This window comes from Diospyros lotus, chromosome 6 (assembly GCF_014633365.1).
Source record: "Diospyros lotus cultivar Yz01 chromosome 6, ASM1463336v1, whole genome shotgun sequence".
Taxonomy (NCBI): domain Eukaryota; kingdom Viridiplantae; phylum Streptophyta; class Magnoliopsida; order Ericales; family Ebenaceae; genus Diospyros; species Diospyros lotus.
Window position 1 is genome coordinate 11,020,292 of NC_068343.1, and position 112,818 is coordinate 11,133,109.

The 112,818-nt window shown below is 37.4% G+C and overlaps 12 protein-coding genes across 17 annotated transcripts; 7 read left to right on the forward strand and 5 right to left on the reverse strand.

The window, feature by feature from the left end:
- The first annotated feature begins 12,721 nt into the window (after nt 1–12,721).
- Nucleotides 12,722–14,436, forward strand: LOC127804732 (protein WUSCHEL). Its single transcript, XM_052341692.1, has 3 exons — nt 12,722–13,279; nt 13,408–13,514; nt 13,938–14,436. Exons 1-3 carry the CDS (start codon nt 12,880–12,882, stop codon nt 14,289–14,291), a joined length of 861 nt encoding a protein of 286 aa, XP_052197652.1. The 5' UTR covers nt 12,722–12,879; the 3' UTR covers nt 14,292–14,436.
- A 2,317-nt stretch (nt 14,437–16,753) lies between these two features.
- On the reverse strand, nt 16,754–35,382 carry LOC127804781 (protein ANTHESIS POMOTING FACTOR 1). Of its 5 annotated transcripts, none has more exons than XR_008023737.1 (12): nt 35,255–35,374; nt 35,014–35,105; nt 22,502–22,602; nt 21,611–21,711; nt 21,240–21,508; nt 21,048–21,161; nt 20,803–20,940; nt 20,615–20,699; nt 19,673–19,722; nt 18,485–18,676; nt 18,316–18,394; nt 16,754–17,561 (listed from the first exon to the last, which is right to left on the reverse strand). XR_008023737.1 is itself a non-coding variant. In XM_052341787.1 (12 exons), the coding sequence occupies exons 1-11, from the start codon at nt 35,259–35,261 to the stop codon at nt 18,533–18,535; spliced, it is 999 nt and encodes a 332-aa protein (XP_052197747.1). In that variant the 5' UTR covers nt 35,262–35,370; the 3' UTR covers nt 16,754–18,394; nt 18,485–18,532. The 5 variants fall into 5 exon arrangements, 3 of the variants coding, with proteins under 3 accessions (XP_052197747.1, XP_052197746.1, XP_052197748.1); XR_008023736.1 differs by having other exon boundaries at nt 16,754–17,564; XM_052341787.1 differs by having other exon boundaries at nt 16,754–18,394; nt 21,240–21,339; nt 21,442–21,508; nt 35,255–35,370.
- A 2,429-nt stretch (nt 35,383–37,811) lies between these two features.
- LOC127804163 (WEB family protein At1g75720) lies at nt 37,812–39,408 on the reverse strand. The gene is made up of 2 exons (XM_052340953.1): nt 38,883–39,408; nt 37,812–38,556 (listed from the first exon to the last, which is right to left on the reverse strand). The coding sequence occupies exons 1-2, from the start codon at nt 39,036–39,038 to the stop codon at nt 38,038–38,040; spliced, it is 675 nt and encodes a 224-aa protein (XP_052196913.1). The 5' UTR covers nt 39,039–39,408; the 3' UTR covers nt 37,812–38,037.
- A 407-nt stretch (nt 39,409–39,815) lies between these two features.
- On the reverse strand, nt 39,816–41,498 carry LOC127804079 (uncharacterized). The gene is made up of 3 exons (XM_052340807.1): nt 41,294–41,498; nt 40,752–41,194; nt 39,816–40,604 (listed from the first exon to the last, which is right to left on the reverse strand). Exons 1-3 carry the CDS (start codon nt 41,385–41,387, stop codon nt 40,062–40,064), a joined length of 1,080 nt encoding a protein of 359 aa, XP_052196767.1. The 5' UTR covers nt 41,388–41,498; the 3' UTR covers nt 39,816–40,061.
- A 2,615-nt stretch (nt 41,499–44,113) lies between these two features.
- On the reverse strand, nt 44,114–45,037 carry LOC127804169 (gibberellin-regulated protein 1-like). The gene is made up of 3 exons (XM_052340961.1): nt 44,788–45,037; nt 44,637–44,715; nt 44,114–44,524 (listed from the first exon to the last, which is right to left on the reverse strand). The coding sequence occupies exons 1-3, from the start codon at nt 44,890–44,892 to the stop codon at nt 44,343–44,345; spliced, it is 366 nt and encodes a 121-aa protein (XP_052196921.1). The 5' UTR covers nt 44,893–45,037; the 3' UTR covers nt 44,114–44,342.
- Nucleotides 45,038–53,351: 8,314 nt separating this feature from the next.
- Nucleotides 53,352–60,090, forward strand: LOC127804944 (calcium-dependent protein kinase 28-like). 2 transcript variants are annotated; one of them, XM_052342061.1, is made up of 12 exons: nt 53,352–54,174; nt 55,248–55,378; nt 55,594–55,635; nt 55,746–55,857; nt 55,973–56,051; nt 56,283–56,452; nt 57,493–57,619; nt 58,188–58,303; nt 58,388–58,495; nt 58,617–58,679; nt 58,857–59,030; nt 59,483–60,090. In XM_052342061.1, the coding sequence occupies exons 1-12, from the start codon at nt 53,764–53,766 to the stop codon at nt 59,558–59,560; spliced, it is 1,611 nt and encodes a 536-aa protein (XP_052198021.1). In that variant the 5' UTR covers nt 53,352–53,763; the 3' UTR covers nt 59,561–60,090. The 2 variants fall into 2 exon arrangements, with proteins under 2 accessions (XP_052198021.1, XP_052198020.1); XM_052342060.1 differs by having other exon boundaries at nt 53,355–54,174; nt 59,514–60,090.
- A 299-nt stretch (nt 60,091–60,389) lies between these two features.
- LOC127804945 (transcription factor bHLH121-like) lies at nt 60,390–67,809 on the reverse strand. The gene is made up of 5 exons (XM_052342063.1): nt 67,522–67,809; nt 67,321–67,442; nt 61,882–62,009; nt 61,312–61,779; nt 60,390–61,233 (listed from the first exon to the last, which is right to left on the reverse strand). Exons 1-5 carry the CDS (start codon nt 67,587–67,589, stop codon nt 61,087–61,089), a joined length of 933 nt encoding a protein of 310 aa, XP_052198023.1. The 5' UTR covers nt 67,590–67,809; the 3' UTR covers nt 60,390–61,086.
- Nucleotides 67,810–68,368: 559 nt separating this feature from the next.
- Nucleotides 68,369–75,943, forward strand: LOC127804943 (DNA-(apurinic or apyrimidinic site) endonuclease 2). The gene is made up of 10 exons (XM_052342059.1): nt 68,369–68,705; nt 68,820–68,931; nt 69,272–69,496; nt 69,751–69,836; nt 70,143–70,258; nt 70,413–70,493; nt 70,777–70,977; nt 72,295–72,446; nt 73,144–73,850; nt 75,200–75,943. Exons 1-10 carry the CDS (start codon nt 68,598–68,600, stop codon nt 75,272–75,274), a joined length of 1,863 nt encoding a protein of 620 aa, XP_052198019.1. The 5' UTR covers nt 68,369–68,597; the 3' UTR covers nt 75,275–75,943.
- Nucleotides 75,944–76,897: 954 nt separating this feature from the next.
- Nucleotides 76,898–78,422, forward strand: LOC127804946 (chaperone protein dnaJ 11, chloroplastic-like). Its single transcript, XM_052342064.1, has 2 exons — nt 76,898–77,742; nt 77,854–78,422. The coding sequence occupies exon 1, from the start codon at nt 76,900–76,902 to the stop codon at nt 77,470–77,472; it is 573 nt and encodes a 190-aa protein (XP_052198024.1). The 5' UTR covers nt 76,898–76,899; the 3' UTR covers nt 77,473–77,742; nt 77,854–78,422.
- A 9,501-nt stretch (nt 78,423–87,923) lies between these two features.
- Nucleotides 87,924–90,475, forward strand: LOC127804269 (uncharacterized). Its single transcript, XM_052341104.1, has one exon. The coding sequence runs from the start codon at nt 88,247–88,249 to the stop codon at nt 90,236–90,238; it is 1,992 nt and encodes a 663-aa protein (XP_052197064.1). The 5' UTR covers nt 87,924–88,246; the 3' UTR covers nt 90,239–90,475.
- Nucleotides 90,476–105,975: 15,500 nt separating this feature from the next.
- Nucleotides 105,976–108,960, forward strand: LOC127804035 (ferredoxin--NADP reductase, leaf isozyme, chloroplastic). Its single transcript, XM_052340744.1, has 9 exons — nt 105,976–106,190; nt 106,265–106,499; nt 106,968–107,101; nt 107,315–107,393; nt 107,538–107,629; nt 107,744–107,821; nt 107,992–108,054; nt 108,176–108,410; nt 108,676–108,960. Exons 1-9 carry the CDS (start codon nt 106,086–106,088, stop codon nt 108,741–108,743), a joined length of 1,089 nt encoding a protein of 362 aa, XP_052196704.1. The 5' UTR covers nt 105,976–106,085; the 3' UTR covers nt 108,744–108,960.
- Nucleotides 108,961–109,528: 568 nt separating this feature from the next.
- LOC127804037 (glycine-rich protein 2-like) lies at nt 109,529–110,683 on the forward strand. The gene has a single exon (XM_052340745.1). The coding sequence runs from the start codon at nt 109,606–109,608 to the stop codon at nt 110,341–110,343; it is 738 nt and encodes a 245-aa protein (XP_052196705.1). The 5' UTR covers nt 109,529–109,605; the 3' UTR covers nt 110,344–110,683.
- Nucleotides 110,684–112,818: the final 2,135 nt, after the last annotated feature.

Consider the following 112,818-nt stretch of genomic DNA (forward strand, 5'->3'; position numbering starts at 1 on the left):
CATAAATTAAAGTGTGCACTATCTTATGATCACAGGGTAAATTTTAATACATTTATTGACTCATACTTATAGAAATGCCCAAACCAATATTTACGGTATATTTTTACCCCAATAATAATCGCAAGGAAATCAAAATTTATACATGCAAGAAACACTAAATCTTGCATGACACTAGACCCTAATGAATAAATGTCATTCCTTAAGAAATGTAGGGTGACACAAAACCCTATTTAGATTTTTGCAATGTTCAACAAGAAAACGAATTAATATTGCAAGATTTATCGAAATAAGGAAAATAAAACCCTTTTATCCAACAATAAGGGTTATCAAGAATAATTCAAAAAAACAATGGACGAACTATACAAAAATCATAATTTTAAACGTAGGAATGATAGACTACATAGGAAGAGTTGAATAACAACATATTTCAGAAATTTCCAGATTTCAAGCATATTTTCAAAAATCCAATCTGGGCTCAATATTTGGTCAATTACCACAAACGATATACCAAATCAAAGCCTAATGAGTCTAGTTTCTGGAACATCAACTGGATTTGAAATCGGAAATAATCACAAGGAGATATTCCACAAAAACCGAAACAAGGCAGAATTTGTAACAGTAATTTACAGAATTCTACATAGAATTCAACAAGGTTGTTATGGGTACAAATCATAACCAAAAATTTCAAATCTTATACTGAATCGAAGCCCATGAAGTCTATTTTATAGAAAAAATAAATGGATCACAATTTGGATATAACCACAGAGCATTATACCCCCAAAACCGAAGCAAGAACAGATTATTCAAAAATAGAGCAGAAAATTTCCAGATTCTGGGCAAGAATTTACAAGGATACTGTAGGCTCAAAACACAGCCAAAAATTCTAAAAAATTTACCAAATGAATATTATCAAGTCTAGTTTATACAAAAACAAACGGATCTTGAATCGGATATAACCACAGAGAGTTATACCCTAAAGAGTACAACAAGGTCAGTTTACTCGAAAGCAGTAAAATTTCCAGATCTTAGCAGGGATTTACAAGGCTATAACATGATCAAATCTTAGTCAAAAAATTCGATTCTTGTGTCTAAAATGAATCTTAAGATGTCTAGTTTACAACCCAACAAACGGATCTCAATTTGGATATAAACACAAGGAGTTATAGACCAAAGAACATAACATGGTCAGTGAATCCGAGAATAAGAATTTAAGAGCAACAACTTAAAAATGAAGGAAACAAGCCTTCTAAGATGGAAACAAGGTTGAAGAACTTGCATTAAAAGATAATCAAGAGAAGAAGAACTTACACAATCATAAGGAGAAGAAGAAGAAGGAGATCTTGAATTTGAAACAAGAAGGAAGGGAACTTGCCTTAGATGGTTGCAAATCCAAAGAGATGAAGACACCCCTTGAAATTGAAAATTCCATAGTCTCCACTTAAAGCTTCAATGAAGAAGAACAATGGAGGAAGAAGAGACAATCGGGAGAGGGAGAAGAAGAAGGGAACAAGAAAGTAAGAAGAAGAAAAGGAGGAAAAAAAATGTGGGAGACTTGTCTCCCAACTCCTTTCAATCCATCTCCCTTTTAATTTTCTCTAATTTGCCCTTCATACTAACACACACAATTCACATATCTCTTACCCATTTTGGTCATTTTACCATTTTCTTAATCTTTTTTTCTTTTTAATTAAGATACCATTCTCTATGCCCATGGCCCAAGCCCAAGTCAAAATATATAGCCCAAGCCCAAGTCAAAATATATGGCCCAATCCAAGTAAGGCCCAATGGACTTTTCTTGAGATTTGGGTTCAACCCAATTCATTTACACTTAAGATTTAATTATTTATCAATGGTCTAATTCAAATAAGGCCCAAACCCATTTAGCCCACAACTTTGAGACTTTTTCACACCAAATATTATTTTCATTAATTTACCTCCATTACCAACTCATATAATATTTTTAACAATTAATTAATAAAGGCAACAACTCTAATGTGCAAACTAAAATACCCATAACACCTAGACCCACTAACGGGTCGTTACAAATAAAGACAAGTCATTTTTCCACTCTCTCTCTCTCTCTTTGACACGCACACATTCACCTAAATTCCAACTTTATTAGTAATCACATTTGAATAAAAAGAGTTGCATGAGAAAGAGAATTTGAATAATCAAAAGAAAACTTAAAAGAGATGTAACGACAATGACGTTTTATAAAAAAAAAGATTAGTAACACCAAATTATGGTTTGCTTATATAAAATATTGAATAAATATGATTTCAAATGAAGATTTATTTGATGGTGGTTGAAAATTGCAGGTTATATTTAGTGTAAATTTTAAGTAAGGATAAAATTTAGTGTAGTAGTAAAATATGTTTATTTAACTTGGAGGTCATGGATTCAAAACTTCTTGATACAATTATTTTTGGGTTTTAAGAATTATTGAAAGGTATTTTTGGGATTACCAAAGTTTGACAAGATTTTAAAAATTGTAACACCAAATATAGTGTGCTTAATTATATGATAGAACATATATTGGATAACTAAAATGTCAAATGAAGATTTATTCGATAGTAATTAGAAATTGAAGGTTGTTTAGGGCAATATTTAAATATGTTGTGGGGTACCTTACGAAAATTAAAGACAAAAATCTCAAAATTTGTAAAAATATTTTAAGTAAGTCGAATAGTCGAATAACCCCGAAAAGTCTTTTGGGGCAAGTGTCTCCCGAAGCCTTTGGAGTTTTCAAGACAATCTAGCCCTTAGTATCCCCATGGCCTAAGACTCGTTCAGATTCTTCCTAATCCAAGCCATCTAATGACTCTAAAGAGTCTTCAGACCCATCGGGGACTTTAACCCTGAAGATACCTCTAAACTCTTCGACCTCATTCGATGCATTTTCCTTGAAGATCGGGGAGACTCATATCAGTATACCACGTGTCTAGTGAATTCCACCACCAAATGTCTATAAATACTCGTTCATTTCGCAACAAATGAACTCTTTTTCAAATCCTTTAAGACCTTTCTCTCTCTCACAGACTCAGGACATTAAGACTTAGACCTTAAACCACATAGAACCTTTCAATAGACAACCCATTGGAAGACTCCCACCAAGAACATACAACATACACACATACATACATTTATACTTCTACTTGAGGAATCATTATTTGACTTAAGTATCGGAGGGTCCATGTAGGGAAATTTCCTATGTGCCTTCTAACTATTTCTGTGCTGGAGACCTTTTCGGTGCCACCTATTCAAAGACCCTTCGGACGTCGCGAAAGATTATCCATTTGAAGACTCTCCAGGAAGTAAGGCCCCCAGAGACTCTCATTCAAAGACCTTTCGGACCCCACGAAAGATTATCCATTTGAAGACTCTCCAGGAAGTAAGGCCCCCAGAGACTCTCAAAAGCCTTCTAGAGACTCCTTGCATCCTTATAGCTCTCTTAGACAGCGAATTGAGCCGAACATTTGTTAACCCTCTTATGGTGTCTTGGACCCTTGAGTTTTGGCTTGGACTCTGTGAGAACTATTTTTAAGATAAATTAATTATTATATGATGTTTTGCTCTTACGTTTAGTTTTGATGATAAAAAAATATCAAATGGTTTTATATTCTAAATCAAAGTATATGATTTGGAAACAAAAATCAATTTCAAGTGCTTTGTTAAAATGAGAACCAAATGATCTATACTTTTCTATAGATAGAGAAATGCTCGAACATATATTATGATAAAATCTTTCAAATGATTTTTACAAATTGGTTTTAAACCATTGGATAAATGAAGTAAAATATTTTCAAAGGTAAAAGATTATGCATGCTCTTTATAGATTGATGTTTTTATTTTTGACATGATTTTAATGATTAAATTTAATTATATTTTATGCTGGAATTACTTTATTAATTTTCATTCATTTGGTGCTCTAAATTTATTTTATAAGATTTATTAAGCATTAAAATTAATTTCATCATACAATTAAATGTTAAAAATCTTGTTAAAAATTTATTGATGACATTTGAAATATTATATCAAAATTGTTGAATAAAAATTAAATTTAATGTCAAAATATCTTGTGATAAATCTCTTAATGGCATTTGGAATAGTATGTTTTTATTTGATTAAAAATTTATTATTAAATAAAAATTAATTTCATCACATGATAAATTTGTATTTGAATTATTATGATTTTTATTTGATTAAAAAAGTTTTAAAAATTTATTTTTCAAAGAGTTTAAAAATAAAATCAACATTGCTACTCCCGTGTCAGTAGCTAAGGCTAAGCCTTAAGTACAAACAAGGAACCACTCCATTTAGAAGTTCCTTTGTGTATATATGCGCGCTATCTAATATATATTTCAATTTGTGCCGACTAAATGCTTTCAATCTGTTGACTAAATCCCTGCATCTGTCGACCAGGTGTTAGGCTCTATCGAGTAACCCTTACATTTGTCGACTATCTCATTCAGTTTGTCGACTACCAGAATATAGAAATTATTTTTGTTGACTAACTCTTTTGTTCTGTCGACTATCTCTTTTCTTTTGTCGACTAAGTCTTAAATTGTTTATGAATCTACCAAGTAACCTTTTTCTTTTATTGACTAGCTTTTTTCACAAAAAGCTATAATGACTAGTTTTTCAAATTCTAACAATCAAAAAATGATTAGTTTTGGACAAGACTCTCGGAATGCTTATAAATACAAATCATGGATGAACTTAATAAAGAGCCTAATGAATGGAAATGAAATGATTTGAACTAACATCTTATATATATTTGTATTTATATTGATTGTGTTTCATTTTTTTCTCTTCAAGATTTTGATTTTAATTTGTATCAATTCATTAAGTCTTGTTTTGTATTTTGAGAGATCTTATAACTAACAGATTCATCTCTAATTAGATTCGCTGTTGAAATCTTGTATTTCCTGGTTTGTTGTGCTAGAAAATATGCTCTTTGAAGCAAAGAATTGAAATACCTAACTAGGTGCTAGAAGGCTTGCTTGTATAAGCAAGCGGTTTGTAATTTTCTAGTCTTGAACTGTAAGGCCTACTTGGTTAAGTAAGAGATTTTAGTGGATTGGTTGAAAAATCCTTAGTGAGGAACTAAGGTAGTGGATTAGTCTTAATTAAGTCGAATCACTATAAATTTTTGTGTTCTTTGATCTATTTATCTACCCAAACATTTCTTTATTTCTCACTTGGTTCACATATTTATCTTTCTAGCTTTACATTATCAAGTTTTTAAATTACCCAATTTATCTTTCGTCTTGGGTGTGTGCCATAGCATTTCAAACCTATCATTATATTCATGCAATAAAAAAATAAAAATAAAATTTAGTGTAATGGTAAGATAAGTTTATTTTAAGTTGAAAGTTATGAGTTTCGAATTTGTTGATACAATTATTTTTGATTTTTAGAATTGCTGAAGAATATTTTTAAAATTATCAAAGTTTGAGTGGACTTCAAAAATAATAATACCAAATGTGATGTTGGCTTATATAATAGAATAGATACACCCTAATTAAGTTGAATGGAAATAGTATTTGGACATGGAGTTTAAACATCTTATATCATAAATTTGTATAGATTTGTTTCAATATCTTCTCTGTTATATATTTTCTTGAAGCTCAGCCATTAGAATTCTAGAGTTTCCTTGAGTTGAGTTTGTAGTATAGACCTCAACGCTAGTGTTATTGTATTGATGTGGGCATACACGTACGGGAGTTAATGCTTGGGATGATGGACCCATTAACTCAATGTGCAATTAAGTACGTACGACAGATCATTTCACATCACTTTTAGGTCGTTTTTTACACGATAATTATAGCTAGTTTTGTAAGAAAACTCATAAGGGGGCATGGGCAGCAGAAATTAAAGGCTCTCAAATCATCTCAACAGAAGGCAAGCTTGCGAGATACATATATAATAAATAAGGGACTATCCGATCCCTAGCAACAAATTAAACTTCATAATGAATCATGGAATTTTCCCATTCCACCTTTCTTTTTCCTCACTTATTCTTTCACTTTTATTTGCGAATTATCCTACAACCTTTGCTAGGGCAAACTAAACTTAATTTGTGGAATATTGTTGTTAACTAGTAACTAACACGCACTTTGTTGTTACACAGGACTCAGAAGGAGCACTTAAGCCAACTCAACCTCGGTGCTCACGTGGGATCATATAATTAACTATTTCTTGAGGGTATATATATATATAGCTTTGGAACGAGGAATCTTCCTTTTTGCTGGGTGAACAAGGAATTTTCAATAAAATCACGGATTATATGTATATATATATATATATATAAGGTGATGCCCCAGCAGTGGCAGCCTACAACAAGAAGTTTAGAGCAAATTTAATATTAATTAAGGAAATACTGTGAAAAATTTGGAGTACCTGCAAGAACAATTTCCAGAATCAAATGTAGTTTGTGGTCCTCTGAGAGATTCAGTCAACTGGCTATATATGAGCATTTAAACAAAGACAAAGATGGACAGTCATTTAAATTTTGGAGTAGCTTTTGTTGTGGTCCAAATTCAGATTCGAATTTGAAGTAAAATTAATAAATAGAACCTGAAGTGCATTAAATTTGGGGTCCATACTAAAACCCTAAAACTGAAGAAACCATCAAATGTAGTACATGAAAGCAACCGCTACGTACCATTAAACTCCAAGAGTCTATGGCATATACAATACGTTGGAATGTCTATTCTGGGTAAGTTTGCTTCCTACACGCACATTAAGCTTGCAATTGCGAAATGGGTATTGTTTCAAACACACAGAAGATAATAGATTCAAGAACTAACAAAGAAATAAAAAGAAGTTTGCCGCTAGCTAGGGTTTTGCTGTATATGGCCAGTAGCCTCTTTCTAGGAATTAATGAGAGAGAAAGCAAAAAGGGAACGAGACCAGTAGCAAGCTAGTGGATGAGAGAGAGAGAGAGGAGAGAGAGAAAGAGGGAGAGAGAGATCTGGGAGTGATATCCTGTGATGTGTCTTTAGAGATATGGGAGAGAAGAGATAACATCAAGAAGATGATTACCCGAAAGAAAAGGGAGTGACCAATGAGGGAGCTGCACTCTAGGGCTCCCCCATATGAGGTAAGCAGCTCAGGATTTTGTAGGAAAGGACAGATTTGAGCTTCACTAGCAAATCAGGGGTTCAGCTAATTCATCAAAACAAAACAAAGCCTATGCATATATGAGAGACAATTAATTAATTAGATCGATAAAAAGACAACAATACATGAGAGAGAGAGAGAGAGAGAGAGAGAAGCAATATATGTGTGTGTATATATATATATATATATATATGTAAATGCATGATAAGGAAAGGAAAATCTCATGATGGTAGTGTCAAAATCAAACAAAAAACACAATCTGAAAAAGTTGAACTCGGAGAGGGAAGAGAGACTGCAACAATCAGAATTGTGTAAAAGGGGAATGAGACTGTTACAGGTTGAATTCAAGGATGAATTGAATATTTCTGTTTGTTTCTCTTTAATTAATTAATTAATTAATGAGATCACAAGTTTGTACTTCAAGTTTTCAATTAAACTATTTGGAACAATAACTATAATATACTTAATTCATGGAAAGCTTTTCTGTCCCCATTCTAAACTAGTGCCCTTTTCTGCCTTCTACTGTACGTGATCAAACCATAGCGAAAGCTAATTTTATTAGCATGTCAATTTGAATTCCAAAATAAATTTGCTAAAATTATATAGTAGTAAAGGCAATGCATATATCGGAATGATTCGCTAATAAATGAAAATCAACCTTGCAGCCCTGCTCAGCTATTTTCCTTTTCCTTTCAATAGATGAGAAGATTAATTTCAAGTTTCCACAAATTCCGATTAAAATCAAAGCCCCGGAAGATGGCTTCATTGAGTTAAAGAATATTCTTATGCATCCTCTAAAATAATTACAGCAACATCAAGTTTTCAAGTTTTCCTTGGAATATTCCACATTTCAAGCGAAGAGAAAGACATCAACATTCGTCTTTCTTCGACTGTAGAAGCTAGCTAGCAGTGAAAAGCAAATTAGCAAGATCAATGAGACAGCTCCAAATGAGGCAAAAGGTTGGTGTAGTTTGTAGGACGGAGGAGGTGGGCGCTGTTTGGAATGTTGAGAGCGGCGTGGGAAAGGTTAAGACAAATACCCAGAGAACTATTCAAGGCGGAAAGAGCGAGCTTGACTTAGTTCTAGGGGTGCCTTGTACAAGTTGATGAACACATATGGGGCTCTGTGGAGAATAGAGTGAGTGAGAGCCCGCAAAATTTGTTTTTCGACATCATGCAGCGAAGTCATGAGCAGCGCTGTTACTGGTTTAATTGACATGGGCAGTAGACCAGTGTTGATGCTACCACGAGAACACTTTGAAGTCCATCTCGAGTGAGGCAATTGACCAGTGAAGAGCTCTATCGTCCTTGTTAATTGCATTCATCCAGGATAGATTTGGCATCTGTTTCAAAGCATACCTTGTCCCATTGGTGGGAATGATGTTCACCGCAACTTTCCATGGCAAAAGTTTTAAGTCCTTGGTGCAGCTTGGATGACCATATGCCTTCCCATAATGCGAAGAGTTGCCACTAGGTGACTGAGCATGGCTGGATTGAAAGGAGTGATAGGTAGCTTTGACGGAGAATGACTTGAAGTAATCATCCCCGCAGACCCAATGGTCGTGCTCAGCTCTACAAGAGACTGGAGTGGATGGTATAACATGGATAGAGGATGGACGGAAAGTTTGTTCAATTTTTTGTTGATCCCAGGAACCGGTGTTAGGTAATCGGAGGCCTTGGATGGAGAGAAGGGGTGGATTGTGGGTCATGTGGTAGTGTGCACGGATCCAAGGGTCAACCACCCAAACTTTGATCTCACTGTTGGCGCTGATTATTTTGCAAGCACGCGGGGATAAAAGGGAATGGGTTCGAAAGGATGGTTCCCCAGAATCGTGAGTCTGATGCTTAATATGCGACCTTCATGAAAGGGGTTGAATGACAATTTTTATTGGCAAAGAAATTTGTATTCAACCTTCATTGTGGGGTGGGGAGGGGTGGGGTATGCTGTTGCTTAGAGACTTTTCCATAAAAGTTTAGCGAGTAAGGGTTTATTGGGCTTTAGTAGTTTGATAAAAGTTATCCCATGACTTGAGGAATAAGGATCATGAGGCTGAATCTTTGCCCTGCTAGAATTGGAAAAACTTGCGATCAATAAGCTGGCATACTTCCTTAGGTAATTGCCATGTAGACATTGTGTAAATAGGGATTGAGAAGGTTGTTGATTTGAGGAGAGTTGTTTGACCTGCATAGCAAAGGTGTTTGTCTTTGCATTCCTGTAGCTGTTGGAGCAAAATTGTAACTCCTTCCCTCTCAATCACGTTATGTGTGATTGTTTGAATATCACTTTATTTACAGTGAAAATGAATAAATTTATTTTTCAAGAGACGATTCAAGACTTACAGGGAGAGGAAGTATGAATATATATATATATATAAATATATATAATTATTGAAACTCAAATGGATAAGATTACTAACTACTGGGACATATTAATTTAGCTAGAGACACATAATATATATTACATTTAGAGGCATTTATTAATTTTTACCTCTTAACAGTTATATTTACTTCTAATTATCAAGTTTCACCATGTAGGTGTGAGTTCACTTATTTGGATCTACTGTTGTCTGGATTGGGGTTGAGAAAATAAGATCCTGGAGCTCTATCCCAGGATCCCATGGTTGAATCAAAAAGATTTGAACCAAAATTGAAATAGTTGAAATGAAAGTTAAACATACCCAATGAATATCTCAAACCAAATCAAAATCTCAAACTTATAGCCTGTTTGATTGGCCACATTTTTCATAGAAAATGACTATTTTTCACCTAAATTCTAGCTTTTGTAATGTTTGATTGCTTAATTTTTCAAGTAAATTAAATTCTTACTTGAGGGTCATGTGACCCTCTTTTCTCACTTTTACTGGAAAATGAATTCTTAAGGTAGGGGAGAGAAATTGTTTTCTAGCTAGGTAGGAAACCAATTTTTAAGGGACGCGCTCAAAGTGATGTGAGAGAAGTTAAGGTCAAGGCGTTGAGTGATGGAGAGAGAATTTGAATCTGAGTCCTTCACAAGCTCGGACGAGAGAGACTAGACGATTTTTGTTTCTGGATCCGCGATGGAGGCGGAAAGAGTCTAGAGAGGGAGAGAGAGAAGGATGGAATAGGAAAATGGTGGCAGTGGAGTGGTGACGACGAACAAAGAAATGGCGGTTTGGAAAGAGAGAGGTGGCTGCCAAGTCGTGGTAGTGACGGTTGAGAGGAAGAAAAGTGGTGGAGGAAGAGGACATGCTGCAGTTGTTGCGGCGAGGGCAATGGCGTCGATTGATGGTCTCCACATTTTCAAAGAGAAAGAGGAGCGAGCGAGAGAGAGAGATTGAGAGAGAGAACGAGCTCCAGTCGGCCAGAGATGGAGCGAGAGAGGGGGAGGGCGATGGCAGCAACAGCTCTTCATCCTCTTTGCTGGGTGTGTATGTACATTTCTGTATGTATTAATTTATTTTTTAAATATTTTATATATGTATATTTGATTTATTTTATGTATTGATTATTAATTTATGTATTTATTAATTATCTATATGTGTGTATATAATTATTTTTATGAAAAATAATAACAATCAAATATCAAAAGTTAAAAAAAATATAACAATTTCTAGGTAGAAAATTAAGTAAATCAAACACATTCAATTCTTAGCTTGGAGCTTCATTCAAGAGGGGTACAATAGTGGGGAGATTAAAGAGCAAGGATTTGTTCACCCTTTTAATGGGGTGTGAACATAACCCCGTTAGTTTTCTCTATCAGGGGCAGGTCTCTCTCCCACCTTGTTTCTCTCTCTCTCTCTCCCCCTTCCCTTCCTCTAGCAATAGGTGATGAGGTGAGGCGGCGACAACGAGAAGCAATTGTTAGAGGAAAAGAAAGGAAAAGAGAGGAGAGAGAAAAAAATAAAATGTATGAGAAACTCACCCTATTAGTGAAAACTAACAAGGGTTATGTTCAGTACTCTTGTTAAAAATGATAAACAAATCCTTACTTGAAATTAAAGTGGTTATTAAAAGAGGTCGAAAGGAGCGTATAAGGGTGGGAGAGAGATAGAGCCATAGCCACGAGCTAGAAAAATAATCTATTTTAGTAGAAACAACAATAATAACAACATTTATGATGATCAAGTACTGGTGTATATATAAATAATAACATTTAAACATAAGATTACCTTTTCATAAAACATTTATAATTATCATATTACATGCAAGTCTCCATTTGGTTTTCTAAAGGATTTTTTTTTCTTTTTTAATTAAAAAATAGTTATATTTTCATCCACTCATTTTTATATGAATTAGTTTATTCTCACATGATCAAATCATTTTAATCTTCTTTATTGATTTTATTTTAAATAACAATTATTTTAATTTAATTTATTTTTAATTTTTTATACGAGTACGCTTGCATTGTAACATTTTCAATGTCATTACATTTATATTGCGCAGATAATGATATTTTAATACATAATATTTTATGCCATATCATTAAGATTAGGGTATAATGGCATCAAATTGCCAAATAAACAAATATGGATGCTGAGAAAAAAGCTAACCATTTGCTAAGATGTTGCTAACTTGAATAGTGCATGAATAATACTAGATGTCATGATAATGATGTTATTAATTATATATATGACATTTTTTTATTAGAGAAAGTTAAGAAAATTATGTATCATTATCTCTTTTACTTAACATATTTTGTAACGAAGATGCGGCACATAATTAATGTTAACTCCTAGCATTACTCATAATATATAATTTATTGATAGAATCCATGCATTAATTGCAAGGATATATAAAGAAAATGTTATTTTATCAAAAGAAGAGAAAAATAAAAATCATCTTAGTAAGATATGAGAATATTTTAGATCAAGTGAAAGTCCAAAATTATTATCAAATTATTTCACTCACTGCTCTTCAGTATGAAACAAAGATATATATATATATATATATAAATATAATCAAGTTAAGCAGACTATGATCTAAGCACTTGAACATGGAAAATCCCTCGGTAGAAAGACTGTGACCCCAAGCAAAGCCCTAAAGGACACCCTTACCCATCTCTGAGACATGGGTCACTTCCCTTAGCTGGAACTTTACTAGGAGTAGGAAAGTTTTCTTTATTTGTAATCCTGTCCAAGCCATCCATGTCTACGTACAAGAATATACACATTATTATTACAATTAGGCTTTAGGACCATATATACGATCATCTATATATCTCCACTAAAAAGTATTGCAAAAACATATCATTTTGTAACATTCATTCATTCACTCAGAGCCTCTCTCTCTCTTTCTATCTCTCTCTCTCCCCAATACATACACATCATATCATCAAACCTCCATTATCGACATCTCAGTACTGCAACCCTAAAACTCACTCTCTCTCTATCTATCTATCGCTATCTCTATCTGAGCAGCAGCTGCTGCTTAATTATACCTTTGTCATGCACGCCTTTTCCTCCAAGCAATTCCTCTGAATCCCGCACTTTCCATACTCTCTTTTGTCCCTTCTTTTTTTTTTTTAAATTTCCATCCATCTGTCAACTTCAGCAGTCCTTCTCTCCCAGATATCTCTCTGATACCCTCTCATTATCCTCTTCCATGTGCTCACCCTCTCCTCCCTTTTTATTATAATCTCAATGATCTCCACCATCTCATACTCTCAACTTCATCTACCCCACCAGCAATCTCTCTCTCTCTCTCTCTCTCTGGGTATTTTGTTTTCTACTCTTTGTTTTGTTCCTGTTCTTCAATCTATCTTAATAATTTCATTTCATGGAAGCTCAACAACAACAAAACAATAACCAGCAGCAGCAACAACAGAACGAAGATGGCGGCAGCGGCAAAGCGGCCAACTTTTTGTGCAGGCAGAGCAGTACGAGGTGGACACCCACCACTGACCAAATAAGGATACTAAAGGACCTTTACTACAACAATGGAGTTAGGTCTCCCAATGCCGAGCAGATTCAGAGGATTTCGGCTAGGCTACGACAGTACGGCAAGATTGAGGGCAAGAACGTTTTCTATTGGTTTCAGAACCATAAAGCTCGCGAGCGGCAGAAGAAGAGGTTCACCGCCGAAATCCCTGTCCAAAGAAGCCCAAGTTGGAGATCTCATCATGATCATCATCAAGACCCCATCTACACCAAGTACCCTCATAACCTCGGCCAAGCTGGTGAAGTTTCAAGACCCAGAAAACAAACCTCTTGTTCATTAATTTCTCTCTATATATTGACTAGTCATCCTATAGATATACACATATAATCGTATATATGAATATGTATAAATATGTGTTATTTGCAGGGGTTCCATCTCCTTCTTCTTCTTCTTCTTCTTCACCAGGTGTGCTTGCTGTAGGCCAGATGGGAAACTATGGCTACGGCCCTGTAACCATGGAGAAAAGTTTTAGGGTAAGTTGCACACACTAAACAGTGCTGGTTTGAACTACGATCTTAGTTCAAGTTCTACAGATTGTAATTTCCTTGGATATGGCAAGATGACAGCATGAAATATTTGCTATACTTGAATCCTTGGAAACATATACGTACAGACAGTAGTAGTCGTTCAGCGTTCTTCTTGTTCCGGTAAACCAAAACCTAACGTTGATCATCAGTAACATTTTTCAAAAAGAAAACTCTTTCCTCTCTGAGTTGCCAGAAAGGGTTCTTTTAGCCACAGACTAAGCAAGTTTTTAGTCTTGTAGTCTAAAACTTATTACTTCGAATATTTTACTGTCTTCCAAATCAGCTTACATATATATATATATATATATGAGAGAGAGAGAGAGAGAGAGAGAGAGAACAGTATACTAATCTGTTTCCTTGAACCTCCAGGATTGCTCGATTTCGGCTGGTGGATCAGTAGGGCACAGCTTCTGGGTAGGCGCCGATCATCCATACTCTTCATCTTACAACCATTTCTTCGACAAGAGAAACTCAACAGCGGGAGAAATATTCCCGGAAGAGGACCAAGAATTAGAGCAGGAAGACGCCCCGGAAATCGAAACCCTTCCTCTCTTCCCCATGCACGGCGAGGACATGCCCGCTGGCTTCTGCAGCATCAAGTCGGAGACCGAAACTTTCTCCGGCGCCGGCTGCTACAATTCCGACTATGCCAAGGGAAGCTCTCGGACTTCCCTTGAGCTCAGCCTCAACTCCTACATCGGCGGGTTCTCAGATTCTGCCTAGCTAGCTACCAATCAAACCATAATCCGGGCATTTCGGCTCCAATATTATCATGCATGCTCATTAGTAATTTAATTTCGGTGCTTCATATATATATATATGGATATTAATTTGTTTCCTTTATATGGTTGTGTACTCTTAACTAACATTCCTGCTGCCCCTGCCCTTATTTTCGAAGGTTTAAGGATGTATTAGTTGTAGAACTTGTTGTCGATGATGATGATGATATATATATATATGCTACATATGTTTATGTATATATTGTCATTTAGCTATGTTTTTATCTTCGATAAGGGAACGTGAAGGGCTGGGCATGAAGAAAGAAAGATGGCATTAATCTCCGAGGGTACGTGCAATTAATTTGACATAAATAATGGCCTCACACAATTAATGTAGGTTTTGGATTCATCATTCATTAATTATATATGCGTATATATATATATATATAAAATAAACCTCAAATCTTTGAATACTGCCGTATAAATTCTATTTCTCAACCATTATTTATACAAAAATCTTGTTTCAATAACATTTTCTTCTTACAAAATTTGACATAAACACGAAAGAATGTACACTTTTTATTTAGTAGTCATATTCATATATTAAAAATTGAAGCACACGGCTTGAAGTGATTTATAATTATAACACAAAATACCATTTTACATATCATATATATATATATATATAATTCCTTAACCTCTCAGCAAGTAAAGATTTCTATGGTTTGGTAGATCAATCCCAAATGGTTCACAAAAAAGAGGACAACCCGATAATAATAAAAGGGAAAGAATGTTTGGTTGTGAAATGAGTTAATTGATGTTGTTGGGAGCCTATACTCGGACTGAACTCCTTCGACTTGACCCATCTTTCTCTCTCTCTGTCTCTCTCTCTAGCCTGCTGCTGAGAGTGTTCAACGACAGAGATTTGCAGAGGGGACCCACTATCTCTGTGTGTGTGGGGTATCTTAAAGGCAGATGATGAAAAGATTACAGAATGATATAATATATATATATATATAAACAAATATGTATAATAATGTGAAAAGAAAATTAAAGGGCGAATTCTATCTAAAATGAGAAGGCAAGAAGGAGAGAATGAATGGATCAGTTGAGGGGTGGGAGTGGGGGTGGCGGAAGAGTGTAGGTTGCGGCCGTTAGATTATTGGGAAGAGTATATATTTTGAAGTTTGCATAGGCCTCGCATCGTGAATGGCACAAATTATTTGCTTGTCCCTTCGCTTGTCAATCAAAACTACTGCCTCGGGGTGGGCGCTACTGCTTCCCCAGGCCCTTTTATCATCCGCCAACACTTAGCCCCCTTAGGCGGCGTTTGATTCTGTTAAAATATGCCACCACCCACCATGCTACCTAGTTATATTCTTTTTTATATGTAACATTGTAAATCATCATGTTAGCATATGATCTCCAAAATTGAGTTGATTTGTTATTGAGCTCTCATTTTCAAGAGTTTTTTTTTTTCTTTTCTTTTGTTTTTTGTAATATAGTAGTATCTTAATTATATAAATTATGAATCTAAGTTATATCTAACAATGTAGCAATTTATAAATATTCTTTTACTCTTTCTTTTTAACTTAAACAAAATCTACAACCTTATCAAAAAGAAATTTATAGTAAAAGATTTTACTGTTTTAACTTAAATTCTCATCCAACAAAATATATATGTGATTACACCCCTACTACCTGATGCAATAACTCTCTTGAATAACAGTAAAATCTTACCAAATTACCCATATTTATAAGATTACTGTTTATCTAGAAAGAAGAAAAGGCGGGCGGGCTGGCGTGCGTGTGCGTGCGTGTGTGTGTGTGTGTTCAAATGGCATGGAGGGCTGAGATAAAATTATGGAAAATTAAGAAGCACGTGTATTGATTCAACAGAATGGTGGTGATATTTGCTAATGTCTTTGGGGGACCAGGGCCAATCAGAGAGCTGTAGGAGGAGGAACAGCTTTATTAAAATTGAATTGAAAAGAGGTCGCAATCAGCAAGATTTCCAGTGGATGCATTCCTTGATTTGGTTTGACAATTCATCGAACTTTATGGCAGCTTATGACTCTAATGTCATTTTAGAGGCAGAGAGAGAGAGAGAGAGAGAGAGAGCATAAGAGAGAAAAAGGTACAGGCTTTCCGGCTTTGGGCTTTGCTGGCAGCCGAGTAAGTAGTAGATGCATAGAGAGATTTAGTTGTGGATCCAAAGGAGATCTTTACACCTTTTTGAGAATTCAAGTACACAATGTCCCATACTAGAAAGATCACCTCATCCCCCATGGCCCATTGCCTCCCTCCGCCCTCACCCTTTTCATGTAACTACTCGTTTCCAAACTTCTCATTTGGTTTGTTTTCTTTACTCCTTTCCATCTCTACTGCAACTACCTCAGTTCCCCACTTTTCAGTTTTCACACTTCACCCCAACTACATTCTCTCTCTCTCTCTCTCTGGTTTCTGTTTTTTTTTTTTTTGGTTCTATTTTTTTATTTATTTTTCACCCTAAATATAAAGATCTTGTAAAGGATAAAATCATGTATAAAAATGAATAATGAGCCGGAATCTATCGAGCTAATCTCACCTGGTGGGAGTAACACTAAATATGTAATTTTTGTAGTCACCACTAGCCAAGGACCTTCAATTCTTGAGCATTTTATACTATAGCTAGATAGTTCCAAGAACGCTAATCAATTTTTAAAAGCAATTTATGGGAAGCCAACTTAAAAGGATGTGCGATTGCTAGATCAACCAGGTGATATGACAGCACAGTTGAACCAACAAACATCCAAAATAATGGTGCAAATACCTGAAATACAAATCTCGTTGGAAGAAACAGGGTGGACGAGAACCTCTGACGGCAGGTAATAGGAAACTGAGTTAGAAAACAGTAACAAATATGTTTGGCAGCTACATTTAGATGACAATAGATATATGCCATCAATAGCCATAAATATGAACTGCTAAGAACAAGGCTAATAATCTGAAGTTTACCCTATTTGAAGCATATAACTAAAGATCCTTAATCTTATTCCAAGTAACGAAGCAGGCCAGCAGCACAAGCATTTCATGAGGGTATCCACTGAATCAAGCAACAAGGATTGGAACTCCAATCAATTTAAGCTTAGATGTCCAAATGCATCATCTCCAAACTTGGTCGAGAAATGTTCACCATAGAAGTCAATTAGACTTCTGTTTATACTCCAAATTCATGGTATTAAGTTAAAGAAGAGTTCCCACGTCCAGCTGCAATTGCCCAGAAAGTTCTCTGCTGCTGGTAAAAGTAGACTTTATAAGGAGTAAGAGGGCTAAGAAAAGCAATTCCAGGAAATTAGTCAACAGATATGCATCTGAAGCTCTGCAGCAAAGACAACAAGACTGGCAAGAAGAAATTAGCAGCATCCTTCCACATTAGTCGTTCACACCAAGGAATCATTTGGACCAAGATAATTAAGCCATACGTCAAGGAGTTTCCTGGTTGCAAGCTTTTGTTGCCAAGCTTATTCTCTAAGTTGGCTGTAATTTGATATGATATATCAATAATATGTCACACCATGATTCTCTAAGACCTAAAACGGATGCCCATACTTTGAGCAGATCATCACAGAAGCTATTGTAGTAAATATCACTCTGAATTAACTGTATTTTGAGTTCATTTATTTATGAGGACCCTACCAATATCTAGGCACCTCAAAACTCAATATCTTCGTGTGCCAGGGCTAGATCTTCATCCACGGATAGGCTATTTTTTCTTATTTGTTTTTCCTTTACATTGGAACCATAGGTGACAAAGCAAACTTCATTTAATTTTAGCTACAATAGATCAGAAGTACTGGAGAGAATTTGTAGATCAGGTGAATCTCCATAGTTCAAATTAATTAAATGAGAACTATCGTGATATTTGTTGATATAGGAAGAAAATCACGGACCAATCTTCATTATGAAGCACTGTACAATCGATAAACAGTCTGATAACATATCTCAAGCTATGTAAATAACATTTTGGTACCTGAAATACAGATTACCTTCATAAAGTATAAATTATGATACAGAAAGGAGTACACGCGCTACCATCCGTCCTTCAGCTGTTCTTGAAATGCAACTCTGTAGCAGACATCAAATGTGGCCAAATGAAGTTGGGTTCTGTTATCAGTCTGCAGTCTACAAATAATTGAAACAGGAAAGACAACAAACCTGACTGCTGCTTAATAAAAAGACATGAACACATGCCAAATGGAAATTTTATTTTCTTCCAACATAAGCTCCCAATTTAGATAAGTCAGGAATCCAGAAAGATAATTCAGAAGAACCAGTGACAAACATTAGGCTTCCTGAAGCCCACTTTATGACTGGTGGTTCTGTTTCAGTACTCAACCAACTTGCAACCTAGACAAGGCAAGAATGATCGTTACCATTTAAGTCAGGCAAAAACAAAGCTAGAAATCATAGTAAATATGAAGATTAATACAGCAAGATGGTTTCATGTCTGAGTTAAGAACTGAACGTTGATTTTCCAGGCAAAAGAAATTGTCAAATTGAATAAAATTCCTTGGAAAAGTTTACCCAGCAAAAAAAAGAAGAAGAATAAAATTCTTTAGTGCTTCTTTTGACTGCCAAAACAACCCAGAGAAAGTGAACTTTTGAAATTTGAACAACTTGATGGAGCTGGAAGGTTCTGGCAGAATCACAATTATACTGCAGTTTTCTCACATTTCTCGTGACTTAAAAGATATGCAAAATACAATGACATAAAAGGATCTCATCATTAGATGGTAGACCACATAAGTAGGAAAATCAGCACAAAAGATAGCACAGAGAGAGAAAGAGAGAGAATGCGCAATATGCTCAGCGAAAAAGATTAGAACCATCTTCAGTACTTCTACTTCCAAACCCTGAAGAAAAATGCAGTACGCATTTATTTATCACTCTTGTGAGTACCAAAATATGAACTCTACATAGCTTTAACAGTTTTGGTGAAAAATATTGTATGAAGGCAAATGAATGCTCAAAATGATCAGTAAATAAGATTACAACCATCTTTAGTAAATTGCAGCATATCCACATTTGATCACTTTTGATTGAACATGTCAAACAGAGGGTGAGCTAGATAGCTTTGGTAAGGTTGCTCCTTTGTGGCTTGAAGTTCATGAGTCAAGTAGTAAAAACTACTTCTTTGTAAACCAAGGGTAAGGCAGCGTACAAAGACAACCTTCCCTTGACCCTCAAAAAAGAAAAAAGCTCACGTACCAAATATGTCAAAATATGAATTCTACATGCTTCAAGGTTGTTAGTGAAGAAGATTGTAGTAGAACAGGATGTCACCATGCAACTTATTAAGGTGGAATGTTCAGTGATCAAGAGAAGAAAAATCAGTTGTCTTACTTCTTTGCCACTTCGAACACTCCAGGCATACACACTGCCATCACCTGAACCTGCCAAGTAGTTGAAACAAGAAAGCATCAGCGTCTAGAGGGCAAGATTAGGCATTTTTCCAGATTACCCACTGAAAAATATTGGATACAGTTATATAACCATGAATTAGAACAGGTAAACCAAGTGCACGAGGCCCCCGCATTACGAGCTCTAGGGAGGGTCAATTGTACATAGCCTTACCCTTTCTTAGCAAATAGGTTGTTTCCTAACTTGAATCTGTAACCTCTAGGTCACAATGGAACAACCTTCCACAACAAAGGCTCACCTTCAGTTATAACCATGAATTATCACCCAAAAAAAAGTACAGCTGAAGTTTAAAAGAACAGGAATTTTAGACCAAAACAATTATTAGATGAGAGGACAACCTAGAAAAATGTAATTAGAATTGAATGCTTATAGAAGTTCATTCCTCCTGATGAAAACAGAAAATAACATTCATAATAAGACATCAGTAACAGATAAAAGCAACAACAACAAACAATAACACCACCTAGCTTTAATCCCTTAGGTGGAGTTGGCTACATTGATTCTAACTCACCAGTCATTTTCTATCTATGACATTATCAAAGCTACTATATCCCAACGTCATGCCTAAGAATTCTCCACTAAGTTTCTTTAGTCCTCTCAACCTGTTTTGCTACAAACTTTTTCCCTTCTATCCACTTTCCTCACTAGTTCATCCATTGTTTCTTAACTCAATTACGCTCATATTTTGTACAAGTCAGACCTTAACAGTATAAAAATAACAAGGTTACCAAAATATTTCTTTAATTTATAGTGACATTTACAGCACCACTGGAGGGTCCCCTAGCAGATTCCTCTCAGCAGCTAGAGAATCAAAGATGTGTTGGATGATCAAAACACTTTGAGCTGAAAGCATACTTCCATCACCTGATATAACAAACATTCCCTCAGGGCTGAAAGATGCCTCCAAGGTGGACTGACTTAAAACTGGCTTCACGTTGAATGTGGATAACTAAATTCAGATTCACCACAAAAAGTACATCAGAGGAATGGTATAATGCTGGCAAGTTCCTGTTAAAGCATTTTGCTGAAGTTGAACGAGGAAAATAGCTTACAAGTGTTCCACGGAATGATTCATGAACATGAATATGTCCATCAGCAGTAGTCAGAAGCATAAGCCTCCCATCATTACTGAATTTGACAACATTTGCATCGGAAATATCTCCCCCAACAGAGAATATATCAAAAGGACCCTTCAAAATTCAAATTTTACCATGTTAAACTTTGGTGTAATTGACAGATATGGACAAAAGAATCTCTCCTAGCAGTTGCCATATGTTCCTAGATATCAGCTACCAACCTTTTCATACTTTCGAGTATCAAACATCCTTATGCATCCACCAAAAGCAATTGCAAAGACAAGCCCTTGATCATCATAAGCAGTTGCAGGCCTACCTTGTACACGTAAGAGACCCTAAAATACAGGGGGATAAAATAGAGTACCAATTAAACATATTTCAAGAACAAGCATTGAGATGTCAAGACCTCACACCTGACACTTCTCAGCTCTCTGATCCCAAAGCAGAACTGTTCTATCAAGAGAACCTGAGATAAAGTACTCTTTTTGAGAGCACAAGCTAAGGGAGACAACCCTATCAAAACCAAAAACAGAAAATGTTTCTGCCATATAATTTTTGCAGTTCAGAAGCAGTAAGTAGGAGGCAAAACAAATCCAATGATTGTTAAAATGGTACCTATCATGGTGACCCTTGAAGTATCGCAAGTACTTGTTGTCATGCAATGAGAGGAGCCTCAGTGATTCTGAATATTAAAATTAAATTTGTATTTCTCAAAAACCTTTAGTAATGAGTACATCATTCCAGTAAACCTTACACCTGCAAACATTATTTTTGATCTACATACCATCCCAACCATTCTTAGAGGAGTATATAATTGTTGTGGGATGAGAAGTAAAGGAAACTAGGTCAACCCCATACTTTTTGCTGTTAATCGTCTTCAAACACCTGGTACCAACAAATAAGGTTCCTCAGCACTTCATGCCAACAGGAGAAAGAACTGAAGTTACTGAAAGTTTATAAAATTATCCAAGAATCAATTGATAAATGAATAGACATGAACAACTTTGAATGGGCAATGAAACTGAACCAGGCAGAAGTGCACTACTCCAAGCAAATGTGCATATGCATAGATATTGACAAGTACAAGTACATATACAGCCATGAATAAACTTATAATAATAATAATATATTATTCAAAGCCAGGTAAGGATGGTAAAAACTTCAGAACAAAGTATTCATGGATTTTAAATTTCAATTGCAGTAAAGCCGAAGAAATAAGTCGTCTACATGCTAGGGCTCTTTGTCTAATTTTCACAGCTCAAGTTATTCGTATAAGGCTTCAACAGACCTACCAGGATGTTTCAAACAGATAGTTTGGAATTGTTGAATGAGGAAATGTGACGTGGAATGCATTACATCAACATTAAATCTCTCAAAAGTGAATCCTAAATAGCCAAGCATTCAAAATTATTATTTTTTTAAGAAAATATTTGAAACTTTTGATAAAGTCATGTCAAAACAAACCAGATATATTTCGTAGTCAATATCCCCAATTAAAGAGAAAAAAATAAATAAATTAACAGATACACAGACTAGGTCTACAAAGATTGTTCACAAGCCTTAGGGATGGGGGATACAAAAATAGAAGAAACTACATTTTCTGAACAACTAAGTCCAAATTAAGCTATATGGCAAAAAGAAACAATTCCGTGTCAAATACAGAAGGATGGCATACATGGCATTGGCAACATCATAAAGGCGAATAGATTCATCATCACTAGCTGTCACCAAAAAGCTAGATGTCCTGTGAAAATCCATTGAGCTGATTCTACCATTCTGCAAATGGTGATTGGAATGTCAGAAAAGTAGAACAAGTAGAGCAAAAACTAATACAGAAAAGGGAGCTCCAGAAGAGAATAGAAAAAATTGACCAAAAAAAAAAAATAGAATCTGTTGAAGCATGATGAGATATGTGTGTATGGTAATATGTGTACGTGTGGAGGTCAAAGATGCAGCAGATATCATTAGATTCCTTCCTAATCTAGAATAAGAAGTTTCCTAAGTCTGACTTAGGAAACTTTCCTAATAGTGTAAATATGTATCCTTTATGTATCTCTTCCTTATGTGGTATTTCTTGTAGAAGGTAGGTTTCTATAGTTTCTATATGTCTTTTCTCTTCTCCTCTATAAGAGGACCCCCATCGTGTACATTATGATTAAGTGAGAAAGATTATTATTCAATTCTTCTACATGGTATCAGAGCCAATGATTCCGTCCTGATCTGCCTTGAACCCCAAGTGTGCCTTCATTGCACAGTGTTTCCTCTGCTCCCTCTAAAGCCTTCATTGCTTCCTCCTTGTTCAACCGATCTGTCCAGTGAACATGTCAGAATTCTTAGAGGCTGCTCCCACTGTGATAATTGGAGAATCAACTCCGGTTGAACAGCCTATTGGAATGAGAGATTTGCCTAGTGTGCATCAGTCCTCCCGTCTGGATGGTAGGAACTACCCACAGTGGACTCAACTCATCAGGATCTTCCTCAAAGGCCGGGGGAAGATCAGCCACTTAACTAGACCTCCACCAAAGGACTCGGATCCTACCTTCATAGTATGGGATGTTGAGGACTCTCTCATTGTGTCTTGGCTATGGAGTGCAATGCAGCCCGAGATTAGTAAGAACTTCATGTTTTTAAGCACAACAAAGGAGATATGGGAAACGATGAGGCAAACCTACTCAAAGGTTTAGGATGCCTTGGTGATCTTTGAGATCAAGACCAAGATTGGCTCTACTAGACAAGGTCAGTTAACTGTTACAGATTATTATAATAGGATGAAGGGATTATGGTTGGAGTTTGATCATTATCAAGACATAAAAATGGTGTGCAGTGAGGATGCTGCCACCCTCAATTGAATTTTCGAAAGAGATAGAATTGTTGAGTTTCTAGCATGCCTAAATCCCGAATTTGATCAAGTAAGAATTTAGGTTCTTGGTAGAGATAAACTCCCAACTCTAAATGAAGTGTTTGCCATTGTTAGGAGTGAGGAAAACCGAAGAGGTGCCATGCTCAATGAGCATAGCCCTGAAAGTTTAGCTTTGATGACTAGCAACAAAAAGGGAGCAAGATTTAAAGTTGGGAAGTCAAAAGCTCAAACCAAGAACTTAGGCTGGGAGGGGCAGTGGTGTACCTACTGTAAGAAACCTTGGCACACTAGGGAGGCGTGCTTTAAATTGCATGGGATGGAGGCAGTTTTGAATAAGATAGGAGGGTTCAGGAACATGAAGCACCAGGTTTATCTCTCAAACAAGGAGCAGGAGGAAAAGCATCTAGAACTAATCTTAATCAGTTGAATGTAGAGGAGATTAACAAGCTGAAATCCTTCCTAAGGACAATCCAAGATGGAGCATCCTATTCTCTTGCACAACAAGGTAAATATCTAAACTTTGGTTCTTTTTCAGCCTCCAAAACTGATAGGACTAACATGTGGATCCTTGATTTGGGACCCACTGATCACATGACCCCTAACCTTCATGTTTTAGAGACATACGAGCCTCTTGAAACCACCAAACAGATTACTATTGCCAATGGGACCTCTGTTTCCTATCACAAGACAGGGCAAAGTCAATCTTAGCTCTCATTTATCTATTAACCGGGTACTTCATGTACTTAATTTGGCTACCAATCTTATTTACATTCATCAGCTTACTAAAGACCTAAATTGCCATGCTATTTTTCCTCCACATATGTGTAAATTTCAGGCCATGGACACGGGAAAGATGATTGGTGTGGCTGATGAACAAAATGGGTTGTATGTCTTACAAGGGGAGAGTGATTGTCCTAAAAGGAGACAAGTGAGGATTGCTTGTTCATCCCAATCAGCTTCAGATCTTTCTACTATTTGGCTCCATCATTTTAGACTAGGTCATCCCCCCTTTGTTCTGTTAAAAGGGATGTTTCCTACCTTGTTTAAGACTCTAGACCCTAGTAGTTTTCAATGTGATATGTGTGTAATGGCTAAACACCATTGAGTGTCCTATCCAATTAGCAATAAAATTTCATCCAAGCCATTTTCTTTAATCCATTATGATGTTTGGGGGCCATCCAAGACAACTGTTCTAGGGCAAAATGGTTTATTTCTTTTATAGATAATTGTACTCGCATGTGTTGGGTTTTTTCGCTAAAAGATACGGCTGCCATTGGGTCTGTCTTACCATATTTTTGCAAAATGATCTCCACTCAATTTGGCACACCTATCTAGAAATTTAGGACTTATAATGCAAGGGATTATTTCAATAATCACTTGCATCAGTTTTTCCAACAAGAGGGGATAGTCCATAAATCTTCCTACATAGATACTCCACAACAGAATGGAGTAGCGGAAGATGAGACATCTCCTCAATGTGACCCGAACTCTTCTTCATCATCACCATGTCCCTAAACATTTTTTGGGGGAAGCTATTTTAACAACAACTTATGTGATTAATAGGGTTCCATCTAGGGTTCTCAACAACTGAAGTCCTTTCCAATGTCTAGCATCCTTTTTCCCATATCTAAGTTTGCATTCTTCTCTACCTCTTAGAGTGTTTGGGTATGTACGTTTTGTTCACATTCCTAAAGTCAATCGGGACAAACTTAATCCTAGAGCTCATAGATGTGTCTTCCTTGGGTATTTTCCTACCCAAGAAGGCTATAAATGTTACAACCCTACTTCACAAAAGTTCTATGTCTCCAAAGAAGTCACCTTTGTTGAGTCTCAATCATTTTTTGGTTCTCCTCAAGCTAGACCTCAGGGGGAGGCTGTAGGGGATGGGGATCAAGACCCTAGGAATTTCTTCCCTACCCTAGAATCAACAACATCAAGCTCTAGTAAGCTTGATGGCACTGATCAACTCCCTAATCTGATTCTTTATCCTTCTCCTCAACATACTTCTCCACTTAATTCCTCTCATCAAAATACAAACTACAATGAACAAGCAGATCAACGGCTATCATCCCCTGTTAGGTTTAAGGGCTCTCCTTATGTATTCAAAAGAAGGCAACCCATTGATGATCCGCAGCCTGCACCACCATCGACTCCTAACCCAAGTATGGAAGTAACAACTCATGGAGATTCCATTCCAGCCCTATCTAACCTTGAACCTATTGATCTAGACCTACCCATTGCTGTTATAAAAGGGGTCAGAAATTGTACTAAACATCCTTTAGCCAATAATCTATCCTACCATCGCCTTTCCCAAAGCCATAAAAGCTTCCTAACATCCTTGATGCTATTGTTATTCCAAAATCAGTGGAGGCACTAAAGGATCAAAAATGGAAGGAGGTTATGTTGGAGGAGATAAGGGCTCTAAATAAAAATCAGACCTGGGAATTAGTGTTTAGATCCAAGGGAGTCGAGCCAGTGGGCTACAAGTGGGTCTTCAATTTAAAATACAAGGCTGATGGCACCCTAGAAAGGTATAACACAAGACTGGTGGTTAAGGGCTATACTCAATCCTATGGCATACACTACCTTGAGACTTTTACCTCAGTGGCAAAGATGACCACAGTTCGAGTCTTTATATCCTTAGCAGCTACTTTTGGGTGGAAGTTGCAACAACTTAATGTCAAAAACGCCTTTTTACATAGAGATTTGGAAGAGGAGGCATTCATGGAGTTACCTCCAGGATTTCAACAAGGAGCAGCAAGACAAGTATACAGGCTTAAGAAGGCTTTGTATGGGCTCAAGCAATCCCCACAAGCCTAGTTTAGCTGGTTCTCTAAGGCTATGAACTCTATGGGGTACTCTCAGAGTAGAGGGGATCATACCCTCTTCATCAAGCATTTGGGAGAAAAGGTAACAGCCTTACTAGTTTATGTTGATGACATTGTGGTGATAGGAAATAATGAAGAACATAAACTTCTCAAGCAGAATTTAGCCAAGGTGTTATTCAAGTTTTGCATTGAATGGCTGGAAATTCTAAAAGGACTCTGTTATATTAGGCTAATGTGCAGCAGTGGCAAATTAGGAAATAAAAGGCTAATTGCATGTAAATTTAAGTGAGGGGTAGATAGGGCATTTGTCCAGGTATTCTCTCATTGTAACTCACGCCTCTTATGTCTATAAATAAGAGGTGTGGGGTAGTCTGTCGAGAGCCTGATATATTAATCATACTCATTGATTGTGAGAGCTGTATTGCTAGAGAAAAGATAGAAGAGATATCTTCGTAATCTTGCAGTGAGGGTTTTTGGTCTTTTAGTGAGGATCGTGGGGTGTGCGAGTGATTTTAATGTACTGATTTCATCAAGATTATAGTGGATTGCTCTCTCTGTGAAGGCTAGATGTAGGACTAACTTCAATCAATCCGAACCAGGATAAATCTCGATATATTGAGTGGTTTGATTGCTCTAACTCTATTCTTTGTCAATTTTTTAATTTCTGTTTATGTTGTATGGTTAAATCGGTGAGAAAGTGCTTAAAGAGTGGTCAAATTTGTTGGTTTATTGGGTGAATTCTTAGACCGACAGTGCTCCCAATTGTAACAAATTGGTATTAGAGTCGGGTCTCTCATCAAGAACCTTCAAGATTCGTTAGAATTTGACACATACTCGCAGGAATGGGTTCTACAGCCTCTATCGCATGGTATGATGTTGAGAAATTCAATGGCCAAAACGATTTGGCCTATGGAAAATGAAGATGAGGGCCTTATTTGGAAACCTAGGTCTAGATAAAGCCTTAGAGGCCGAAAAGAAAATACCTGATACTCTCTCTGAAGAACAAAAAAAAGAAATCTGTGAAAGGAGAAAGGAAACCAACAAGAAAGCATTTAACACTCTAATTCTTAGCCTTGGAGACAGTATTACAGGAGGTGTCAAAGATGACAACCGCGAAAGACCTTTGGAATAGGCTAGAAACCCTCTATATGACTAAAACTCTTTCTACCCAATTATATTTGAAAACAAAGTTCTTTTCTTTCAAGATGGTTGAGAGTCAAAAGTTATAAGATCACATTGATAGTTTTAATAAACTATGTTTAGATCTTGAAAATATTGATATTAAGTATGATGATGAGGATAAGGCATTAGTCTTATTGCACTCACTTCCAAAATCATATGAAACTTTTGTTGACATCTTGAAGCATGGTAGAGACAAATTGGCTCTAGATGATTTTATAGGGGCTTTGAATTCTAAGGAATTACAACATAAAGTAGAGGCTAAAAAGACTGCTGGAGATGTACTAGCAGTGAAATTTAGGACAAAAAAGAGAGAGACTAGACATAAAACTAGGTCTTAGTCAAAAATCTAGAAGTGGCAAGAAAGTGATTAAGTGCTTCCATTGCCATGAGGAAGGGCATATAAAGAAGCATTGTCCAAATAGAAAGAAAGAGTATAATGATAAGTCTAGTCCAGAATTTTCAAACTCCATTTGTGACTATGATAGTGCTGATGCATTAGTAGTGTCTAGCAAGGATGAAAAGGATGTGTGGGTGCTTGATCCGGGGTGTTCATTTCACATGACTCATCACAAAGAATGGTTGCTAGACTATAAGGAAATTGGTGAAGGTAGACTAGTCCTTTTAAGAATAGTGGGAATTGGAAATATTAGACTTAGGATGTATGATGGATTAGTTAAAATTTTAACTAATGTTAGGTATGTTCTTGATTTAAAAAGGAACTTAATATCACTTGGAGAATTAGATAAAAATGACTACTCCTATAAGGGAGACAGTGGAATGCTTAAGGTATTGAGAGCGTCCCTAGTGTGCATGAAGGCTGTCCTTAAGAATGTATGATGGATTAGTTAAAATTTTAACTAATGTTAGGTATGTTCTTGATTTAAAAAGGAACTTAATATCACTTGGAGAATTAGATAAAAATGACTACTCCTATAAGGGAGATAGTGGAATGCTTAAGGTATTGAGAGCATCCCTAGTGTGCATGAAGGCTGTCCTTAAGAATGGCATTTATGTGCTGCAGGCATCCACATTAAGTGGTGATGCAGCCTTAGGAGAAGCAAACTGTAGTGATCAGTCTAGTCTATGGCACTTTAGGATGGCCCATAAGCGATGAAGGCCTTAAGGAGTTGTCTGATCAAGGAATCCTAAGTGCTGGAAAATTTACAGCATTAGACAAGTGTGAAACTTGCATTCTAGGAAAGTCTATTAAAGTCAATTTCCCTAAGAAAGCCACCCACTCATCTCAAGCCCCATTGGATTATATCCATTTGAATTTATGGGGCCCTAGTCAATCCTTGACACATGGAGGAGCAAGATATTTCTTATCCATAATAGATGATTTCTCTAGGATGGTTTGGGTTTTTGTTTTAAAATCAAAAGATCAAACTTTTGAGGTATTTAAAACTTGGAAAATCGTGATAGAAAATCAAATGGGTAAGAAAATAAAGATAATTAGAACTGATAATGGGCTAGAATATTGTAATAAAAATTTCTCTCATATGTGTAGTGAAAATGGCATAGTGAGACACCTAACAGCCCCCGAAAACCCTAGGCAAAATGGCTTGGCTGAGAGGACGAATAGAACCCTCTTAGAGAGGGTGAGATGCATGTTGATACATGCTAGGCTATTTAAGTCTTTTTGGAGAGAAGCTGTAACTACAGCTGCATATTTGATTAATAGGTCCCCCTCGGAAGCCATAGGCTTTAAAACACCTTATGAGAAGTGGAAAGGTCATCAACCAAGCCTTGAGCACATAAAGGTGTTTGGATGTATTGCCTATGCTCATGTAAAGCAAGGCAAGTTAGAACCTAGGGCCAAACGTTGCCTATTTATAGGCTATCCTATAGGGGTGAAGGGTTACAAACTTTGGTGTTTGGAAGAAGATATGGCAAAGACTATTATAAGTAGGGATGTAGTCTTTAAGGAAAACTCTTTCTTGAAAAATGATCCGATAGAGGATGAAAAGGGAAGGCAAAAGAAGCTGTTCAGAAACAGCTTGATTATAATGTTACAAGTGGCAGTCATGATGCTGTAAGAGTTGGTTATGAGGCAACAAGTGACAGTCATGATACTGCCAGCAGCAGTTATGATGCTGCAAGTGACAGCTGAGACTTGGATGATGCTGCTAATGATAGTCCTATGGGCTTAGCAGCAGGCCAGCATAGTGCTGGTATAAGATCCTCTAGTTTAGATAACTTTCAGCTATCAGACATTAATGATTCCTCTAGTTATGATGAAAACCAGCACACTGACAATGCTGGTTCTTCAAGTTCAGGTAGCAGCCCTAGTTTAAATAGGTATAATGTAGCTAGAGATAGGCAAAGGAGAGTAGTAAGACCTCCATCAAGGTTTGGATACTCAGATCTTGTAGCATAAGCACTTACAAGTGCATTAGAGGTAGCTGGAGATGAGTCCCTTTCTTATGAAGAGGCTATGAGATCCAAAGATTCAAATAAATGGCTTGCAGCCATGGAATCTGAAATGGAATCTCTAAGGAAAAATAAAACTTGGACCCTTGTCGATAAACCCTTAGGTAAAAGGGTGGTAGGCTGCAAATGGTTGTATAAGATCAAGGACGAAGCAGGAAATGAATCAAAACCTAGGTACAAGGCTAGGTTAGTAGCAAGAGGATTCACCCAAGTGGAAGGAGTTGATTTTAATGAAGTGTTCTCCCCTATGGTAAGACACACTTCTATAAGGATTTTACTTGATATGACTGCCCATTTAGATCTAATCCTAGAGCAGATGGATGTGGCCACTGCTTTACACCATGATATATTCTAATGGATCAGCCAAGAGGTTTTGAAGTTAGGGGAAAGTAGAAACAAGTTTGCTTGTTGAAAAAGTCCTTATATGGACTTAAGCAATCCCCTAGACAGTGGTATAAGAAATTTGACACATTCATGTTGTGTCAAGGGTTCAAGAGAAGTAATTTTGATAGTTGTGTTTATTTTAGGCATGTTTCTTCTAAGATTTCCATATATCTCCTCCTTTATGTAGATGACATGTTGATAGCAAGTCAATCACATGTGGAGATCCAAAGTTTAAAGCTGAAATTAAATTCAGTCTTGGAAATGAAGGAATTAGGAGAGGCTATGAAGATGTTAGGTATTGAAATATCTAGAAATAGACGACTTAGGAAGGTCCAGCCATCTCAAAAGTCCCATCTCGAGAAGCTCATTAGAAAGTTTCATATGCTTGAGGCAAAGGAAGTCAATGTTCCCTTTGCTCAGCATTTTAAGTTGTCCCACATTCAATCACCGAGTGATGAAGAGAGCATGAGAGAGATGAAGAAAATTCCCTACTGTGTTGTAGGTAGTCTTATGTACTGTATGGTGTGTACAAGGCCGGATTTAGCCCATACTATGAGTGTGGCTAGCATGTTTATGGCTAATCCGGGAAAATACCATTGGATAGTCGTTAAGTGGATATTTGGGTACTTAAAAGGAACAATCAATATGGCTCTAGTTTATGGTGAAACTAGTTTAAATGTAGAGCCTAATATTCTAGGATTCACTGACGTTGATTATGCAAAGGGTATAGATAAGAGGAGATCCCCTACAGGATATGTGTTTAAGGTATGGAATTCAACCATTAGCTGAAAAACCAATTTACAATCTGTAGTGGCTCTCTTTACCACTGAGGCTGAGTATATATCAGTTATTGAAACTATAAAAGAAGCCTTATGGTTGAAAGGTATAGTAGGTGAACTCCTAAGGAAAAATATTAAGGCTACTCTAATGTGTGATGGCTGGCCAAAGTGCTATTCACTTAGCTAAGAATCAAGCTCACCATGAGAGAACTAAGCATATTGATGTGAGGTACCATTTTATTAGGGAGATACTTGAAAAAAAGGAAGTATACCTAATAAAGATGGCTGGTGAGGATAATGCAGTCGATATATTTACTAAGGCAGTGCCTATGGCAAAATTACACCATTGTTTAAGACTCTTGCGGATTATATTATGTAAATGATCAATTTTATGCAAGTCCAGATGATGAGCATCTTGATGAAGGCAAGTTTTCAGGCAGAAACTCAAAGCAAAATGGTGGAGAATTGTTATTCAAGTTTTGCATTGAGTGGCTGGAAATTCTAGAAGGACTTGGTTATATTAGGCTAATATGCAGCAATGGCAAATTAGGAAATAAAAGACTAATTGCACATAAATTTAAGTGAGGGGTAGATAGGGCATTTGTCCGAGTATTCTCTCATTGTAACTCACGCCTCTTATGTCTAAATAAGAGGCGTGGGGTAATCTGTTGAGAGCCTGATATATTGATCGTACTCATTGATTGTGAGAGCTGTATTGCTAGAGAAAAGATAGAAGAGATATCTTTGTAATCTTGTAGTGAAGGTTCTTGGTCTTTCAATGAGGATTGTGGGGTGTGCAAGTGATTTCTATGTACTAATTTTATCAAAATTATAGTGGATTGCTCTCTCTGTGAAGGCTGGATATAGGACTGACTTCAATCAATCCGAACCAGGATAAATCTCAGTGTATTGAGTGGTTGATTGCTCTAACTCTATTCTTTGTCAATTCTTTAATTTTATATTTATGTTGTATGGTTAAATCGGTGAGAGAGTACTTAAAGAGTGGTCATATTTGTTGGTTTATTGGGTGCTGAAATATTGGGTGAATTCTTAGACCAACAGTGCTCCCAATTGTAACACAAGGAATTTGAAATTAAGGACCTTGGGGTGCTGAAATATTTTTTGGGAATTGAAGTAATATACTCTAAGGCAAGGATTTTTTTGTCTCAACATAAGTATGTACATGACTTGCTTGCTAAAACAAGTTTGATAGGAGGAAAAGGAGCAAGTATACCAGTGGATCCTAGCATAAAATTGCAAGAGAATCCTATCGGAGAGGCTATGGATAGGGAGGTTCCAATGGTTAGTGGGTAGGTTGATATATCTCTCTCACAGTAGGCCTGACATAACCTTTCCTATCAGTCTAGTGAGTCAATTCATACACAATCCCACCGAGGAACACATGCATGCCGTGAGGAGAATATTGAACTACCTAAAAGCTACATTGGGCAAAGGCATTCTATTTGCCCCAGGAGCTGATTTAAAGATACAAGGATTCACAAATATCAATTATGGAGGGTCTCTACTTGATAGGAGATTCACAACCGGGTATTGTGTGTTCTTAGGGGGCAACTTGATGTCTTGGAGAAGCAAGGAGTTGTGGCAAGATCAAGTGTTGAGGTAGAATTCAGGACTATGGCTCTTGGTTTGTGTGAGCTGTTATGGCTACAAATCATCCTAGAGGACTTGAAGGTCCAGGTGCAAATGCCTATTGAACTTTTGTGTAATAATCAATCAGCTATTAATATTACCCATAATCCTGTTGAACATGACAGGACAAAGCATATAGAAATTGATCGACACTTCATCAAGGAAAAATTGGAGTCAGGCCTCCTTCATATTCCCTATGCGTCATCCAACCATCAAGTGGCATATGCTCTTACCAAAGGGTTGCCCATCAAACAGTTTGAGGGTCTAGTAAGCAAGCTAGGAATGATAGAGATTCATTCACCAACTTTAGGGAGAGTGTTGAAGCATGATGAGATATGTGTATGGTAATATGGTACGTGTGGAGGTCAAAGATGCAACAAATATCATTAGATTCCTTCCTAATCTAGAATAAGAAGTTTCCTAAGTCTGACTTAGGAAGCATTCCTAATAGTGTAAATATGTATCCTTTATGTATCTCTTTCTTATGCAGTATTTCTTGTAGAAGGTAGGTTTCTATAGTTTCTATATGTATTTTCTCTTCTCCTCTATAAAAGGACCCCCATTGTGTACATTATGATTAAGTGAGAGATTATTATTCAATTCTTCTACAAAATCCAATAATGGAGACAAGATGAATGGAGGCCCCAAAGCAAAGGAAATCATGACCAGAAATAATTTAATAGAATCGTATCAACCATACAGAATATCGAAATTTGGATATCAACCAAAACAAACAAATAGAACAAATATACTTCTAAAAGGAATTGTGTAATGAACCATTAACCCCAACAGATATGAAGAATAAATGGCCACTTGAACTATGCAATTTTGAGTCAATGGCCACTTTTTAGACACTTGAACTTTTTGTTATTTCAAAGACACCCTTGAATTATGCAATTTTGAGTCAATTGTACCTTTGAACTTTTTGAAACAATGTTGTTTCAATTACACCCCTGAACTATGCAATTTCGAGTCAATTGCACACTTCAATAAATTTGTTGAGAACAATGAATTCAGGAGTGTAATTGAAACAATAAAAAATTCAAGGACGCAATTGACTCGAAATTGCAAGTTCATGGGTGTTTTTGAAACAACAAAAAGTTCGAGTATCTAAATGAAAAAAAACATACAAGTACAAGGGTTAAAATATATATTTTGCCAAGAATAAATCGTTGAACTTCAGATGCAGCAAACGAAAAACACGTACCAATCAGGGAAGATTTTAAATTTTGTCTACCTTTTTTATGCAATTTTTTAATGAGTCATATTTGGCTATTGATATTTAACGTTTTCTTGCTCTTTCTTACTTACAGGATTTGCCCCAATAAAAGGTACTTCTTTGTATCATATTTTTACTTCAAAAGAACAGACAAAATCACAAACAGAAGCCTTCGCTTGACATTTATTTAGAAATTTTTAATTGCTTCCACACCTCGTCATTTAGCATTGAAGTGTTAGATGCATCAAATTCTTGTGAATAGTTATGCAGAAAAGTCGAGTGCATCCAATAGAGCTACAGAAAGCATATCTGATATCCTCGTCAAAGTAACAAGCACCATATAGTAACAGCTTTAAGCACACTCTCCTAAAAGTAGTCCAACATCCATCTGGTGATTACCGTTTCTTATTTTATTTCATTATTATCAACGTTCTATCTAGATATCACATGGCCAAACTGATTGAAAGTGGTTCCTTGAGTAACATTACTCTGATAGTTCCCCAGCCATAGACATACGATCGGTGGGCTCTATATAGAACAAAATCAAACCTAATTCACCAGTCATAATTCACGAGCCTAAAACAACATAGAATGCCATGAACCTCATTGCCAAAGAGGAAAGCAAATGTGTTGTTGGTGTATTGATGGTTTAGACTGTCCCAACAACAGTTACTCGTTCATTTATACGTGTGTTTATCTTTTTGTGCAATCACCTTCTAAGGTTGCAACTTGCAAACGAATGGAGCAAATTTTGAGCAAATGAAACCCTAGGTTGCTTGTTCCGGAGAACGTACAAAATTGAAACTGAAGAAACAAGAAATGAATGAGGAGCTGAGACGTGAGAAAGGAAATCACATAGTCGCGAAAGATCATGCCGACTTCCATGCTCTGAAGGATTTCTTCAGTGAGCTCCAACGAGACCTTGTCTTCTCTGTCCGCTTGTCCCCCTGCGCGCAACAAATATCATATTCAAAAAAAAAAAAGAATAAAATAAAACTGGAACTACGATCATTTCAATTATCAACTATCAGAGCGAAGTAAACACGACGAAAGTTCAAATGAAATCGAGAACGGCAACAGGAGGAGGTTGAATTACCCGCCATTGTTATCACCAGTTGAAGTTGCGAACAGAGACTCAGAAGTTAAAAGTGGAAGCGGCAGCCAAGAAAGTAGATTATAGATACTAGCGGGCACTCTGGCCCAACTCCTCAGCGGTTCGGCCTTCTTCTCATCTGTGTTTGGGCTTGGGCCTTCACGGCCTTCTTCTCATCTAATAATTTGTTTTTGTTTTTTTTTTTAACTGAAAAGGACGTATGTGGGGGGGTTTAAACATGATTTTATTATTTTTTTTAGGTATTTAAGTTGAATTTATTGAAAAGATAAACAACTGAAGTCTGGCAAACATTAGATGGCCTTTATTGCAATTTCTCATTCATGCTAATCTGACTCCTCCAATACAGTCTTACCTATCTATCCTTCCTTAAGTACACCAAGTAAATAACAAAGCTTATAACATAATTAATGTAATGGAGAGGCAAGATGTAAGGTTGAAATTAATTAAGTTTCAGCAATCACACGGCTGAGAAAAAAGGAAAAGAGTTACCGACTTACAGATGATCTACAAATTCGCTTAATTATGTTCCTGCACCTCAATTTATACAGTCTCTCTTTAATCTTAATTATCTCACAATAGGAGGAAATTAATTCACACCACCACCCTCCAAATCAAAAGTATATATATATATAGCTATATATAGCTGCTGCACTTTAAATACACAAAGCAGTGAATGCATCTCAGATAACCGGCACCGGCCCCATCCCCTCGGCGGCGCCAACGGAACCAGTACTGGCGGTGGAGTCACGGCTGTCGTCGCCCGTGGCGGACTTCTTGATGAACTCTATGCAGTCGGCCATGGCCTCGCTGTGATGAGGGTCGTGGCGGTGGCTGTAGCAAGATCTATGGCCGGCGCCGGTTGGTTGGGGGCTGGTGGTGGTGGTGGTGGCCTTGGAGAGAGCAGAGAGCATGATCAGCCGGAACACCGCTTCCCGGAGGCGGTCGAGCAGAGACACAGGAGACAGGCGGCGGCTGTTTCGGCCGCAGGTGTTGGCTCTGAATCTGGGCATGCAGAGGTAATTGGTCTTCATGATTTGGCTCCTTTTTGGTTTTTGGTTTTGGGTTTGTGCGGTTTGCTTCTTGGTGGTCTCTGATTTCTAACCATGTGGGCATGTGATAGTGCGAGAATCCATGACATAGCACTTCGTATTTTTATCAGTTTGGTCCCATCGCGTTCAAACCATACAAATTATTTAATTAATTAATGTAATTGTAATACGAGGCGATGATGATGCATGCTATCATCATGATAATGTATCATAGTTTGATTATATGTTATCGAGCGTTCAAATCATAATTAGACATAAGTATATTATATATATTCTAAAAATTAAATTAAAAATATCATAATATATAGTTAGCGCTGGCTGAGATACCAAGTTTTGGGGCAGGAAAAATGATATATTTACAATATAAAATATATATATATATATATATATATACCATCTGATCATTAAATTTGAAGTCCAAACTTATAGTAGAAAAATAATTAATCATAAGCCTTTAAATTATAAATAAGCAGGTGAATGAAAGGGAAAGGTTATATAGTTAATATAATGATACTGGGCAAATAAAATTAAAAAAAAGCCATAATTGAGGAATCTATTGGCATTTTCTAGACTTGTCCCATGAATTATTATGCTGGAGTTGGTGCGGGAAATCAGTCACAAGTCTTCTAAGACTGTACATGTTCAACATTTAGATCGATATAAATGAGTAATGTGCATTTTGAAATTTCAAAATTATAACACTATATATATATTACGATGGAACTTATGTACATAATGGGCACCATTTTGCTAATTACCTCGAATTTATATAATCATGGTCAAAACTTCAAAGCTGAAGAAGAAGAAGAAGAAGAAGATGATGATCAGTTTGGCCAATTATTTTGTGGTAGTACGCTGCGAGTGGGCTCACATTCATGATGACATGCATATATGGGCATCACTATATATATATATACTGAATACTTGAATACAAAAATATATTTAAAACCGACTCGCCGACCATATAACCCTCTTGTCTCATCTTCCAAGAAGACGACCACTGAGACCAATGTTCTTCCCTGAATTCTCTAAACAAATGGTTTGGCAGAAACATAAACATTGTATGTGGAGCAGAGCGTACTTAACGCCACAAATTTTTACTTTTTAAAGTTCATTTTTATTAAGTTTCAATATTTATGAGTCTACTACAATAATAAATTATTGATGTACGAATTTTTAATTAAAAGTGATTTTTAAATTTATAATGTAACACACATATATATATATGTATGATATTCTAAATTATCGAAAAATAAACTATATTTAGACGGTGAATCCTCAGCATGCCCACGAGACTGGATTTGCTGTCGGTGTGTCTGTTTCTCAAGAGTACTCTTTTGTTAGCATTGAAAATGTTTGTTTCATGGACCAAACCAAATCGTCATCTTAACTGGATTTGCTATGGTCCCTAGCTAGCTAGCTCCACATTGGCTTAACCTTTTGTTTAATTAGCAAATGAATAAGGATGTAGCCGACTGTGTGACAATTTAATTATATATGTATTTATTGCACCCTCAAACTAGAATAATTTCAAGTAATTAATATCGATCTTCTCAACTCTAGAGATCAAGTCCAATAGAATCATCATGACTGGGTACTGCTTCACAAGAAGAGAAAAGAATTGGTCAAAATGAAAGCCAAAGATAAGAAAATGCAAATGCATGAACACGAAATTAATTAAGCTGCTTTAGTACGTAATTAATTAATCAATTATCTTCAGCCTCTGGGAGAGTGGCATTCATCCTGGCTTCCTTTCTTCTTCGAAAACAGCCCTCCAAGCAAAGGGATGAGAGGCTTCCTCTTCATCTTCTTCTTCGAAGGCGGAGCAGTCGCCGGCGGCTGAACGTCGGCGGTAATGATTTTAGCCAGAGAAGGCGGACTGGCAAACTTGACAGACCTTTTCTTCTCAAAGTACTCCAATCCATCTACCTCTTCTCCTTCTTCTACTTCAGCTTGATGCTTGACTAATTCAACTGATCTGCTGGCGTTCTCAACGAACTTGAGCTCTTCGATCTCGGGATCCACCGGCTGTTTGTGGAATTCTCTCGTCTTCTTCAACTGCTGCAACTCTCTCTTCGTTTGCTCGAGCTCCTGCTTCAGAGATTTGAGGCAGTAGGACATGAGATGGCCTTCCTCTTTCGCTTTCTCAAGACTTTGTTTCGTCTCTTCGAGCTCGACTGATACAGCTCCGAATCGTGACTGGTATTCTCCATTTTCACTTGCTCTCGTTTGCATCTAAGAGCATATTATATATAATTAATTAACTCGTAATCCGTTCAACCCAGAACTGATATTAATTACATTGATATTAAAGCTATAACTTCTCTTTTTCATATCAGAGTGCTCGTGTAAACGTAACAGTTTATTTAGAATTTAAATAATGCGTGTGTTTTTACAATAATTTAGGATATGTTTGTAAATATTTTTTATATATTAATCATATAAATATAATTAAAAGTCTTCGTTTAAAAGAGTTAAACTTTAACAAATCTACCTTCATGACTCGACTCGACTCGACTCATTTGAGAGAGAGAGAGAGAGAGAGAGAAGAAAAGAAGAACCTCTTTGAGCTTGTGGGCATAGATTTCTCCGGCCAATACCCGTTCGCCAAACAGCAGAACGGCCTCTTTGACTGACCGGAAAGGCGGCCTGGTATCGATCTCCGCACGTCCAACCACCACCACCCCCTCCTCTCTTTTGTCGCCCATGTTCGTCATCGTTCTTCCTCCGGTGAATTGTGGCGGCGCGGCGTTCTTGTTCTTCTTCTTCTTCTGCTCTCTTGGTCTTGGAATGTATAATGAGACAGAAAAGGAGGAGGGAGGTTGTTATTTATGTGGCAGAATAAGAAAGAGGGGAGCCAGCGGTCGTTAGCCGGAGGAGCTAATTAATGAATGAACAGTAAACAAAATTATTATCTTCTAGTTCATTTCTTCGCGTCCACTTCACTGGAATTCTGTTAATTGACGCTGATGTGCTGCAGCTTGGTGGTTGCTCCCTCCTCTCCTCTCTCTAATTACCTTCTCTCCTCAATCTCATCCGCAGGGAGAGAAGAGAGAGAAAGAAGATTCTTTTTGGAGGGGACCCAGATTGAGATGGACATGGCAACTCTATTTAAATCAGTGGAGTGGTGCCCACGTTTTCACACCCTTTAAACACAAATGTATTTTTTCTAAACTCCTTCAAAATTATATAGTGTTAGTTTGGGGGGGGGGGGGGGGGGGGGGGAGCTAGGACCCAGGGTTCAGTGCTTTTGCTAAGAGGTCAAAGACAATTTAAGTTGGTTATCTTATAAAAAAAAAGAAAAAAGAAAGACAATTTAAATTTTTGTACAGTAAATGTCAAATCTTCTATACCCCATTTTCTTTTTCTTGATCCTGAATATTTTAAATTTATTTTTTTTCAAATTAACCTGCATTTCTATATATGTTCAAGGGAGCAACTTTAGAAGCCGACCCCCCTCACTTATATGTGGCTGCACCACCGCTCATTTATATGTGGCTAATGAAAGACGCAGCAAATTGATGAAAGAACTTTGATTAAAATTCAACCAAGAGGAGAGAGTCCCAATCAGTTTAACTCCCAGTATGAGTATCCCCAAATTCAAACAAGAATGAATAATATGCAGAAGAAAAGCAAAAACACAACCAAATCCTAATGTCAAAATGGTGGGGTGTCACCACAAGAGTGACCTTGTTTCTCAAATCTCAATCCCCCCCACCTCAATGCTCAAAAGTCAGCTATCAACAGTCTTCTTCTTCCTCTTCCAATCCATCCTCAGCCTCAGGGAACCGAAAGTGCTTCCCTTTCGGCATCGGCAAGCCCTTCAAGCGCAGAACACCGGCTGATGCTTCAGTTTCAGCTTCACACTCTTCTTCTCCTTCGATTTCATCCTCACTGTTGTACACAAACCGGATGTGCTTGCCGCTGAATTTGGTCATGTTCTTCTCTCCGTTCACGCTAATCCTTCTAATCCCTTCACACAGTTCATCCACTAACCCTCCATCATCGTTTTCGTATTCCTCTTCTACTTCTCCAGTTTCTTCGATTCCCACCTCCTCGTCTTCTTCCTCTTCCTCGTCTCTGCTACTGGCATTGACCTGAATAGACCAGACAGATTCGTTATCATCCTCCATGGATGATGACTTCTCTTTGCCTTCGCTCTCTCCTCCTTCATGTGTCACCACAGATGATGATGAATCAGAGCCCTCGGATTTCTCAGAGAAGTCGAGGAGTAAAGATCTGGTTATCAAACTCTTCTCCGGGTCAAAAATCTCAGTAACCATCTGATACACAATCCAATAATAATAATATTTAGGGTTGCTTTAATACCATTCGTCACGCTCAATCATGTGCAAAAGAAAATCAAGAAAAAACTATACAAAGATTTAAGGAGCTAGACTTGAGAAAGATCGGAAGAAATCCAATCAAACCTGAGAAATCTCCAGCTGTTCTTGGACGGGCGAAGGCGTGACAGAGGCCAGGCAATTGTTCTTGAAGCTCTCGTCGTCTGAGAGGTTCAGGTCATACGGCGTGTTGGCCGGAGTAGGTGCCAGAAGCCCCATCGGAGAGTTGACAAAGCCTTGGAGGTGAAAAAAAGGCCTCTGTTCAAGCGAGATCTTCGAAAGCTCGGCCTCTTCTTCCACTTTCTGCAAGAGGGTCTTGACTTGGCCCCTCAACAAGGCCTCCCCAGAACCAGGAGTCTTGGCCTGCTTCGCTTCACTGTTCTTCTTCTTGGCTATTGTAGATAATGGAGTTTCCAAGCTCGCCATTGCAATCCCAACGATCGGCGAATCGTTCGTGATATCGATAAGCGCAGACCGATCTTGCTGCTTCCTTGATTTCGAAACACCCTTTTCAGAGTCTTCAACTTTCCCTGCAAATATCGATCAAAGATCAATCAGAACAAAGAAACTAAGAGAATCGTCTGTATATCGATCTTTGAAGAAAAGATTGAAGAGTGAGAGTTTCGCACTTGACATAGGTATGTTGTTGTTGGTGCCGGGCCTGTTTGCGGAGGCTAGGGTTTGAGATCTCGTGACTCTTCTTGTTGACGATGGGGTTTCCATTGGACCGTTGCTTCAAGAAGGTCGCCTGAATTCTGAAATAGGGCGCCGTAGAACGTTGTTTTTCTGGACGCCGGGGCTAGAGAGAATGGAGACAGTATCGTAAGAGCAGTAAAGGAGATGTCCCGAGAGCAGAGACGTGAAGGTTTTATAAAGAAAGGGTTTGAGATTGAACGGTAATATGACCGTTTGAGCGTCACAACTAGCCGTTGGAAATATTTTTGAATTGCGAATGCCCACGCTGAGTACGGCTCCCACTGCACAGTTCGTTCGCTTCATTGCCAGCCTGGACGGTTCTCGATCGCTGGGATCCGCGTCAAGTCCGCTAACAACCCACCCGGTTGCATGTCGGTTTGGCCCAAGATAATGTCCGTGGCCCAAATATAACTGAACGCCTCAAAAATTAATGTCCGTGGCCCAAATATGACTATTACAATTTTTAAAATACTCAAAATGTTAATCAGTCAAGGTACAATAAATGTGTATTATTTTTAGAAAAAATATATTTATTAAACTTTATTTTTAATTTTTAAATAATTTTATTAATTTATTAAATATTTTTAAATATGATACATTTATCCAACAGCATAATAACCATAATTATAAATTACTATTTCATTAATCAAATTTATTAATATGCTTACCAAGCAAACAAAATAATTAATATTTTACTATTTAAAATATTAATATTTAATATTTTTACCAAGCAAACAATTAATTTTAAAAATAATTAATATTCAATAAAATAAATAAATAAATATGAAGTTTTAACTTTTCATTCCAGAGAAGTAACATGATATTTATTCAATTTTGTAAGATAATTTTGTATAATAACTATATTAGATTGAGAGAATTAATGATAAAAAAAAAACTTTAGCTTACCACATAAAAGGATTCTTGAACTATTAAATAAGAGTAATGTTATTTATCTAAATTGAAAATATATCTCTAGTCTAGTTGGTATCTTTTTATTGAAAAATGAAAATGTACAATGTAAATATAGACACTCACTTTTTTATTTTTTAATGAAAAAGTATCGACTAAACTAAAGATGAATCTCCAATTTAGATAAATAGAATTACTCATTAAAAAATACGACAGTTAACTCTTTAATTAAGATGGTGTTCTCTTTGTGTTTCAGTTTTGTGTTTTGAGTGTCTGTTTTGAAATTGTTGAAAATACGTTCTTTTTCAAAACAGAAAACTAGAAAACGCGTTTATTTTGAAATTTTAAAAACAGTTTCTTTTTTGTTATTATGATATTTTATTTAATAAATTTAATTTAAAATAAATTATAAATTTGATTCAAATACTTTAAACTATAAAATAAAATAAAATAAAAAAATCAACAACCTTAGAAATATCATTTAAAAAAATTAATACAAACAAAACATATCACATATTTAGTTTAATAAATAAAAAAATCAAATAACACACACAAAAAAAAATTAAATCAGAAAGCCGCAATCCATTTTCTTCATCTAGGATTTTCTATAAGGCCATCTTCTGCATCTAGGGTTTTCTATGAGAGGCGCTGGTCATAGTCATAGTGAGGGGTACTGGTCGAGGTGGTGGTGGCTGTGGGGGGCCAGGTCGATGACAATAGTTGTGGTAGGGGGTGTTGGTTGCGATACTGGTCAAGGTGGCAATAGGGGAGTGCTGGTCGCAGTGGCGGTGGAGTTGAAGGTCGACAGCAGTGACAGTGATTGTCGATGTCCAAAAAACAAAAAAAAAAAGAGAAATCTTAAGATAAGAGAGAGAGAGGAGTGGGTTTGTGCGTGTGTAGGTGGAGAGGGGATGGAGGGGGGTTGCTTTCTGCATTTCGCATTTGTTTGGTGTTTTTAATGTATTTTTATTGAAAACGTCCAAAACAATAGTTGTTTCGGGTTTTTTTAATAAAATTTTTAATTATTTTTAAAATTTGAAAACAGAAAACTGCCCAGAAACAAAAAAAAAAAGAGAACAAGCCCAAAATTTTAACACATTCCCTCGCTCAACCATTCTTTTCGTCACCTTAAGTTGTGGCATTAGTTTTTGTTAAAGAACAAATTACATATGCATTATAAGAATGTGAAGGGGCTTAAGGCGATGAAAAATTAATTGCAAAATAAAACATTCAAAAATTTTAGTTGAAAGAATAAAAATTACATTTCTTAATAAATCAATGACCTCTTATGTAGTAAACATAAAAAAAAAAAAAGAAAAAAATCCTCAATATACATAAATAAAAAATATATATAAACTCTCTGCATAGCAAGGGTAAGGAGGTGGTTATCCTTGTATACCTATCTTCTATGTTCAATTTTCCTATTTTTAGTAATTGTTGATAAATTGTATACCCTAACATAATTCATTTTATTAAAATTTAATTTTGTATGTATACTATTTATATTAATTTTATTATTATAAATATTTATTAATTTTGGGTGAGCTGGAAAAAGTTTCCTCATTTATGTGAACTTTTTCCTTTTAAAATAGCTTTTTGATTTTTTTTCAATTACAGTAAATACCAACGACGATTATCCTATCTATATCATTGAGTCATTCATTCAACACTTATAACTTAAAAATAAGATATTGTAAAATAAAGAAACAAAAATTCCTCTACTTGGTGACACTTGTCACCAAGAAGATAATCCTTGGAGATGTAATTTATCTTTTTTCTTAATCTTAAATTTTATGTTTAAAGTATATTATTAATAATGAATTTGTAAAAGAAAACGAAAGACAGAAAAGTAATTAAGCAGACGGAATGCACTAATCAATCACCATGCCTTCTGCCTTCTGGGGAGAGACAGAACAGATTACAGTACAGAGATAAGTGATTACCACTTGAGCAAAAAGATTAAAACTCCATTTGTACAACTATCTGATTAAGGTCGAAATCAGATCATAGAGGCTAAAGAGGCATCCCTCTCGCCGGTGCAAGTGCAACATTGTCTCAATTCTCAAGTGCAATTCAGGGGCATTTGCGAACTTTGTTGTGAGTTTTGAGGCGGGAGTAGCAAGGACACGCCTCGTAGTTGCCGTACGTCCCCGGCGGTACGCAGTGGCACTCAGCGCAGCAACTCCCGCACGCCCTCTTGCACAGGTTCGGCCTCGAAGACAGGCGGCACCTGCTGCCGCACGCCGCCCCACAATCTGAAATTGTTTACAAACCACAGCCAACACGGACATCACATCAACCACCACCAATAATATAAACGAGCAAACGAAGAAACTCTCTCAAATATACGATGCAAGCTGTACAAACCTATGGCCGGCGCCGGCGCAGGAGCGAGGGCGGGTTTCGGGGGAAGAGCGATGGGGCTCTGAGCTCCAGTCACGCCCATCTGCAAAATTAACACCGGAATGCTAGTAATTGAGAGTAGAAAAAGAAAAATAATCGATAACCAATTAGTTACCATTTGGTTGGCATCGGCGACTGCGAGGCAGAGAAGTAGGAGAGGGAGGAAAGAGGCAGCGGTGAATGTTGTAGAAACGGCCATGGTGGAGGTCTGGAATGGCATGTGAAGTGCACTTTTAATTTATAGAAGTCTTAGGGTTTAGGGTAAAATCTAAAGAGAGAGTTGGGTGGTAGATAGGCTCAATAAAGTGCACTTTTAAAGTGCATATATGAAGTGTTCTACAGCCTGGATCCAAACAGAAGGCAAAGGAGTTAAATTCCGATGCGGTGTCGGTGCATCTAAGGCTTAACTTATGATGACGGTTTATAAGAATTTTAATATGAAAGCATTTATTGAAAAAAAAAAATCATGTACATTGTTAACAAGAGTGAATATAAGGTGTCACGTTAATTTATAAAGCGTATTTGAATTTATAGTAAAACGTACATCAATTTATGAGATTTTATTAAATTATTATTTATTTGTGAGGACAACATTTTCATTTTCGTACGAACAGATGGAGTCTTGGGTTTTGACTGTTGACCGGAGGTGACAACATGATAGGGACAAGCGGGCCCATATAAAATAAGTAAAGCAGAAAGGACAATTCATGATTCAACATATAAGAAGAGAAATAATTTGTCTCTGATTGAATGGTGCAATAAATAATATATCGATATTAATTTAATAAATTATAAATTATATTTTATTTTACGTCAAAATTAAAAATTTAATTTGAGATTTAGCGCTCATTTTACACTATATTTGGGACGGAGCTTTTATCATCAAGACCCCTGGACCCCCCCCCCTCTCTAATACTTGATGGGCTTTGATTTAACAGCAATATGAATATGAGAAGGAAAAGGCTGGATCTTGAGTTCGTCTAAATGATTATATAGAACTAAATGGGTTCAATTTGTAACTTTTTAAAAATGGCATAACACATAAATATATCTTTTAAATTATGATTTATTGTCCTTTCAATATATCTTTTAAATTATGATTTATGTCTCTAAATTTCAATAGGGATTTTATTACACACTTGAAATTTAAAAATTGGACCAATCACACACTCCATGGTCCAATCAATACTGCCCGTGTAATCACGTGCGATCGATCTGCAATTTCATCGCCATTCATCGCCTTGGCCGACAATCAACCCCCCCGCCTTGGCCCACCCATTGTCAAACTTCACATTTCCATCGATAATCAACCGATCTGCACATTTTCATCGCCGTTGGTTGACTCGGCCAACAATTGACCTCTCCCTTTAGCCCACCCATCTCCGCTGTGGCCCAACCTGATTGACTCATCAACTGTTGGCCTCCCTAGCCAGCGACCCATCTCCCCCTCCATAGTCGGTGATGCACCCCTCTTTCGCGGATTCAAAAATTTATGTAAAAGAAGATTGAATTTTTTTTTTAACATATAAAATTATACATTATAAATTTTAGGATGGATTATAATTTTTTTAAGACTAATTTATTATTAAAAATTATTTTTTATATTAAAAATTATTTTTTAATATAAAAATTAATTTTAATTATGAACTGGCGTAGATCCGTCTTTGCCCTCCCCTGTCCCTACTAGGCAACCCACCTCCCTCATCCCTTGCTGGCGACCCACTGACCGAGCTCTCTCATCTCTTTTCGTTGATCGACCCCACACCTCTTATGCTATTAATCAATGTGTCATCTTTCTCGTCACCGACTAATTGTGATTTTTTTTTTCTCACTATCAATCTCAATTGACAGTGCTATTCATGTCGAGGCTGAGTCATTGCCAGAATAGACATGGAAGGTCGAGGATGCAATCTGTCGAAGTGCATGTGTGGGCTTCATGCAATTTTGAAGATTTCATACATGAAAGCGAATTAATATCTTTTCTTTTGTATATTGAATAAGGTAAAATACAATTTTTTTCTATACGTAATATTTTATTGTCTGATATTTGAATTTGTTTCTTGAGCTTGTGTTACTGAGGGGTGATGCGTGCAATTTTTTTTCAGTTGCATGATCTTCCATGCTTGATCATGTCTAGTATGCCATTAATGGGTTAACGAAAAGGGTTAACGAAAAGAGTGAAAGAGCCTGAGAAAAATAATGTTATTTTCTATCTTTTGATGTTTGATTGGTAATATTTTTTATAGAATTTGATTATCTTCTTGGCATTTCATGTTTGATAGGCATTATTTTTCATGAAAAATGACACATTTTTTATGAAATTCAATGGTAAAAATGTATTGAAAAATATTAAATCTTGTACAGAAAAATTAAAATAATAACGTATTTTAAATTAATTAAATCATTTTATCAAATAAAACTACAAAATTAATTTTTTTTTTGTTTTCCAAAGAAATAATTTATACTTAATTTTTTATTTTTATACATTTATATTTATTAATTATTAAAAATACAAAATATAAACAGTTTGCAAACCCTCCCCCACCCACCTGCTCTTCTCTCTCATCCCCCAGCCGTCGCCCACCCCCTTGCCCTTCTTCTCTCTGGCCTTCTTACCTCCGTCGGACGACTCAGATTCTTGCTAACTTGCCTGCCCCCGCTTAGTTGCTCTTGCCTTTGTCTGGCTCCGTCGCTTGTAGGCGCTGACTTGGCCTTGGCCTCGCCAGTCACCCCTCGTCCTCGGTCGTCGCTTGCCCTCGCCGATCGTCGGTTCTCCCATCGTTCTCTTGCTTGCTACCTCTGGCTCTCTCGCTCAGTAAGTTGGTTGCTTCAATTGCCAAGAAAATTTCAGCTCCTCTCCCAAGGAATTTGGTTTCCATGATTTGAAGGAAAATCCACTCAGATGACCATAAATGAAAAAATGAATTCTCTAAAAAAAAATGACTATCAAACAGTGTACAAGTGGGGATTTGGATGAAAAAAATGCTTTTTTCTTTAAAAAAAAATAGCTATCAAATAGGGCCTTAGATCTTCTGAGTTGAACTCTAAAATTGTGTTTTAGGGAACTTGAAGTTGATTTTACGTAAAGGACAAGTTAAACTTGTTCATATTGGATTATGTAATGAAAAAGTTCATTTGATAATCAAACATTCAATACAAAAATATCCCATATTGATTAAACCCCCTGTTGGTTCATTTCATAATCAAATATTCAATACAAAAATATCCCATATCCCCTGTTGGTTCATTTCATAATCAAACTTTAAAGACAAAATATCACATATTAGCCTTTAGTATTCAGATTATAGACACATAGCAGATTAATAGGAGATTACAAAGAATTAATTAACAACAAAATCAATAGCAATATTAGTTGGTAGATGTTGCCCAGAAAAATACGCAAAAGGGAGTGTATTGGGCTTTTAAAAATTAATTAATAATTTTTTATTTTTTTAAAAACTCTTAAATTTATAATTTTAATATGTGATGATTGTAGTAAAATTAATAACAATAAAATCACATAACTACAAGAAACAAGAGAAATTTATAGAGGTTCAGCTCTAAAGATTCTAATCCTTTCTCTCAAGACTTAGCTTGAGGTTCCAATAGGGAGAATTAACACTAACTTTTAATTAGAGGTAGAACCAACATATAATTATTTATCTAAGTAGGAACCACTAGCATACTACTAGCCAATATAATCCACTTTGTTCCCATATTTTCGTGAGATTGCCACGTAATTTAAGCAAGTTTAGAATACCAAAAAATTGGCTTGATAACAGTTATAAGTACCGAATCGACTGTAACGAATGTCCCGAAGTGTAAATGTCTAAAAAAATAATATGGTCTCGATAAGCGTTTTGAGATAGGATTTATGGTATTAAAAGAAATAGGAATTGAGACAGTTTTCAGTATAGCTAAAATACAACTTCGATTTAGGCTGAAAAATCGAATCATCATAGGAGACTCCTAGGAAGTCAACGAAACCCTAAGGGGGCTCCGGTTTCACGTAAATATAAACCTTGGAGTAGTTTCAGGACAAAACAAGGGTCTTGTGAGGGCGCAATAACAAACTCGTCTTTATCAAGTAAGCTTGAAGTTAGTAATTTTGCATTTTAAGTATCGTAAGACAAATTAATTTAATGATTTAGGGTGTATTTATAATTAATGAAATGTCCAAGTATAATACAAAGGAAACATTGGGTTTAATTGTGTAAATTCTCATATATTGGTGCAGTATATGTAATAAATATATAAACATAAGTGTGTGTGTGTGTGTGTTGGTGGCAACTTCTAGAAAGCTTTCGCGAAGCTTCGTGGGGTGAATAAGGAATGAAAAGGAAGGGAAATAGAAGCAAAGCAATGGGGGAGAGCATTTGATACTGAGAGATCGGAAGAGAGAGAGATGGCTGAATTCGGCCATGATAGTAAGTAATCGAAGCAGGTGCACAGCTGAGGCAACTCGATGAAGGCCGGTGGTCATGTGGTGACAAGAAGTAGTTGGCAAGGTTGGCGGAGGTTGACAAAGAGGTTGTCAACATGGGTGGAAGCGGCCATGGCAGTTGCGGTTGTTGTAGCTGGGCGGCCGCGTGAGTGAGGTGGCTGCTGGTGAGACAGGCGATGGCACTTACAAAAAGCAATGGCGGTGGAGGTGGCTGGCTGTGGCGGAGCAAGCGGATGAGCGTGTGTAGCTAGAAGTGCAAGAAGAAAGAGGAGGAAGAAAAAAAAAGAAAAATAAATAAAATGAGGGGAAAATAGGAAATGAGTAAGAAATGCATTTATCAAAACAATTATCCTTTAATTCAAAATAAATTTACTTTATACATGAGTAAGAAATGCATTTATCAAAATATGAAAATTTAAATATAAACTTTTGAGACATAAAAAACATGTTTAAAGACAATCCACATTTAATTCAAAATAAATTTATATTTTGCATGAATAAAAAATATATTTATATCATAAAAATAGTTTTATTATCATCAAAATCATATTTACTTATCTTTGAGCTTAACAATAGATTATAAAATCAACACTATATGATGGTAAGTTATAGAGAATGCACGTCCCCAGGGTACATGTTAAGTAGTTGGGTCACGATAAGTTGAGATTCGTATTAGTAGGTCGTATGTTCGATTCATTGTCCTGTGTAATAAGACAAAACATTCACTTACGATTTACCTTTTCTATCAAAATCGAGGGCACAAATGGTGGAAGACTGTGCAAGAGCAGTAATCCCAAGTTACAAAGAATGCACGAGAGGTAGTTTACTGGATCAGTGATAACAACAACCTTGTGATGAATTAATGGCAGCAATAGGCAAACAGACTTTTCATCGATGACGACACAAAGTACTGAGCATCGAAACTCAATCGACGACAACCGACCACTGAGGAATGACGGACGAACCAACTTCGTGAAATGATGAACAGACCACTGAGGACCAATGAACAGACGAACCAAATTCGAGGATGTACAAACGACAATATCCTTGATTTGGTGTAATTGGCCAGACGAACAGCTCGTGGGTTTGGGAAATATGACAATATCATTAACGAAAAAGAGAGGGTTTTCTTATGGATTAGGAATTGACCAAGCGCGGGTATGTCATGCGCACGCGATTGGGATTTTGTGTGAGATATGAGCAAAATTTGAACTTGAGAGACATGATAGGTTCCATTAAAGTTTAGGAACACAAAAGACTATGAGTCTCAACTTGAAGGGCATGTTTATCCCTTAAGCCTTTTAAAAATGTTGGCTCGGAACATGTTCATAATTTAGTTTAATTTGTTAAGTTAGACTAAACTAAAACTTAATTTAGTCTTGTTGAAACTTTTAAGAGCATAATTTAGCTTGCAATTTTCAATGGTAATCACGATTTAATGATATATTTTTATGTATATATAATTTAACTATATGACATTACTAATTATAAACTCTACTTTAAATTTTATTAGTCAACAATTGACAACTATTATATATCCAAGTTATGAATGTATGACTACACATCATTATATCATTATATAATACTGCATCAACAACTAGAATGTAGATATTTGTCCAACTTATTCACTTGTTGACTTCATAATTTTGAAGTATTGTTCAATGTGCACTCCACCAGCCCCAATATTACTGATCCATTGTTAGGTATATGGGCCCAACTCCCAAGGATGGGCCTAGCCTGCTGTTTAGTTTTGACAGCATGAACTCACAGCATTGCCATTGCACAGGCAAAGTTAGGCAGGGAGAGAGAGAGAGAGAGAGAGAGAGGATGAAAAGAAACTTTGACTGTGGATTTAATTGCAAGCATTCCTTTTTATTTAGCACACAAATTTCATTTCTTCTTCGTTTTCTTTTTTTAATTTTTATTTTATCAGAGAGACGTTGAAAGGTTATCACAAAATTTCTCAAACGAAATTTCTTAAAATCTTATATCGTGCTTAAAGATTTTACACTTTCTTATTTCTTCGTTATTCGAATGTGTTTAGAAATAAAAAAAGGTAAAATAAATTGTCCCTTTGGAATTCAACCATTTAAACTTTCAAAATGAATAATAAAACTGTCAAAATATGCATGCTCCATTCTCCCAACCCAACAAACTCGTTAGCCAATTGGCCCCGGGATTCAACTCTTAATCATCATTATTAACGTATGGGTTTAGCTTGACTGCTTCCAATTTTCTCAAATTCCGACTCGTAAATTGTAGTTGAAATTAACAATGGGTCAAGCAAGCTTGAAACTCACTAATTTACTCAATTATTCAGCTCATATAAAATGATATATAATATTCCTGGAGATTAGAATCAGTAATCATCATTAACGTTAATTAGTATTGACTTGGTAAGACCCACCCCATCATTAAGTTTAAAAATCAAATTTTCTTCTTAGAAGTTGATGCACCAAAACCGCAACTTTAAAGCCATGTCAGTTGTCACCGCAGCTTTATGATTTTAAACAGAAACAGAGAGAGAGAGATTGGGAATTTGGAAATTGGAAATGGTCTGTGTTTAATTAGACAGCTAATTGGTCCAAAGGTGAAATCACTCACCTCGCACGTCTTCTATATCCAGTTCGACAGGACGTGAGCGGAGGTTAATTATTGTAATTCAGTCAGACGCAATGGTTAGACCCGAGTTCATCGCACACAAAGAGTCCCCTCATTTTGAAGAGAGATACCCCATGCTGTCGTTTGCGAAACTCGATCCTTGATTTTAGTTTAAAATTCACCACGAAAAATACTTTGTGCCTTCTTCTTGATCAATTGTACTGCCATACAGGCTAATTAGACAGCTAATTAATTAGAGATGCGGTGGCGAGGGGTTTGGTTTAGTTACCCACCCCCCCTCCCAGCCAGATAGATAGATGACAGCTTTAATTTTCTATGATTCCTTCCAGGCAGCCAACCGGCGGATCGACTACTTTCTGGGAAAATGCCTGCCTGCCTGCAGGCATCTAATTTAATTTTATTCAGAAACCTTCAAAGCACCCATGAGGATTGAGGAGGAAACTTTCAAAGCCTATTTTAATTCTAATTTAATTCGTGCCAATAATAATACCAAACACATACGCATCCCTCAACTCAACATATATATATACTTATAATAATAATAATAATAATAACAAATAATATATGTGAAGTTAATAAGGCCAGTTAAGAACACAACACGCTTGTCATTTTAGCTTTTACAAGTGAAAGGACGACGCGATGAACCAATTCATTAATTTATTATTATTATTATTATTATAGGCCGCGTTATCCCCTGTAGGGGTCAGTCTCAGTCTTATAATAAGAATAAGAATGGCAATGCCTGCCTTGGCTGTTTCAACGAGCCGCGTGGACTGTGGCACTTCACTACAACCTTTTCCATTATTGGGACAAGATGGCTTTGATCCAAAGGCCTCAGTTTCCATTATTATATTCAGGTTACAATTAATATTTTATAATCAATTTAAAATTATGAATATATCTATATGTGCATATAATAAAATAATAAAGTATAATATATATAATTAAAAAAAAGAGTATTTTAATAATTTTTTATCGATACAAATAAAAAAAAAATAGTTTTGATGCATATTTCTTATTGTTGAAAACATCAAAGCTTGAAGCTTTACGATTTTAATAGAGTAAAATAAAATATATAATTTTTATTGATAATTAGTAATTACAAATAAAATAGTTGAGAAAAAAAAAAAAAAAAAGCAAAGTCATTATGGAAGAAAGACTGAGATGAGGGAGGAGTTGGTTTAAGTCAAGTCTAATTGTACTTTTAATTCACATGTCTCCCTAAATAGAGCGCAGACGACTCGTATGAATTTATATAAGATGTTTATTATTATTATTATAATGTGAAATTTGAATTTTAGAATAATTCAAAAGAATATTATTTATTAAGAATCCCTACGAATGTGAATACGCCTAACGCGGTTACCGGGGCAATAAATAATAATAGCTACGTGTCGCATTTTCATTTGCCATTGATTTGATTGGGGGGGGGGGGGGGGCATATTTCTCAATTCTACTCTTATTAGCATAAAATCAAATCAAATCAAAAGAAATGAAATAGAAATTAATAATAATAATAGTTTGTTTGGTTGGGTTTGGGTTTGGGTTTGGGAATGAATTGCGATGCCATATTTGAATTTTCTGTCCTTCCAAATGGGAACAAAGGCAAAGGGAGGTTGGTTGGATTACTACCTCTCCCTTTCTCTTTCGTCTCGTAGTGTATCTTTCATTTTTTTTTTGCATTTCATCCTGTTTTGATTCACGGTGTTGTGTTGATGATGATGTTGTTGTTGTTGTTGTCGTCGATGTTCTTCAAAAGTCTCTTTTGACCATCGCGCCTGGACCACCTCCCCCTCCCCACCCTCTCCTTCTTCCCTTCTTCCTTCTATCTGCTCCCAACTTTCCTCTTCGTCATCGCGCCCTCCCTCGCCCTTCCTTTTTTTTTTTTATTAATTAATTATTTGTTGTCTAATTTTTCCAGCTTCATCATATAGATACACTGGATTTCATTCGCAAATTTGATTTGGATGGTTTCGATCCCTCCAACCCTCTGAAAAGTTTCGACCTTTTTGCAAGAATAGGAAGATGGGGAGCTGTTTTTCAACCAGCAAGGTTAGTGGCTCGAACAGCAGCAACGCCACCCCCCCCGCCACCACCGCCGCCGTGACCGTTAACCGGCATCGGAAAGAGGCCGCCAAGCCGGCGGCGACGACGACAGAGCGGAACCGAGATGGGCCGCATTACAATCAGCAGAAAGGCCAGGAGGGTAACAAGAGGGATCCTCAGCAACAGAGGAATTATCAGCCGGCAAAGGCGAAGCGGCACAACGGGGCTATTCCCGCCGGGAAAAGGACCGATTTTGGGTACGCCAAGGATTTCGACAAGCGGTACACGATTGGTAAATTGTTAGGGCACGGTCAATTTGGATACACCTACGTTGCCATCGAAAAGTATACCGGAGATCGCGTTGCTGTCAAGAGAATTGAGAAAAATAAGGTACTTTCTCTCTCTCTCTCTCTCTCTGAATTTTTCCCCGAATTGGGTTTTGTCTCGCCAACACCCTTTTGTATTTGAAGCAAGTTGGTTACTGGGTAGAGTTTGATTTCCGTATTGGGGACTGGTCTGTTGGAAGTTAATTGCCCATGATCTGGCTTTTCTCTTGGATGATTGAAGGGATTCATGGAAGTTAAAGGTTAAAGAAAGAATATTTTGCCCTGATTTGTTACTACTGCTGAATGATGGAGAAGAAGCATTGGATTTTCTGGTATTAGGCTTCTAAATCAAACTTTCTTAAAAGGGCTTTCGGGTATCCTTCGTCCTTCTATCTGATTATTGGACCTTTGTTCATCGCTTGATCTGATCTGAAGCATCTGGTATGATAAGCTGTAATTGGGGATGGTAGGTGGATGTTTAAGCAAATTTACTGAAATCAAAGGTTTGCTTCAGAGACTTGGTCTGCTCTGCTGTGTTTGGATATGCATACAGAAGTTTGATGTTTTGTATGGAACCATTTTTCACCTGCTTTATGAAGGGATTTTTCTTTAGTGCTAGTTGCTACTTAATATAGAGCTTTTGGAAAAGCTAGCTTTTGAGGGTGAGTTCTACCCGAGGGTTGTAACACTAGGGAAGCTAAAAGGGACGAAGGAGATCATCACCAGGAAGGCTACTCCAAGTTTCTTTTCTTATACTCACAAACTTGATTAATATTAGAGAAGTTTGAGTTTGCGGGGTCCAATTAACTCCAGGGTTTGTGATGGTAGTTTGGTTTTCACAACTGTGCTCGGTAGTTTTCTGAAATCGTCCCTTTAAAAAATGTCTTTCTTTTGATTTGACTATTTTCTGGTGTATGTATTGCCTTCTGAATTGATGGGATCCTAGATAAAATTTGAAAACTTAATAGTTTAATGGGTTCAAAACTTTGAGGTTTAGCTATCTTTTAGTATGTTTAATTAGCTACTATGGATTATAAAATATGATAATATAATGGTGTAGCCAACCCCACCTAGTGGGATTAAGGCTTGTAATTGTTGTTGTAATGTAATGGTATTATTTTGTCTATTTGGTGACAGATGGTTCATTCAATATCTGTTGAAGATGTTAAGCGGGAGGTAAAAATATTGCAAGCCTTAGGTGGCCACGAGAATGTTGTTCAGTTCTATAATGCATTTGAGGATGATTCTTATGTCTATATTGTCATGGAGTAAGCTTCTCAACTTGCTTTTTTCATGTAATTCCACCACTCGGTTTTTTTCACCATTTTTATGATGTGCCTTTTCTTTAGGTCTCTAATTTTTATATCTTGTTTCTCAATTTATCTGTTGGGAATTAATGATCACCTTGAATGCATGTTTTCTTTTCTTTTTCGTTTTGCTGCTTTGGGATTAATACATGGTTCCTATCCATTGTTCTTTTCAGGTTATGTGAGGGTGGTGAGCTATTGGACCGAATTTTGGCCAAGTAAGATTTTTATTCTTTTGGATATATTTAGCTGGATTTCAGTGGTTTACCTATTATATCACAGATAAGAGCTGTGGTCATAGTTCTTACTACTGTTCTCTTCAAATCAGAAAAGATAGTCGTTATTCAGAGAAAGATGCGGCAGTAGTGGTTAGGCAGATGCTTAAAGTTGCAGCTGAATGTCATTTACATGGTTTGGTGCACCGTGACATGAAACCAGAGGTATAAGTTCATTAGCAGAGCAGGAATTTTGGCTTATGTTGCCTGCACTATGTCACACAATGTGCTTCCTTTACATCCTTTTAATTTTATTTAAATTTCTCTTTCTTTGCTGTAGAATTTTCTTTTCAAGTCAACCAAGGAGGACTCGCCTTTGAAAGCCACAGATTTTGGTCTGTCAGACTTCATACGACCAGGTGAGTCGGAACTCTTATGTATTGAAGATGGAATACTTGATGGTGCAATCTACTTGGCATGTCCTTTCTCATCACATATTTATTTCCTTCTGTCAATTCTGTTTTCAGTAAGTTTGTGATTAAGTACTTGGTCTCTCATATTTTGGAGGTCTTCATAGCTCCTTGCAAGTATCATTTCTGGTAATTTCTATGTGATCATGAAGCGTTACATGCATAAAATTACAAATACAGGTAAGAAGTTCCAGGATATCGTTGGCAGTGCCTACTATGTTGCTCCAGAAGTTTTGAAACGAAGGTCAGGGCCAGAATCAGATGTCTGGAGTATAGGTGTAATTACTTATATATTGCTCTGTGGCAGGCGCCCCTTTTGGGACAAAACTGAGGATGGTATATTCAAGGAGGTGAGCTTCCTAACTTTAAAAGATTTGTTACTATTACTTCTTTATATAGGATGAGTTTTTCTTTTTTTGGTTTATTTGTGTTTCTTTTCCCCCTCATGTTCACTAGAAGTATTGATTTTTGCTTTCTCATTTAAGTTATTCTTCTCTTTCTTGAAGTATTGATTTTTGCTGTTCTTGGAGCTTGATTATCTGCAACATTCTCACATCACTAACCACTTAACATTTTTGGCCATAGTCATTCTTTCTGCGATTTCCTTTAAATAATTGATGTTTTGTATTTTGCATGTTCCCTCCACAGATATATCTTATTGGTACCCCCCAAATACGGCATATGATATATTGGCCTTATAAAGGATATAAATGTGGATAGAGATAACTGGAGGTCTAGAATTCATGTAGCTGACATCACCTATTAGGGTTATTGCTGCTGCTGTTGGTACTCCACAAAGACATAGTATTTTTACTGCTTTTAGTGTTCTATCAAGATCTATATCTTATCACCGTCATGTTATCCTTTGTTTGAGTTGGAAAGCTTTATGCATATTATTGAGTTTATTTCCTTGCAATTTAAGCTTTTAAGCAAATGATAACTTAACATGGCAAATTGTCTTATTCTTTTGCTGAGAAAATTTCATCCTCTATGCTGGGGTTGATTAACTTCAAGCCTGTTTTAGAATTTTTTTTCCTGATAAATAAGAGAAGTATAAAGAAAAGAATGAGTAGCACATCAGCGGCTTCTGCTAGCTAAGCAACCCAGAAAAATCAATACATGTCTAACCATCTTAATCTTCTCAGATGTCTTTTACTACAACTGTTAAAACTCTTTAAAAAAGTAAACGTGTCTGAAAGTTAATAGCAAGCTGAATTGTGTGTCAAAATTCTGGGAAGATGAAGAGGGGAAAACATGAGATACGGTTTTTCTTTGTTCTTTCTTTCCTTTTCTATTTTTGTATGTTTGTGTTTGGAATGTGGGGTCATGTTGTTTTTGATTTTGTTATTGTTCTTTGACATAAAATACCATTTACCTTCTATTTTTTCAGGTCTTAAGGAACAAGCCTGATTTTCGTCGCAAACCATGGCCTACCATAAGCAGTGGTGCTAAGGATTTTGTCAGAAAACTGCTGGTGAAGGACCCTCTTGCAAGACTTACAGCAGCTCAAGCTTTATGTATGTTTTAGAAGAAAAAATGCTTTTTATTTTGTCTGGCACAAAGGAAAATTTACATTGATGAGCTTTACTTCAAACCATCTTTGAGAAGGTTACTTGTTCATCTCACATTCAGCTTGATATCCACTCTTTATAGATCAGTGTCAAATTCTTGGGTCAATGGTAGGAGACGTTTTAGCCCTGAAACCTAAGCATGATTTGGCGGATTGGGAACATGCGATACATGCTGTATAGTTTTAATCTAATGCAACCGATGAGATGCCACATGAAGTAGAAAAACCCACTTTGATACAATGAACTGCTACATATATTTATATAAAGATGGTAAATCCACTTTGATACAAGGAACTGCATTTGTCCATTAGGCATTTGTTTACGCAAGAGAACCAAGGCAGCAGTATCTACATTGCAGTTATTTTTGCTATTATCTATTTTCATGAGTTCATAAATGTGTACTGTAGCCATCCTTCATTGAAGACCGAACCATGTTAATATCTACTTATCTATTCTTAATTCTTTTTGAAACTTATGTTAGATGTAGTGTACTGACCTTCTAAAACATTGCCAGCACACCCATGGGTTAGAGAAGGTGGGGAAGCCTTGGAGATTCCTCTGGATATCTCAGTCCTATCAAACATGCGGCAATTTGTAAAGTACAGTCGCCTAAAACAGTTTGCTCTTCAGGTAATTTTTCATTCCTTACATCATGGTTCTTCTTCTGAAAAGAACTTTGCAGTCATTTCTTTTTGCCAACCAATTGCATTGCAGGCATTAGCAACCACGATTGATCCAGAGGAATTGGCTGATCTGAGAGATCAGTTTGATGCAATGGATGTGGATAAAAATGGTGTTATCAGTCTTGAAGAAATGAGACAGGTACTCGTCAACATTTTTCATGGTAGAAAGTTCGGTCTTGAAGAAAATAGCTGTCTTTCAATTGATATGCATACGTGCAAGCAGTTCTTCCCACGTCTTAGGATAACTGGTTTCATTGCAGGCTCTTGCTAAAGATATTCCTTGGAAATTGAAAGAATCACGTGTGACGGAGATTCTTCAAGCAGTAAGTCTATCTTTCCAAAGATGCATGTCCATTTCCTGTGACATTTCAGAATCTCGGTGTATCTTCCAATGAGTTTCTTGATTATTTATTTATTTTTTTCTATCAAGTCTCTGTAAGTTGTAACCACGAGTAGTGCTTCTTTTCTGAATGATGGCTTTATTTGCTTGCCTGAGGCAGATTGACAGCAACACGGATGGACTTGTGGATTGGACAGAGTTCGTTGCAGCAGCCTTACACGTCCATCAATTAGAGGAACATAACTTAGAAAAGTGGCATCTTAGGTCACAAGCTGCTTTCGAGAAATTTGACGTGGATAGAGATGGATACATAACCGCAGAGGAACTTAGAATGGTTAGTTATTATGCCTTCATTACTAGACGCCTGGCTGATGCTTTTTTAATTCATTGTCTTGCCTCACTATCAAAGCATACTGTTGGCCTTGATATGGTAAACTGAATCCTTTCTTCTCTAAACTTCACCAACCCAACCAAGCCATGAATTTATATATTACATAAGATCTTGCTAAGACATGAACTTCTAACAGCTAAAGCTAAAATTTCAATTTTTGGAGATCATAGAATCATCAGATAACAAGGATTTTTCTGACCCTGGTTTTTCATTTGTTCTAATTTGATTTTTTATCGCTTTCTCTGAGTTACATTAGCATACAATATCTTCTCTATATCCGTTTAAATTTTTTTTTTTTCTGTCTTGAACAAATTTGTCGAATTAAAGTTCATGCTGCTGAACTGAGTGCTTGGATTCGCCAACATAGCCCATCTCATGTCTTTTGTTTCTTCTAGCTAGCTAATACAGCAAGCCATTGCCTTGCAGCACACAGGCTTAAAAGGCTCGATCGACCCACTTCTAGAAGAGGCTGACATCGACAAAGATGGTAAGATCAGTCTGTCAGAATTCCGGAGGCTTCTAAGAACAGCGAGCATGAGTTCTTCCAGAAACATTAATAGCCCACGTGGACATCCAAAAGCCCGGAAAATATAAACTATAGATCAGAAAGGTGTTCCAGTTTTCGAGAGAGAAGGGTGGTGGGGGTGAGAGAGAGAGAGAGAGAGAGAGAGAGAGAGTTTTCTGAAAAAAAAATTCGCTTGAAGATTGTACGCTGTTGAAAGGTCTCTTTATCTGGTGGTGCCTCTACCACGTTTTGTTGGACCTTTCCTGAAATTCAAGAGATATAAAAAACAGGGTTTGGAATTCTGGCAGGCCCATGGGTTGCGCCAAGAGGTGCTTGGGGAAATGGCCTGGCTTGGGCCACCTTGCTTGTGTTAGTGTACATCCTTTACTTACCTTTTGGAGTGGTTTTAGTCTTTTCGTTGCTACCTCGTAAATTTGACGTGTCATATAAATAAATTTATAAATGCAAAAATTGTGTGGGAGTTGTCATATAAATAAATTTATAAATGCCAAAATTGTCTGTATTTTGAATTGCGTCTTGTTTTATCGCACTTCCTTATGCAACAGTAACAGTTCAATGCAATGCTTCTTCTAGAGCTTATGCATTCACCTTGTAAATACAGCAACTATCACGAGCTTTTTATCACATTAGCTGGGGTTGGTTTGGTTTGATTCTATAGATTTTATGCTTACTATCAGATCTACTTACCTGGGATTTTTGTATTCACTTGTAAATGATGTTGGAAGATGGAACCTCGATTTACTGTCTGAATGTAGAAACAGTTGGGCACACAAGAATGGCCGCCAAAGATGACACTACGGCCTCCATATGGTATCATACAGAATTGGTACTGTATATCCTCTCAATTTTACATGGAATATTGGCAAGTAGAAACAAAGCTAATTTCATTCACAAAGTTTTCCTGTGGCCGAAGGATAATTGGTCCTTCCCCTAATGTGTACTTTCCTTCACAAAACAGCAGTTGGCTCTACAATGCCAGTTTGATGTTCTTGACAACCAAAACCACTTGGGCAAATATTGGATTGAGTACTAGTGGAAGAGTAAGAACTGGCCATTACTCTTCATCACTAAATTTTTCACTAATTACGGTCTTCCAGGCTCAACCAGGTCCAAGCTGAGGTTTTGGGTACCCGGTTTAGAACAACAAATATTTTACAGATGGATGAACTTCGGCTGTAAACCATGCTGTTTTTCCTGCATCTCAACCTGCTCTTAGACTTTGTTGGTTTACAATTTTAAACCTTCAGATAAAATTGAAGTGTGGACTCCAACCAGCATCCGATCGTCTTGGCGCAAAGCAGAGAACGGCAGCAGCAGCAGCAATCACTGTCTCTCTGTAGAAGTTATAAGTAGAATAAAATAGTTCAGTCTTCCGGGGGAGCACTCAGGACCTCATGCAACTGATGCGAGGAGTCGGCATATGGTTGCACTATTAGCAGGTTGGGAAATCCAAGCAGCCAGGAACCTTTTGAATTACGGGACTTCGGGATGCCCCAGGCTGTTAGAGGAGCTCTCCTGGAAGCTTGGCGAGGACAAATGCCTGCTCGAAGAGGATCCATCTACAATGCTTTTCTCCTTCCTTTGTGGTTGCTTGCCCTTCCTTCCTTCTGCCGGGTGCTCCTGCGTTTTTCAAGCAAAGTTACCGAATGAAGATTTCTGCAACATGTCACTATTCTGATTGCCCTAAAACCAACCAACCTGCTGAGTTGTAGATCCCGGTATTTTGAGTTCCAATTCTGTCACCACATCATTAGAATCCTCACTTTTTTCCTCATTGCTGCCCCTACAACAATCAGATGTCTTGCTCTTGAAATCCAGTTTGTTTGAAATGCGGGAAGAGGATGCACACTGGTAAGATGGCTGATCGATGTGATGATTACCAGGGCTGGGATATGGGATAAAAGTTGAACAAGGATTAGCAATGGCGCTGGGGTTCTGATTACCAAAGAAAGGGAATGGCTGTAGAGCTGGGTGCACTGGAATTGGGCCTGTAGGAACAGGAAGAGGAACTGGATAAGGATACGATGGCGTCATTACAACTGAAGGCTCAATAGCAGTCCACGGAAACATAACTCTGAGTCTTTGCTGATATTGTAAATTAAGACGGTCAACTTCAGATTTCAGAGATGCTTTCTCTTCTTTGAGCTCGTTCTTTTCCTGTGTCAGCTGTTTAAAACCACAACCACAATAATAAGATTTGTAAAGCAATAAGATTTGTAAAGCAATCGAAGTACAATTAAGAATTAACCATGAAGATTAATCATCCACCTCACGTGACTCTTCAGAAATTGCTGCATACTCAGCTTTTAGCTTGTTGACTTCGGCTGTCAAGTCCTTCAGCACTTGGATTGTGTCAGTGAGGATGGTTCCCTTGTCATTCTTTGGCCTATCGGGGTCTGTTGGAAAACAGTGATATAGCCCTGTGAGGTTCGACATATAGCAGTTTTCTAGTCCAAAAAACCTTTGAATATTTTGGTAGTAGTTCCACCATTACGTGGTTTGGGAGTCAAATGCAGTCCAAAATCCAAAACATATGTTTCCTTTTTGTTCACCAGAGTTTATCTCAATCCTGGAACTACTTAGGTAAAGCAAGCAGAAACTGAACGGTTGAAAAATGACAAGAAATTGACAAGTGATCACTATAACAACATATCAAGCCTTAATCTCACTAGGTGGGGTTGGTTATATAAATTTTAACTAGCTAATCATCTCTATCTATATCATCATCTCTATAAGGCTCCCTTATAGCTCATATCATACCTAAAAGTTCCCTACAAAATGCTTTTTAGTGTTCCTCTTATCCCTTTTACTACAATTTTTTTTTTTTATTTCATCCACTCTCCTCACAAGAGTCTCCCTAATGTCTTTTTATCATATGTCCAAATCATCTTAATTGTGTCCATGGCTCTATTGACCACTAGAGCACCAAAAACATTGAATAATGATTATTACAATGCTGAAATGCGTCACTAAGTAGAGACATGTGTTAAGACAAAGGAGATATTGGGGCTTTCCAATTACAATTGGATTACATCAAGGATTTGCATCAAGCCCTTAGCTCTTTTGCTTTTGTAATAGAACACAATGAACATCTAAGAAAATTGTCTTGGTGTATGCAATTTGCAAACAATATCATCTTGGTGGGTGAGACAAAATAAGGCATAAAAAATAGACTTGAATTATGGAGAAATATTTTCCAATCCAAAGGTTTTAAGTTGATCAGGTCAAAAACTGAATACGTGGACTGTGAGCTCAGTAAAAATGTGTGGATGATGTCATTATGAGACTTGAAAATCAAATTATCCCAATACAACACAATTTACATATTTTGGATCAACTGTTCAAAAAAAGGGAGATTATGGAGAATTTTATTTAGAATCAAGGCAAGATGGTTAAAATGAAGAAATATGTCTAGCACTTTTATGTGATTGTAAAATCACTCTAAAGTTAAAAGGAGAATTTGATTGGATGGCTATAAGATCACCTTATGAGGTAGTTATGGTAGATGTGTGGCTATACAAGGAAAAAAAAAGAGAAGCCATGCCATTATTTGTATTTAGGTTAAAGTGGCGCTTATTAAAAATAAAACACAAAAAATGCGACCAAGATGGTTTGGACATGTGAGAAGAAAACTAATAACTATTTTGCGAGTGGACTAAACAAAGTAGTTTGTAGCAAAGAAGGAGACAAGGACCAAACAAGGCTTGGTCAAAAACTTTTAAACATGACCTAAAAAATGGCCTCATTATGAATATGACCATAGAAAAGATAGTGGGACATCTAGAATTTGTATAACCAACCTCACCTGGCGGCATTAAGACTTGTGATTGTTATTGTTCTGAGCACAAAGAATACTTGAGGATAGATATTGGACATGTGTTTGACTTAAAGTAAGAAGATTTTCTATGAAATTTTAAATCTCCTTTTTTAAGCGTAAATAGTTTTATATTAATTTATAAACAATTTTATATCAAGTAAATGGAAACAATGTTTAAAAAATTACAATTTAGCTGCATCCTTGTGTCCTTAAACAAGAGAATTAGATGAGGCAAATATTTACACATATTCCGCATCCTAGATCCATAGCCAAGTCCATGTCAGATAGAATATAGTAGAATAAAATTAGGAATGGTTACAGGTGAGACAACCTTATTTGGTGACTGATGGCAGAAAGTTGACAGATGTGCACAAGATTATAGAGGGTAAAGTAAATTTGTATTAAATTTTAATTCTAAGCCAGTATGTCAGCAGCCAGTCCATTTCTGCATATAATAAGAACAAAATGAAATGTGGTTTCTAAGAAGTGGCATCTGCAGCCAGTAAGTCCTTGGATGTTGCTAGAATATGTAGCCAATGTGGTACAATGGTGGCTTTTTGTGCCCATTATGGACTTCAGTTAAGGAGGATATCAATTGCTCCTGGCTTTGATTCCTAGAAGAGGCTAAGAATATTAGGGATTTCTAAGAAGTGATCGAAGCTAGAAAAAAATCATACAGTATTTTCTTTATGGCTTTGATTTCTAGGAGAGGCTGAGGATTTCAGATGTATTAGAATACTTACGATAGTGTATAAAATGGTTGCTACATTCTTTGCTACATGAATGAGGCTTTAGGTCAACTAATCTCAGATTTTACATAAATAATTCTATTGAGTATTTGGCAGATCAGGTGCAGTTTCGGTGGCAAATGAGACAGTGAGCTTGGGGATGAGGAGAGGTATTTGAGGGCTAACATGCAAGCTGAAAACTAAAAAGGGCTATTATGACATCAACTAGGATGTTCTTATGCATGTTGGAGAGAATGGGATATGGAGATGGACAGAGAAAGTAGATTTTGTGTTCGTACAGTTTTGACTTTCTGCATTGATTAATGGGACTCCAGCAAATTTTTTCCTGGACATCTAGGTGCTTGAGACAATGAGATTCTTCATGTGCTCTGTTATTCATTTTGGTTATACAAGTTCCAAGTAGGATAATTGGGAGAATGGAGGGAGGATCTTGGAAAAGTTCTGGAGGGGCTTGCATAAGAAGCTTGCAGTCTTGCATATTTTCTATGCCTATGGACTGACATTCTTTATGGGGGTGGAACCAGCCAGCATCACCTGGCTGTGAGCTTTAGTGTTTCAAGGTGATGTCTGGTTCCAAGGTGAACCTGAAATGAGTTGATTAATTTGGGTGAGATATCAATGTAGATCTTTTGCGACCATTATTGGCTTTAGAGTAGCTCTTTAAAAGCTACTTACCTTTGTTTGTCCTCAATGTCACCTTCTATGTCCAAGACAGCATGGGTGTGATAATTGAAAGATTCTAGATAAAGTTTGTTTGGTCAAGTGCCAACAGTCAGTACTTATCCAATCACAAGAGACTTAGTAAGACTAGTCTGTCAAGTTTATCCACTTATATAATGGCTCAGAAGCTAACGAATATATAGGCATGATTTTGTTTGGGAGTTCCAAAGGACCAAAGGGTAGGAGTTCAACTATCATCTAGCCAACCAGGATTTTCGTGGTCTCCAATTGGTAGCTTGGAGATTTACTAAGCATGGATATAACACAACACAAGAAACAACATATTAAACCTTATCCTGCTACGTGTGGATGACACAACACAAGCATAGAAACGAAATGTGGTTCTGGTCACCAATATCACAAATTTCAAAAGTATTCGGATATGACACACTTAACAATTTCGTTTTCTTTCTTAATAAAATTTAGTACATGTATACACACATCTCTTCATTTTATTTTACATTATAAAACATGTCTATGATATCAAATCTAAAAAAATTGACCTTCACATTCTTCTTCTTATTATTTTTTAGCATTACTATGTAATACACTTGGTGTTTGGTTACTGAAAAGGTTATAAACAATCAGACATGTCCTTGTCCAACATGCCATGGAACACCAAGCGTGCATTCCCACTACTTTCTAGGAGCTCCCCTGCTCATTAGGGGATGAGATCTTCAAGAAAGCACTCCTAGCTAAATGGACGTTGAGGTTTACTATCAAGCATGATGCATATTGTTGTTGTTGTATAGGAGAAGAGTTATACAGGTAAAATATGGATCCTCCTGAAATGACAATAGCACTTCAAAGATTTTGTTCCTGTCACATTGGATTGTGGAAAGGCACCTGATACGGGAAGACTGTATGTGCTAGTTTGGTAGTTGGGAATGGGGGATAGGGTGAAATTTTGGTTTTACAGACAGTATGGCCCTTTGGGGTGTCTAAGGTGCAAGAAGCTTTTGTTTCAACCTATTGGTCCTATTTCATGGCAAGTTAGCAACTCATAAGCAGGTGAAAGTTATAGGTCATGAATTAACTGATAGTGGCCACATGGAATGCGATATCACTCTTGGAAATTCTTGCATGATCAGGGCAGTATTTGTGGAGTTTCTGCAATTAGTTTATTTTACCACAGGTTTAGGAGTGGGATAAGATTCTCTCTATTCAGTTACACTAGATGAAAAGTTTGAGGTGAAGTCTTTCTATTTGGCTTTATTGGGGATAATGAATATCAGTTTTGGTTCATTGATTTGGTCTTGCAGTATTTCTTTAAGGGTATCTTTTTATCTTTAGCAGTGAGCAATTAATGCTAAAGATCAAACTGATGAGTTGATTAAAGATGCTATGCATATCCTATTGTGCTGGATGTGCAAAAGTTATGTAAATTAGTTTTTTATTTTCTTTTAATTAAGCAATAGTGATGGAATTTTGGATATCTTAACCGTATATATGGGATGCCACAGGTCTACTTGGTGTAGTGGTCTAGGGCAAGCGTAGAAGAAAAGTAGTATATTTCTATTAGGATATTAATTTACTCATCATACACTTAGACACAACTCTACAGATAAGAAGTAGGCCAATTTTTCTCTTCACGCAATTATACGGACACAGCTCTATATAAGAAGTAGCAGAAATGTCTTAGTACATGTTATACTATTATGCCATGGTCCTGAACTGAAAGATTATACATAAACTATATTAGTCATCTTAGCATGATCACTGGTCCAAAACTAACTAAATCCACCATTTTTCCATCATCTTCTATTTTCAGCTTACCCAGTTCATTCTGGATCCAAGTACATAGAATGCTGTTTAATCTTGCCATTGCCTTCATGTCTAGCTTCTAGAACCAATATCAGGACACAGAATTAATAGGTGAGGTTCGAGTAGTGTCATCTTAATTTATTTAAAAAACCCTAACAGTAACTTCAATGTTTCTTTTATAGGAACATTGAGACTTCCTCACACTCCAGTGATCAATGTCCTATTATAACACAAGGCCTTATCTGTTCTAGGACTATAAATTGGAAACTAGCTTTTGCAGTCGTGCATGTATCTCCCACTTGGTATGTATCGCTACTATGCTACTGTAATCAGCCTACTCCGCATGGCACATAGTTGCATTCCTAACTGCTTTAATCAGTTATTTTCCCCTCCTTTTTCTCTTTCCTTCAAAGAACAAAACAAAAGTAACTTTGCACAAAGAATTTAATACAAAAAACGCGGGGAAATGATAATTTAATTCACGGAAGAGGAAAAAAGAAACAAAAGTGAAAATACCTATCAAAACTCAAAATAAAAAATATATATAAGGAAACTAATAAACTGTCATAATGAACTTAGGATAGAAGATATTTTGAATATAGAGCACGCGAGTACCAAGAGAGGATGATATTCAAAGGCTAGCATGCTTCTTCTTACCCAGGGAATGTCCCAGCTCAAGAAATTGTTCATTCAGCCTATCCCTCCTCAACTTTTCACGGTCCGCCTTCTGAACTTTCCTGGCAGCAACCGCATCCTTCACTTCCACCTCAGGCCTTTGCCTGCCATAATTTGCACGGCCATGAACTTACACAAAGATCTGAAATCAAAAAGCGAACGAATTCAATCGTTGGCACAAACCTTTGAAGAGGATACGACGCTTGAATTGGATGGGGTTGCGCGGTATCCCCGTTGTCCCGTTGATCCATGGCCGGAGGTAAACCTAGGGTTTTTCCAGCGAATTGTGGTTGAATTTCGGAACAGCGAGGGGCTTGTGATGAGCTGTGATTCCAGCGGTGGTATTATTATACAGAGAGAGAGAGAGAGAGAGAGGTGATGGTGGATAGATAGGGTGGTGGAAGCAGTAGACATTGCATTACATTAAAGGAAAACATATTGGCTAGTAGAGAAGAACTTGTGCTTTCCACGAGGCTCCTTGCCCCCGGTGGGGCCCGCTCCCCGCCAACTGAATCGATGCTGGCAGAAATATCAGCTCCTTTTCTTTATTTTTCTTTATCAAATCAATTACATAATAATAATAATAATAATAATAATAAATAATTATTGTCCTAAGTATACTTTATTTTTAAATAAAATATATAATTTTTAATTTTAAATAATTTTATTAATTAATTAATAATAAAAATATTGTATTTGTAATGTTATCATTTTAACTAAAAGTAATATATCTTATTTAAAAATAAAATTTATTTATTAAAACTTAATTTTATTATTATTATAATAATTAAAAATAATTAATAATAATAATAATAATAATAATAATATATCTTAAAATTATTATTTTAGATTTTTTGTCGCTCGCTTCCTCAATTTTAATAAAAGAGATAAATTATAAATAATTTTTTAATTCTTATTAGATGTTGGCCACTTGAGTTATGCGTTGGGAGCATAATAATAATATATCAAATGATAAGAAAATAGTTCCGATACGATACCGTTTAATTCCACTATGTGAACCCTTGGGCGCCCAACGGCGTCGTTTCTTGTCGCGAGCCCCGTGAAAGTCCTCGGCGATGGGACGGCGCGGCCTTGGTCTCTTGCCTTTTTTTATGGTTCGCTGGTCGATCGGAGAAACGAACAATCTCCGGCGGCAGGAAGGTTGAATCTTGGGTACATAAGCGTCCGAAGACAGCTCGGAGAAGACCCGTAACTGGCAATCGCATAGCAGCCGTGTTATACGAGCTGATTAATGAAGAATGAAGATAGTAACTTACAACGTTAACGGGCTGAGGCCTCGGGTCTCGCAGTTCGGTTCCCTCCGCAAATTACTGGATTCTCTCGATGCCGATATCATCTGTTTTCAGGTTTATCTGGCATCTCTTTCTCGGTGTGTTCTTTCTCAATTGTATGTTTCTATGTTGTTTCTGACTTTAAATTTCTATCAAATTTCGTTTTTTGTTTTGTTGTGCTATGTACAGGAGACGAAGTTGTCACGACAAGACCTAACGGCGGATTTGGTCATCACCGAGGGCTATGAATGCTTCTTTTCCTGCACGCGCACGTCGGACAAAGGACGCGTCAGTTACTCCGGTGAAGTGTTTGTTTTAATGCCTCGACTACGCTATCTAATAGACCCATTAGCTTTATTTGTTTTCAATGCTACATTTGCTTTCCCTGGCCAAATGATAAGTGTATTTGTACTTAATCTCATGCACGGAAAATTGAAGCACTGAACCCTTTAAAAGGAGCCTCTCAGCGATTACCCCACGCCATTGGGCCAATAGGTTACGGTGCTGCTTATTGGGTTTCATTTAAATGCAAGAAGATAATTATTTGGCTGTTGGATTAGTTAGCATGGTGTTTCTTAACACAAGGAACCACGCACCATTTCTGGTTTTCATACAGAAGAATGATAAATTTCATTGTGCAGGTGTTGCAACATTTTGTCGTGTAAAGTCGGCATTTTCAAGCACTGAAGTGGCTTTGCCCCTTGCAACCGAGGAAGGTTTTACTGGGGTTCTGGAAGGCAATGGGTCAAGAAGTAGAGAAGATAAAGAGCTTGGAAGAGCAAAGGGCCTTGAGGAATTCACAAAGGAGGAGCTTCTCAAGGTTGACTTTGAAGGACGATGTGTTGTAACAGACCACTGCCATTTTGGTGAGTTTGGCATGCTATCAATCATGAAAACAGAAGTGGAGAAACATCAAAACATGTAATGGTGTTCCAGGGTAGAACAGTTTACCCTGAATCAGGTTTCATTAGTGTTAAGCAGCATGTATTAATACTTTTTTCTACCATGTCTTCCCATTTCATGGATTCATTCAGAGGGCAGTCTGAAGTTGTTTCCAACTTTCTTGTCTTCTAAATTTGCATATTATTTTGCAATCAGACTAACATTCGGAGGTTGACAGTGCTTTTCAATATTTATGGCCCTCGAGCACAAAGTGATGATACAGAGAGAATCCAGTTTAAGTTCACCTTTTTTAGAATCCTACAGGTATCTCATCTCTGATTGGATAGTTTCAGTGCAATCTGGAAAGCAATATTGTGAATTGTTTGTGCATAACCGACAATGTCTAATTATTGTTTCTGTTTGAATTATCTAAATTGTCCGAATAGTTATAAAAAAAATCCTTAGAAAATATTGTCTGATGGTGCCTGCAAGGACTGCTTGTCCTTGGTGGAAATGTTTTTTGAATGAGGAACTCTGAAAACTAGTTACGTAAGTTTTGGTAGAATCACGTACTTTTGGCCAAGCTATGATCTTAATATTGTCAGTTTGATATTAATAATTTTGTTGTAGAAAAGATGGGAGTTTCTCCTGAATCAAGGAAGGCGGATAGTCGTTGTAGGTGATCTGAACATTGCTCCTGCTGCTATCGATAGCTGTAATCCAAGACCTGATTTTGACAAGAACATGTGCGCTGCTGACTAATTTCTGACCATTGATTATTTAATATGCATGTATTCTTATGTGTGAACTGGCATTTCTTAGTGCACCTGCCCCTGATCCCTATGTAGTTTTACCTGCCAAGATCAAGTAGAAGTTTAATATATTGATATATCCTTGTAGGTTCAGGAGATGGTTTAGATCTATGCTAGTGGAAAATGGTGGTGATTTCTTTGATGTTTTTAGAGCAAAACATCCCGAGAGGTTTGCACCATAGTTGATCAGTTATTCATTAAATGACGAAAGATCATGAGTTCTATAGCTGTCAATGAATTTATTGCAACTTTTTCAAACAGAATTCCAAAATGTTAATATTGGTAATATGCATTGTTATTTTGTAGATTCCTGTCCATTTATTTTTTTTAATTTTTTTTCCATGACATTATTGAACAACTTGGTGATTCTTCTTGCGGAGAAATTGTTTAGTCAAAGTTTTCTTTTAGATTTACCATCTTCCCCTTGTTCTTATGTATTGTTGATTCTACAGGAGAGAAGCATACACCCACTGGCCACAAAACACAGGGGCGGAAGTGTTCAATTATGGGTCTAGGATAGACCATATCCTTATTGCTGGATCTTGTTTACATGAAGATGATAGTCAGCAAGGTCATAATTTTGTGACTTGCCATGTGGAAGACTGTGACATAATGATGCAGTTCAAGCGGTTGAGGCCTGGAAATTCACCCCGGTAATGGTTGCAACTCTGTGACGGTGATCAGAATTTGTTAATCAAACAACACCGCCCCCCCCCCAACAACAACAAAAAGCTACCCAACTTTTGATGTCATCATCTGGCATCAAAAAAATTGCCTATGTGCAGATGGAGGAAGAAGAAGAGGAAGTTAAGATGCCATAGAAGAGAGTAACTTTTCACTTATAAGGTTGAGTAATTCCTTTAACAGTTAACACTGTGGAAGGTGTTTTTTTCCAGCTGGTCCCATGCTGGGATAAAGAAGGAAGGCTGCACCTAGGTAGCTAACAACAAAATAATTCTAGGTGGGATTAAGACTTGAAATTGTTGTTGTTGTTGCTGTTGTTATTGTTATGAAAAGAGAAGATAGATATGGTCATGGATAGACATGAAGATATATCCTTTCTTCATGCATCCCTTTTAATTTCAGTTTAACCCCAATATCACTTATATAATATGAAGATTTAATGTTTTATTTCTTTCAAGTCGCATCGTGTACCAAGGACCCAACATTTGGCCCATCTCCATTTATCCTAAGTTTAACTTGATGAAGTTTTTACCCTTAGCCGTACACTGGCACTAATGCATGTTTGTCTTGCCAAGGTCCAACTCAACTCCCTTGTTTCATTATTCATTTTTGGCTCGCTAATGCTGCATGATTTGTGCTTATAATGTTATATTTTGAAGAAAGTGTTGTCACTGATATACTTGGGGAATGAAGCATCGGGAGTTTTGATTTGTGAGGCATTAAGCTCACATAGGTCTACTTAAGTTCTATTGGTACAGATGCAGCATGTTTTGGTACATGCACATCCATGGAAGTGGAGCTTCAGCTGCTGGAATTTTAGATGTATACACTTTTTACCATGTTAAGGAAATAACTATTATGTTTTTGTTTTACATGTTCAAACCAAAGATATGGAAGCCCAAGCATATGGGGCCATATGTCCACTCTATACTCAAATATTCTGTACCTAATTGTTTTTCTCATTGTCATCATTTCTTTTGTGTGTGTGTGTATTATTTATTTATTTATTTTTGTGGGGGGTGGTGGTGTTGTGGCAGCCAACAGGGTCAGATTGGTGTGATTCTTGGAAGAGGAGACCTCTTATATAAATCCTATGGAGCAACTTATTGAACATGTTCCATATTTGTTCGGGGAATAGTTAGTCCATTACAAACTTACCTGAAGTATTACAAGGGATTCTACTTTGCATAGATTTACATCTAGCACAACAGTTATGCATTCACAAAGTACATTTCCACTTCTTCATGCTGAAGGAGAGATTGTAATTTTGCTTCTTCTCTATACAGTTGGAAGGGAGGGAGAAGCATCAAATTAGAAGGTTCTGATCATGTTCCTGTTTATATGAGTTTGGTGGAAATCCCAGATGTTTTGCAGCATAGTACTCCCTCTTTATCTGCTAGATATGCTCCAGAGGTTCGTGGGCTCCAGCAAACTATCGGTGCGAAAAGCTAACTTATCCTTCGTAAATAATATATTTGTACATAGCATCTTTATTTTCCAGTATACATAAAATATTTCAATGTTGGAAATGTTTTCGTTTGGATCTTGCAACAACATGCATTTGCACATTGTTATATTGGTGGCAGCAAGTGTTCCATTTGAATATATAGATACATTTTCCTTGTTAGTTTTACGACTGGTTAGAGGTCCCTATCAACTGATCTTGATGGTAGATGGTTCAGTGAATATAAAGGTGTTCTGATCTTTGTAATTGGAACAAGTTACCCTCTGTTTTTGCCTTTAATGGAGACAAATTACCCTTTTCTTTTTACAGTTATGTCAACTTTTATCCTCATGAATGATATTGATATATTCCAACTTCAAAACTTTACATGAGGCATAGTTACAGGTGAAATTTTTTATCTTAAAGTCAGTAGTCAAGATAATGTATGATGAATTCACCTGTTTTCTGATCAATTCAGCTGAGCGAACAAAGTTGGTAAATGCCAGTGTCTCATATCATGTCATGATTATTCAATAATGTCTGAAGAATTTTCAAGCACTGTTTGCATTGATTGTCTTGCTTTGGCTCTTATATATTGGATGCTGTCTTCAACATTGTTTTCCTTTTTTGTTTTTTTTTGGGATAACATCATACACATCTATAATTTGACTAAGGAAATTGTCTTTTGCAGTGTCAGTGTTGTTGAAAAGACAAGTTGCAGAGAGAGATAAGATGTATGAAGTCTCAAGTTCTTTTCCAGAGGATGATGTCAAAGTGGAGAGTTGCAGTGAGAGTGTGGAGAAATCATCTCAAGACCCAAATGTGTCAAGCTTATTCTCAGAAGGAAACTTTTCTCTGAACATAGAACAGGAAGGTGCCAATCAAAGAACAAAAAATGAGCACCCTGGAGGTTCCTCTAATGATTCTACTCGTGCGAATATGACATTGTCAAGAAGTGATCCTTTTAATTCAGTTCCCAACAGAGGAATTAGGAAAAAAGCAAGGCAAAATCAATGGTCACAGCTCTCACTAAAATCTTTTTTCCAGAGAAGTCCAAGAGATCTCAATGGTGGGGACAAGTCTGTCACTGGTATTTCACCCGAGCAGGCAAATATCTCTGAATCTGATCATTCATTGGATGAAAACTTCATGGTTAATCCAGAGCAGTCCCAATTGAACGATTGTACATCCACCCAGGATGAGAGTCACCTAAATGCTAGTTGCACTTCTGAGATGGAGAAGAGTAATGATGCTTTAGTAGAGTGGCAAAGGATTCAACAACTCATGCAGAGCAGCATACCCCTGTGCAAGGGCCATCATGAACCCTGTGTGTCTCGGGTTGTGAAGAAAGCAGGCCCTAATTCTGGACGCAGATTTTATGTCTGTGCTCGTGCTGAGGTATTTTAAATCCAATTTCATTAGCTCCTTTCCAAACTACTGTTCCCATAGTGAATTTGTTGCACAAACAACAGAATCGTGTTCGCGCGCACACACACACTGATACCATTGTAAGCCTTTAGACCCAACAACAGAGACGAAATCGATAATGAAAAACACAAACAACAAATACAAACATAAAATGATGGAAAGTAAATGACACGAGAGATTTATCGTGGTTTATCCAAAAGGGCTACGTCTACGTTGAGTTCTGATAAGAAGAGCTCACTGCACTATACGAGAAATAGAGATTACTCCCTCAAAGAAAGCTCACACAAAGACGCTCTGTACAATACTAATTTGATAACCAAAATCGCCCAAGAATCACTATTATAGATTAGGGCACAACTATCAAACCAGAAAAATACATACAGAATCATGTATAGAGCTTACAGATCATAAATGAGGGAAGCCACAAGATTACCTCAAACGAAGACTCCCGAACCACTCACCTTCCTTTCTCTTTTTCTCTCTGATCCTTGGCCTTACCTCTTCTTCTTTGTCGCTGGCGGGTGAATTAATCTAACGCTCCAGATCCCGATGGCATGATAAATAGCAGCATTGGACGGCTGGGATAGAGCTTCGCAAAAGCAAGATGGAAGGCTGGGATTAAATCGTGCAGCACGATATTTCTTAGCATGGAAGGAATAATTAGGCGCCATCTAGAACGCACGGATGGTTGTCACGTGGCCTTCCATCAGGCGCCATAGGCAACCCAAGGTTGCCGATGGTGACCCTCCAAGTCCTTTGCATAAAACGGCATCGTTTGATGCTTCACTTATAACAGAATTTAATGTCAGCAGTTCCAAAGTGAAAGATCATGCTCTAGGGTTGCTTGAAGCTCTTAGTGAAGCTTTGAGTGTGTTGCATATCATCGGTCAGTAGTCAAGACATTTAAGTAATAAGTTATTCTGAGGCCTTTGACAGTATAACTCCTCTTGCCGCTAGTTCCATTTCCTTGAACAAATTATTGATTTACATTTACCGGTGATGCCACTTAATTCAGATCAGTTGATCTGTCCATGTTTGGTCGATCTTAATTTTTTGGTGGTCTTACTAATACATAAAGATAATACTTTGTTTAGAAGTTGCTTTCAAGGTCAAATGTGCAGTTTCTTGTTCTTTCCCAGAAATTTAGACCTTTGTTAACTCGTAGTTTGTTCTTGTTGTAAGAGCCTCACCTGACGGCGCCATTTCATGCCGTAGATCTAGATAAGATATTTTCACCGGGAGCATTCCTTTGCATATTTGGATGATACGCCCGGCTACAGGCTAATCAGCGCCTTGCATCTTTCCTTGTATTTTTACAGGGCCCTGCATCTAATCCTGAATCGAACTGCGGTTATTTCAAGTGGGCTGCTTCCAAACCCAAAGGCAAAAGATGAGAACAGTTCGCTCGCTCTTCTGGCCGGTGCGGTGCTGGTTTTGAAGATGGCAAGCTATTCATTTCCAGCCTTCCTGTGAGTCTAAATCTCTGCCTTGGTATCAGTTTTTCTCCCCTTTGATTTTCCTTGGAAAATGTAATGGGCAACTAATTAACCAGTTTGTAAAGCACGTGGCTAGGAATTATGTTTCTTCCCAGCAGCTTGATTGAAAGTCAGCCGAATTGGACAAAATGGATGAAGATGACTCAATTTGTGATATTGGTTGGATAATTTGTCAAGTAGGACCATCCACCTAACTGTCCCGCACCAAAAATGTTATAATGTTGTGCGTCCAGAACTTATACATGTGCGTCTATATAAATGGTATTTGTTGTTTTCTTGGTAAAAGAACCCACCTTAGCGGAACCAACCATGTCCCGCTCATAACATTAGATTGAATTATATTAGATTAGATTTTGCGGAATCAGGTTAATATGCTGTAACCAATGATTATTTAAGACTCATGTGAATAATCCCTCAATAGGTGATCATGGAGCATCTGCATCGACCCTACCATTGTTTAAAATTCTCGTTTCATTCAAACTCAAAAGATTAAAGGGGGGCCTTGTAGATTAAAAGTGGATCTACTCTAGGCAAACCCTTGGGTCAATTCGTGTCGTACATTTGTTGTCTTGGGTAGTGTTTATTAATTAAGATATAAATTAAAAAAAATGAGATATAAAAAATATAACAATTGAGATTTGTAGTAGTGGGAATGAGTGATCAATGTTGGCCTGGCTTTGGGAGGCGTGGTATGCCTCTGAAGAAAAAAGGACCTCCAATGAAGAGGCCTGACTCTTGGTGAAAGTGCTCACTGAGAGGAAGGAATTGGCTTCAGGAGTGACTTCAAGAAGGATTACTTTGAGAGGAAAGAAAGGACTCTGGGAGGAATGAACTGGCCTGGCTAGACGAACACCCGAAGCCAATTCCTTCCTCTTGGTGAGAAGTCATCAGGCAAGGAGTTTCTACACTTACTTAGATAGTTATTGTTGAGCATATTTTAATAGAACGCACCTAGTGTTTTTATAGTAGTTAATAATATTTTATCATATATTTCGTACTCTCTCTCTCTATCTCTCTGAGGTAATAGTTTTATTGCATAAGTGTTATGGCATTATTATTATATTAAAGTAAATTCAATTGCATTTTGAAATTTTCATTATCAATCAAAATAGAATTATCATTTCAGATTATAAAATAATATAATTTAATAATAAATAAATAAAATATCAAACAAGCCAATAGTGCTAATGCTCGCAGACTTATTTCACAATTATCTTAAAAAAAAAAAGAAAAATCTCAGTTGGGGTGTACCACTTGGGCAACTGGTCCATGCAAGTACCGGATATTTTGCGTAGGGGGATGATCTGATCTTGATCTTGATCTTGCGGATACTGATAGTTACTGCCGAAGGCTGAGGACAGCAGCCAGTGAACGGTCGCCACCTCATAATTGCGGCATGTAATTATTAGAATAGCATATCTTTGCTGACTCGGCTCCACCATCCCAAGGATAGGCTAATCCCATCCCATCCCAGTAGTCCTCTTTCTTAACCATCATTAAATCCCAACCCTAGGTCTTTATATATGTGCGCCATTCTCCCCCAACGTACCCGTAGTAACGGCAGAGTCTCGCACCGTGCCATGGTCTCCACCACCTCCTCTCCAGTTCTTCGATCATCCTCCCCTCAGCTCCGAATCTCCGGCAAACGTCCTTCTACATCGCCGTCCTCCGTCAGATTCCGACAACTACGAGTCCTCGCCCTCCAGCCTTGTGCCTCGGCTGAGAGAACGAGGTCCAGCTGCTTGTGTCCTCCAAAGCCGGCGTGCTCGTGTGCGTCGCTCTACGAGGTTCTCCGTATTCCAATGGGCGCCTCGGGCCACGAGATCAAGGCTGCGTACCGGAAACTGGCGAGGATTTTTCACCCCGACGCGGCCGCCATCGACCGGAAGGGATCTTCGGCCGACGAGTTCATGAAGATTCACGCGGCCTACTCCACGCTCTCCGATCCCGAGAAACGCGCCGATTACGACCGCAAGCTTTTCCTGCGCTACCGCCCTGTCGGTGCGTATTCCGTAATATCTGCTTCTCCGGCGACTCCAGTATCCAGATTTTCCGGCTATACTCGCCGGAATTGGGAGACGGACCAGTGCTGGTAGCGAACTTCTCGATTCAAACTAATCAAGCAGTTAGCTCAAAAGACGCGGCAGAATCGCGGTAGATATATACACTACAAATTTGTACATAGTACAATCCGTGTTGCATATATAATATGACAAGCCTGAGGCTCGAGCCTAAGATGATCTGAATACTAACTAACTAGCATCCGATTGATATTCACGAGCAATCATAGCCATTACATGAGTTCGAAGATGATGACTTGTTTGTTCAGCGCCACATTTGATCTCTAACTCTGTATCACTTGTTAGGTATTGGCTAGTATAATCAGATCAGCTACTTTAATGAGTTATCCTCTCTCTCATTACATCAGTTTTTTTGTCGATTTTGATTTGTGATTTCCTTTTTATTTAAAAAACTAGTCTTTCTTTTTTTCCCTCTGGCTACACATTATACGAGGGAGAGCGTCAAATTTAATAGAGCCAGATAGATACTCCTTTCTTCCGGAACCACGGATGTTCCTTGTGGCTGTGCCTTTTCTGCCATTGCCAAAAGGAATTACAGAATTTGTGGGCAGGAAATAGCGATTATAAAGGCTGCAACTCTGCACCACTGCTTTCCCGGGCCAAATATCAATGTCCATTCTACTTCCAGATCCAGAGCGTTGAGGTATGAATTTTCAGTTTTTAACATTTGACCAGGCCAATTAATGAAAGAGAGAGAAATAGAGAGAGAGAGAGACAGAATCGTCAGCTCTGTGAAACAAAAGGTTCCGCGATTGGGCAAAGGGTCGTGGCACGTGCCTGCAGAGGTTCCAGAAGCAGAAATAGAAAACAGAAAAACTGAGTGTGTGGAAGCAATTGGACTTTGGACGGCACCGAAAGTGTCAACACAAGTAAAATTGCGGTGTTATCCATAAAATGTGTATTTGTACAATATCAATACTGTATTTATATTTGAGAATTTTTCTACATTATAGTTATATAATATTTATATATATATTATATGTCACACCTTTATTTATATTATTCAAAACACTAATATTGGGTAAATCACACCAAAGATCACTAAACTTTAGTGTGTTTTTCATTTTGATCACTAAACTTTAATTCTTTTTAATGTGATCATAGAAGTTTAAAAAGTTTTGTAATGTGGTCACATATAAAATTTTCTGGCTAATGTGGTAAATAATAAAAATTATTATGCAATGACAACTAATCATAATGTCAACATATAATAATATTATATTAAAATATTATTACATAATATTTTTATTATTTACCACATCAGCATCACGTCATTCACTCTGATTATAAAATGGCTGAAAAATCTTATATGTGATCGCATTGTAAAATTTTTAAAAATTCTGTGATCACATTGAAAAGAATTAAAATTTAATAATTAAAATAAAAAATATACTAAAATTTAGTGATGTTTGATGTGATTTACCCCACTAATATTCAATCCACAAACACTGTATAATGTCTCCGGCCCCCCCCCCCCCCCCCCCCCCCCCCCCCCCCAAATAAAATTGTAGGGGAAAAATAATAAAAGGACGGGGTGAAAAGAACATAAAGGGGGCTTCCGATTCAGAAGTCAACTTTGGATCCTTAATTTTGTTCTGGACACCCAATTAATCACCATTCTTGGTGATGATTACGATGGAGAGAGAGAGAGAAAAATTAGATTAGAAAAAAAAAATCATGTTTTTAGTTGGAAAGAATTATGAAAGCGAAAACCGCGTCCTAAACAGTTTATTTATTTTTTTAATTAGAATTTGATTGTTTTAATTATTAAGATCTAATCATAAAAAGACCTATCGGTTTAATCAAATCAACCAAGATTAGCTTTTGAATGCAAAATTACAAAGTCTTGGCAGTATAATCATCGTAATTCTATACCCAGATATATAGAATTACAATGACGGTGCAGTTATCATTTTAATCACTAGAGAAGAATTAGAGAGTAGAGAATAGGTGAGTTATTAAGACAGCAAATCCATCATCCTTTAATCTCCGAACAAAGATATGGTTGATCTCAAATTAATGATTTTTCAAGGAGCTAATTAATTAATTAATTTTGCCATCACACTATAAAAATATCCATTTTAAATTGCTCCATTATCTGTCATTTCGTTTGCCCATTTGCACTTTAACGATTCAGAAGGCAATGCACAATCCGACGTTCAATAATTGAAGAAAAAGTCATTAGTCATGCAATGTTGCGTCTCCATCTGTCGCAACCGCAGAATAAACAAATGGGAGCAGCCAGAGTGGCCTCTGTTTGTCGGGTTTCATTCTCGGATTAGAAACAACGTGGGAGGAAGAAATAAAGGTTAAACCAACCAAGCAGCACTGACGCATTCAAACGACACTGATTTATTTAAAACATAATAATTCTGTTTTTTCAATAATAGTCAATTTTAATAAAAGAAAAAAAAATCAAAGATATAAAGTTTTATGTAGCTTAAAGGAAATAGCTTACCATTACGTGTTTATTGATTTAGGTAGCATTTGTTAAAATTAATGAAATAAAATTGTATTAAGATAATTTATCTGTAAAATCTAAAATAATTAATTCGAACGAAAGATAAAGAGATAAATTAATCTAAAAAATTTAAAATAAGAAGTCAAGTGATTTATTTTCAGATAAATTTAACAAATACATTCACTTGAGAATACTTAATATATCTCACTTTTTTCAATGTTAACAAATACTATCTTAGCAAAAAAATTTCTTTCGCTTTAGATGACTTATTGGATGGGTAGTGTTTCGAAAAATATCAAACTACTAGTCTAAAAAATTCACTCACCACAAAACTTTAGATAAACTTGTTTGACATTCTAGACTCTTTGAAATACCATACCATACCATGCCATGTTATTGTAATAGCAACTTTAATTAAAAGAGCACGAGAAACTTATTTTAGCAAATATATATATATATATATAGAGAGAGAGAGAGAGAGAGAGAATTTTAGAGGTGATGTTGATAGGTTAAGGTCTTATTAGATGGGCGCCTAATATTCCATGGAAAAATTGCCAGAAACCCATCCATGTGGGAGGCAATGGATAGTGCGACAACATGCTATAAGGTCAAGTGGGGTTGGCTTTTGATTAAGATTTTTAGCCTTTTGCTTGGATGCTTATCCATTCATTGCTTTCTTTTTCCACGCAATGCCTTTGGATGGAGATAAACCCTAAAAGTCAATTGGCATGTATTGACAATTCCTTTCAAATTATGGACACTAATTAAGATCCTAAATTCTTTTATATTATTTATATATATATATATATATATGTGCCATTGAAATTATCATTCCTACATAAATAATTAGTTTAATAATATAAAATAAAAATGTGGTTAAGCACAAAGCTTACTTTTGATCTCTCTTTCTTCTTATAACCATCTATCATATGATGTGCTACGTGAGGCTCTCATGGGCCCATCCATGGGCCTAATTCATACACAGGCCCACGAACGCTAGGAGAATAGCTTATTGGGCTGGGCTTCATCCTCAAAATGTATTGTGTAATTTCTTTTAAGTGTCCTTGTCTTCATTGAGAAACTAGTTTTTGATGCAAAATGATTGAAATGTATTTTGTAATTTCATTCTAATTAAAATAGTAATATTTATTGATTGTACCAGACAATATTATTAATAGGGTGAATATTATTTTATTAAAATTGATTTTTTTTTTTTGTTGATTCAATTCAATTTTTAATTAAATGTTGTCTTTTGGTTTAATTTTATCACTAGTATCTGAATTTTAACCAAATTAATTGAAATATGTGAGTGTTTTACAAAAATACCATGAAGATTTAAAATATTTACAAAATTGCTACTAAAGCTAGCCAAATATCTATCATAAGAATTACATTTACTAAAATGCCGTACTTAACTTGCTGGAAAACTTTCTTAAGATTGATTATTTTACATAAAATTCAATTCTTTTCGTACAATTTCGATAGTTTATATTATTTTTCCTAATGTAGTTAAATTGGGTTTTTGTAAAATTTCAATTTATTTTAATTTTGTTACATAATATAAGTTTGATTCATTCAATTTAATTGTCTAAAGCATTCAAAATCAATGTTTTACAAGGCAAGGTTAGGACACACCCTTATCAAGGCGAGGTCATGATTTAAGAATCATGTTAGATGTACACTTATTTTGTATATCTTGAGTTATATAAGGGGGTATTATAACCAAAATACCCTGCGCCTCTATGCGCCTCATGAGGGGTTTTTTTGTTATAATACGCCCTTATATAACTCAAGATATACAAAATGAGTGTACCAATAGCATTTTTCATATTTTAATAGTCTCACAACAATTATAAAAAACATAAGTTTACTTAGGTGAATGTGTTTGTGGGTGAGGTATATTACCCTTAATCAATAAAACATTCAAATTTTAATATTTTTTAAAATATTATTACCCTTAATCATGGAGTAAATTTAGTCAACACACCTTGTGTTTAGCATGTGATATTTTTATGTTATTACTTAATTATAGTTAATTTTTTAAAAGCACCCAAAATGCCTTGCCCCTCTCTCTCTCTCTCACAAATGATGATTCTATTATTATCAAATCATGCGTTTACGGGCATAACACGATTAATTTTTAAATAACAGATTACACCTAATGATGCAGATTTGATTCATGACAATCGCAGTGTGAGAGTTTTACCCTTCTGCAGGGATAATTTCTTGTGAGCATCATACACTGTGTCTATTATCTAGTGTGCTGTCGTATATCGTGATTAACCTCTTCCACGTACGTGAAGCAATGTGTAAGAAACTCTTAAGATAATGAATTTCTCCTGCACCCAATTATTATCAAATCAATCATATTCCAAAGTTCTATGAGGACTGACTGAGTGATGCCATCCCCCTTTCTCCATTTTTCTCTCCCTTTCCATCAATTCTATCGTATAAGCAAATACTCTATTTTAGTATTTAAATTTGGACCATCTAGGTAAGGTTTGAACTTGTTACCCATCTTACCCTCACCCTTTTTCTAGACCTAGGGCTAACTGAACTCTACATTAGATAATTTAGATCATGTTTTCTTTATTATTTTTAATTTATTTTTAATTTTATAACATAATAAAAATATATTTATTTTTGGCGAATCAAATTAGATCCAACAAATTTTTAGTAAAATCTATCGTAGTAACTAAAAAAAATTAGACATTTCTCATAAATTAATCAAATACGACCATTTCTAATGAGATCGACTTTCCTTAACCTCTGATTTTGATTCAATCATTCACAAATTTAAAAAATCAAACATTATTTTTTTTTTTTGACAACTAACAATAAAATCAAACAATGTTTTAAATTTCTATTTTTCTTAACAAAAAATGAAATGAAATAAAAATGACAGATACAATTGAATAAAAATATCTGAAAATATTTTTAAAATGACTCTAGTGAAATTACAATGTTGTTGTTGGACGGGACAACCTGATTGGACTGTCCTATTAAATGAAAAGTCGATTTTGACCCTCTTCTACCTTTCAAATGTACAGCTAAATAAAGTTTCCCATCAAATAATATATCATATGTAATACAAAAAAAAAAAAAAAAAAAACACAGACAAAAAATTAAAAAATACACCATATCATTAATTATTATAGAGACTCTTTATGTATTGTCCATTCATATATTTTAAATTTATTATAGCAATGTATTGTCCATTCATTTTTTGTGATTTTTGTGCCTTACATTGTATCTACAATTATAGAACTTTAGAATTTTATGAAAAGTAATGTTATTTGTACATTCAGATTAATACTCATATTGACATTTTATTAATTAATTATTAATACACCCTTTATTAAATTATTCAAGTGAAGAGTATATTACTTGTATGAATTACTAATATATCCCTCATTTGAATAATTTAACTAGAGATGTATTGGTAATTGATTAATAAGGTGTCAACATAAGTGTTAACCTAGATGTGCAAATAGCATTACTCCCACATAAAATATCATTTGAGAAAATATTATAACTTTTTGGCTTGAAAACATTAGTGAGATTTCCTTCCAAGTATAAATGAAGAAACAGTAAGTAACAGTGGGATTTTTTTGACAATTTGTGGACAGGAAAATAAATTTAAAAGAAAAACATATATAAATACATGCACAGACTGTAGAGAGAAAAAAATATACAAAATATATACGTGGCTCGAGTACTTGTCTAAACCCATCATATATATTATATACCATACGTGAGATCACTTCACCATATGAAAAGATATATTTTAAAATTTTGAGTTAAATAAACATATCAAGCACTAATATTCCTCTTATTTGAAGAATCCATGTTTAATGTGACAACTTTTTTAGGTTGAATGTCAAGACCACACTGCATGTATTGTTAATCAATCCTCCTACCCAACCTAAACTTAACAAGATACAGCTAATTACAATCTTATTAATTTAAGATCCACCTAGTTAAACGACACTTGAGTGTCATCTATGATTGCGACATTAATACCAGTTAAATTGACACTATTTACAAGCTACAACCATATCTGTGTGCCATTTTTGCAGAAGGCACTAGTCCGTTGTAATGATATATTAAGAATGAAGGACCAGCTGATAGCTAGGTTATCTTCTATCAGTGAAAGAGTGGTCATGTGAATCACTACTAGCCCTCAAGGAGCCAACACTGATGATATGCCCCTGCTTGTTTTTGTTTTTGTTTTTTTTTCTGAAGCACCAAGCAGAAGATGTGGAAGCAACCAGCACCCTGATGCAGCAACAAGCAGCTTCTCGTGTCTTCCTTAATTGACATGACCATTGCTCTTTCTCTATGTGTGCTCCCAATTATATATGTGTGTGTGTGTGTGTCTATATATATATATATATATTCATCACTGTACTGTGTGTTGATGATGATGAACAGCTGCTTTCCTTAGACAGTTTTGTGGGTCCTGCAAGCTCCAATTAATATTTCAATGGCCATTGAAGCAGCCTGCCTGAGAATCACACAAACATGCAAAGCCCACAATACGTGGCCTTTTTCTCCCTTTTCAATTATTTCGTCCATGTAAATGAGAGGCTGTCCCCTTCTCAATGTGCATTGAAGGGAGGGGATGCTTCCAGGAAAGAGTGCCAATTAGAAACTGGCCAAAGTATCCAAACGAGATCGAAGAATCACTGTATCTCATCTTACTGCAGCTCTACGTCCAGCCAAACGACCACAAGAAGCCACGTACCCCAAGGCTGGTTAACATTATTTCCTTGTTCCACCTCTGTCCTTCCTTCCTTGTTTGTTTTTTTCCACATATATAGGGTTCTTCAAGTACAGCATATAAGGCCACTTCTTGTTTTTGCTAGCTTATATACTTACTTGTAACTGTCATCTTGCTCTATGAGTCATAATCCTATAAATCTTCCCACCGTCGCATTTCGCTGCACAATAATATTGCATCGTGAATAGAATCTAAAAGTATAGTGCTCGATCGATGGAAGCACGTAATTAATGGAATATATGTGAATAATCTGTAGTAGATATGGATGGTTTCTTGGAGTCGAGAGAATGAAGTAGCTAGGTAGGTGGGTAGGTTAATGGAGGTAGCAACGATGCGTACGTGCATGGCACTTTGAGGAAGAAGGGTTTGCCAGCTCGATGGGAGTGAGTTTCGAGGGGGCTTCAAAATTAATTACGTCCAACCACCAAAACCGAATCCCTTCTCCCTGGCCCTAATAATTAGATTAATTGGATCCTTAATTAGTTACACCTACTAATTTGTTTAACTATATATGCACAATCATAACCCCCCACGTTCTCCTTCAACTCCTTTTGTCAGCAAAAGCATTCCACTCTTCACCGAATTAATAATATTGTTAATTAGGCTGCAATTTTTTTTTAAATAAATTTTCTTCTTTTATTTTTTTTTTCTCATCGATCCCAACAACCTTAGTCATTGGATTCTCAACAAAACCTCCATATAAGAGTCACCGCCTAATTATGAACCGTACTAATCTATTGGATTGGCTCGCTGCTTGGCACTTAACCTGGTCCTTAGGTCAGATCTTGACCCAAAAGCTCAGATAGCATTTAAATCGAGATTCTTACGCCAGTAACTGATTCTATCAACTCCGAACAATTCGTAAGCTAATTTTCATCAATTTGTAATCTTCATTGAAATCCAGGATTTTCGAGAATAATTCTTATCACTACCATGCATCTCGACCCTCTATCCTTTCATGACAACCGGCGACACGCAAGATATCTTCATCTCTATATAAGTTAGTCTCATCACAGACTAATATATGCTCTTTTCAAATCTTACCAACACTCTGAGATTTTGAATCCTCATTAATTTGAGCATCGGAGTGCTTCCACCACCTTACCATGAAGATCATCAGATCGTGACATTCCGTTATTGTTACATCCAATCCTACCAACCTCGTTGAGCCTGAAGAACAACTTCAAAGAAGAAAACCGTCTTGTAATTAAAGATGGATCCATTACTTTCAAAGTGTCTCACCATGATCCTCTCTCTCTCTGGTGGTTAGATTCATTCCTACAGAATCTCCTGTAATTTTATTTTGAGTCTTTTATGTCCTTACAGTCTGTTTGTTTTCCAAAGCAACCCTATTAGGTCAAAAATATTAAAAATAAACCCAAGGGAAAAGAAAATAGAGAAGGGTAACCACTCGGGCTGGCAAGCTAAGCTCCCTGTTCAGGATCGGTTCTAGCTGGTGGATTAACAAGGACAATCATTTTTGTGTGGTGGGTCGATGCACATGCAGTATCCATTGCAGTTTCATTCATTGTCTTTAAGCTTTACTTGTTGTTGCAGCTTTTAGCCCAACTTTGGAAATTATTCTCAATCCAGCACCATTTTAGAAATTATTGTAAGGCCACTACTTTCGGTCACACTTACAAGTCCACATCCTACCCAAAACAATGCTAACTCAATTGAAGAAGACATTCGCTGTAATATAAAAATGAAAATATTATTTTATTATTAAGTTTGACACTTATATATATAGTAATACTCCACATTAATATTTCATAATACTTATGATTTAATACAAATATAAAAACATTAATGAAGAGTGTCAAATGTCAAACTTAAATATTCAAATAACATTTTCGATACAAATAACTCGAGGAATGGATGAACCCCCCCGGGAGTGATATCTCACTCTTTTTTGTGTGGTTTACAATGTCTCCTTCAAATCCGTTAAAATTTGTACTTTTATATGAGAATAAATTTTACTAAAATAAAAGAATTTATTTTATAAAACTAGGGTTATTGTTTGACACAAGATGTTGTGTATTGAAGTATTGATATTGTGTAAAGTATGAATGAAATGGAGATGCAGATGTTACGATGAATATGTAATCATAAAAAACATAAAATTAAAAATAAGATTATTCAATAAAATACATAAGATACGATGATAAAATTATATGTGACAAGACTAATAAACGTTTATGTGAGAAGAACGTATAAAATAGAACAAGTATTTAATAAAAGAATGATTATTCTTTTCTCAAGATGGTAGTCGAAATTAGTGTTTCTAAGTCAATTTTGCCCGTGCATTAAAAGTTAAAGTCCCCTAATCATTGCCGTCCTTAATTAGTAAAAGGAGAGGTAAAACATAAAAGGAAGAAAAAAATTAAAGAGAGACGCATAGGTATGATACAAATTAGGGTCTTACAAAAAGAATTATGGTTAAAAATAATTAACAAGATAAAAGACAATAAGGGAATTCTAGAATAAAAACTTTTTAGTATATTATTGAGAATGCCCATACACTACTCCTACTTACTTCAGAATGATCAAGATGACTCCAAAAATTACAAGAGAGAGAGAGAGAGATGCCTTCTTGGTAAGAATAGACCTTGATTATGTGTCGATTATAATTTGATAAATCAAGCACGGTTTCAACAAAATAGGAATGTTTCCTAGTGCTTCATATGGTAAATAAATCTTCTTAAAGTTGAGAGGACAGTTTCTGGCAAGTACTTGGCCCCAAAACGTTAAGTGTATTAAGTAACTGGTCGTCCCTAACTACATCACAACTGGCCCCAACCTCACCTAAAAGAGGAGTTGCAAATGCCCCTACCCCACTTCCAACTTGGACCCAATTTACGAGTAAATTTTCTTCGATTTCCTGTTTACGTCATACAGACACATACCAAATCAATCTGAATCAGTTTTATATTCTTTCTTTTTCCTTGAAAATTTCAAAGCGGAGCAACAAATAAAAAAATATCACGAAAAAAAAGAAGAAGAAGATGACAACTAGAGAGCGAATCAAACCCCATCACTACTCACTCTTCAAAGGTCAAATAGAGATTTTCTTTTTCTTATTATTATTTTTTTTTAAAACTTGGAAGTACAGCCACTGTTTAATTTTCTAGGCTTTTCATCTGTGGGTCCGTGGGCCCATTATATAGATTGGTGGTTAAAGATTGACAGCTATCAGTTGATAAATTATATGTTGTGAATTTGTCTACACACACACCTATACCTATTTGACACCGAAGATTGAGGGAGGAATCGAGCGAGCGGCGAACGCAAAAGCTTTTACCTGAGAGAGAAAACGCGTTTGACCTTGTAATCTCCGTCGACTGCCATGGCAGTATAGACTCTTTCTCCTCTTCGCGCCACCATTCCCTTCTCCATACTTCCCAACTCCTTTAATGTAAACTGCCAACAAATTACAAAAAGATCCCACAAGTCAGTTCCCAAATCCAAACCCCTTCGATTTTGATTCAAATCAATAAATACTCACCGCCGGTGGGTTGTATTGATTGGGTTTGATCTGATTGTCAATGGCGGACAAAGTGAAGCAGATCTTGGCGAAGCCGATTCAGCTGGCGGACCAGGTGATCAAGGCCGCCGACGAGGTCAGTTCCTTCAAGACCGAGTGTTCCGACCTCAAGTCCAAGACCGAGAAACTGGTGGGTCTGCTCCGGCAGGCGGCTCGAGCCAGTAACGATCTCTACGAGCGGCCGACTCGCCGGATCATTGACGACACGCAGCAGGTGCTCGACAAGGCCCTGACCCTCGTCCAGAAGTGCCGAGCGCATGGCATGGTGAAGCGCGTGTTCAACATCATCCCTGCCGCCGCCTTCCGCAAGATGGCGGCGCAGCTCGAGAACTCCATCGGCGACGTCTCCTGGCTGCTCCGGGTCTCCGCGTCCGCCAGCGATCGCGACGACGAGTATCTCGGTCTCCCCCCCATCGCCGCCAACGAGCCGATTCTCTGCCTGATATGGGAACAGATCGCGATTCTCTGCACGGGGTCGCTGGAAGACCGATCTGATGCCGCGGCCTCGCTGGTCTCGCTGGCCCGCGACAATGATCGCTACGGCAAGCTCATCATCGAGGAAGGCGGTATCGGGCCGCTGCTGAAACTGGTCAAGGAAGGGAAATTGGAGGGCCAAGAGAACGCCGCTAGGGCCATTGGGCTTCTCGGACGCGACCAGGAAAGCGTCGAGTACATGATCCATGCGGGTGTCTGCTCTGTGTTTGCGAAAATCCTCAAAGAAGGTCCGATGAAGGTTCAGGCTGTGGTGGCGTGGGCGGTGTCGCAGCTCGCCGCCCAATACCCCAAATGTCAAGATCTTTTCGCCCAGCACAACATCATTCGCCTTCTCGTTAGCCATCTGGCTTTCGAGACTGTTCAAGAGCACAGCAAGTACGCCATTACCACTAAGTCCCTCCATGCGGTTGTGGTGGCGAGTAATAATTCAAACGCCAACCACCACCACCTCAACAGGGCTAATAACAATGCCAATGAGGACGATGATCCCCAGGTCCAGAGCAAAATCCCGCATCCCCTGGGGAATAAGCAGCCCAATCAGATGCACGATGTGGTTGCCAGTACAATGGCCATGAATGCACTGTCTAAGTCCTGGCAGGCGAATGGCGTTAATCAGATCAACCATGCCAGGACCAACAGCAATGGCAACATCAACGCCGTGAAGCAGACTCATCAAGTCTATCACCATCACAGTAACCATTCGCTGTCCGGGGCTAGCACTAAGGGGAGGGAACTGGAGGATCCCAGTACCAAGGCTGACATGAAGGCAATGGCTGCAAGAGCCCTTTGGCAACTTGCCAAGGGGAACCCGCCCATTTGCCGGAGCATCACTGAGTCGAGAGCTCTGCTGTGCTTTGCGGTGCTCTTAGAGAAAGGTCGTGAAGATGTTCAGTACAATTCGGCCATGGCCTTGATGGAGATCACAGCAGTTGCTGAGGAGGACGCTGACTTGAGAAGATCGGCATTCAAGCCCAATTCACCTGCTTGCAAAGCGGTTGTCGATCAGTTATTCAGGATCATTGAGAAGGCTGATTCAGAGCTTCTTATCCCCTGCATTAAGGCTGTTGGAAACTTGGCTAGGACTTTTCGCGCGACTGAGACACGAATGATAAGCCCATTAGTAAGGCTGCTGGATGAAAGAGAAGCCGAGGTTTCTAGGGAAGCATGCACCGCCCTCACAAAGTTTGCCTACACCGAGAACTATCTCCACCTTGACCACTCCAAGGCCATAATCAACGCTGGCGGAGCAAAGCACTTAATCCAGCTTGTATATTTCGGAGAACAAGTTGTTCAAAGTCCTGCAGTGGTTCTCCTTTGCTACATTGCAATGCATGTTCCAGATAGTGAAGAACTAGCCGATGCCAAGGTGCTCACCGTGCTTGAATGGGCATCAAAGCAAGGCCACTTTGTCCAGGATGAAGAGGTTGAGACATTGCTACAAGAATCCAAAGGCAGGTTGGAGCTTTATCAATCCAGAGGTTCAAGGGGATTCCACTAATTCAAATCAACTTGTCAGATTGTCTGCTATTAGATAAGAGTCTCTGTTTATTTTTCTTCTGCTTTGGTCCAACGGAGTGTACATACAATTGTTTGTTTGCAATTGTTTAGGAAAAGTCCTAATTGTTTATCATTCTCGTGTGTTCTACCTGTGGAGTTCATTGTAACTTAACTAATGCTCTCTGGTGTAACAGATATCAAATTTGATACATGGATAATCAAATTATCTTTTCCTTTCCCTTCTCTTCATCCTTGCAAAATTGCCATTTGTTGGCTCTACAAGGTCTGGAAAGGCAAAGTTGGAACTAGAGAAAGTGCCTTTCTAGTGGATTTTTGCAGGTCCTTTTCAGATGGCAAATTAGGAATGAAAATTTGAGTGAGTTTTTGGACCATTGACCTTGTGTATATGTTATGGTTAAGAGCTGCAATAAGGTACTGCCCGAAGCAAACACATTGAATTCGACCATCACTTCATTCGTGAGAAGGATTTCTTGTTGTTAGCAGCTAAAACACTATATATCGATTCTTCCTCATGTGCGTGGGTGGTATCTAAACGATTGATTAATGTTTGAAAGAGCTTGTATTCGTACTACCTCTCTAAGACCCTTTTCTCAAAGCCTCTCCTTTTTCAACTCCTGACCCCCCATAGAGGCAAATTCAGTTGGTGAGCCGAATGATGGGCAACTATCTCCTGCAGTTTGGAGAGGATTGAGCTGTTAGTTAGTACCCCTTGGTTTCGGAGTGGACCCTTTTACTCTATTTTATTATATACGCTTAGAGAAGAGAATGCTTTTTGATACACCTAGGACATGGTTCCTTAATCTAGGATATCTACCAAACTCACAGGCCGAAGGCATTTTGGTAAAGTTACACCGAAATCTATAATGTAGGCGAAATAGACTACATTTGTCTGCCACTATTAGATTTCACTCAGCTTAACCAATGAAAATAAAGAATGGTAGTCCTCAAAATGGATGCCGAAGAGAAAAAAACCAGAAAGGCTCGTGCTTTTTTGTGTGTTTTTTTTTTTTTTACTTTATTATTTCATGCTGCTTTTTAGCTCATTTTCTGGAAATCCAGACTATAAAGAGAGAAGCCCTGCCCAACAAGGTCAACATGTACAAAATGAATCTAGCTATCAGTTCATAATGGCAGGTCTTATTTCCTCACTGCTTTTTAGCTAATTTTCCGGAAGAGGTCGAATCCAGCCCATAAAGGAGAGAGAAACCCTACCAACATGGTGAATGTGTACAAAAAAGAATCTAGCTATCAGTTCTTAAGCAACCAGCCATTTATTTGGATGCAACTTGGGTTTTCATATAACACTTTCATGAACAACCTTGGTTCGTTAAATAAGTTAAAAACAATAACCAATTCGAACAAAAACCTCCTGGAACAGCTTCCATGAATTATTACATTAGATGAACCTACAAGTGCAGAAGAGATCTGCAGGGCCAGAAACTACACCAAAGAATAAAAAAGGTAGCTCAGGCCTCAACATCTATCCAGTCATTTTCCATTTCAACAATTGAAAAGGATATTGACGTGACTTACAAGACGCAGCATCTTTATGATCATGTGACTGGGCCAAGGCAATGCCATGATGCGATTGCACGAACATGTGATTTGGCCAGGGCAATGCCCGCATGGCATATTCCAATAGTAATTTGTCTCCCTCTTCAAACCATAAGCGAACGACCAGAGTTTTGATTACCCGTCCCTGGAAATAAAGAGAGCAATAATTTTCAATAATTTGAGGAGCAGATGATGTTAGCCTTGGGAAGTTATGGCTATGGATTGCCACCAAAGAAAGAACACACGAATAAATCTGGAACAAGATATGTGTATCAGAACACCATGATGGGTGACTGGCTGTAGCAATATAAAATATTACATTGCTTGATGCTCCACATTTGGTACAGAGTCCATGAATGAAAATGCTGATCGTTGGACATTGAACTAGATAAACCATCCTCATTTAGATATCTAAGACCAGAATAGATGCCAAAAATATTGCGAGTGGGAGCTAAGAATATAGATTAGTATGAAACCAAGCATCAGTATGCACTGTGCAGATGGAAGGTTTTATGACAACTGCTTCATCAAGGCTATGCTAGTCCTTCGATCTCTGTAAAAGAAATATAGTGACCAAAAACTAGCATTCAAAACCTTGACATGATTTGATAAAATAGAAACATCAACCCAACTACGAATCCATGAAGTATGACATCAGTTATGTATAGAGAATCAGAGATTATGTGCAACTAACGCTGGAATAGGATCTGCTACATCAACCCAACTATCCATGAAATATGACATCAGTTATGTATACAGATCGTGTGCAACTAACACTGGAATAGGATCTGCTAAGTAACCTACTAAGAGCGCGCGGTTTTATCACTTCAGAAGTTAAAGATAATTGCATTCCTTTAATCAGTGCAATACTTTTCCTGAGTAACCAAATAATATGTATTGAATTACTATTATTAGGAAACGCATCTGAAAATACACAAAAATAGAATAAAAAGACAACTTGTGAGAAAGTAAAATTTTCAGATCCAGTTGTAGCACATGGTCCATTGTGGTGTTGGTTGGACACTTGGGAAACATTTTATATCATAAGTTCTTGCTTGATTTTCGAAGAAAAGTAAGGGGAACTCAAGCAGAAGTTAACCTTAATGTTCTTATATTTGGTAGGCAGTGTAGGAGAAGAGGTAGGACAATAGGAGTTACCTCAGGGATAGTATCCAATCATAGAGTCACATATGATTCGTGCCAAGGAAACTGTCAGGCACACAAAAATATCCTGGTGTCCACATTCTCCGCTTTTTATTCATTTTCCATTATATTCAAGCAACCTGCATGTGATTATGAAAGAGTTCTGGGGCAAAACTATTTGAAGTTGATGCTAGTTTTGTCAAATTCATGTGTCATGTACTAGCAATGTAAGGGGGGGATTCCGTAATTAGAGTATACTATAGAGGGAGACTAGTATAATTAGACGTTACTGCAGTGAAGGGTTGTACCAAGTTAGTTTCAGCTTTAGTAACTTGTACATTCCAGTACATGTAAGCGGTTACCCGCACATGGGTGGTTAGAATCAGCTATAAATATGAGCTGGTTACACCCTCGAGAGCATATATGAAAAATCTTGGAATTTTCTGAATATTCTCTCCCTTTTCTCTCTTTCTCCCTCTGTTTTCTACTCTTCTACCCCCTCTAAATCTCTCTTATCTATCTCTTTCTCTCAATCCTTCTTACTTGATCAGGAAAGAATTAGTCAGATCCTTCAAGACCTGACAATTTGGTATCAGAGCAACGCTATTGGGTGGTGTTCAGTTCCTTGAAGTTCATCGCCATGGAAGATGGAACCAGGATGAAACAGACGGTGTCCCAGTTGCAGCAAGTCACGACAATGATGGTGGATATGCAAACGCGGATGGGGACTTTGGAATCCTCAATCGAAATAGTGGTGGTGTTGGGGCGAGACAAGTCTCGGCCACCTCTAACAATCAAAATCCCAAAAATAGAGCCTCAAATACACAGAAATAACAATAAGAATGCAAAAACGAACACAAAGCGATTTACTGTGGTTCACCCGTTAATAAGGGCTACATCCATGTTGAGCTCCAACGATGAGAGCTCACTACACTATCGAAAAAATGGTTACAGCCTCAAAATATACATCTCACGCATTTACTCATTGTACAAACAGAAAAGCTCTATAAATATGCCCCATAACCACAACAAATAAAGATTAGAGGCAAAACCCTAGAAAATCATAGAGAAGAAGAACTGTATAGAGAGCTATTGTAAACTGAAGAGAATGAGAAAACCCTAAATGGTATAAACGATTGGAGGTTGTGCTACAGTTACATTTCCCCCTTGTTTCTGTTTCTTTATAAAATCATAACAGTACTTCTTTATGTGTCCCTCTTTCCCCCAGTGATAACATTTCCATTTAGGTTTTTGTTTACCCTTCTTTTCTTTATTTTTACCCTTAGTTCTAGAATCCCCAGATTGATCACCATTACTAGCATTTTTTCTTTTGTCAAATTTTCCTTTAACAAACAAATTGTTGCCAGGTTTCTCAGTGGTATTTAATTCTAACTCTCTGGCCTTAATTTCAGAAATAACAAAGATTTAAGCTAGGCACAATTCCAGTATATTGTAAAGCATGCTTAACAATATTATAATCATCAGGCAAAGAATTTAATAAAATCATAGCCTCACTAATATCACCTAAAGCTTGATCAATACCTCTTAATAATAAAGCAAGTCTAGTGAACTCATCAATATTTTCATCCATAGACTTAGATGCATTCATTTTAAAATTAAATAACATGCCCTTAAGATAGACCAAATTAGGAGCAAACATAACAGAATACAAAGATTCAAGCTTATTCCAGAGGTCAATAGGAGTATTCATACCATCAACCTTGTGAATGACACTATCACCAAGGTGCAGAAATATGAGGATATATGCCTCTTCTCTTACCTCATTAGTTCTTGCTAACTGATATGCTGTCAATTTCCTATCATCGGGCTCCAGTGCAATAAGCATTTTATGATGAGAGAGCAGAACTCTCATCTTCTTTTTCCAACTATCAAAATTGCTTTTTCCATCGAATGTTCCGATTTCAAATCGGGTTGATGTCATCTTTGCCTTGCACGAAGGTATCCTTTAGACACTGACAGAGACTCACACAACAAACACCCAACTGACAGAGACTCTTCAACAAACCCTAGAGAATCAGACCAACTCAAGCAACACAAAAAAAACCCTCAGATTTGAATAGCACAAACTTTGATAGCATAAAACCCTAAACCGTGAATACCAGAGAAATGGCTCTGATACCACTGTTAGGGCAAGACAAGTCTCGGCCACCTTTAACAATCAGAATCCCAAAAACAGAGCCTCAAATAAATAGAATAACTGATAGAAGAATACTTACACATGAACAAAAATAGCAATAAGAATGCAAAAACGAACACAAAGCAATTTATCGTGGTTCACCCGTTAATGAGAGCTACATCAACGTTGAGCTTCAGCGAGGAGAGCTCACTGCACTATCGAAAAAATGGTTACAGCCTCAAAATATACATCTCACTCATTCACTCACTGTACAAATAGAAAAGCTCTCTAAATATGCCCCATAACCACAACAAATACATATTAGAGGCAAAACCCTAAAAAATCAGAGAGAAGAAGAACTGTATAGAGAGCTATCGTAAACTAAAGAGAATGAAAAAACCCTAAATGGTATAAATGATCGGAGACTGTGCTGCACCGATCTCGAGGAGACAAAAGATAAAAATAGGTAGAAGCAGAGATGAGGATATGATCTGTTAAAGGTGAATTGACGGTCAAAACAGCAGCAGGCTAAACGACAAGGCAATCGTGCCAATTGAAGAAACAATAGGGGAGGTCGTCGTTTTGGCCCTCTAGCTTATGGCTCCCAAAATGCGGTTGTTTTGGGTTGTCTATGGGCAGTTGCCAAATGGATTTCCATCCCCCTCATTCTTCAAAATGGCAGCGTATGAAGCTTCACTAAATTCCAACAGGTGGAGACCAAGATTATTAGAACGATGGAAAGATGGCAGAAAGAGAATTGGGAACAGAGTAGTCTATTACAAGACTAGATGTGCGATCAGATGGTGGAGCAAATGCATCAATTCATGAGGATGTTCTCCGGTCAACAACTGGTAAGACTTTCTACTGAATTTCCTCCTAGGGAGTGATCGGAACCAATCCTTCCCAGAGTGGGAATGAGACACCGACTAGTAAGATCATCGGAGTTTGAGATGGAACTAGAGATTATAGGGGAGAATACGTTAAAAAGTAGGCCAGGAACTCAGGCTAATCATAGTCAGCCGAGTTTTCCGGCACCAAAGTTGGAGATATCACTATTTGATGGGGAGAACCCAAAGTGGTGGGTGAGACGTTGTGAGGGGATGTTCACCTTGTACCATGTGTCTAAACAGCAGAAATGACCTTAGCTTTTGCCTACCTCAATGACATAGGAGATGTCTGGTTCCAAGGATGGATCAAGGTGAATGAGGGTTGCCCCTGAGGTGAATTTGCAGATGATTTGTGTGAAAGATTTGGAGATAGGAGTATGATGGATGTGATTGAAGAGTTTAATAAGCTTAAACAAGGGATAGTGCAGACCTACTAGCTCAAGTTTGAAGAGCTAAGATCACTGATGATGATTCATAACCCCCACTTAATCGAAGAGTATTATATGTCAAGTTTCATTAGTAGCCTAAGTGATGAGGTTAGGCCAATGGTGAAATGATGCAACCCCAAACCATCAAACAAGCAGTTGAAAATGCCTAGTTGCAAGAGCTAACCATAGAGGTCTTGATGAAGAAGTAGAAGGTACAAATGAGAGGAGTAAGCTCTAGTGTTTGGCAGGTAGGGAACAGAGCAATGGGAAAGGAGATAGGGTAAGGTAACAAGGGGATGTTAGCCTTACGAGTCGCTAATCCTGTTCCCACACAAGGAGGTAAACTGGTAGAATAGAAACGTCAAGCTGGGTTATGCTATCGTTGTGGAGACAAGTACTTCTTGGGGAATAGGTGCAAGAGATAATTGCTCTTGCTAGAAGGAGAAAAGGCTGAAGAAGTGGAAGGAGGAGAACCCTCAGAAGTTGAAGGAGAGGATAAGGGAGAGATCTCCTTACATGCTCCCAAAGGGTTAACTAACAGCAAGATCATCAAGGTAGAAGGAAGGGTACACAATTGTCAACTAATGGTACTCATTGATAACGGGAGTACCTGTAGAAAAATTATGGTGGTGGAATGACAAATATGTTGCAGTAACTCAAGGTTTCCAAGGCACGAAAACTCACTTTCCTTAAGACTTTGTTTGTCCCAAAATACAATGCACAAGGGATCCAAAGAAGCCTTTAAGATACAATGGAATCAAGAATAATGTTTGTTGATGAATGTGCAATTTCCGAAAACAAACCCGAACACACGGAATTAACAACAAACATAAGAAGCTTTGTATTCTAATTTTGCAGTAAAAGAATACAAATAATTGGTTTTTGTATGCACAAATATTATGAAGTTTTATGTAAGAATGTAGGAGAAGGGTAAGGAGAGAGAAACCATATGAATTCTCAAGTATTTTGATCCAACAACACACCAATCTATTTATAGATAATGTTACAACCCTTCATCAAGGTACAACTAATCATATGTATTACAATCCTTCACAAAAGGATATAACTAATTCTTGTGTGTTACAACCCTTTACCAAAGGTACACCCCTTCACCAAAGGTTATAACCACTTAAATTAAATTTAAAACAAATGAGGCACAATCCTTTACTAAAGATTACAACCATTCATGTGTGTAAATAGAATTTGAAAAGTTACAACCTCTAGTTCCTTGACTTGGATCTCTTCCCAAACAAGTAAAAGGTTGTAACCATTCTTTTGAAAATCTCTCCAACAATACCTATAGCTTTTTGGATGAGGCCATGGCAAGGAAGCTAAATTGTGAGGTCACTAACACTCATCCCCTCTTGGTAACTATGGCAAATGGTAGTAGGTCCTTAGTTAGTTAGCTGCATAGGATTTTGTTGGGAGATGAATGGGGAAGAATTTGTGGCTGATTTGAGACTATTGAAGTTGGGGGAGGGGGGAGGGGGGGGGGGGGGATATTGTGCTTGGGGTGGACTAGATGAAAGGGGTGAGTCCCATTAATTTCTATTTCAATAAGATGGGAGTGACTTTTGAGAAAGATGGACGGAGGAGGACCCTAGCGGATAGCCACAAGTCAGGGGTTTGCAAGATGATTTCAGGAAAAAAGTTGCAAGGATGTTCAAAAACAAATTCTCCCTAGTGGCTCAACTGTTTTCCATTCATGCCGTGGAGACGACAGGGGAAAACCAGGAGCAAGAAGGGCAATTACCAATGATTGTGAGTAGCCATTCACAAGATCAATGGAAGGTACATGAAACTAACTCATTTGACATGCTTTTATTTAAATTTAGGTACCTTTTTGTTGAACCAAATTCCTTACCACCCGAAAGACCCTATGATCACACCATCAATCTTAAGCCCAATGTGGAATCGGTCAATGTGAAATCCTATTGTTACCCACCTAGACAAAAAACTGAGATTGAAAAAATAATCAAAGACGTGCTACAAAGATCTATCATCCAACCAAGTCGTAGCCCTTTTGCATCCCTGTGCTACTTGTTAAAAAGAAAGACAACTCATACCGATTTTGTGTTGACTCTTGTCAACTAAATGCCACAGCCATCAAAGACAAGTTCCCCATACCCATTGTGGAAGATTTACTTGATGAACTTAAACATGCTTCTATTTTTACCAAATTGGATCTTAGATCAGGCTATCATTAAATACGAATGAGGCTTGAAAGCATCTCTAAAACAACCTTCAAAACACACCAAGAGCACTATGAATTCACTGTGATGCCCTTTGGTCTCACCAATGCTCCAGTTACCTTTCAAGCATTGATGAACCAAATTTTTGAACCCTATTTACACAAATTCATCATAGTACTTTTTTATGATATCCTAGTCTACAGTCTCTCTTTTGCCAAGCACCTAAACCATCTGAAAACCACCTTTGAGGTCCTTAGATTCAACAAATTGTATGTTAAGGAGTCAAAGTGTGCATTTTCACAGAGGTAAGTGGAGTATTTAGGTCACATCATATCAAATGCATGGGTGAGCACTGATCCTAGCAAAGTGGTAGCTATGGTTGCTTGGCCTAAGCCTACCAATGTTAAGGGCTTTAGGGGTTTCTTGAGGTTAACGGGCTACTACCGTAGATTTGTTGAAGACTATGGGATAATTAGTCGACCCCTTACTAAATTGTTGAAGAAGGAAGGATTCAAATGGGAGGTAGAGGAAGCCTTTGATAAGCTCAAGAAGGCCATGAGTGAAGTGCCAATCCTGGGGTTACCAAATTTCAGTAAACTCTTCGTCTTGGAAACAGATGCTAGTGCTAATGGGATTGGAGCTATACTGGTATAAGAGGGTAGACCCTTGGCATTTCTTAGTCAGGCTCTAACCCATCAACATCTTGGTTTAAGTGTTTATGAGAAGGAACTTTTGGCAGTGTTGGTGGCAGTAGATAAATGGAGACATTATTTAGAGGGGGGCAAGTTTATGATTAAAACAGACCATGAGAGTCTAAAATTTTTGTTTAAGCAAAAGTTACATACAAGGTTGCAAAGGAAGGGAATGACAAAACTAATGGGCTTGGATTATGTCATCCAATATAGAAAAGGAACGAAGAATTTGGTTGCTGATGCACTATCTAGATGTCATGAAGAAGGTAGCTCTGTTGCAATCACATCGGTGATTCCAAATTGGTATCAAGATGTGACCTCCAACTATGAGGCTGATGAGAACACTAAGGAACTATTTGGGTAGCTAGTGGTGAATGCTTTTGGGAAGCCGGGGTATACCCTTACAAATGGCCTAATTAGGTATCAAAGGAAGTTGGTAATAGGGGGTGATCACCATCTAAAGAGGAAGATATTGGAGGCACTACATGAGTCTCCCATAGGGGGGCATTTGGGCATTGTGAATGCCTACCATAAGGTGAAGCAACTTTTTCATTGGTCGAAGCTAAAGAAGTATGTGATGGAGTTTGTGCTAAGTTGTGATATTTGTAAGAGGTGCAAGTCTGAAACAATGGCCACCCTGGGGTTATTATAGCCTTTGGATGTTCCAGGTCAGCCTTGGGAAAATATTTCAATGGATTTCATTGAGGGACTTCCCAAGTTAGAGGGGAGGGATTGCATTATGGTTGTGGTGGATGGATTTACAAAATATACTCATTTCATATGCCTGACCCACCCCTACACTGCTCAAGAGATAGCCAAACTCTTTTTGGGTCAGGTAGTGAAATTTCATGGTACCCCTAAAGCGATAATGTCTGACCAAGACAAAATTTTTACAAGCTTATTATGGAAGGAACTGATAAAGTTATTGGGGGGTCAAACTCAACATGTCCATTGCTTACCATTCGGAATCCGATGGCCAAACAGAAAGGGTAAACCAATGCTTGGAGACCAACCTGTGTTGCACTTGTTTCCTACAGCCAAAGACTTGGCACAGGTGGCTTACCATGGCTAAGTGGTGGTACAACTCCAACCACCACAGCTCTATAAAGATGTCTCCCTTTGAGGCTCTTTATGGCTACAAGCTACCCTTGTTACTAGGTCTGAGTAATTCATCTACAGTGGCAGGTTTAGACACTTATCTGCAACAAAGGCAACAGGCCCTAAAGTTACTAAAGATTGAGTTGTCTACTTCCAAAAATCGTATGAAGCAATTTGCAAATAAAAAGAGAAGTGAAAGAGAATTTCAAGTCGGGGAAGCAGTGTACTTGAAGCTCAAACTGGGTCATCTAAAAGCCCTACTATAGAAACCCAATTCAAAGTTAAGCCCAAAATTCTATGGTCCATTTCCAATTGCAGCCAAGGTGGGTAATGTGGCTTACCGACTGCAAGTACCAAAAGACTCCCATATCCATCCGATATTTCATGTATCACTCCTCAAGAAATTGGTGGGAACACAACTAGTGAGCTCTACCTTACCTTCCATCCCTAACACAACCAACAGTGCTATGGAGCCTATAGCTATCATGGAAAGGAGAGTCATCTACAAACGAGGGGCTCCTATTACTCAAGTTCTCATACAATGGTCTAACCTCCATCCAGACAATAACACTCAGGAATATCTCCTAGATATACTCAAGCAATTCCCTCAAGCCGCTAACCTCCTTTACATTTTTTGAGGACAAGAAAAGTTTGAAGGGGCGGATAATTGTCATGTACCAACAATGTAAGTGGGGATTCCATAATTAGAATATACGATAGAGGGAGAGTAGTATAATTAGAAGTTACTGTAGTGAAGGATTGTACCAAGTTAGTTTCAGCTTTAGTAACTTGTAAATTCCAGCACATGTAAGCGGTTACCCGCACATGGGTGGTTAGAATCAGCTATAAATATGAGCTGATTACACCCTCAAGAGCATATATGAAAAATCTCAGAATTTTTTGAATATTCTCTCCCTTTTCTCTCTTTCTCCCTCTGTTTTCTACTCTTCTACCCCCTCTAAACCTCTCTACTCTATCTCTTTCTCTCGATCCTTCTTACTTGATCAGGAAAGAATTAGTCAGATCCTTCGGGAGCTGACATCATGGTTCATAATCTCTGCTTTAGAAGCATGGATATAAATCTGATACAACTTGAATAGAAGATCACGCGGTAATTTTCATAGAAGCTAGAACATGGGAGGGGCACATCAATTATGTGTATCCATGAATATATAAAATTAGTAAATTATTAAAATACATCTTAGAAAGCTCTATCTTACAAATAAATAAATTGAAAGTTTTTAAAATTGTAAGAATATATAGGAAAAGGGCTACAGATGTAAGCCTACACGTTTGACATTTTAAATTTGGTTTCCAACTTGTTCTTTTTGAAGTTACAATGGTTGTCCTCCAAGTGTCCAACAAGTGCCAATGCAAGGCTAGCCCTATCTTATAATATTTAGCCACTGTTAGCCATTTGTGGGTGGGCATAAGATGTAGCAACCATGATGCCAATACATAATAAATTATGGGGCACAATAAATGTTTGTTTCAAGGAAGATGCAAAATTATGATAATCAACAATTACAAGTTGTAATGTTCAAAGCACAAAACTTAAAAATATACCACTCAGAATCTGTAGAACCATTTGAGCTCTACATGTGGGAAATTATCTAGTATAGCTGAGATAGCTAAGTGTCCAATGAGATGTGTTTGCCCCTATATCTGAAGATAGAATCATGGTGACTCTTAGATGCAATGAGGAGGTATCATCCCAAAACGTTCAATTGAGCCTTCTTCAATTATTTCATTATCTTCTTTTGCCACCTTAAAATTAGAAAAATAAAGGAAACAAGCTCAATACCACATCCTAATAAGGTTAACAACTTAACATATGCATATCATCAAGATCATTCTCTTGCATGTAGTATGGCATTTCAAAAAATTACACGCATTCGAAATCGTTACATATATATTAATTCCTTCTAACTTCTCTAACATTTCTTTGTGCTAAAGTACTAAATGGTTAGGTTTTGCTCTTTGCAAATAAACACCCAACAAGTCCAATGGAATTACTTTTTTCCACATTAGCATATATTAAAGGTTAAATTACCAGAAAGACATTCAATTTTCACTTTTAGTTTTATCAATTGAGGTATCCAACTTTTCATTTAGTTTCAATTCTAGAAAACAATTATATTTCATTAAGATTTACCGTTAACTAATGATGTGGTTTCCATGCAAACTCACCACAAGAAAGCAGGCACATGCATGCACACACACAAGGCACGCACTGGAAGGTTGTTGTCAACCTCACTCCACGCCTCCAAACAGCCACCCCTTCCTCTTCTTCACCCATCACAACCCTTCCCTCCCAATGGCCTCCACTGTCGTCAATTGGGGTTTTAGATAGAAATCCATATCTTTCACAGAGAATTAAAAACGTTGTAGGTTCTTGGAATCAACTGTGCACCCACCACTGATTTCATCTTCCAACGCTGAATCTTGAACTTGTTGAAATGGAACCCTAGTGCTTGGATCATACAACATTGGATCAATGGGTTGACGGAACCCTAGTGCTTGGATCACATAACTTTGGATCAATGGGGTTGATCACTGAGAGATTTTGAAGTATGAACAATTAGGTCTTGACAAATTATAGGTCTTTGGCAAGATAATGGATTTGTACTACTGTCACTATAAATTAAAAGAACTAAAGATCAATTCAGGACAAGATCTTTGAGTACAAACTTTGTGCAATGAAAACAAAATACAGAGGAATAGATGATGGTGGAGGCTATGGGAGGGAAGGAGGGAGTGGAGGAAGGGTGGAGATGGTGAAAAAGATGAGGGGGTGGCATTCTGGAGGTGAAGAGCGAGGTAGGGGAGGAGGCAGCAAACATGGTGGACGCTCACGGCAAACAAGCTTTCGGAGAGTTCCCTCTCTTTCTCTACTTGTAATGAGCTCACGTGGCTGCCATGCTGATGTAATTGAAGCACCAAATGACGTCGCGTGACTTAGTGAATTGGAAGGCCACATGAGGCAACCGCAGGCTGCCATGTGGCACCTACAGGATGGTTACACGCGGCAACCATCCGCTCTGTCCTTGAGACGCCCGATTGCCTTCTGCCCAATTGCTTTTTCTGCCCGGTTGCCTTTTCTGGTGGAATAATCGATCGTGTTGCACGACCTGATCTCAGCTGCTCATACAAGCTTTATGGGGCTCCATCCCAGCCGTCCAAAATCACTATTAAGCTCTCTCCTCGGGATATGAACAGTCAAACAAAGAAAAGGGAAGAGAGAGGGAGATCGGGTAAGTTGTCCTCTTCGGGCTAGGGTTTCTGGGGGTTTCTTTCTCATGCTTTGTATAGTTTTTCTTTTGAGTTCTCTGGTTCTATAGGATCTGCCTCTAATCTTTATTTGTGATTATTTGGGCATTTTGGTAGAGAACCATTGATGTACCGAGAGTATATGTGAGTGACTTGAGGGTGTAATCTTCGTTCTTCATTATCGTGCAGTGAGCTCTTCTCACTCTATCTCAACGTGGAAGTAGCCCTATTTTGGGGTGAACCACGATAAAATCCTTGCCTTCCCGTTTTTATTCTTTCTTGTTTCTTGTTTCATATTTTCTATATGCATGTTTGTGCAAGCTTCCAGCCATGAAGGTAAGTATTTCGTGATTGAACTATTTCTCTGTTTTTCCTAGAGTTATTGTTGTTTGTTCCCAACACATGCCATCCATTAACAGTTAATCTTAACAGAATGCAACAGTAATCTAAACTTGAAACTAAAATGCAAAGTTGAATACCTCATTTGATAAAATTAAAAGTTGAGTGAAAGTTAAAAACAAGGTGAAGGTTTTTTTTCAGTAATTTACCCTAAATCAAAATATACTTGGCCTACCAAGAGATGGTCACGTTGAACGGTCAAATCTAATTGAAGTTAAGCCATACCATTTCTACTTGCATAGTTTTTCAACTACTTCTAAAAATTGCATTGAATCATTAGGTAAAACAATAATATCATAGCAAATTCTTTTCACATCCAATCCACCAGACAGAAGAATACCACTGATTTGGGACAAGAAGATTGAAAACAGTATCCATCATGCAGAATGAAGAGGGAAAGAAGAAGAAGATGATGAGGATAATTTTCTTCCAGAAAAGGAATTATCATGCTAAAATCCATCAGGAATCAGTTGGCAACACTGTCAGAATATCATTCAGGGAATGTGGCTTTATCAGGAAATACAATCTCGTAGCTGAAAGAGGCAATGCAGCCAACACCATTTCCAATGGTGGCGAATCATGCAACAACAGAGATCCATTTGTTATTTGCCTAAAACTGTGAGAGATCCATTAACTCCCAACCATTGTAGCAGTTCAAATGTGTGGATTTCCAAGTTCTCATCCACTACCGACAGTTCAAAACAAGGGTAGCAAACGTTTCCAACGTAAAATCTGTATAATTATCACTTCCCTCATAAAACCTTCCGTATCCTCGTCAAAGGAAATTTATCACACATGAAATGCATAACAAAAAAGGACGGCAGTAAAGCAGAGAACTCACTCAGCGGATGAAAGAGGCTTAGCTATTGATGGAATCAAGTTCCCTCCACCGTCCTTTCCACCCTGGGATTGAAGTTTCTGCCGCCATTTTGGTAATCGGCAATCGAGATTGATCAAATTCCAGTTTTTCCCCCTTTCCCGACTTCCCCTTGTTGCCCTCTTGATTTGCATTTAACAAAGGTACTCCCGCCACCGCCATGAATTCCTCTCGCCTTTAATTATTTGCGTATTTTTAAAAACGTCACTATTTAATTATTGTAGTATTATTATTATTGTTAACAAAAAATATATATAAAAATATCATTCATTTAATATAAAAAATGCAAAAACAACCATGAATTATGTGTCCTAAGTAATTAATTAATATTACTCCCTGCAACATTATTAACTTAAAGAGTCCAAAATAGTAAAGTACACATACCCCAACAAAATGTCCCCCCTCTTTCTTCTTTTTCTATAGCTTTGATTCATGATATTGCATTTTGTGATATTGCAGTTATTATTGCTCCTAAGATGAATATAATAACTAATGTATCTCATGTTTTATTAATTTGTACTTTATTGGAATTAAATGATACAGAAAAGAGTTTAGATGTAGAGGAACATCTTTAAAAATGACTGCCCATGCCAAGGCAACCTTACAAAATCTGGCCATTTCTGCCTCAGTACCACTAAAGCCTGAACTACAATCTCTACCGGATGTCCACAGATATCCCTTCATATCTTCAGATTGCAGAATTTTTTTGGTAAACCAGTCTTAGAAAATAATCTTCCCTCATAAATTTAATTATAATGGGTTTTATCTGATTAATAAGAAGAAAGAAATAATACTAATCTGTTTTAATCTTCATGAGGGAAAATAGTAACTATTTTCTACGCCATTTTTCACGTACGTTGAGAATAAAAATGGCATGACATGAATAGCTAAACAGTAGACCGTGGAGTTAGAAACATAGAGAGTCACACATCACAAACACAGAGTCTCTTATCCTCACACCTGCCACTGTATTGGCCTTCCAATCTCCTCCACCCAATCTATAATCCACCATCCACACAAAAACAATCCTAAATTTCCTTCTTCTTCACCTACAAAACATTACTTTTCACTTATATCCCTACCCTTATCCTCCCCCTTCTCTTCTTCTTCTTCTTCTTCTTCTTCTTCAGCAGCACCACAGTTCACAGCCATGGCTGCTTCAGTGAGTGCTGCAGTTTCCCTCCCATCCTCCAAATCTTCCTCTCTTCCCACTAGAACCCCAATCCTCTCCCCAGAAAGAATCAACTTCAACAAGGTACGTACAATCTATTAATCCACCTTTAGATAGTAAGTCTCCAGGTGCCTAACATTTTTCTGGTTTTGATCCAGGTGCCTTTACCCTACAGAAATGTCTCTGCAGGTGGGAAAGTGGTTACCATCAGAGCCCAGGTCACAACTGAGGCTCCTAAGAAGGTTGTGAAAGAGTCCAAGAAAAATGAGGAAGGTGTGGTGGTGAACAAGTTCAAGCCAAAGAATCCCTACACTGGCAGATGCCTTCTTAACACCAAGATCACTGGTGATGATGCTCCTGGAGAGACTTGGCACATGGTCTTCAGCACTGAGGGTATTGCTCCCTATTCTTCTTCTGTGTTCCTTACTTTTTTTCTCTCTATCATTGCAAAAGATGCGTAGCAGATGCCCACATATATGGTCTTTTTTTTCTTTATATAGGAGAACCCGCACCCACTACCCATTGGGCACGCATCATAGCCCATAAACCACTTACACCAGATAAGCACATAGAAATTTATTTGTAAGTTCACCCTAAAAAAGTTTGAAACCCGATTGTAGAAGAGGCTACTATAGCTACTATGCTATTTACTTATGCAAAGATGATATTCTTGCAATTACAATTTTTTGTGCAGAATGATGTGTTAGAAGTATTCATCCAATTATAAGCCACTTTGTTTTAGGGTCATCCCAATTTATGTACGCTAATGAGTCGCATCATTCTGTGTAAAAACCATCTGAAATGATTAGTTTGTGTGGATTTATGGTAATTTTGGGCTGATTGGTTAATGGGGATTTATAGGAGAGGTCCCCTACAGAGAAGGGCAATCCATTGGTGTAATTCCAGATGGAATCGACAAGAATGGAAAGCCTCACAAGCTAAGGTTATACTCGATTGCTAGCAGTGCTATTGGTGATTTTGGAGACTCCAAAACCGTAAGCCTCATCAGCTTGGAGTTATTTCAGATTTGTTGTGGCTATAGGTTTATAAAGACCCTTATCCGATATGGATTCCAAATTCTTTCCTAGTTTGCTCCGTCCATTTTCTCAATAGCACTTCCACCACAAAACTAGATTTGAAGTACTGATCTGACTATGTTCATTCATTTGATTACAATGTTGAGAGGCAAAATCGGATTGGTTTTGTAGGTGTCACTGTGTGTGAAAAGGCTCGTATACACCAATGAGAATGGGGAACTTGTTAAAGGAGTCTGCTCAAACTTTTTGTGTAAGAACTCAGAACTCTGCAGTTGTGTCGATTAATTTGGTTCTGAGCCCCAAAGGGAATTGCCATATCCTCCTGGTTTCGTGCATATCTGTTGCTTGGAAAATATCTTATTTGACAAAAAATAGGAAAATGTCTGTATTTCAGGTGACTTGAAGCCTGGAGCCGAAGTGAAGATCACAGGTCCTGTTGGAAAAGAAATGCTTATGCCAATAGACCCCAATGCCACCATTATAATGGTACTATACTCATCAAATGGCCATTTGCTAAATCTTTTTGTCTGCAAAGATGATGGATTTTAATTTGGTCTATTTGCTGCTTCAACATCCATTATAAGTCCATGTTTGTCTCAGCTTGGAACTGGAACCGGAATTGCTCCTTTTCGCTCCTTCTTGTGGAAAATGTTCTTTGAGAAGCATGAGGACTACAAGGTAGAGCTCTAATAAAATTGATTGTTCATTAAACCATATGTAATCTAAAGCACTTGAAATCGTGAATAGAGCCAGAAATTTAGAGAATGCCTACAATTGAATCGAAAACATTATAATATGGACCATCAAATTAGTAATTAACTGTTCTTGTTGCATGTGGATATTCATAGTTCAATGGCTTGGCATGGCTCTTCTTGGGTGTTCCCACTAGTAGCTCACTGCTCTACAAGGAGGTAACAAGACAACGAATGTTGTCACTCATCATATCACTGATTCGCCAAATCCATTCCATTTTTGGCAACTGGGTATTGAAATTTTGACAAACCCATGATTGTTCTTTTGGGTTGGGGATAGGAATTTGAGAAGATGAAGGAGAAAGCACCAGAGAACTTCAGGCTTGACTTTGCAGTGAGCAGAGAGCAAACCAATGAGAAAGGTGAGAAGATGTACATCCAAACCAGGATGGCTCAGTACGCCGAAGAGCTATGGGAATTGCTCAAGAAGGACAACACCTATGTCTACATGTGTGGGCTCAAAGGCATGGAGAAGGGAATCGATGACATAATGGTGTCATTGGCCGCCAAAGATGGTAAGCAATACAGCAACAATAACAATAACAACATATTAAACATTTACTTAATTACGAGTGGCAGTCATTCTCATGGTGTAATTGGGCTGCAAAAGATGGTAATCAATATGACAACACCACCACCAATAATCTATTAAGTTTTTATCCCACTATATGAGGTCTATTAGATGTAATTATGTCGACATAATTTCAATATTATGGTCAAGGTCATGCTAGAAACTGGTGTATAAATGCCTCAATTGCCTGTGTTTTTCCTGTCTTTCAGGGATTGATTGGACTGACTACAAGAAGCAACTGAAGAGGGCAGAGCAATGGAATGTGGAAGTGTACTAGTTTGGCTATCTTTGTACAAATACTTCCCAGCCATCTTTGTGATTTCTGTGTAGATAGGTAACCTCTTTTGCAGTTTTTTTTTTTTTTTCTTTTTTCCTTTTCTTTTTTCCCCCCTTTTTGACTTCATAAAGCAATTGTATTATTATTTTTGAGAGCATGTACCCAAAATTTTACTAAATTCCAATTAGAGGGGTTTGTGGCCCTTCAATTGATACTACTATGAGGTTCTAAACATGAGATTATGCTCAAATTGGCTGATTGTTCCATCAACTGGGCTCACAAAAATGCCACATTGGCCCTTTAAAAGTTTCTTTAAATATGTTAATAATCTATGTACTATTTGAGAGTTGCAATATAGTAATATTGTTATCAGAGTTCTATAAAAAAAAATTATTTAACCGATTTTTTAACTCCAATGTAGGACCTTCACCTTCAAATGTTCTCAATTTAATTATTTTTAAATAAAGTAATTAATTCGAATTAAATTGAGTAATGAATTTTGAAATTTTTTAATTAATAACTGAAATGAGATTTTTAACGATATGATTAAAATTTGATTTCAAAGGAATCTTAATTAAATCAAAGTCTAATGATATAGATATTTAAATCTTATCGGATCAAATTAGATTTCAGATGATTAATGAAGTTGCAATTAGTGGGAACAATTAGGCCGATTATTTACGGCCCAGTCATGGCGGTAAAGTAAATATCTCCAAATGGAGGGGCATATCTGTCCGTCAAATTTATCATGATGCACTGCGATCTCCGTGTCGATGAGAGATATATAAACCAGGGGACCGATTGGAGCAGTAGGGTTAGGGTTTTGCATCTGGTGAGAACTAAAAGCTCGGCGGATCGATCAATGGCGGACGAGAACACCAGATCGAGAGGGACCGTGAGGTGGTTCGACGACCAGAAGGGCTACGGCTTCATTCGCCCGGACGATGGCGGCGAGGATCTCTTCGTTCACCAATCGGCGATCAAATCCGACGGCTTTCGCACCCTCTACGAAGGTCAGGTCGTCGAGTTCCTGATCGCTTTGGAGAATGATCGCACTAAGGCCGTCGATGTCACGGGGCCGGACGGATCGTCACTTGAGAAGAGCAGGAGGGAAGGTTTCGGCGGAGGAAGGGGAGGCCGCAGTGGGGGTTACGGGTTTCGGAGTGGCGGAGGTGGAGGCGGAGGATACGGGTTCAATGGAGGCAATGCATATCGTGGTGGCGCCGGTGGCGCGGGGTGCTACAGTTGTGGGGAGAGTGGGCACTTGGCGAGGGATTGTCCCCGCCAGGGGAGTGCCGGTGGCGGAGGAGGCGGTGGGGCTTGCTACAATTGCGGTGGTTATGGGCATTTGGCGAGAGACTGCAGTCGAGGCCGTGGCGGTGGCTCCGGCGGCGGCGGTGGCGGGGCGTGCTACAGCTGTGGAGGGCAAGGGCACATGGCGAGGGACTGCCCAGGCGGCGGTGGTGGAGGCGGCGGCGGCGGCGGCGGTTTTGGTAGGTTCGGGAGCGGAGGTGGAGGCGGTGGTGGAAGCCATTGCTACAACTGCGGTGAGCAAGGGCACTTCGCTAGGGAATGCCCTAGCAACAACTCAGCGCCTTGACAACTCATGGTGATCTGAGAAAAGAGTAATCTTACAGATCTCTCTTTTTCTCGTCTTCTTTTGATATCTTTATCTGCTATTCCTGTCCAGGTGGTTATACATAGGAACCTTCTTTTAGATATTCTATGGTTCTGGGTGTCTTTTTTCATTTCATAGCGATCCACTGTTCAGCAGAAAATTTTTCAGTTGGTATACATATATAGATGGTGGTTCGGTTTATGATTTCGGTTTTGTTCATTTTGGTATCTTTGTTAAACTGGGGATGATCTTTGCATCTCAGTAAATGTTCTTCAACCTTTTATTTGTGACCTAATGGATCAATGTGCGTTTAAATTTTAAATGAGATGTGTGTAAAGTATTAATTAAGCTTAAGCATTTTAACTGGAGTGCAAGCTGGGAATGCAAAATACAATTAACTTGTAGTTAGCCTTGGACGGGCCTGCCTTGATGTATTGTCCTCCAACACATTTTCATTGCGGGCTAGGAAGATGGTATTGTCCATTTGTTGGTTGATGCCATAATCTTTGCCATGTCTTGTATTTTATTTACGAGTTTGGCTTCAGGTGAGGGGTGATTTGTGGCTAAGAAATGCAATTTTTTTCCTTTTGGTGTGGGGAGAGAGGGGGATGAATCAACAAGTGGATTCCTTTTTTCAGCTTCTAAACCCTAAATATGAAGGGGGTTGACATAAGTTTCTTTTTGCGTAGCGTGCTCTAGATACATGCTAGTTTTCTCTATTCAACACAATTATAGCCAGCTAAACACTGATCTCTTGATACTTTGTATCTAAACAGTTAATCTTGTGTTTCAACACCTTAACTCCTATGGGTTTCTCTGTGCATATCCCTTGAATGAGTTTTTGTCATCAAGTGAAGAATGTATCTTGATCAGTCTAGACCCTGTGAACATCTAGGTTTCATGGGCATACACAGTTCATAATTCCTAGGTTTGATGGGATAGATGGCACTATAGCAATAAACTAACCATGTTTTTTACTGAAACTTTTTTGTATGGACAATGGTACTGCACTGGATACAATTTGCAATATCCATGATGGTCGGTAATGATGGAGTTTCTGTACTGTATAGGTTGGTGATGCTGGGTCATAGCAATTGCATGTTTAGACAAATTAAATGAAATTGCTGACAATTGTTTTGAGAGAGAATGCAGCAACCCAGTGTATGCATCTGTTTCAGGGTCATACTGAGGTAATGTTTGACAGCGAAATCCTTATCTTTTTTTGAGGATGAGTGCATTGATTAAGTGTTGGTCAAGAAGAAGGTTCTTCTTGTTTGGGAGAGAATATTAATGGAATAGAATAGGAAGAGAGCGAAAACTTTCTAGACGTTTGTATCCAAAGCCCAACTTTTTTGTCTCCCCTGAATTATGGGAGAATGAATGGAAAAAAAAGGGATGAAAAACTTTTGTGTTTCAACAACATTAACTTCACTAATTTTTTAAAAGTTCAATCTGTCATTGACTTTATAACAGTTATCTTTTCATTTAAATGGTACAATGGTCATGTATTGTTTAGTATCTTTGCATTTTCATTGCTTTTTAAAACAAGGAAAAACATTTTCCATTAATTTTCATCCCCTACTCGGCTACTCCCGAATAGGGAGAAAATGTTTCACATTATATTTCACTCATTTTAATTCCACTCCATTACTAAATCTCTCCCAAACAAAACCCTAAGGGATGCATGGTGGCAATTGCAAGGAAAAGAAATGGATGAGCTGTCAGTAGTTATGGCATTGGCGGTATTAATTGAAGTAATGCCAATTGATTGTTGTGGAGAATATGGTTGCGTTGATCTTTTGTGCCAGTGACAAGAGGCAGGTGTAAACATAGGCCAAGTTGGAACTTCTGTGTCCTTGCTGGCAACAAACCAACAAAAGCGGAATTGAAAAAATAGCTTCCCGACAAAGAAATCTTGGGTCTGTGTCTGTATCTCTATCATCAGTCGTCATAATTGGAGTGGTTTTTCCAAAGTGGCAGATACAGGTGACGTTGATCAGGGAAAACAAAACCCTAGCTATAGAGGACAATAAAAACTGGAAAGATAAAGGCACTCAAGATCAAAAAACTAACCAAAGTTTGTCTTTTGGGTTTCAAACCAGGGTAAGAGAAAGAACAGCTTTGCTTCAGTTAAGATCTCGTAAAATCTGGCAGTCTGTGATTACATCAAAAGAAAATCTTATATGGTCATAAAACCGTACTGTAATTAATATCAATTCTAGCCCTTAAAATTATGCAAACTAAACTAATCTTAAAAGTCCATGCAAGAAAAACTTAACAGTGATTGATTTATTTTGTTGCTTTTTTTCCTCCTGTGTCTCCGTGGTCATATTGATAGGGAACTTGTGGTTGAGATGTGGTATTGCCAATATTGGATTTATGATTTCAATCTTTCCAGCAATTGGAGCAATAGCTAGTTTCAGTAGGAAGTCTAAGACACTGAAGTTTTGGTATGTT

Coding starts and splice junctions, on each gene's coding strand:
- LOC127804732 (XM_052341692.1), top strand. CDS start 12,880: ATGGAAGCTCAACAACAACAAAACAATAACCAGCAGCAGCAACAACAG. Junction 13,280..13,407: donor TCATAACCTCGGCCAAGCTG/GTGAAGTTTCAA, acceptor TGTTATTTGCAG/GGGTTCCATCTCCTTCTTCT. Junction 13,515..13,937: donor CCATGGAGAAAAGTTTTAGG/GTAAGTTGCACA, acceptor TTGAACCTCCAG/GATTGCTCGATTTCGGCTGG.
- LOC127804781 (XM_052341786.1), bottom strand. Junction 21,162..21,239: donor AGAGAGCTGAGAAGTGTCAG/GTGTGAGGTCTT, acceptor CCTGTATTTTAG/GGTCTCTTACGTGTACAAGG. Junction 18,677..19,672: donor GTGTTCGAAGTGGCAAAGAA/GTAAGACAACTG, acceptor TGCCTTGTCTAG/GTTGCAAGTTGGTTGAGTAC.
- LOC127804163 (XM_052340953.1), bottom strand. CDS start 39,038: ATGACGAACATGGGCGACAAAAGAGAGGAGGGGGTGGTGGTGGTTGGA. Junction 38,557..38,882: donor ATGCCCACAAGCTCAAAGAG/GTTCTTCTTTTC, acceptor ATATGCTCTTAG/ATGCAAACGAGAGCAAGTGA.
- LOC127804079 (XM_052340807.1), bottom strand. CDS start 41,387: ATGGAAACCCCATCGTCAACAAGAAGAGTCACGAGATCTCAAACCCTA. Junction 41,195..41,293: donor CAACAACATACCTATGTCAA/GTGCGAAACTCT, acceptor CGATATTTGCAG/GGAAAGTTGAAGACTCTGAA. Junction 40,605..40,751: donor AACAGCTGGAGATTTCTCAG/GTTTGATTGGAT, acceptor ATTGTGTATCAG/ATGGTTACTGAGATTTTTGA.
- LOC127804169 (XM_052340961.1), bottom strand. CDS start 44,892: ATGCCATTCCAGACCTCCACCATGGCCGTTTCTACAACATTCACCGCT. Junction 44,716..44,787: donor TCGCCGATGCCAACCAAATG/GTAACTAATTGG, acceptor TTAATTTTGCAG/ATGGGCGTGACTGGAGCTCA. Junction 44,525..44,636: donor TGCGCCGGCGCCGGCCATAG/GTTTGTACAGCT, acceptor AAACAATTTCAG/ATTGTGGGGCGGCGTGCGGC.
- LOC127804944 (XM_052342060.1), top strand. CDS start 53,764: ATGGGGAGCTGTTTTTCAACCAGCAAGGTTAGTGGCTCGAACAGCAGC. Junction 55,379..55,593: donor TATGTCTATATTGTCATGGA/GTAAGCTTCTCA, acceptor TGTTCTTTTCAG/GTTATGTGAGGGTGGTGAGC. Junction 55,858..55,972: donor ACCGTGACATGAAACCAGAG/GTATAAGTTCAT, acceptor TCTTTGCTGTAG/AATTTTCTTTTCAAGTCAAC.
- LOC127804945 (XM_052342063.1), bottom strand. CDS start 67,589: ATGGATCAACGGGACAACGGGGATACCGCGCAACCCCATCCAATTCAA. Junction 62,010..67,320: donor TGAGCTGGGACATTCCCTGG/GTAAGAAGAAGC, acceptor GTTTTCCAACAG/ACCCCGATAGGCCAAAGAAT. Junction 61,780..61,881: donor TTTCTGAAGAGTCACGTGAG/GTGGATGATTAA, acceptor GGTTTTAAACAG/CTGACACAGGAAAAGAACGA.
- LOC127804943 (XM_052342059.1), top strand. CDS start 68,598: ATGAAGATAGTAACTTACAACGTTAACGGGCTGAGGCCTCGGGTCTCG. Junction 70,259..70,412: donor CCTGATTTTGACAAGAACAT/GTGCGCTGCTGA, acceptor ATATCCTTGTAG/GTTCAGGAGATGGTTTAGAT. Junction 73,851..75,199: donor ATGTCTGTGCTCGTGCTGAG/GTATTTTAAATC, acceptor GTATTTTTACAG/GGCCCTGCATCTAATCCTGA.
- LOC127804946 (XM_052342064.1), top strand. CDS start 76,900: ATGTGCGCCATTCTCCCCCAACGTACCCGTAGTAACGGCAGAGTCTCG.
- LOC127804269 (XM_052341104.1), top strand. CDS start 88,247: ATGGCGGACAAAGTGAAGCAGATCTTGGCGAAGCCGATTCAGCTGGCG.
- LOC127804035 (XM_052340744.1), top strand. CDS start 106,086: ATGGCTGCTTCAGTGAGTGCTGCAGTTTCCCTCCCATCCTCCAAATCT. Junction 107,102..107,314: donor ATTTTGGAGACTCCAAAACC/GTAAGCCTCATC, acceptor TTGGTTTTGTAG/GTGTCACTGTGTGTGAAAAG. Junction 108,055..108,175: donor GCTCACTGCTCTACAAGGAG/GTAACAAGACAA, acceptor GGTTGGGGATAG/GAATTTGAGAAGATGAAGGA.
- LOC127804037 (XM_052340745.1), top strand. CDS start 109,606: ATGGCGGACGAGAACACCAGATCGAGAGGGACCGTGAGGTGGTTCGAC.